Source organism: Adiantum capillus-veneris, chromosome 5 (assembly GCF_014529385.1).
Source record: "Adiantum capillus-veneris isolate H3 chromosome 5, ASM1452938v2, whole genome shotgun sequence".
Classification (NCBI taxonomy): Eukaryota; Viridiplantae; Streptophyta; class Polypodiopsida; order Polypodiales; family Pteridaceae; genus Adiantum; species Adiantum capillus-veneris.
Genome location: NC_140935.1, coordinates 76,544,994 through 76,689,172, shown reverse-complemented (window position 1 = coordinate 76,689,172; position 144,179 = coordinate 76,544,994). Strand labels below are relative to the sequence as shown.

The following is a 144,179-nucleotide window of genomic DNA, read 5'->3' as shown; positions in this document are numbered from 1 at the left end:
TTTACAAGTGGAATAGTGAGACCACGCTCACTAGCATCTATATACATGTTCTTTCCCCTGTAGGTGAAGTAGATTTTCCTTTCAGGGAACTTCATGTTGGCAGCCATGCGATCAAACCATGGTGCCCCTAGGATAACATCCTCATGTTGGAGAGGAGAGATGAAGAAGTCTTCTTTGTCGACATAGCTTTGGACATGAAGCCTCAACTTCCCAATCAAGGGAGTAACCGAGGCTTGTTGTCCCTTGAAAGCTGCATCAGCCACTACTATATCTCCCATCTCAAAAGCTTGAATGCCCAACTTGGTGGCCAACTCTATTGATATGAAGTTGAGAGTAGAGCTAGGGTCAAACAAGATAAAGGCATCATGCTCTCTTACCTTTCCCCAAGCATAGGAAAGTGATGATCCTTTGCAATGAGCATCCTCTTTTGGAGCTTTGATGGTAGAAGCCCTAGGAGCCTCATTGGGAGCATTCTTCTTGGGCCAAGAACGATAGCCATGTCCTTGCTCCCCACACTTGAAACACTTATGGTCCTTGCAAAAAGCTTCAAGCTCTTCAGGAGAGAGTTTGTTTTTACCTTTGTAAACTCCCTTCTCCTTGTACCAATTGTTGTTGTTGTTGAAATTGGATTGGGAAGTATTTTGAACATTGGTTTTTCCCTTTGCATCATTTTTATCTTTGTTTTCCATGGGCTTGACATTACGTCTAGCCCCTTGATGGAAATTGATGCGTGAAGCAACCATGGTGTGATGGATTACTTCGCTAATAGTACCAGGCCGTTGAGAGTTGATATATTCGGCCATCTCTTCAGGTAGTCCCGCACAAAATTGCTGCCTTTGCTCGGCAAAGTCTATCTTTTGAAAGACAGTAGCCTTGAGATGTAAATCCCAAAACTTGTCTACATATTTGTGGATAGACTCATGGGAGAGGAGCTTCAAGCAGCGCCATTCGGTAAGCACTTTTTCCTTTGCATCTCTTGCAAGGAATTGCTTCATGATGGAAACTCGTAGAGTTTTCCATGTCTTTGGGGCTTCACCATTTCCACGAAGGCTAGCCCACCATTGACGAACTGATTTTTGGAAGTGCATAGCTACATGGTGTATCTTGGAGGACTCTGTGAAGCCCTCATCTCCAAAGGCCGCATCAAATTGTTGGATGAAGGCCAACACTTTGTCGGTAGCACCAAAGGTGCCATCATAGGTGAGAAAAGAGATACTATTTCCTCCCTCCTTGAACTTATTTATCTTTTGTGACCTTCGCCATGCAGGAAATGATTTGCGATGTCCTACCCTCTTGTATTCTCTAAGAGAATAGCCATAACTTTCATCGGAAGAGGAGGAAGGTGAAGAAGAACGAGAAGAGGGGGACCTCTTCCTAGCCCTTTTCTTCCTTTGTTTCCTCTCTTGCCTTTCAGAGTGATGAGGAGAAGGACTATGTGTTGATCTTTTCCTCTTGGGAGGAGTAGGCGATCGTCTAGACCGCCGTCTTTGTGGAGCCACATCTTCAGAGGAACTTAAACTTTCCTTGCTTTCTTGCTCTTTGGATTCCTCCTCTCGAATGGGAGAGAGTCTTCTTTTGGGGGTCTCTTCAAGAGGCCTCCTAAGCTCTCTCTCCTCTTGGAGATGAAGGGAAATTCCATAAGCACGAAGTTGTTGAGTAACTTCGGCTTGCAAAGCAGGGTTGCCCATAGCTTGCTGCAACCTAGTGATGAGATAATTCACAAACATGGGAGCATCATCATTAGCACCTTCATGTGCAAAATCAAAGCTATCAATGTTCATTCAACTCTCTTGATTATTGTCATCCATGTTAAAAAAATTTATGTATGTACTTAGTGTATGCTTTGGCAATTCAAAACCTTAGTTGCCACTCCTCTTAGCCTTTGAAAATCGGCTCTTACGTATCTACACCCACGGCTCGAAGTGGTTAATTAGAGAGAGTAGAGGAGTAGGTCTAACATAGCAGAGTTTCCAAGGTCTAGCTCCTTTCAGACTTCTTATGGCTCAATAATGGTAAAGCCGTAGGCAAGTCTAAAAAGACTCCATTATTAAGTCAAAATCTCGCGAGGTGTGCACCCTCGCCCACATAGTGGGCTCAACAAAATCGATAATAAATCCCAGTTCCACTTACCCTATTATAATTAACAACATCAACCATTTATAGGCTACTTAAGGACCTCTCTTCTAAAGCAAGAAAAGAGAAACCAAATGCTCTGATACCAATGTAATGGAATTGGCCTATTTAACTTGAGAGTAGCGGAAATTAATAAGAGTACTTTTGAGAAATAACTTTGTGAGCATAACGGGTGAACATAATTGAAGATAGCAACATAATCATAGCAATTAGTTAACTTGGCATGAACAATACTTTTGCAAGATAGAGAATTTAGAGAACATGACAACATTTGAGGACCGGATTTATGTGGAGCCGGTCCCCCCTCCAATAGGCATTTGTATTATGATTTCTCCCATTAAGTGAGACTTGTTACAATACAGTCTTTGTGTTCCTTGTGACCTAGGTGATGCAATGAAGATGGAAAGCTTCATGCATCATAAACATAACATAAACTTGAAGAAAGCTTTAGCTATCCCAAGACCTCAAACACCTTCGAAGGTGGAGAGAGCTAGCAGGGAATGAGGGTAGGGAAGAGGAAGAAGAAACATTTCGTAGGAGAAAGAATTAGTTCCTCACTTATCATAACTTTTGTTGCTAGCATACATAATAGCATAGTAATGAAGAAGAAGAAGATGGCAAACTTAAGCATTCAAGCATGGCTCTTGGTTGGATTTGCACTCCATAGCCAAGAGTGTTGGCGTAGGCTCTCTACATCTACTTGCTTGGAGAGGGAGCTCTTGCACTTTGCATAGCACACAATGAGAGCGTTTGTGAGTGTGTGTGGGTGAGTATACCCCCTAAGCAACCCCTTAGCTTGCTTGGGTCGACCCCCCCTCGTAGCTCATGCTTGAATCTCATTGGACCCCTCCAGGCCTAGCCAATCATAAGTAGGAGACATTACAAGCAGTAGGGGTAGCCTTGAGACAAGTGTCCCCCTTTCCCCTTTGAGAGAGAAGTCTAGATAAATGCTAAATAAATTAATTAAATCTCCTAAATTACTATTGAACCCCTTGGGTGGCCAACCAATAGGCTTCGGGCATCTCATGAAGGTAACATAGGTAGGGGCCTGACATGTGTCCCTACTGCCTCTTCAAGCTTGGGCCTTCCTTGTGTGTGTGAGTGTGTGTTGTCTCTCTATCCCCTAGGAAAAGGGCTCGCCCCCCCTCTTGTAGGGATACTTTTTGACTTTTGGTGCTCAAGCACTGACGAAGGAAATTTTGAATGGTGGCCTCTACACCAAAACAAACTCCATTGCGCCACAAGGGAAATGAGATGAGGGCACCACCTAGTCTTGGAAGCGTGGACTAGGACCGCTACACAAAAAGAGAGAGAGAGAGAGAGAGAGAGAGAGAGAGAGAGAGAGAGACAGAGAGAGAGAGAGAGAGAGAGAGAGAGAGAGAGAGAGAGAGAGAGAGATCACTATGAATGAAGCATTAACCTTAATGTGTGTACAAGGAATGGATAACTTCAAACACTCCCAACACAAATAGCATGTAGATTACCAAACAACCACTCAAGGATTAGCCAAGATCATGTCAAGCACTCTCACACACATATAAAAGATTTCTCTTAATTAACATAAATAAGAGGAGGGTAGGTTACTAGCATGAAACAATTTGCACTCTAGAATGTGCAAGAATAGAGTGAATGAATGAGCTTATGGGCTCATGGTGAGTGATACAAAGACTCAATGGGGCTGAGGGAGGCTTAAAATTACAAAGGGGAAGGCCTCTTTATATAGGAAAGAGAGTGATTAGGAGTGAGGTTAAGATCCAAGTGTAATTTGTACAAATGAAGCTTGATTAGGGACATTCAACCAATGAAGAAGCTCCTTCCAAGTGATTTGTTGACCAATTTGCAACTAATTAGCTCCATCATCACTTGTGTTGTCTTCATTCCTTCCTCCATAGCTTGAGTCTAAGAGCTTCCTTATTTTAAAATGTAAGGAATCTACATAAAATCAATACATATCTAGTAATAATAGAAAGGGGTTGAATGAGAACTTATGAATTACAACAAGATTAAGCATGACTTGAGAGGTGATTAGAGGAGGAATTTTGATGGGTTTTTGAGCTTGAGAGAGAGGAGGAAGGAGGGGAGGGTGAGAAGACTAATGGATGATTTTAGAGAAGGTCTCAATGTGGAAAAGGAAGGGTGTGTGTGTAAAGGTAGAGGGGGTGGTCTCCACCATAGTTGAAAAAACTGGCGTCCACCATTTTGGCCATATCTCCTAGACCGTAGATGCAAAAATTATTAAAAAAATATGGTCAGAATCTCCAGCTCATCAGCTACAACTTTGATGAAGACACCGTTTCTTGGATCGGAGTGGAAGTATTTTTAAAAAATTCAGCAAAATCATGTGTGTGGTTCCTTCCTTTACCAAGTCTTCCACTTGGGTCCCATCTGTTTGAATCATCATATGGCTCCAAATCCATGATGATATGAGCCACTCATGACCCTTGAATCATGGGTGCATGGCTCCACAACCACATCATATCTTTTCTTTTCACATTTACATATTTTCCCTTCTCTTTACCACTAGGTTCTCCCTCTACCTTTCACCTCCGGTGAACTAGTCAAGAAAAAATTCCTATCAAATCATTTTTTTTAATTTTTCCAAGAGGTTGTTCCCACTCCTTCTTTTATTGTAAACCTCTAGAAGCAAGGAAAACCAACAAAATATAATAAACAAAAATTTGTGATAGGCTCGGATCATAGCCCCCCCAAACCTGGCTAGGGGTATTTATGCCTCTAGCCTACTTTCTTTGATCTTGAGCTAACCTTATCCTGATGTGATAAGGCTTTAAACGCCATCCATTTGTCCTGGTCTTGTGCACTTTACCATCAATGTCTTGAAGTCTGTAAGAGCCATTTTTGAACTTTTTGGTGACCAAGAACGGGCCTTCCCATCGAAAAAGAAACTTTCCATCCTGACGAGTGTCAAAGCGATTGTCATATCGAAGCACCAGATATCCCTTTTTGATGTCTTTGGATGCTAGCTTTTTGTTGAACTTTTCTCTGCGCTTCTCTGCTTCTTGAGAATAGTGGTTGATGGCTTCTTCACGATCCAATTGCAGCCTCTCTAGATCCATGATCCTTTGATGTACTTTCTCCTTTTGAGAGCCTACCTGGCTACCCAATATTCGAAGACTTGTTAACTTCACTTCAATGGGCAAAAGCGCCTCCTTTCCATAAACAAAATGAAAGGGTGTGTACCCTAATGTGGTTTTGAAGGAGGTTCTATAGGCCCATAGAGCTCCATTCAGGTGTTTGTCCCAATCTTGGCGCCTGGCATGTACCTGTTTGGTGAGAATTTTGCAAATGATTCCATTTACCTTTTCCACCAAACCATTGCACTAAGGGTAGTAAGGAGTAGAGTGTTGATGCTGAATATTTAGCTTCTTCATGAGTTCTCCTACCAAGTCTGCTCTAAACCCTCGTCCTCTATCAGATAGTATTTCAAGAGGGGTGCCAAACCGGCAACAGATGTGGTCAAAGATGAACTGACTCGCATCCTTAGCAGTAATTCTATTGGTCGGAATAGCCTCAGCCCATCTAGTCATGTAGTCTACTCCCATGATGATGTACTCTTTACCTGACTGAGTGCGTGGTAGAGGCCCTATGGCATCAATTCCCCACTTCTCAAAGGGCCCATATACCTTTATTGGGTTCTGAGGTTCAGCTATGAGCCGTCGTGGTCCTTCTTTCTGACATTCATCACATGTTTGACACCAGTATTTGACATCACGATGAAGACTTGGCCAAGTAAACCCAGCTTGTAGAACCTTTCTACTAGTGACGTCGTGTGCAAAGTGTCCTCCGCACATATCATCGTGACAAGCTTTTAAAATCTCTTCAATTTCACTCTTCAAAGGCACTCTCCTAAGCACACCATCCTTACCAAGACAATACAAGTCATCATTTACTATGCGATACCTGGTAGCCTTCCTAGCTAACCATCGCCTTTCCCCTGCATTCAAGTGTTTAGGAGCCTCACCTTGCTCCAGAATGTGCATAATATCTTCTAAGTCCTCCTTGCCTTGCTGAAGTGGAAGTTTAATGGCCACTGCTCCCACTATTGACTCATTTAACTTCGATGATGCTAGGTGGTCTGCATCCTTGTTCTGGTCTCTTGGCACATGATGTACTTGTGCCTCCCTAAATCTCCTCATAAGAGCTTTGGCTTCTCTCATTTTAGTAGAGAGACGGGCATTTTTGCAAGCCCATGTACCTTGCATTTGCCTTACCAAAAGCATGGAGTTACCAAAAGCGTTTAATCTCTTAATTGAATTATCGAGGCACCAACAAAGGCCATGAATTAGAGCTTGATATTCTGCTTCATTGTTGGAGTGGACATCTTCTAGAGTGATCCCTTCACCATGGATCCTCTCTCCCAATGGAGATAAGACCATGATGCCTGCAGCTGCCTTATCCTTGGTTCTCTTGTATGCTCCATCAAAGTAGAGGCTATAAGCATTGACCAAAGCCTCTGGAGCAGGAGGTGGTGGAAGTTCCTTTCTCTTCAAATGGACAACTTTTTCATAGCACTTGTTTGTTAAAATGTCGGCTAAGCATGCTCGAGTTGTTCTTTCAACCTGTATTGTATAATCAAACTCTTGAAGTCGCACCACCCACTTTGCTATTTTGTCAGAGATTTCCATATGTTGTAGTGCATAGGGAAACATATCCTCCACAGTGATAATTACAAACCTCTTCGGCAGCAAGTATGGCCGAAATTTGGTTACCGCAAACATGAGAGCTAACACTAGCTACTCCATCAGGGTGTAGGCCTTCTCTTTGTTTTCCATGAGGCGGCTAGAAAAATACACAGGCCTCATAAAGGATGTTTTTGGATCTTTTTGTAGGAGGGCAGCACCAATGCCCTCTTCTCCCACACTAGGGTTTACAAAGAATGTTTCTTCCCAACAAGGTTGGAGGATTACAGGGAGTGACCCTAACATTTTTTTAATCTCTCTAAAATGCCCATCACTTTCTTCACTCCAAACAAGCGTCTCTTGACGAGTCAGCTGTTGTAGAGGAAATATCACTTGGGAGAGTAAGTGTATGAATCTACTCAAATATCTTAGCTTTTGCAAGAAAGAGATTAATTGTTTGATGGAAGTTGGGGAAGGTAGATTTAGCAATGTTTCTATCTTTTCAGGATCTACCTCGATTCCATCAATGGACACTACATGCCCTAATAGTGTAACCTTGCTTTCCCCAATGTGACATTTGTCCTTGTTTAGTTGTCCACCCAGCTTAGCTAAACGAGTAAATCCTTCATCAATCTTGCCGAGATGCATACTTTTGGAGCTGTAAATACAAAAGTCATCTATGAAAACCCTTATGGACTTACCAAAATAAGGTTGGAAGACCATGTTCATGAATCGTTGAAAGGTGGCTGGAGCGTTGGTGAGACCAAAAGGCATGACTCGAAATGCAAAACAGCCCCATGGTGTGATGAAAGTAGTCTTTTTCTGGTCCTCCTCTACAATGCGTATTTGAAAGTAGCCAGAGTAGCCATCACACACTGTGTATCTCTCATGGCCTGCTACTTCATTTAGAATCTCATCTTGAAATGGGAGAGGGAAGTGGTCCCTCTTTGTTGCAGCATTTAGTGGCTTGTAATCCACACACACTCGCCATTTACCATTCTTCTTTGGCCTCACCACTACTGGGGAGACCCATTCTGAATCTTCTACTGGGTATATGAATCCTGCTTCTAAGAGTCTCTTCACCTCGGACAATAGTGCATTTTGTTGCACAACTCCTAATCTTCTTAGTTTTTGTACTACTGGCTTGCTCCCTTCTTTTAGATGGATATGATGCTTTACTGCAGTGACACCTGTAATGTGAGTGTAATCAGAAATGAACAATGATGCATGCTTCTTGAGAACATTTACATAACCCTCCTTTTCTTCTTCCTTTATATCCTTGGATAACATCTCCTCTAGGGTGGCATCCCACACATTCTCCATTTGGATCCTTGGGTTGTCTTCTGATGAGGTAGTTTCCTTTATGGTGATGCCCATGACTTCGAGAGTGCTATCACTCTCTTCACTTGAACTCTCTTCCTCGTCCATGGATGAGGAGCATCCACTTGAGCTCCACTCATCAGCTGACGTCTCTAGTTCAAGGTTCTCTTGTCGCCCATTCTTCAAGTTATAAACCACCTTCCGACTATGGCCACCCATGCGAGGCCTCAACTCCAAGTCTCCTGTTGCCCTATCTTGCCTAGATCCTATACCCATGAGCCAAGGTCGTCCTAAAATAAGGGGGTATCCTTCTCCCTTTACTGGCATCACATAAGCATCAACCTCTGTAGTGATTCCAAAAACAGAAACTCTCAAAGCTTTCACTACACCCACACAAGTGACAGAGACATTATTGGCCATTTTTGCCCTAAAGTTTGATGATTCCATTACCTCTAAACCCAATTGATGCATTAGCTTTTCTGTCATGACACAACCCGCTGCTCCACTGTCAATGTATGTTTTTGGAATCCGTTGTCCCTTGATTTGAGCCTCCACCAAAGGCACTATATCCTTGAGACCATATGCTTTGATTACACTTACTAGCTTACTTCGCTTTGCCCTCGTGCTCACCATTTTTTACCATTGTCGTCGAAGCTTTGGGGAGATATGAAGTAGTTGTGGCCAAGTAATATTTGGTCCTTGAGAACTCACATCAGCTGTCAAGTCATAAGGTTGTGTCCGAGATCCCAGAGGGAAATCAGAGATGTCAATTTGAGACCTAGTACGGGTCTTTCTCTTCTTGGATTCATCTTTAGTTGCCCGAGATGTACTTGCTTCATTGCTTGCATCCTTGCTTGTTTCTTTACCTACTTCATCTTGGACACGCACACGTTTGATAGGCATTGTAGCCACTTCATCTATCTTCATCTTCCCTTTAGCTATTTCTTCCTGGTTGCTTCTGCCCTTGAGGACCTCCTCCATCCTTATGATGCTCACATTTGGTTGAGTAGCAGGGGCTTGATCTTGAGCACGAGGTGGCTGCAAAATTTGAGGTTGCGGTTGCTCTTGTGCTTGAGCTCTAGCACGGGGAGGACTTACTTGTTGTCGAGGACCACTGACAGGGTAGTCATATCTTCTGGGATGAGGGCAATTATACATGCCATGGCCGTTTTCCCCACAATTGTAACACAACATTTCCCTTGCTTGATGTCGCATTGGTGGCCGATTCCCACCATTTCCCTCAATAGGCCTTCTTGCACCCTGCACAAGATTTACTCTCAATCCCTCTAGCTGGTTTGTGAGATTGTTTATTTGTTGGAGCATATATATCTTCTTGTTGACCTCTATTGAGGTCTGGTGCATTAGGCACATTTGGATGTATGTGAGAAGCTTCCATAGTTGTGATATTGCCTCCCAAAGCTAGCTGGCCAGCTTGGGCTTGATAGAGAATCTTTCTATTCTTTTCCCTAGCAATTCTTAAGGCATCTTCAAAAGCATTTGGAAATTTGCTCTTTACCTTCTCCCTTAGCAAGGGGTACAAACCTGAGATCAAACCTGAGATAAATCGATCCTTTTGGAGGCAATTGGGAGCTCGCTCACCAGGGTTTAGTGAGTCTGACCATTGCCCCCAAAGTTTCAGAAAACCTTCCTCATAGGTTGCATAACCATGAGGGTCAACTTGATGAAGGGCCAAAAGCCGTTGCCATAGTTCTTCTGCCGAATTGGATCATTGAAATCTTCGTAGGAAAGCCGCCTTCAATCCCTCCCAATCAATTCTTTGGGTTGGATCTAGAGCCTGGAACCATACCCTAGCTTCTTCTTTGAGCACCAAAGGAAAAGCTCTCAATTTCAATGCTTCGTCATCCCTCCCAGAGACAAGGAAAGCCATCTCCAAGTTATCCAAAAAATCCCCAGCATTTTCCCCACTACGCCCAAAAAAATTTAGGAAAGCCATCATAAAAATGGGTTGCCTTCCTCTCAATACAGCACAAAGATGAAAACGTCTAGGCCCAAATCATATCTTATTAAGGGTAGAATAAATGGATTGATAGATGCATTAATCTCAGCTAGACGACGAGGGCCTAGTAAGTTCCTTATGATGTTTTGGAACCTAAGCTTTGTGCTAGCTATTATATGCACAGTTTGTCTAGCAAGAGGTTGGAAAGGTCCATATAAATCCCTATGATTCATGGAGTATGCTTAAAGCAAGATGAAGATGTGAACATCAAATGATACATTATATTCCAAAATAGGAAATATTATAGGGTCAGGGGACAACAATATCTCTCTCAACCTCTCAGCTCCAAAATAGAAGACCAATCTTTGTTGGAAAAAAATCTTTCTATCAATGCGCACATTCACCCTAATATTCTGAACTGATTGAAAGTTGTAGAAAATGGGATTATTCATTGGTGCATTAAATACAAACTTCCATGAAGCACTTCATTGAAGTTGAGCTCTCTTGGATCCTACCATTTGAGAGATGTGAAGAATTTGCTCACCAGTGATTAGCCTAGCTTTGGTGTGACCATCTTCAGCTTTGTAGAGTTCATAGGGTTCGATGGCTACCCTCTCAACCACCTTGAGCCTTCTTGCTAGTAGTAGTTGGAGTGCATCACCATATGTAGCCTCTTGCCAATACCGCACCCCATTGATGTGTAGCTCCCCCTCCAAAAACTTGTTAATACCCGAGTTTGAGAGTGCTTTCACCACCTGAAGTCGAGGCTTCAAAGGAAGTGTCTTCACACTAGCCACAAAGCACTCAACACAATTTTTTGACCTAGGGACTTGATGACTACAAGATTTTCCTTGAAGCAAAGAAGGGTGTGTGTAGTTAACTCTCTTTACCCGCATACGTGCCGTTTGTCGATAAAGACGCTTCTTTTCTCGAGCTTCTTGGGGAGACCATAATGGAAGTCTCGGAGAATTTGATGGATCTTCCTTCATAGGATTGACAGAGTGCTGCTTGAGAACTCCTCCGTGGGGGCACCAATTTATGACGAAGGAAATTTGGAATGGCGGCCTCTACACCAAAACAAACTCCATTGCGCCACAAGGGAAATGAGATGAGGGCACCACCTAGTCTTGGAAGCGTGGACTAGGACCGCTATACAAAGAGAGAGAGAGAGAGAGAGAGAGAGAGAGAGAGAGAGAGAGAGAGAGAGAGAGAGAGAGAGAGAGAGAGATCACTATGAATGAAGCATTAACCTTAATGTGTGTACAAGGAATGGATAAGTTCAGACACTCCCAACACAAATAGCATGTAGATTACCAAACAACCACTCAAGGATTACAAGATCACGTCAAGCACTCTCACACACATATAAAAGATTTCTCTTAATTAACATAAATAAGAGGAGGGTAGGTTACTAGCATGAAACAATTTGCACTCTAGAATGTGCAAGAATAGAGTGAATGAATGAGCTTATGGGCTCATGGTGAGTGATACAAAGACTCAATGGGGCTGAGGGAGGCTTAAAATTACAAAGAGAAAGGCCTCTTTATATAGGAAAGAGAGTGATTAGGAGTGAGGTTAAGATCCAAGTGTAATTTGTACAAATGAAGCTTGATTAGGGACATTCAACCAATGAAGAAGCTCCTTCCAAGTGATTTGTTGACCAATTTGCAACTAATTAGCTCCATCATCACTTGTGTTGTCTTCACTCCTTCCTCCATAGCTTGAGTCTAAGAGCTTCCTTATTTTAAAATGTAAGGAATCTACATAAAATCAATACATATCTAGTAATAATAGAAAGGGGTTGAATAAGAACTTATGAATTACAACAAGATTAAGCATGACTTGAGAGGTGATTAGAAGAGGAATTTTGATGGGTTTTTTAACTTGAGAGAGAGGAGGAAGGAGGGGAGGGTGAGAAGACTAATGGCTGATTTTAGAGAAGGTCTCAATGTGGAAAAGGAAGGGTGTGTGTGTAAAGGTAGAGGGGGTGGTCTCCACCACAGTTGAAAAAATTGGCGTCCACCATTTTGGCCATGTCTCCTAGACCGTAGATGCAAAAATTATTAAAAAAATATGGTTAGAATCTCCAGCTCATCAGCTACAACTTTGATGAAGACACCGTTTCTTGGATCGGAGTGGAAGTATTTTTAAAAAATTCAGCAAAATCATGTGTTTGGTTCCTCGCTTTACCAAGTCTTCCACTTGGGTCCCATCTGTTTGAATCATCATATGGCTCCAAAGCCATGATGATATGAGCCACTCATGACCCTTGAATCATGGGTGCATGGCTCCACAACCACATCATATCTTTTCTTTTCACATTTACATATTTTCCCTTCCCTTTACCACTAGGTTCTCCCTCTACCTTTCACCTCCGGTGAACTAGTCAAGAAAAAATTCCTATCAAATCATTTTTTTTAATTTTTCCAAGAGGTTGTTCCCACTCCTTCTTTTATTGTAAACCTCTAGAAGCAAGGAAAACCAACAAAATATAATAAACAAAAATTTTTGATAGGCTCGGATCAGCACCTTAGTCATCAAGCATGACAATGCACTTGAACTAGGGGTGTTCCCACAAGCATCTCAGGCAAGCTTGTCAAAGCACCTCGAGCACCTTAATCAAGTAGCAAGTCAAGCACCTCAAGCATGTAGTAGGTCAAGCACCTCAAGCACGACAAGCACCTCGAGCTTGGTCCGGGTTCCCGCCTCAAGCTCACCTAGCTTACCTAAGGTCACAGGACTTTTACACACATTATTGGAGGTCTTCAATGAAGCTAACCCTAAGGTCTTATGCTCCATTGATTAGCCTTGCTCTTTGATAGACCATCTCTCGTTTGGGCTCCTTCACCATTGGGCCCGTGTTGAGATAGATCTATAAGCACATATCTATATCTTGAACACCTTTTCCCGTTTATTCTCCCACATTAAGTGATCAATTTAATATGAGAAAATCATTTGGGTTGGTTAGATATTAGATTTTATGACAAGAGTTACTACACTTTTTGGAAGCGAGGGTGGAGTCTTCTTTGCTCTGTTGAGGGAGTCCTTGACATAGTACTGGCTATAGCTCATCATTTGATTGTACTCATGCTCTCCTAGCTTGTACTTCTCAAAAACTTGCTGCCAAGATAAATGTTTCCTTGTCAAATCAAAGAAGAATGATATTATTTCTTGTTTCAACACTCAATCTGGTTTTAACTTCCAAGCCATCTCATTCATGTCCATTCTATGAGAGGTATGCTTGCCCTTCTTTAGCAAGATGGTTTTGTCTAGGATTGCATTTTGCAGTTCAAGAAATTCTCTACTCTCAAGGCCTAAAATGCACCTGAACAAAGTAGGTGTTCATTTCTCCCTTTATATTTGGTAGCAAGCCTTGAGCATATTGTTTCATAATCTTGACCCAATTCTTCCATATCTCCTCATCACACAGAAGTAAATGCAAGAAGTCAGTCTTTACAAATCCCGTTTCAAGTGTGTGCTCTGTGGTCTCAACAAAGGTCTCCAAAATTGAAGATTCCAACATCAATATTGACAAGGCTCTAACTTGTGGCATTGAGACGCATACTTAATAAGTTCAAGCCTGGCTAGATCGAATTGTTTCTTGATATGCTCACATACGTCTATGCAAAGTCCAAAATACATGCGTATATGTAAGTGGGGCTGAAACTTAAGTTTGAGCCTCGCTTGTTAGTGCTAGAGCCTCATATGCAAGTGACACTAAATATTAAGTTCAAACCTCACTTTAAGTTCTAAATGAGCACATGGAGGTCGTGCTTGAGCCTATGATAGACTCTAGTTTACAAATAAATATTGATAAAAGAATCACATTCATGTTTTCAAACAATCAAACAAGTACCTTCCAAGACTCAAAGTCCTTCTTGGTTTGGTTGACACCATGCAGTGGCTTAGAACGACAACCATTTGCATGCCATTGTGCTCATGCTTGCATAAGCTGGTCAAGAAATGGCTCCTTTTGCATTGACATTGCAACAAATAGTTTTGCATATTTTGAGATTTCACGAAATATCTTTGGTGGGCAATTGAGAATAATCTTGGATCATCTATATTTGAATTGTTGATTCAATTGAGGGGTAACCTTTGCAACTTTTGCACCTTGCAAACATTTTGCAACACTAATGGAGTGTTGTCCAGAGATGACCAGAGATGATCCAATAATCAACATTGTGAACATCCTCTTTGGCAAGTTTGTCAAGAGGATTTTTTTTGGAAGGATCACAAGGCATCAAAATTGCCAATATCTCCTCTTGCTTTGTGATCCACATCATCTTTGACACCCACAACAATCCCCATGTGTCCATATTTCATATCACCTTGTGACAAATATAGATGGATGTCACCTTTGTAGTTTGCATCTGTATCATAGGTATCCACAAGCCACTTCACTCCTTCTTTTGTTAATTCAAAGGTCTTGTCAACCTTTATTCTTGGAGAAGTAGTTTTATCATAAGTGGGCATTCCATGAACATTGAGTTTGAAGACTTGTGCACCCTGCTCTACTATACTTGGTACATTGGAAGCCTCCATTCCTGAAACAACAAAAAAGAATAAAAGATTGATTCCAAAAGAACAACCCTTATTTTTATTTTTTTGATAGGTTCCTCTGCTTTTTATAATATTCTTCAAAAAAAACACAATTATGTGTATATTTACACACACCTAAGGACTCATATCTAGAGTTTGTCCCTTACTCTTGATATGCTTCATCTTGTTAGGACATAAATTTACCTTTTTTGTTAAAACGCAATGTCAAACACAAAGAATATCACAAAAATCAGTATAGCAATGCCTTTTCTCATTTGATCAAGAGGTCTACATTTATAATGCATCCACCCTCCTAGTTGGAGTACTTCTAAACGACAGTGAGCCATTGGGTTGTGTTGTGCATGGACATCAAAGAAGTGCCTTATGCAAGGCCTTATAATGCCCTTTCTCATTTGATCAATAGGCATTTAGAATGCATCCCCCCTCCTAGTCGGAGTACTTCTAAATGATGAGCCATTGAGTTGTGTTGTGCATGGACATCAAAGAAGTGCCTTATGCAAGGCCTTATAATGTGTCTCTATGCATGCATACTCAATCAATGTATGGAAAAATTTATGTTGTGTGAGAGGTGGGTCTTAAGAAAACTGCTTAAGAGTATTCAATGATGAAGTTTATCTATTCTTGTATTAATGCGTTTATGATGTAACAAGCATTGTGATTATACTCACTTTTGAATTGAAGAAGGTTGAATCTGCTTCTTGGCTTGAATTTGTGTCTGTAGTTTTGGATGCCATACCATTATAGTGGGTTTTGACTTTGGCAAATGTTGTGGTGTTTTTAAAAATCATATCCATGGATTGCTAGCTCCAAGGGATGAATTTGGAATTTTTGTTTTGGAATCCACAATTGGTATGTCAATTTTTGAGTAGTTACAAGTTTCTTAGGCACCCATACATGTTTGTATCTAACTATTCTTGGTGTTTGGAATTTTGCGGTTTGGATGGCTAGTTTTGTGGAGTAGCATTTTCCTTCTAGCTTTTGTTGGTAGCTATGCATGAATACCGTGGTTGATTGTAGCTTTGGTGAGAGAAACTTTGCAATTGAGATTTTGGGATCCAAACGTACTTTCCCTCAATTTGTGATGTGTCCTTAGGTATCTAAACTTGTCATTTAGAAAGTACTGGGGGTTGTTTGGGTTTGACCTTTTTCTGCATTCTTTTTAGTATCCAAATTTGCTTGGGATATTTGTCTTGAGTGAGCTATTTGAAGGCTCCTAAGTGTGCACTTAGTGACACACAATTTGTGCATCAATCAAAAGGTAAGACATGCCTACAAAATACCCAAAATAACATACTAGAAGCAATAAAACCAATAGATCTACATACATGAAAAATCCCACAAGCACATAATCAATGATGCACACTGTCTCAGAGAGACAGAGAGTGAGAGAGATTAGAAGAGCACGTGTAGATACACCTCCTAGAGTAGAGTGCTACATTAGATTTAGTGAGAGAGGAGAAGGAAGAGAAGAGAAGAATAACACATACACTAGGTGCAATCTTCCCCCGTGCAAGAGTGAGCATTTTCCTCTTGCACATATGTTGTGAACTCTCAAAATGAATACAAATTGTTCATCGAGACGTACAACATCCATAGCTCATTCGGAAGCAATCCCTTCATTTCTCTACAAGAAAAGAAAATGTTTTATCCTTTTGAGAGAGAGAGAGAGAGAGAGAGAGAGAGAGAGAGAGAGAGTAGATAGGTTGCATGTGTATGTGTGGATGTGTGTTTTTGTGTGTCCAATGCACACACATATCCAAGAGATAGTCCACTTTACTACACCGATTGTAACGTTGTGCTAGTTGTGAGTTCCATATCAACAAATCATGAAATAGATGGGTTGCATCTAAAGCAATGACATCCTTGTTTAACAACCTCTTTATTGTAGGAACTTTGTGCATTAGTATTCTTTTTGCTCAACCTCCTCCCTATGTTTTGAAATTTTCTTGCAGAGCGACAAAAGGAAATCATGATTTCTTAGAATACACATCATTTTTCATGCAAATACCACACACACACACACACACACACACACACATATATATATATATATAGAGAGAGAGAGAGAGAGAGAGAGAGAGAGAGATGTTGCATTTTGAATGCACAACATGTTGACCTTGGAAAATTAACACATTATGAAATTGTTAGTCCACTTTTTTGATTGGCAAAGATTCGGTCATATATGCTAGACTTGTGTAACTCTAAAAGCAATTTTTTTTGTGTTATGTTGGACTACCTTGATTGCACGATAAAGAGAATATAATTAGAGCCAAGAAGCTTTGGGCTTTTTAGCAAATGCAAAGTGAGGCCTTCAATGTCCATGCCTTGGCCAAGTAAGATATGTATTTACCCAACAGGAGGGCATTTTCCCAAATACCAAGTGAGGAACGGTTGTGTGTCATAGTAGAATAAGGGAACAAAAAAACAATGAAGCCAATTCAAGGGTAATGCACATGGAATATTTGTTAGATATGGGGACAATGAATTTCTTTCAGCAGGCATGACTTATATGAAGAAAAACTTGCCTTGGTATATTCACTACGATGTAATAGAAAATGAGAGAACTTTTTAACATTTCTATGAATTGATGACATTAAGAAGAGTTCAAAAATGAAGGTAGCAACAATGAGGTTCTAAGTAGCATTATTTGTTATTTGAGAGATGAATAATACGTGAATAATAGATGTATTATTCGTTGGCCCAAATTATACATCCGTTTGATACTATGCCACGTCAGCAAAATCGGTTTCTCGTATAACTTATTAGCTTTTTTATCGAAAAATCTTTCAATCGAGAAAAACTTTGATCAAAGACATGTTCAATCAAAGAAATTTCTATTTAAGAAGGCAGCGCACCATCTTGAGCTCATTTGACACCATAAAAGGTAATCCGTATCTGGAGCAAAATAACAACAAAAAATTTTCTTTGACTTTTCAAATCCATTGAAATCAAGAAAAAAGTTTCAAAATAATATTTTTTTATAATCTTTTAAATTGTTGATCAAAATTTGACAAAAAATTTATTGTTAGGGTCAAATAGTATAAGCCTTGTATGTTGTGTAGAGCTCAGACTCTCAATCTTTGCAAGATGTTTATTTTATAGGAGTCACTTTCTATGTGCTCAGTTAACTGGCACTTGGAAGTGAATTAGTGATATAATTTAGGTGTTGCCGTTGTGTGCAGAGTGTGTACACTTACATGCGGTAATCAATTTGCAAAATATAATGTAATAGAGGCTAGTTTTATTTAGTTCAATGTTCAATTTTGGCGCGTAGGAATTTTCTCACTTCAAGGTGAACATACGTAGAATTTTGTTTGTAATGGAATCAAAACTTAGGAATATCATGTCCAAATATATTGATGTTTAATTATATTTATTTGGATTGCAAAATTATCATATTGTGTGATCATACACGTGCTTGAACTGCAGGTAGATGTGCTCAAAGATCTATCATGGAGTGTAAGAACTTTATGTTTTCACTTTAGTAGATATGGAAACCATCAAGGTCTACAATTGATTATCATTTAACAATGATAATCATTTTCAAGACTTGATTAATATTATCGATTATTGTAAAGTGTGAAAGTCATAAGCTCTCACTTTAGATAAATAGATATAGTGCAATGTGAAATGATGTGATTTATATATATTGTTTTTAATAAGTGATTAAGATTATCGATTATCATAATGTGTGAAATCAAAAGCTTTCACTTTAGATAAATTGATGTAGTAGGATGTGAATACTATGATTGAAATTTTTTGTTTTAAATGATTATGTCATTTTTTTGTTTGGAGTGATGTGCATTGATTGTCATGAGTAGATAAATAGAGAATGATAGACCATTATTTCTTATTGTAAATTGATAATATAGCATTGTAGATTGATTTTGACAATGAGACTGGTAGATAGAGCGTGAGTCTAATTGATAATGTAGATGGATTTTGATCACTAGATTGATAGATATAGCATTTCTTTTGTAGTTTGATGCTTAATTTTTTTTTTGATCTCAAAATTGATAGTTAAATTTGTTGTTGCCAACAGATTATCCTTGTGTAGCATGGTGAAAAGACACGAGTAGAGTTAGTGCATGAGCTACGTGCCGAGAAGAATACAACTCGATTGAAATGCAAGTCTTGTGGCCGCGAGTTTAGTAGTAATGTGTTGACCCGTGGGTCAACAGCACAACATAACTCAACAAAGACTTATTTTCTAAGAGTTATGAAATGCTATGGACTATGGTCAAAACATCATTTGTAATGAGTAGTTAGTCTAGTTGTAAAAGCTGAGGTAGAATGGCACTTCCAGATTGTAAATAAAAAACCATTCGACCCTTGAACTCTATTTTAGGTTTAACCTATGGTATCCTTAGTGTATATGGTACCTAGGTCATTTTGTAAAGAGAACATTTATCATAATCAAATTTTAAGATTTCGTCGACTGTGTAGGAGAGAGGAAGAGAGGGAGAGTGTGAGCTTCATCCTGATACAACTCCCCACTCATTCATCACATTGGAGATCCAATTGCACCATTGCGCTAGGCTCGGCAAGAGCTACGCTTCAAAGCCAAGCATTCCTTGCGGTACGGAGCGAACGAGCTCGCACATCTACGAGTTATTTGTGGTTGTAAGTATATCAAATGATGTCTGGTTTTCGCTTGCAGGTAATCATTATAATCATGGTGACATAAGCTACGCATAGGTACTCATAAACTTTAGTTTTGGGCACTTCCAAAATCCAGCTCTATCTTCATATGCACTTTTTGTAGATGGGTCTAGAGTGAGGATTTTGAGTGTAGAGGCTTTGGGACACATGTATCCTAGTGAGGAGATGGTGTTCCTTAAGTTTTGTACGATTCTGGCATGGTTTTGTGAGTTTTCTTCCGTTTGTGTGTATGTGGGTTGGGTGGTGTATTTGAGAGTAGCAAGATTCTAGATTGTGGTTTGGTTAGCCTTCCAAAGTGTTGTATATGTGCGATCATCTCAGCCTAACAAGCTAAAGAGATTACCTCCGTGCACCTATCGTGTCATCTGTGTCCTCCACTGACATTATGTTGATCTAGGTTGTGTTGCGTACACTTTATAGGTGGTGTGATTTGCTCCCGCAACATTGGCACCGTTGTCGGGGATAGAAGGACTTAGGTAGGTATTCCTATTCACACTCATGTGATGGTTGCTTGCTTTATTTTTGGCTAAAGAAAGCATTTTTCTTAAGTGGATCTGAAAGAGGTTATTTCGAGATCAAGTGGATAGCCAAGAAGCGGGTGTCTTGCTGAGGGTCTGCAACTAAGTAGTATTAGTTGTAGATTAGAGTAGTTGTTGGTGGTTGAGTAATTTGTGAGGTGATGAAAGTGTTTGCTAGTCCGTGTGTGGCATTGAAGCGTTTTTCTACTTATATATACAAAAACCCATATGATTTGTAGGAGTAGCATTAGGTAAGTGATCTGATTTTGATCTAGAGCTATTCATCAGTGAATTATTTGATGAAGCACTTGTTCACATTCGTGATCTCTGAAAAGTCTACTTTTAAGGAAAAAATGCAATTAACAGCTTTTTGTTGACATTTTTGCATGATTGATTGGTGTTGTGCATATAAGCGGGCATGTGCAATAGTTCTATGTACAAAAATTGAAATTCTATAAACTTGGAGATCATACGCATATGATGTCTCAAGGGACATCTAGAGACTAAATTTGAAAAATCTTATTGCACCAAAGTGTTCAAAAGGGGGGTTTTACGCTAGGTACACACTGAGACTAGAGTTTTGACCAACTCTTGATACCCAAAAGGCAAAAGACAGAGTATCGAAAATGGAAAATAGAAAAACTTGTGATATCGAGCAAATTTTTGCATGAAAATTGGTAGAAGTACTTGTAAACCATTTCTTGAGACTTGGGGATGCCTGTAAATGAATTATATCCAAAAATTCATCAGCAAACATCATACACATGTGATGTTTGAGAGGGGTGATTCTGGCAGCAAATTTGAACTTTTGACATTATACCCATCTTCTCCATGTTGTGTTGAGCACATACACCAAATTTCATATCATTTGGGCTTATAGATTGAAAACTGGGGGGATTTTACTCTTTCAGGGGATTTCCTTGTCAAAAACTGATGATATTGTGCATTTTTGAGTTCCAAAATTTTTTGTGAGCACATAATCTTCTTCTACACACCAAGGGCACCTATGGTAGAAACAGAACTGAATTTTGAACACTTTGACATCATACATCTATGATGTCTTAGAAACCATATCTAGCTCAAAAGTTACAACAACTGAGTGCACCCTTGTGATCTACAGCATTTAGGAAGCATATAGACCAAATTTCATTGAATTTGAAGCATTTTTGGGCTTGCAAAGACCACAGACAGATCTAGGCAAAGTGATTGCTTGAAGTGATCATAACTTCCACAACAATTGGTCAAATTGAATTCTGAAAGTTGTTGTGAGTTGCCACTATTGTGAGGGACCTGTGGAGTGAGTTTCACCTAGTTCTGACTAGTTAGATATCATATGTGTATGATGTCTAAAGGGAAATTTTAGCGACCAAAATTGAAATATGAGCTTACGAGCATGTTAAGCACAACAAAACAAGCTTACATACCAAATTTGGGCCAATTTTGAGCACATAGACATCATACGCGTATGATGTCTCAAGGCCATATCTGACAATCCAATTGCACTTTTGACCACATAGGGGGTTGGAAAATGATGTGTTAAGCTTTCTTGCAAAATTTCAACTCATTTGGTCATTTATTTTTGCATTGAGATTTTTGCAGATACAAGAAGGTAAAGGTGAAAAAGTTGGTGATTTTGAGCAATTTTGACATCCAAAATTTGTTGTGATCACATCTTGTTGTATGCATCAAGGAGTACCTTGGATAGGTAAGTTAACTCTAAGCAAAAAGACAACATACGCGTATGATGTCTTAGAGACCAGATTTTGATCATTTTGACATCTGAGTATACCCTAGTGTCTTAGAGCATAAAAGAAGACCCTAGCCAAAAATTCATTGCATTTGGAGCTCATTTGAGCTTGCAAAAGCCAAAAGATAGAAGTTAGGCATATTCATGCTTATATTGACCATAACTTTCACAAAAAGTTTTCAAATTAAATTTTGAAAGTTGTTGACAGTTGCTTGAGTGGTAAGGAATCATTGGGATAAAAGTCACCTCATTCTGCAACAAAATGTATGATGTCTCAAGTGCCAAATTTGATATCAAAATTTTCATATGAGCTCACAATAGTGTTTGCCATCATAAAATAAGCCTAGAGACCAAGTTTCATTCCATTTGCATCACTTTTGGCTTCATAAACCTTCTCAGAAAGTTGCAGGCAACAAGCAAAAAAAGGGCTGATAGACCTATCTAAAAGTGCCAGAATCACAAATTGAGACTTGGACTAGATAGAGTACATCAAGGCTTTGATATTTACAAAGGATTTTTTTGTAGAATAATATTGTAGGTATTTCAATGCATGAAAGCCTGTTAAGTGGATCACGACACGCCAACAGAGTTGTTGACGTTAGTTTACATACTCCACGCGACGTGATCCTCTTTTGATATTGTACCAACGTTTTTTTTGAAAATAAAATTTCATTGATGTTTTGTCAGCTATTCTATTTTATGAAAGCCCATTAAGTGGATCACGACGCGCATGTAGCTGTGTGGATTTTTGTTTATGTACTCTGTGTGCCATGATCCACTTGTATGGCTTTTACTTTTCACAAATATAACCCAGTTTTACATTTTATCCATACTAATCATCTTATTTTATAGTCTATATGATTAGTTGGTAGTTTGGAGCAATTCTAAACCAGTAGACATCCTACACGTGTGAAGTCTCCAGGCACAGATTGACTATTTTGGCCATAGATTGAGCATCCGATATCGAATTCAAAAAAAATTTTAATCAAAGAAAGCTCCATAATAGCTCGACAAGTTTCAGTGTCCAGCTTGAACAACAATCAAAGACCCTATGGGTCATTCATTCTCGGTCAGGATCTGAAAAATCGTCGTTTAAGGCATCAAAATTCATCTAAAAGTTAGGGGTGTCTAAAACTGACAATTTGGGAGAATTGTGAGAAAACAATCACCGCAGTTTTGGACATAGTTTTGACTTTTTCCTAACGAAAGCACTTGAACACTTTGGTATAAGTCTTCTTACATCGAGCTAGAGGTATTAATTCTAGAGATCATGTTCTCTTTAGAGTCAAACTCAGCTTATACAAGCTTTGGAATCCCAGCGAGATAGAGGAGCACCCACCCATAATGGATCTTCCAAACTTGCCTCTTGAAAGAGTTTGGATAACAGATCACAAGAGTGATTTATTTTATAGATATATTGATGCCAGTGAGGTCAAGCTTTATAGATGCTCAGAGCCCTACCCAGAAGAGCTAATGGATTACAAGCTCTTATATGTCTATACATATGGAGTCGACTATCAATGGAAGTCTATAGTTGTTGACAAGTATAGACAAGAATACAGAGCTGTAGAAAGCACAAATAAATAGACTGCATTAGACATAGGTGGATATTTGGTCTATGAAGGACCACAGATGCCTCCATCAAACACGAGAATATCTACAAGAATTCTAAAAAGGGCGCCACTTGGATTCCCTTCTAGAGTGATAGTGAGAGATGAAGTGATCACAAAGATGGTAGACATGCCTTCTCAAGGACCAATTTCCAAGAAAGCGACTAATTCCTTTAAAGAAGAACCTAGGCAGAGTAAAAGGCCTAAAGCGAGAGAAGGATTGGGAGAGTCTATGGTTAGACTTGTAGACAATCGACGAGTTAGACCATCCCAAGTCCAAAAATGGGTAAATAAGAAATATATCGAAGATAAAGATCTAAGAGATCATGTAGCAGCTTTTAGAAGAGTAATCAAAGTAGAGGAAGTTTTGGATTTTGCAACACAATTTTTTGGATTCGGACTGACTCTTGAAGATGACACTGCTACATGGTTTGACTCAGTGGAAGAATGTGATTTTCAGACTCTAGACGAACTGTTTGAGGAATTCATCGAAGAATTATCACAGAAAGGTATATCTCACAATACGATCTCGTAAAATCACAGATTCAGACAGAAAGAGGGCAGTGCACAAAGTGGCATTACGTCTCAAAAGATATGTCAAGTGTTGTCCAAAAGTGGAACTTCCTATGCAAGCATGGTTAATGCTGATCTTTATCCCAGGAATGAGACATGCGGGTCTTCAAAAAGATCTACATATGATAAGGAGAAATACACTAAATTAATTGATTAAAGAAGCTTTTTATTTGGTGGATAATTGTGAACAATATAAAGAAAAGGATTGTAAGAGTCAAGAGGACGACACATCCTCTAAACAAAGTGACTCACAGGTGAGTGAGTCCATTGCGAAACCAGCAGAACCTATCGATCAAGAAATGTTTATCAACAAAATGGTCAAGAAGTTAACTCCTCTTATAAATTTTGATCCAAGGGAGCCTGAGTGGTACGAATTGAGAGAAAATGGATAAAGCATACGAGGGAAGAGTGTTACTATGGCATGGAGTATGCTAGGGAGAGGTATGTGTAACCTATTCCAGTAGCACCTACTCTACCTAGATACGCTATGGGGAATGTGCTAGGTCCAATAGGAGTTTCAAGACCACATGTTGGCTTAGGACAACAACCTCTACTTCCAGGTGTTAGAATGCCTATAGACATGAGATACACGCCGATGATGGAAGCATCCAATAAACAAGCACTAGTATCAGCTACAATGTATTATAACAACCGAAGTGGGTACTTCCCTTTGAAGTGACAGAAGTTGAGAGAAATACATGGAGTGGTGTGGCCAGTACAACCTCCACCTCTCCTGCATTTTGACCTGACAAAAGAAGGTATGGGATGGATGAAAGGTCATTGCGGTTCATTATCAATAGAGGCTTAGTGAGGTCAAAGCCTGTTTACAGCTAAGAGGAAATGCAAGAAGAAGCTCCTCGACTAGAGATAGATTGTCACCAAAGCCATGACAACCACTTGGTCAAACAATGTCCTCAGACGAAGATCATGCCTATTGTCTTGACTATGGCATCATTACTTGGTCCCCAAATGTTCAAAAAACCCAAACTGAGTCATCAAGATTACAACGAATGTCTTAGGAATTGTTTAGCTCCCTAGTTCAGGTGATTATGAGAGCACAAGCTCAAAAGGAAGCTGCAAAAATCAAGAGCAGAGAAAACAAAAACTGGCGTGAGTCTAGAGACTGGTGAACCAAAGACCGATGCACCTAGTCAAAAACCCAAGAGCAAATGGAATAGTTGGAAAGCTAGAAAGGCTAGGATAAAAGCACGTAGGGAATAAGAGAAGAAATACCTATCTGAGGAGCTTACTCAAGCTAAAGATAAGATAAGACAACATGAGTAAATGGTTGCACCTTCTCTTATGTAGATGCCTCAACGTCCACAAGAACCATCCACAGATGAGAAACCGATAAGTGCTAGTTCAGGAGGATCAGTGTTTGTCGAGAAGGTTAACAAGACATTAGAAGCCCTCCTAAAAGCCTATGAAACACGGCTCAAAAATGACCAAACCCAAGAACAGAGATGGATGACATATCCATATGCGGAACTAGAAAATGGCAGGCTAGAAATGTGCCAAAAAATGATTCAAATAGCCCAAGATTTACTAGAACCACCAGTTGGAAAACCTGAAGGTGTGAACCTTTTCCCACCTACACCAGTAATCCCACCAAACTAGGAACAAAAAGAGCTAGATTCCAGTCATGAGCAAGGACCAAAGCTCAAGGACCCAACATTAGAACCAAAAATAATGTTGAATACCACGGATAACTCTTCCAAGGGATTTCACATAGCTATACTTGACAATTGTAAAGAAATAGATGGTCTTGTCAAGTTGTGGAAACAAGTCAGAAAGGCCAATGAAGAAAGTGATCTAAGTAGACTCGTAAACCAGAAGGGTGATGGAAGAGGAGTGCCTCTTCCACCAATAGAGGAATTTGAGGCTGGATCTCAAATGAATCTAGAAGTGGAATCGTATTGGGGAGACAAATTCCTGTATAGTCTATGGACATTCAACCCCATTCGCTAAGAACACTACCATCCTATATGGGAGAGCACAAGGCCAAGTCAGAGGTTGTTGCAATCCCATCATAGAGACAGTCTTCCAACAAGGTCATCAATTCAAAAGGGCTGATAGACATTTTGTTGACACCAGTCAACTGTACGATAATGTTGGCTAAGTTGCTTAGAATACGACCAAACCTTTGGGCTACTGTGAGAAAATTCCTAAAGAAATTTGGTGTTAAAAACCAATGACTCAAATTGAGGAAGGGATCAAAGAGCTTAAGATGCCTCAGCTAAACACTAGGTCAATGCCATTAAACAAGGTAGGTGAGTACTATGAGGGAGAAGATGGGAACACCACTCTTCCTGTGGAATTCCAAGGTGTAAAAACCTTCGGGGGATTCACTCTATATACAAAACAAGACGCCACCTGCGAGACGAGCGGACAACTTTGATAAAACCCCTATATACAACTCATATTAGGGAAAATGAGCCCCCTTTCTATGCTTATACGACAATCAATGAAGAAAACTATTATACCCCTATCTTACATATAAAATTTAGGTCTCACATGATGGGTGATAGCATAAAAAGGTGGTCAATTTTTAAGGAAAAAATGGTGGATCACTTTGGTACTTTCACGTTGGGTGAGGGTCTAGATTAACTTGATTAAGTGTACCAAGATTTGGGAGGTTCATTTCAAGGATTCATCATTTTTTGAAATGCAAGCATACTGACACTTGGGAAGTCCAGTGACCGTTGAGGAGCTTTCCATGCAAAGAGGCCCATGAGCTTCGTACAACTTGTTGGAGCAAATTCAGCTCTACTCTTTGCTATGCAACACTGCCACGATCTCCTTCATCCAGCAGGCAAGCCATTTACTACTCAAGGCTAGTCAGAAGTGTGTGTGTGTGTGTGTGTGTGTGTGTGTGTGTGTGTGTGTGTGTGTGTGTGTGTGTGTGTGTGTGTGTGTGTGTGTGTGTGTGTGTGTGTGTGTGTGTGTGTGTGTGTGTGTGTGTGTGTGTGTGTGTGTGTGTGTGTGTGTGTGTGAGTGAGTGAGTGAGAGAGAGAGAGAGAGAGAGAGAGAGAGAGAAATGTTGCTTGTCAACTGCCCAATGTGTGTGTGTGTGTGTGTGTGTGTGTGTGTGTGTGAGAGAGAGAGAGAGAGAGAGAGAGAGAGAAATGTTGCTTGTCAACTGCCCAATGTGTGTGTGTGTGTGTGTGTGTGTGTGTGTGTGTGTGTGTGTGTGTGTGTGTGTGTGTGTGTGTGTGTGTGTGTGTGAGTGAGAGAGAGAGAGAGAGAGAGAGAAATGTTGCTTGTCAACTGCCCAATGTGTGTGTGTGTGAGTGTGTGTGTGTGTGTGTGTGTGTGTGTGTGTGTGTGTGTGTGTGTGTGTGTGTGTGTGTGTGTGTGTGTGTGAGTGAGTGAGTGAGTGAGTGAGTGAGTGAGAGAGAGAGAGAGAGAGAGAGAGAGAGAGAGAGAGAGAGAGAGAGAGAGAGAAATGTTGCTTGTCAACTACCCAATGTTGGGCCATATATCTCTATGTGTGTGTGAAATGTTGCTTGATGGCTGCCCAGGTTTCTATGCGCATGCCTCTCTCCCTCCCTCTGTGTGTGTGTGTGTGTGTGTGTGTGTGTTTGAGAGAGAGAGAGAGAGATGTTGCTTGTCAGCTGCAACAATGATGTGTCATGTCTTTACAAATTATTCTCTCTCTCTCTCTCTCTCTCTCTCTCTCTCTCTCTCTCTCTCTCTCTCTCTCTCTCTCTCTCTCTCTCTCTCTCTCTCTCTCTCGCTCTCTCTCTCTCTCTCTCTCTCTCATGGTGTTGCATACATTTTTGAAGATTTGATGTTTTTTAATGGGTACACCAGAAATGAAGGCGCCCCCACGAAAGTGCACCTTACCAAACAAATCTCTCGCTGAGGTGTCATCCGCCAGCTTGCATTCTAGTAGCTGCAAGCCCAAGTGTGGGGCAAGTATGTCATCAAAGGACACCTTTCCTGTCTTTGATAAGAGCAATGGTAATCACCCATTTGCTTCTCATAAATGGCTCACCCTGTCATGATAGTACTTTGTGGTAAAATTTGTGCCTGGTTGTTTTACATGCACGTTTGTTGTTTTTCTAATCCAATGGTAGCATCTCGGAAGGCGCAATATCCCAAGCAGACCAGATTCTACTTTACACGACATGATCTACATGAGGAGTACGGTTTGAGCTTGGAAGGGAAGCTATATGAACATTTGTCTGATGAGGATGAGATAGATGAGGATTAGCTGTCAGTCTTCACAAAGAAAAGGGAGAAAGGTGGCAGGCTCTTCTTGCATCAAGTGCGGCTAGAATATGCAGAAGAATGCAGGTTATTGTTTCACAAAGTGTATCAAGCCATGCCAACCAACAAAGAAATCACGCACAAGTTTTCAACCCTTTTTGTATATGAGAGATGTCCAGCTGCCATGAAGAGTCCAAAGGGTTAGCGAAAGGTTGCATGGGCTGTTTTTGGTGAGCAGGTCCTAGACCATTGCAAGAAGCTCCCGGGTGGGATGGAAAAAAAGCTCCAGAATTGGGCTGATTGCAATGAGGGCAGTGAGCAGGTGACTCAGACCACATAGTTCACTCCGAAGTCTCTCACTGACCATGGGAGGATGACAGGGAAAGGCTCTATTTCTTGCAGTTTGGGCCCTCAGTCTAATCTGAATTGCAGCTTTGTTAACCTCCATATTTTGGCAGAAGTGGAGCAGATTTTGGCTGCAAGAAAGACAGAACTAGAGTGTGTGAAAAGCACACTAGGTGCAACCCAAGTCCAACTACAAGAGAAAAGCCAAAGCATGTGGAAGATAGAGGGAACATCATCAGCTGTAGCCGTGCTTCAAGGGCAATTGAGTGAGCTGCAAACACTACAGGCCATCATGAAGGGAGCAGGTGGTGCCTCTGATTCTGAAATTTTGGTGATTGATTGAAAGATCGTTGCTCTCTCAAGTGCGTTGACCGCCCTTGGGGCTCACTCCTAGATTAGAGCCGATGTTGATCGTATAGAGGTACGCGTCAAGATTGATACATTGTGTATTAAAAGTAAACCTTGTATTTAGGTTTTACATTATGTCCAAGCACCATAGGTATTCTAAAGGATAGTGTAAGTACCATGTTGACAAGATCAACTCTCAATATTCACCACTTGACTGGGATTGTGTTTTACATGGTACTTTCTACATGTGCCAATGGAGTCTTATTGGTACTTAACAATAGCAATATGCCTTTTTCCAAAGTACCATGCATGTTTTTGTACATTGTGAAAGTACATATGCCTTTTTTCCAAAGTACCATGCATGTGTTTGTACATTGTAAAAGTACATATTTGCCTTTTTTGCAAAGCACCGTGCATGTATTTGTACATTGTGAAAGTACCTATTACTTTTTTGCAAAGTACCTTCAATGGTAAGTTCTTTTGATTGGTACTCTGAGCCTATCCTTGGTACTGTCATAAGTCCCTAGAGTGTATCCTTGCTACTTTTTTTAAAATACTTGCAATTGGTGGTTTCAACATACCCTTGCTATCCCTTGGTACTATGTATAAGTAATCATGATAGTTCATTTAATCTTGGACAGATAAGCTAATATTTACTTCCCCTTTGTGGTGCAAAAAGAACTGCTTGACCCGGTAGCATCAGAAGCTACATGTGCTACTCAAGTCAAATTTTGTGAGAGCTTGCTAGTGCAAGTGAAGAGAGGTGATTCAATGTTGCTATGTCCCACAGCTGGCGAGCATGGGAGTCAACTGCGGGCCAAAGTGACTGTTCCAGGAGATTGTGTTGCATGTGGTTTAGGTTTTGTGGGTTACGACGTTATACACTAGCATGTGGTGATACATACCATTCTTTGTGTTTTGCTGGATGGGCTGCGTCAAAGAAAGTATGTGCCAACCCCTACTATAAGCAGAGTATTTCAGAATCAGCAAAGTCAATGCTTGTGTATACTAGATGATTCATGTCTGCCTTGATTACTAGAGTTTGTTAAGAATGCTTTTAACTTATTTTGCACACTTTTGTGGTGTAGTGGTAGGTTCCAGTCATATGCCTTATGCAGCAACATTACCAACTGAGTTGCCAATACAGAATGTTGATGCAACTCCCGACGCCCCCACTGTGGACAGAGACGTGCAGTCTGTTGATCAGTCAACTCCAGCTGGTAGGGAAGGCTCATCCTTGGCAGGTGACAAAACTTTGGCTGGCGAGGAAGGCTCGCATGTGGCAGGTGACAAGACCCCAGCTGTTAAGGTGGAGCCCTCTGAACAGACAGAAGGTGAACCAAAACAAAAGGTAACTGAACCAATGGAAAAATTTGATGTTACTTTGACGGATGTTGTAGCGCAAGAGGGAGTGGAAGCCGTGCAAAAAATGGTTCACGGTGATGCAAATCCAGATTCCTCAGTCTTCCTTAGTGATATGGTGAAGATCTCAAAGAAGCGAAAGAAACACGATGATAGTAAGTTGTTTTGGCCACAAGACTTGGATCCCTATAAGCATTGAATGATTTTTATTGTCCCCCCTTTATGGTGCAGCTGGACAGTCCAAAAAGGTGCGAGCAACAGATATCACCCGTTCACAGTAGGAATCTAACAAAGCAGAGGATGAGAGTGATGGTGAGACCTCCTTTACGCATGAATTGTTCAGGAAAAGCATCTTAGCACATAGAGGAAGTTTGTAGGTTCAAGCTCATTGATAGTGTCATTTATGTAACTTATGTTCATGCTCAACTGTGTGTAAGTCGAGTGGGTCTTGGTTTCAGGTGGAGATGGAAAAGCGACGAGCAAGGAAGTTCCGGAGTCACTGCCTCCCCCAAAGAAGTCCCCCATGAAAAGTACTCCCCTCCGACATCCTAGTAATATTTCCCACCCCCCAAAGCCTCGTGTTTGCAAGAAACTGTGACATTTTTCACTTAGTGTCTTCACTCTCTTGTAATGTCAAGAATCTTTGATTCTTGCTTTTGGAATACAAATGAGAATTTTATGCTGGCCTCCATTCGTCTTTTTTCCTTTATTGCAACGGTCACGTTTGTACAGTGTTCGAAAGGTGCTTAGTCAATTCCTTTTCAATTTGCAACCATGTCTTTTACAGAGATACCAAAAGAAAAGGGGACTCTCAAACTGCCTATCGATGAAATAATAATCACCAGAGATCCACCACCCTATGTTCCAAGCACAATCACATTGTTGCCATTCGATAACCCTACACGACCAGCATTAGTGTTTGATCTTAATGGTGTTCTCTGCGCTTCATGGTTTAAATCTAACCCTCCTGATTTGGAAACTACTGCATTCGACCTCATCCAAGAGGCGAGGGACAGGTTGATTGAGCCTTTTTCATAATTTTTGCTATATGTATGATTTATGCATGCCCACCGAGCGGGAATTGTTGTAGTTTTCAGGTACCTCTTCGTTCCCAAGGATGCAAAACAGTTCTTAGCTTGGGCTGTGGGCTGGGAAAATATTTACATCTTGAGTTCAGCAATGCTGGAAAGAGTGAACAGAATAGTCTCTACAGGTTTTAAGCGGATTTGTGACTACTTCAGCGGATGGTCAGGACAACAGCTATGTGATGTAGCCACATTCTCCATGGCAGGTGGAAAACCAGTTTTTTTCAAGAATTTGAAAATTTTTCTGAAGGTGGTTTGACGATATGATGCAAGCAATGTGCTATTGATTGACAACAGTTTTTATAAATGCCATTATAATCCTCCCGGTTCCTACATCATTGTACCTAGCCTAGAGGAGCGACGTAGTGACTTCTTGTCCAGGGTCATGAAGGAGGCTCTTGTGAAATGGCGTGATGCTACAGATCGGTCAGCCAAAGCTGTCACCTTCAATAATGTGAAGCCTACATCGGAGGACGAGTATGTTAAAGCTGCACTTCAGCGTGGTGGAAAGATGACCAATTATGAACAATACTTGAAAGGGCCACAATTGATGCCAATTCTCTTTAAGCGCTAGTGTCTCTACATTGTCATGTAGTGGTGTATTTGTAAAGAACTTATGTAATTTTGTGAAGCCAAGTTTTGTAACAACCCCTTGTATAAGCTGACTTTTCATTACAGCTACCTATTTGTAAGCTAACACTCTCCACAAAGCTATGTATATGCCTACTTCCCATGAGGGATGTTTTTCTGGCAACATTCAAAATGCCTCTGTACTGACTGCGTAACATGTAACTAGTCGACAACACGAAAATTGAATTTTTAATAATTCCATTATGTCACCATTGTCATTTTGGACTCAATTTATTTTGTGGGTAGTGTGTGCTTGGTTGTGGCTGTGGATGGTGTGTGAGACAGGAAAATGAAGGCTTCTACTACCATGCTATGTTTCAAGATTGGAGGCCTCTTGTCATTACAATCATGTTGTTTTAGCATTCTACCACTGGAAAGTAGCACTACAAGTACCAACCATGGTACTTGGTGTACCCAATGTGCAAAGAGGTATTTTAAAAAGGGACTGTGTAACCACCCACAATGGTACACTATCTTCAGACAAATACATATGATAATGCTGGGAGACTACCATCAACGGTACTTAGAGTACCAAATTTACAAATATGGTGCATTCATGATACTTAAAGTACCTAATCTGCACACTTCTACAATGAAGAACATGCACTTAGAACCTATAAGTGGTACTTTAAGACTACCTAGATACCCCCTATAAGTACCTGAACAAGCAATAAAGTGCTTGAAACCTGAACTATAGTACTTAAAGTACCAAATTTAATGATATGTTGCAAAAAGATAAAAGTAAGAATCAGGAGGCTACATTTGTGATTATGTGTTTTTGGAGGACTCAATTACAATGAACAGTAATTACAGCAAAACAATTGTTTATCAGGCTCCAATATAGAAAGACCTACAAGACCATTGGCATGTTGTTGTACACATTTTCATAAACTTCTACAGATAATCTGAACTTATGTGGCTCACCATGTAAGGGTTCCAAGGGTATCTTGATGGATAGAACCAAGTGCAATGCCAACAACACTTTTGGTTGTTCAGGAGGGATGTAATAAACATCCTTGGTACCATCAACTAGCTCATAGTAGTATCCCTCAACCAGATATGAATTTGGAAAAATGCAATAGTCCCAAGAATCTCTTAGCGCTCGTGTTGTTTTGTATTTCTCCTTTGAGCACCTCAAGAGGTAGAAGTCTGCTCCATCTTCCTTCGCAAGTGTGGCAGAGTTGTCACCTACACACAGAGCATCACTGATTGCATCGTGATGTCCACCATACATAGGAAAATTTGATCCTTCGTTGTCACTTGATTGATCGCTTTCTCCATCACTGCCATCCAAGGGTTCGATGTTGATGTACTTCCAGTTCTCGACGTGTGTGTTGTTAAGGCATTGCCTCCAGCGTTGTGACATACAAAACAAACAAAAACATGAGAGAGCTCTGTAGCGCAGTGCACACTTGTCATTCCTAGAGTGTCCATTCACACAATGTAATGAGGGTGACCCTTCCACTCGCTTGCAATTCCATTTCCTCTCCCTAGGTACATCAGCCGCTTCGACATCCCAAAAAATTCGAGTCACCTCTGACTGGGTGTTTTCATCATGAAATTTATGTTTCAAGAAATTGACCACATCCTTGGCACACTTCATGTTCCAAGCATCAGGTTACAATTGCTCATGTGTCAAAGCCCTTTTGACGATAGCACCAACCCCATCATGCTCTCCTTTATCATGGCCCGATGCAAAGAAACTCCATAGCATCTCAATGCCAGTCAAAGAGTAGTACCTAGATCAATCACACGTCTCGAAGACTAGGCAAGAACACAAAACTCGCACACTTGTTTAAGAGTCAAAGGAAGCTAGCATACCTTGACACAAAGAAAAATGGTCTAGACGCCTTGAATTGAGAAGCACATCCCTCTGACCAGACCCAGTGCCGCTTCAAGAAGTTGAAACCTTGCTCCTGTAGCCACACACTATGAACTTGCATACAATGTTGTACAAACAATGTGTCATGCTCTTTATCATCAGATATGTAAAAATGTATATATTTTAAGACCCTGTCAACCTCGTCCCAAACATAAGTGATGTGCACCAAGATGGTGACTTGTGAAGAGTACCAATGCATTGATTGGATTTCATTTTGCTCCTTGAAAGAGTAATTTTCAGCAAAGTCTATAACAGAGACTACCACATCTCTAGGAAACCTTTGAATGCAGTCTTTGAATTGTTGAGATTGCCACCTGGCAATAAAATTGTGTTTGATGTAGATGGTTAGATGATTTTCAAGGAAGGATGTAAAGTCCTTTCATCCCATCTCCTTGACCAGTAGATCCTTGTGCTTCTTGCCTTCTTGATGGGCTGACGCAACATCTTCAAACACCTTTACTGAAATCTGGAATGCATTTTCAGATTTTTCTCTTGGACAGAGCACTAACCGCTTTGATCCACATTGATCACATTCTCCCTTCAAGCAAGACAGTTTATGAAACGTAGACTCATCTGGCTTTGGACATAATACCATTTCAGCCAAGCTGTTGATGCTACTGTGCATGTACGCAGCAGCTCCACACTTTCCTAGGACCTCTTCTGTGAAGCATATATCACAACTGCAGCCACAACCTTCACTGTGCAGTCCTGTCTTGTTTTGTCTCATTTGGTTGAATGCTTCCTTGATGTATATCATCTGCATGTGAGAAATACAGCAGCAAGTGTACCTATCCTTCAACTTGCGAACAAACCAAGGCTTCAATCCTTCAAAACATTTGAGAGAGATCTTGATGTGTGAATACTGCATTTGGAATCTCCTATAGAACTCCACCTATCCAATGAAAAGTAAATCTCATCAAAACCTGTAGTCAAAACAAGGTCAAAGTCATTGTAGCTTGAATTTTCTACCTAACATGGTACTTTCCTAGACCTTTCATTAGGTACTAAAGTACCTTAGACACTATAAATGGTACTTTAAGAAGTATCACTTTTTGCAAAGTACCTAAGCCTCTGCAATTGGTACTTTAATAAGCACCACAAAGACTACCTCTAAAGTACCTATATGCCTAGATTTGGTATTTTGGAAGTACATGTTTGGTCTCATGTTAGCTTTAAGAAGTATCAATTTCTGCGAAGTACCTAAGCCCCTGTAATTGGTACTTTAATAAGCACCACAAAGACTACCTCTAAAGTACCTATACCTAAATTTGGTATTTTGGAAGTACATGTTTGGTCTCATGGTAGCTTCTACCTAATCTAAAGGTACCTTTGAAGCTTCCAAGTACCCTAAGAGGACCTAATAGTATACATGCATGGTTATAAAGGACATATGAGTTCACAAACGTTGTTTTAAACTACCATTGAATGTACATTAGTCATCCAAAAGTACCCAAATAGGACTTATGAGTTTACATTGGTGCTTTTGAGCACCAACCCTTGTGTGACAGGAAAGTATTACTACCATCTACATGTAGGTACTCAAGGTAATCTTCAAGCTAATATACACCTACAAAGTAACATATAGAAAATTTGGTAGTATTGAAGAGTCTATGCAGCTTGCCCCAAAGCACCTTTGATTGCTTTTATGTATACTTGAGGTACTTGACTCCCCTCATGAATGCTAGTCCTCCAGAAGTACCAAAAGATTACCTTTTGGAGCCTACACACCTCTCGGGCTTGATAGACAGCATTATATGTGATGTGATACTACCTATATGTAGTTACTACCTATGTACGCATGGTACCTATACTATTGCATACAAGAGAAAAAAATAATTCAAGCATTTTCAGAGCATACATGTGACTCGTCAAGCAAATGTATTGGATGCTTAATGTAAGATTTTCGTCCGAGACGTTTCCGGCACACATCCTTTTTGTTTGGCGACACTCGCGTCTCTGTTTGCCAAAAAGCAAAAACATTGTCTCTTATCTCCTGTGTGATGCAATGGATTTGAGGCTATTGGCGTCGGCATAATTGCAATGGAAATGCTCCCGCCTCATCCTGTTTTAATCATTCATTAGCTGCTGCAAAATTTCGTCGATGCAGCCCTGTGAACCTCACCATCTCCGAACTGCTTATAGACCTTGATGGATCCCCTTCGCTATTCACCAGCATCATGCATAAAGCCCTTTTAAGTTTCAGCTCCTCTTCAGATAATGATGCTTTGACTTTGGTGATTGTACCCTGTATGTTGGAGAGTATAGATTTCTCTACTCCATGGTGCAACCGTCGAAAAGCTGGCTTCTCTAAAAGAAATCGAAAGGTGTCTTTCTTAGCTTCACAATTCATGCCTTTTGTAGCTTCTTGCCACCAAAGCACCATTGTTGTGAAAACTGTACTCATATCTTTCGGCGTTGACAAGCATGATGCATCACGTTCTCTTTTCCTTTGACAGCTCTCTCGTTTTGTCATGGCCCAATACTGTCGCATCTTGTATGTGGCTTCTTGGCGAATTGAAGTTGAGTACTCGGTGCGGCCATGGGGGGCAGCCCATCATGTACTGGATTGTCTTCTACATTATCTCCAGACGAGTGAGACCACTTCATTGGATTTGAAGCTTGCTCATTGCAACCAAACTCATTGTCTACAATCATGGGCTGCCATCCAATGTGATCCACATTTGGGTGTTGTTGGTGTCCAATTGCTGCCTCCGTAGATGTGGGATGCATTGCAAGTTGCAAATTGTGTAGATAATGATTCTAGTGCACACTCCCCTCTTCCAAACTGTTCACACCTACACACATGGACTGGTGCTGAATTTCTTCTCCCAACCTATCGGTGCATGTATTCATGTGGGGTTTCCAGTGCCTCCGGTGCAACATCCCCTCCTCTTCCAAGCTATTCTCACCCTCACAAACATGTTGGTCCTGAATTTCCTCTCCCAACCTACTGATGCATCTATTCATGGGCTACCATCCACATTGAGAGTAGAGAGAAGGTTGGTGTTGTTCAAATTCTTCCTGCCACATCTGATCAGCCACAAAAATACCCTACTATAGATTCTCTCCAGCCACACCAATACCTGTCAACTGTAATATGGCTTACATCAAGCTAGGTAGACATTAATGAGGCAGAGGGCTACACAAGCCATGCTTGTTTGCTTCAAGAGAAGGCTCCTGAGAGATGGAGGGAGATTATGGAGGTAGATTGTTGTAGATTGTTTCATAGCATGTAAGCAGGCATAGAGAAAGAGAGCTTAGAATCCAGGGAGAGGAAAAGAGAGCTCACACTCCAGCGAGAGGCTCTCAACTACAGCAGCACGCGTAAAAGGCAGACGGACAGACAAAAGCCAAGAAATTGTTAAAGTCATTGCCGGCAAAATTTTAAAAAACTTAAAATTATTAGTCTTCACAAGAACCTTAAAAAAGTGTGCTAAAGCACCATCCATAAGTGCCACACAAGAAATGTCAAGGACACTACTTTTTGCATCACCTTTTCATGCTATCACCCTGATCTAACTAAATAAAACTAGTCAAAGAGTGTGTAGCATAGTGACTGGCAACGTACTAAGGAACCACTTTTGTTGATAAGTAGATGTACCCTTTATGTGTCTTAGTTTGACCTTCAAACTATGTGCTTGATCAGTCTGCACTTTGCTACTTGTCCAATTGTGACCCATCCAAAGTTGGTGTAAATCAACCCTTAACTTGCTCTAAATCAGCCCTTATCTATGATTGGTTTGATGCAAAATTTGATGTGTGACTTGATAAAAAACTTCCCCAAAAGTAATTCAAGTTCTAGTGCACAACGGTGACCAATCATTACAACTAATCAACCTGGGTCAGGTCCCCCCCCCTAAATATGGTACTCCCCTCCCTTATTTTTAAGCTTGGGAGATAAATTATTAAGGGCCTTTCCCTTAAACACTTATGTAACTTGTAAAAAACAAAACCCCTCCCCTGCACTTACATGGTGCGATAATTTTTCCATGATGAGTCCCCCGGGTAAAAACCATGGCAATCCTTGACAGTGGAACTAGTGTTTCCATCGCAACGAAAGAGATCTGGAGAAAATGGGGAAAACCAGCAATGAGGGCTACTAGGATGAAACTGCATCTTGCAAACGGACACATGGAAAGGCCCCTAGGACTGTTAGAAAAAAAAATTGTTACTTCTTGTGGCAATGAATATGGGCAAACCTTTGCTATTGTTGACTTCGGTAAGAAGAACAATCATGATATCATTCTAGGAAGACCATTCATGCATCAATTGAAAATGGTCCAGGACTGGGGGTATAACCATATCTACCTGAGACATATGGAAACCACGACAAAAATAAATCTTAAGGACCATAGTTACAAGGATGTGATAAGAACCCCAGTAGAAGATTTTGATTCCACTACCGTAGTAGGATCAGAACCTCCAGCATGGTTGGGTAAGCCTCAAGAACTGTGGATGTGTGGAGCTTAACAATGCAAACGTTTAAAGCGAGAGGAGTGTATTTTAGAAAGGGCAATTGAAGATAATAATTATATCACAGAACCCTTTCCTGATGAAGCATTAGAGCCACTTGAATGGGAACACATCTTGGCTACTCTAGATGTGTGCGCTATTCATGAAAATCCAGCAACGAAGTTTAGTGATGAAGATGGCTATAATGTCGTTCCTTACTTTGCAGTGAGTGATATCCAGGAAAACAAAGACAAAGAAGAAGACGATTTCTATGACTCCGTAGAAAACTTGGAGCTTCAAGAAGATGCAAACAACGGAAATCCGGATGACACAGCACGTGACAAGACTTGAAACTTTAACTAATGCACGGTTTTATGATTGTCTACATCAAAGACCTAGGAACCAATGTCATCACTACAAGAATAAACTTAGGGGAGGTTCTTGTGGTAGAACAAGGTGATGGTTATACCTAATATCCTTGATTGTAAGAAAACCTACAATTCACGGTTTATAGGTATACCAAAACCTAGGAACCAATTTCATCGCTACAAGAATAAACTTAGGGGAGGTTCTTGTGGTAGAACGAGGTTATGGTTATACCTAATATCCTTGATTGTAAGAAAACCTACAATTCACCGTTTATAGGTATACCAAAAACTCATGGCTAAGAGTAAACCTGTCTAGTTTGGGCTTGAGCGGAGTTGTTGGGTTTTCAAACCCTAGTCATTTGGTTGCCTAAACTCGTGATAACACCACTACTTCTAGGCAAATACACACCACTATTCATATAGAGTTTGCATGGGAAAGGAGTTGCTAATTTGAGCCTAAGACTCTCTCTCTCTATATGTGTTTGTGTGTGTGTGTGTGTGTGTGTGTGTGTGTGTGTGTGAATGGTTCTCAATCAATAAAGATAGCGTGCTATTTTACTTGTGTCAATCTGTCCTTTTCTCTCTCTCTCTTGTTTGCCCTTTCTTTGCTATGCACGCTCATCCCACCATGGTGTTGGGTTTTCAGGCCCTAGTCCAGTCTCGTGTCAAACCCGTGTGGGAACATTCTCTTATAAGTATGCAGACACATTTAGTGAGAGCCCCTCTTTTAGTTGAGTTTGCATGGAAAGATTTATCTTATATATGTAAAGCTTTTAAAAATCAAATTAAGAAGCGTTATTTTTACTTTGGTTGTGTCGACCTCTACTCTCTCTCTCTCTCTCTCTCTCTCTCTCTCTCTCTCTCTCTCTCTCTCTCTCTCTCTCTCTCTCTCTCTCTCTCTCTCTCTCTCTCTCTCCGGAGGTTCTCGCTTCAGCCATTACACCACACACGTTGCCCCAAACTACAAATCTCTCTTCTTCTCGGAACGAGGTAACCGAACCCATTCCTACATCCTTGAGCCCATCCCGTTGAGTGCGATCCGCACCATTGCCTCCATTCGTCTTAGCTCCCATTCTCTACGCTGCGAGACAGGACGTTGGGGCACTGGCGAGGAGTGTCATCGACTTTGCACCTTATGCCCTCGTCAAGTGCGAGAGAGTGAGTACCACACACTACTTGAGTGCTCAGCTTTTGACCACATTAGGTCCTCTTTTCCCCATATATTCAGCCATGAGCTCTCCCTACATACCTTCCTCTCCCAACCACGATGTGGACTCTCTATTGCGACGCTCATTTCAGCCATTTTTGAGCATCGAGAGTCACTTATGAATTCCACTCACACCACGTGACATGTTCATTTGATCCCATAGGTCATATTTGACCTCCCAAGACGATAATAGAACTATCTATCTATCTATCTATCTATCTATCTCTCTCTCTCTCTCTCTCTCTCTCTCTCTCTCTCTCTCTCTCTCTCTCAACCGTTTTTTGACCTAGTAGACAGCAGTTCACTCTTTTGATCATAACTTCTTCATCCGAACTCCGATTTGGTTGATCTATAGCCTCAATCAAAGAGCATGATGCCCTATACGCATTGATGTAAAGACAAAAAATTTAGAGTTATGAAAGTTGTTTCTGTAGCATCATTTTTGAAGTGAACAGGTTCAGAAAAGTTGACTCTCATCTCTTATTTCACATACAATGACTTCCGGCTCTCGCAAGGGTTCTTCTTCTTCAACAAGGTCCACAACCATTGTGAAAAATGATCCAAAATCTCCTAAGCGTGGAGATAGCAACACAACCACTCAACCAATGATATCAGAAACCATGATCATGCCATACTTTGTATCATTGCAAGAGACAGTAAACAAACAAGGTGAAGACTTACGGGCACTTGCAATGGAGAATGGCATGCTAAGGGTACTTGTGGTTGAGAATGAGAATCTCAAGAGGACACTTGCGATGCAAACAACATGTTTGATGAAACTTGAAGAGGAAGTCAAGGAATGTAAATGGTCTCTTATGGACTTGAATGCTTTGAAGGAGCGCATGAGCAAAGTAGAGCATGACCATGTATTGAAAGAGGATAAATTTTACACCATGAATCGGGATGTATGCGACATGAAAAATGTATGCACAAACAAGTCATGGGCTGATGTATATGGTAACAATGTGGTTCCTAATTCCTCACTTATGCAAGCTATGGCTCAAACAAAGAATGTTGAGATTGTGGATGTGGAGAAAATGAAGGAACGGGAGTGACATTCTAAGAACATTTTTTATTCATGGAATTCCCAAAAAGAAGCTAGAGACATATCCTTCTCTTGCCATTGTCATCGAAGATTTCTTCAGAACCCACTTTTGCATGTTCAGAGTTATGGTCTATGGAGCACATAGAGTGCGTAAGCAAGGAGCTCCTTGCTCGGGATAATGGCCAATTCATTAGGAAGTGAATGGGGTATAGGAGGGCCTCTTTATTTGGCATTTTAAGGAAATGCTTAAAGCTTAAACCAACTTTGACCAAGCCTAAAAGAGAGGGCAAAAAGGCCTATGCTCAGGTTATAAAAAAAAATCCATTTCCATATTTTAAATTTGAAAAAATGTATTTAGTAACCCAAAAGAGAGGGGGGTAAATGAATTTTCAAATGTCCTTTTCCCATCCTTCTTCTCTCTCTAACATATAAAACACTCTCTCCCACTTAGAACTCATTAAAGGAGGCTTCAGTCCCCCTGCCAGAAAAGCTGATTTTTCACATTCTCTCACTGCATTCTCTCTCTAAAATGTGAGCCAACTCTCTCTCTTTCTTTCCCCCCTTTTCTCTCATGTTACTTCATCTTCCAATCATTAAGGCACATTCTTGGCTGCCTCTTTCTAAAAGAGTGCAGATCCTCCAAGGTTGCAGATCTGTTCTCTCTCCCACTTTCTCTTCCTTTATTGTCTTTCTCTCCCCCACTTCCTCTCTCTCTCTCTCTCTCTCTCTCATGCTTCTCCCACTCCAGCTGCAGCCGAGTGCAATGGAAAAGTCCATTACCTCTGTGTGTTGCAGCATTTCTCTCCCTATAGTCATGATCAACAATTTGAATTCAAAGGAGATTGAATTGCACTCTCTCTCTTTCTTCCCCCCACAACATAATCCTTTTCTCCTAACTCTGAGTGCTCTCCATTTCTTTCCTCCATAGCCACCTTCACATGTTGGAATTAGGGTTGCAGAGAAACACACACGGCTTGGAGAAGACGAAGGAAGCTCAAGACACACAATAGAGAGTGTGTTACTTGGTGTGCAATTGAAAGATAGATAGCCCTAGAGTGATGGGTGTATATACAATGCATGGGGGAAAAACACTCCTAAAGAGGGAAAAAATGCCCCTACGGTCCTAGTGTGTTCACAGACATCACTACCACATGTATATGGTAACAAATACCCCCTGGAGTGATGTGGTGAATGAGAGCTGGCACATGAGTAAAGGGAAGTGCCATGCCCTGAGGACATGATCAGTCCACAAAGGGGAGTAAGACCAAAGCTTTGCGGAAATCTTTGAGCTTCTCACGAGACAATGCCTTTGTGAAAAGATCTGCAAGGTTGTCCTATGTTGGCACATAAGCCAAGCCGATCTCTCCTGCTGAGAGCCTCTCCCTGACATAGTGGTAATGCACCTCAATGTGCTTTGTGCCAGCATGAAAAACTTGGTTCCTCGCAACTGCAAATGCGCTCTAAATGTCACTCTAGATAGTGTTGGCAGTGTCATGTCCAACATCCAAATCAGCCATAAGGTGTCTGAGCCATACACACTCAACCGTAGCTGTGAAGACTGCCATGTACTCAGACTCACAACTTGAAGTGGCCATATTAGGTTGCTTCTTGCTCAACCATGATATACATGAATTGCCAATCATGAAACAAAAACCACTTGCGTGCCAAAACAACTAGCCCAATCTGAGTCCAAAAAAGCATGTAAATATGGTGGAAATGACCCCCCCTTGGGATAAAACAAGCCAACATTTAAAGTGCCACTAAGGTAGCAAAAAATCCTCTTGATAGCCTGCCAATGTTCAGACCCTGGGCTATGCATAAATCTGCTGACCTATGAGCCTGTAAATTGAATATCCGGCCTCGTGTTGCATACATAAATGAGGCAGCCAATAGTATTTTGGTAAAGAGTGACATCAGCACGATCGCCAACATCATGTAGACTCAACTTCAAACTTGTTTCCATGGGAGTGGCAATAGGTTTGCAATCCTTAAGTCCAAACTTACATAGCAATGTCTCTATGTAACTTTTTTGACACAAGGCAATACCACCATCACACTGCTTAAACTGTATGCCCAAATAATGATGCAACAACCCCAAATCTTTCATCTTGAAAGTAGCATTCAAATAATCCTTAAATTCAGCAATATGTCTCTCATTTGTTCCAGTGATTAGCAAATCATCTACATAAAGAACCACAATGAGAAGTACATCACTCTCACGCTTTACATACAATGTGCTTTTTGTTGGATTGTTACGAAAGCCTTGTTTGACCAAATGAGTGTCAGCTTTCTCATACCAAGCATGAGGATATTGCTTCAATCCATACAAAGCCTTGTTACATTTTCACACTTTGTCCTATTGTCCTTTCTTGACAAAACCGTGACGCTGCATTACATAAACTTCCTCAAATATGTCACCATTCAAAAAAGCAGTAACAATGTCTGATTGATGTACATCCCAACCAAAATGACTTGCCAATGCACATAGGAAATGCACAGTAGTCATACGACAAGTGGGAGCAAAGGTCTCTTCATAATCTATGCCTTTTTACTGTGCATAACCCTTTGCAACAAGTTGAGCCTTATGGCGATCAATCTCACCATTCGGCTTGCGTTTCAACTTGTAAACCCACTTCATACCAATGGCCTTTTTGCCAGGAGTCGGATCACATAAATTCCATGTGTCATTTTCTATAAGTGCATCATATTTGAATGCATGGTAGCCATCCATTTTCTGAATTCTGTGGTTCATCAAAAGACAGAGGCTCCTCAACATCATGTAATCTAGACACAGTCAAATCATAACAATCTGATGCATAGGATGCATAGCAAGAGCCTAAATGAGTACGACTAGACAAAGGTGCATTCAATTTACTGTCACGCAAAGTGTGCACCAGCCATTCTGGCATACCTCTAGCTTGCTCATTTTCAGCCCTTTCCTCATCAAGTATATCATGTACATTTGCATCAGTAATAGGCTGATCAGTAACATTTTCAAAAGCCCCCATAGGCTGTACATTTGCCTCATTGGAACTTACATTTGTATTTCCACCACTGAAAAAGAGGCTACAAAGTGTCATAAATGTCATGTGAGCTTACATTACTATCTCTAGTACATGATAGCAAGGGCTGAACAGAATCTTCCACAAACACTACATCTCGTGAAACCAGAATACGTTTTGTTTGCAAATGATACAACCTGTAACCTTTGCTTTCAGCACTATAACCAACAAAAATACATTTGACAGCCTTATCATCCAATTTTCTGTGTTATGTTTGTGGCACCAAAGCATATGCCAAACAGCCAAAAACACGCATGTGCTCAATAGAAGGATTTCTATCATTCCATGCTTCATATGGAGTAATAGACTGCAAAGCTTTTGTAGGACACCTGTTTAGTACATAAGTGGCACACATGATGGCCTCAAGCCAAAAAGAATGCGGCAAAGCTTGACTTTTGACCATACATCGTGCCGTTTCTATAAGTGACCTATTTTTCCTCTCAGCAACACCATTTTGTTGAGGTGTATAAAGCACTGTACATTGGTGTTTTATCCCACGACTAGCCAAAAATGCATTGAATTCATGAGACATATACTCCCCACCTCGATCGGAACGGAGGGTGCCCATAGTACATTTCGAGACATTTTCAGCCATAGCCAAAACTTGTTTGAAGCACATTAAAACTTTGGACTTCACTTTAAGCGGAAATACCCATGCATGCCTGGAGTAATCATCAATGAAAGTCACAAAGTAAAGGTAATTGCCTAAGGACGGAGTTTGCTTGGGCCCACAAACATCGCTATGCACAAGCAGCAACCTGCATGTGGCCTGAACTGAACCATCCTTTGAAAACTTAGAATGTTGCATCTTACCCAAAATACAACCTTCACAAACATGTTTGATAGGTGCTTCAAGAGGCGGCAAAGAAGCAACCATATCAGATTGCTGCAAACGTAGCAAAATGACAAAATTCAGATGATCAAAACGTGCATGCCAAAGTTTTGCATCTGAAATAGCCCTTGAATCTGCAACTGCATTTGCAAGATTTTGTCCACACTTTTCATACAAAGTGAGCTTATACAGCCCACAGCACAAAAGCCCAGATGCAACGATTTCATCACCAAAACTGAGATCATGAACTGTACATATGTCATCCACAAATTTGACTATAAGTCCAAGTCTAGCAAGTGCAGATATAGACAAAAGATTCTTCTTGATCCCAGGTACATTAAGTGCATCAACAAGTGTGAAAGAACTGCCATTAGCAGCAGTACGCACAATCTTTCCAACTCCCTGAACCGGATAAGAGGCATTGTTGACACGAGTGACTAAATTCCCATGAGGGACAGACTCGAGAGAGGTGAACAGATGTGAGGTAATGTGCTTTGTAGCACCACTATTGAAATACCACATATATGAATCTACAGCAATTGACATACATGCATCATGGACAGCAGGATTGTAAGTGCACTCTGCACTAAAAGCCCATTTTGCATCAATGTCAGCATTACAGTCTCCTTTTACTGAACACTCAACAATGGCTGCATTTGTAGTGGAACCAGCATTTGCAGTGGAACCACCCTCTTTCTTCTTAGCCTCTTTGGCCTTTAACTTAGGACACTGCTTGATCAAGCTATCATTAGCTTTACAATAATGGCAATGCATCTTCTTTTTGCCCTTATCACCAGAATTGCCAGACGATGTGCTGCCAGTAGAAGCATTGGGAACAGAATTTTTGCCACTCGCAGTAGAACCATAAGAAGTGGATGCATTGTTGTTACCACCCTTTCTTTGAGGAGCAATAAAATCTTGTTCAACTGCACGCTGTCTAGTCCTATTTTTTCTGGAAAGTGACTCTTGCAACAGCAATGTGCATAATGCATCAAACTTGACAACTTCTGGATTTCCTTGAGTCATAAGTCTCCAAGTACTAGCAAAAGTCTGGTAAGGCATCAAGAACGGTCTGCACAAGGGAACTGTCAGAAATGACTTCACGTATAGAAATAAGTTGTTGATTGATATCCTTGACACTAGCAAGGAAAGTGTCCATATCAACTTCCTCATGCATAATCTTCGAGTCCAACTCTTTACACAGCAAAGCAATTTTAGCCTCGTTGCGACTTGCATAAAGACCAGCCAAAATATCCAAAGCCTGTTTTGCAGATTTTGTTGAACGAATGTGAGGAACAATGGTGCACTTCATAGAAAACGCAATCAATGCATGAGCCTCGCATCCTTTACATCCCAACGAGCTTGTTCTACCGTAGGCAAAACAACTCTAATAGCAGCAATCCTTGCAGCAAGACCTGCAACATCCTCAACATCGCCTACATCCTCAAAACCAGTGGTACATTAATGCCCTGCATAATATTCCAGACTCCCTTTGACACAAGAACGTGTTGCATCATATAAGCCCACATAGGGTAATTGTCCCCATCCAACCTGTCCTCAACAACAAACATCTTGAGGACATCTGTGTTGTTGTCAGCCATGGTAAATGATGCACTTGATGTGAAAACTGCCCAAAAATAGGAGAAATGGAGTAAGAACAACACATGTTATACAGCACAAACCGTAGAAGACTGTAAGGCACCTGTTATGCAAAAACTGCACTGACAAACATTTTGCACAAAATGATAAAATTGCATGTGCAGAACTGCCTGTAGTGGAAACGGAGGCCGAAATGAGCCCGAATCAAAAATCTGAGCAGACTAGGCTCTCGGAGCACTCTGAAAATACTTGTTGACCTGTAAACGCTCGCCAAACCTCACTGTAATCGGACAAAGTGAGCAGGCATGTGCTAGAGCAGCTGGCGACTAAGCCCGAGAGGACGTAACCTACTCTGATACCAATTGTTAGAATTAGGGTTGCAGAGAAACACACACAGCTTAGAGAAGATGAAGAAGCTCAAGGCACACAATAGAGAGTATGTTACTTTGTGTGCAATTGAAAGATAGATAGCCCTAGAGTGATGGGAGTATATACAATGCACGGGGGGGAAAACCTCCTAAAGAGGAAAAAAATGTCCCTGTGGTCCTAGTGTGTTCACACACATCATACCACATGTATATGGTAACATCACCTGCTTGTAGCAGTCACCATTACACATACTAATTTTCTTGATTAACTAACACAAATGTCATTCAATCCCCTACCATTGCAATACATTACTAAAAAATCAAAACGATATCCATTAGAGTAGGAGTATGCAACTGTGCGACTTGGCACATCTAATCCCAATGCTGGAGACCAGCTATGAAACCATCGATGCAAGGCAATCAACTTATGGGTTGATGGCCATATTACCCTGGCGATCCAATGACCAATGCATCACCACCTTTCCGTAATGTCACTGAGCTACTACGTTTTATTGAAGATGGGGGAGACGGACTGTTTGGCTACTGCTAAAGATTACATTCAGCTTTTTTCAATGAAAGGAAATCAAGAAAACATCTATGTGCTACCTATTCATCATTACAAGAGAAGTACGTGAAAGACATTCAGCAAGTCAGAGAGGAAGCCAATGAGAAGACGAAGCAGCTAAAGGACGATATGTCAAAGCTTATTAATAAGGCACGGCATCAAAAAATGGAGCAAGAGTATCGTCTAGACAATTATGTTGAGCTACAACACACTGCACATAATATGCACCGGCGAATCAATAATCTCACACACATTCCATTGGGCTATCACATTCGCAAGTGCAAGAGACATGCAATGTCTATGCTATCTTCAAGCGGTGGAGCTCGAAAGAAACGTATGCATCAAACTCGGTAGGAATACAAATGCAAGCTTCTAATTTCATACATTTTTTGTAGGTTGAGTAATATTATTTCAATATGTAGAAACTTGGCTCGGACGATGATGGGAATCGAGTCCAATGCTAAAACAATCGAACATACTCTACTGCAGCATATCATCAAACCAAAGGAGTTGGTGGGGCTATTGGATGATCCATCCAATGCTAGCATTGCTAAAGTTTTGTGCCAGAAGTATTTCAATGAGCTAAAGAACATTGTTTCACCTCAGGAGATGATGGAGGTGTGTGACAGTGCAGGAATAAGTTTCAAGGCCTACGAAGCTTTGTATAGACTTGTCACACTAGGTCACAGAGCAAAAGGTTTTTTTAGGTTGCTGCCAACGCCTTACAATGTTAGCATCACAAAAAGGTGCACTAATAATGATGTTTCATGCTTGTTGTGTGGATTTCAATATGTGGAGGATGTCCTGCCATTAGAAGAGAACAAATCTTTTTGTTACAACGAGTTCAATAATGTTTATGTTGACTTGTTGAAGCTCTAGGAGTCAATGATCAAATTTTATGGGTTGACATAGGAAGAGTGTGATGGCAAAGTTATATTTGTGATGAAGCTTGATGAGTGCCAGATTTTCAAAGGTCAATGGCTCGAAAGGGTAATCGTTACGCTTATGAATAGAGCATTGGTGGGCATTGATGTTGAGCTAAATGCCAGCGAGAAGAAAAACACATGTTTAGGTATTCAGTCCAAGAAGAATATTTGATGGTTGGCAGATTTTCATCTCCCACATGAGACACATGAGTCTCTCGAATGATATTTTAATCACACCTCAATCATTGACGTCATTCAGTAACAACAAGAAGGACAACAATTGCAGGTTTTAGGTCTGGGTATGTTCCAAGTGGAGTGAGCATTTGGCAGGAGACTTGAAAACTCTCAACTGTATGTTAAGATGCAAGCAAGGTGCAGTGACCCTCTTTCCATGCATTTATTGCTACCATAGTAAAGTCTCATTAAGAACTGAGGTGAAGGGTAAGGGTAAGGGTGGCAAAGCTACAGTCAACTCTGCGAAAGGTAAGGATAAGGGTGAGGGTGGCAAAGTTGCAGTCAATTTTGCGAAAGGTGCGACCACTACACAAACAGTGGGTAAAGCACTCCAACAATGGTCTCAAGATATCCTCAGTTGTAACCAGTGTACCCCCTAATTGAGACATGGACGATCCAAATTGGGATCCTATTCTACTCATTCCTCTGATAAATGTGCATGTGTGCACTCTTCATGCCCGTCTACAAATTCTTGACAAGTTGCTCATGCTCCATATTAATTATGCTTGGAATATGGAGCCTGTAGAAAGAAGGGAAGAGTGTATCAGAGAACTTGAAGCGTTGGCCTGCATGGCGATGCAGTAGAGCTATCAAAGGATAGGAAGGCATCTGGAAGTACACAGGATTGTCCTAATAAAATATGTATGGGTGGTAGTAAAGCTAGGCATATGCTTTCAGACTATTCTGACTCCCAAAGTCCCAATGAGTTTCAATTGTGGAAAAAGGTGTGTGACATTACCACCTACAGAGGTAACGAAGCAGCCCTAGGAATTAAGGGTGCTTGTGTGTGGCACTCTGTAAATGATATTTTTCATTTTCTTGAAAAGAAAAATCTAACTTCTTCTGAGATATCCACTTTAAAGTTTGTAATTAATAGTTTCACAGCGCAAATGGGGGATGCTTGGGTGGAGACACACATAACACATTACATGGTGGTTGAACACTTTGTCTTTGTTGTAAAAAAACATCAGTGTTTAAACTAATGGTTTATATTTTTACAGCATATTCTTTTTGCTCATAGCTCATTTTTGCTCGACACATTTGGCTCATTCGGCATTTGAAGTAGCCAAGGAATGGAGTGCTCACACTATCAAGCAAAAGCAGTGTATTTTAAAATACAAGGCATGTAGGTGGGAGGAAAAAGAGCAATGCCATGCACAAAACGTTCAATTGTTTCTACAGTGTTTTAGCGAGAAGAGAAAGGAAGAAGACTAGAGTGCAAAGAAGCTTCAAATGTAGAATAGACAAAGGGGTTAGCATGAGGCAATCGCAATCATATCATGCTTCTAGTGCAAAAGACCGATTTCGATGGTGGTTGGCGACAAGGTGACAAAATGGCAGAAGTTAGGTGGAAAACCAATAAATTTTTGACGCTAATCATTCCCATATTAAGCATACATTGTAATGCCACTTGATTTTTTGACGCCCCAATCAGTGGTTTCATGTAACAAATTTTGACAATTTTGGAGTTATTTTGGATTTTTAATGGTATTAATGAGTTTTTGAGTTTTTTTTTTTAAATAGTACTTTTTAAGTCAAAACTCACATCTTGAAGTTCATTTCTTGTTTGCGCATTCTAGAATATCCACTCGAGCACAAACGCACACACACTCACATCTTGCATCACACGGACGATTCACGAGGAGACTGACACTACACACAACAATACCACCACAACCACTCACACCGTAAAAAATACATAGCCAGAAATCCATGCAAAATCTACGGCGTCAAATCCACATCCCATACCACAAGTGAATAACCTAGTGCCCCAACCCGCTCCAAACAACCAAGAGCCTCCCCAACCATCAAATCCATATGATCTAAACAACATGCGATACATATTTGAAGGTCTCGGCGATATAACCCATGCCCCTAGCACACCTCTTTCAGATCCCCCACAATGCAAGAAACTAGAGAAACAGATGAGGAATATCGAGGTCCGCTTGAAAATCCACCGCAATCGTCTCCTGCCACCACTGATCCGAGCCTATCATAAATTTTTTGTTTACTATATTTTGTTGGTTTTCCCTGCTTCTAGAGGTTTACAATAAAAGAAAGAGTGAGAACAACCTCTTGGAAAAATTCAAAAAATGACAGGATGGGAATTTTTCCTTGACTAGTTCACCGGAGGGGAAAGGTAGAACCTAGTTGTTAAGGGAAGGGAAAATATGTAAATGTGAAAAGAAAAGATATAATGTGGTTGTGGAGCCATGCACCCATGATTCAAGGGTCATGAGTGGCTCATATCATCATGGCTTTGGAGCCATATGATGATTCAAACAGATGGGACCCAGGTGGAAGACTTGGAAAAGGAAGGAAACAGACACATGATTTTGCTGGATTTTTAAAAAAATATTTCCACTCCGATCCAAGAAAAGTTGTCTTCATCAAAGTTGTAGCTGATGACTGGAGATTCTGACCATATTTTTTTTATAATTTTTGCATCTACGGTCTAAGAGATATGGCCAAAATGGCGGACGTCAGTTTTTTCAACTATGGTGGAGACCACCCCCTCTACCTTTACACACACACCCTTCCTTTTCCACATTGAGTCCTTCTCTAAGAATCAGCCATTAGTCTTCTCACCCTCCCCTCCTTCCTCCTCTCTCTCAAGCTCATAAAACCATCACAAATTCCTCTTCTAATCACCTCTCAATTCATGCTTAATCTTGTTGTAATTCATAAGTTCTCATTCAACCCCTTTCTATTATTACTAGATATGCATTGATTTTATGTAGATTCTTTACATTTTAAAATAAGGAAGCTCTTGGACTCAAGCTATGGAGGAAGGAGTGAAGACAACACAAGTGATGATGGAGCCAATTAGTTGCAAATTGGTCATTCATTTGTACAAATTGCACTTGGATCTTAACCTCACTCCTAATCACTCTCTTTCCTATATAAAGAGGCCCCCCCTTTGTAATTTCAAGTCTCCCTCAGCCCCATTGAGTCTTTGTATCACTCATCATGAGTCCATAAAGCTCATTCATTCACTCTATTCTTGCACATTCTAGAGTGCAAATTGTTTTATGCTAGTAACCTCCCCTCCTCTTACTTATGTTAATTAAGAGAGATCTTCTATGTGTGTGTGAGAGTGCTTGATGTGATTTTGGCTAATTCTTGAGTTGTTGTTTAGTAATCTACATGCTATTTGTGTTGGGAGTGCTTGAAGTTATCCATTCCTTGTACACACACTAAGGTTAATGCTTCATTCATAGTGATAGCTCTCTCTCTCTCTCTCTCTCTCTCTCTCTCTCTCTCTCTCTCTCTCTCTCTCTCTCTCTCTCTCTCTCTCTCTCTCTCTCTCTCTTTGCGTAGCAGTCCTAGTCCACGCTTCCAAGACTAGGTGGTGCCCTCATCTCATTTCCCTTGTGGCGCAATGGAGTTTGTTTTGGTGTAGAGGCCGCCATTCCAAATTTCCTTCGTCACCACAACCACTGGTGCTCAGGCCACCCCACATACTACGTCGCAAAAATTTCCACCGCGAATCAAAGAAAGATGTTACCATATACATGTGGTAGTGATGTGCGTGAACACACTAGGACTATCGGGGCAGTTTTTCCCTCTTTAGGAGGTTTTTTCCCCCGAGCATTGTAGATACGCCCATCACTCTAGGGCTATCTATCTTTCCATTGCACACTAAGTAACACACTCTCTATTGTGTGCCTTGAGCTTCCTTCATCTTCTCCAAGCTGTGTGTGTTTCTCTGCAACCCTAATTCCAACAATTGGTATCAGAGCAGGTTGCATCCTCCCCGGCTTAGTCTTTAGGAGGTTTTTTTCCCCGAGCATTGTAGATACGCCCATCACTCTAGGGCTATCTATCTTTCCATTTCACACTAAGTAACACACTCTCTATTGTGTGCCTTGAGCTTCCTTCGTCTTCTCCAATCTGTGTGTGTTTCTCTGAAACCCTAATTCCAACAATTGGTATTAGAGCAGGTTGCATCCTCCCGGGCTTAGTCGTCAGCTGCTCCAGCACACGCCTGCTCACTTTCTCTGATTTCAGTGAGCTTTGGCGAGCGTTCACAGCTCGACAAATATTTTGCAGGTCTGCTCAGATTTTTTATTCGGGCTCATTTTGGCCTCCGTTTCCACTACAGGCAGGTCTGCACAGGCAATTTTGTCATTTTGTGTAGAATTTTTGTTAGTGTCATTTTCTGCATAAAAGGTGTCTTACATTCTTTTACAGCTTGTGCTATATAGCATGTGTTGTTTCCGCTTCATTTCTCCTCTTTTTGGGCAGTTTTCACATCAGGTGCAGCATTTACCATGGCTGACAACAACATAGATGTGTTCAAGATGTTTGTTGCTGGATGGGGACAATTACCTTATGTGGGCTTACATGATGCAACATGTTCTTGTGTCAAAGGGCATCTAGAATATTGTGCAAGGCATTGATGTACGTCCTGGTTTTGAGGATGTAGGCGATGTTGAGGATGTTAGGTCTTGCTGCAAGGATTGCTACTATTAGAGTTGTTTTGCCTACGGCAAAACAAGCTCGTTGTCATGTAAAGGATGCGCAGGCTCATGCATTAATTGCGTTGTCTGTGAAGCGCACCATTGTTCCTCACATCCGTTCAGCAAAATCTGCAAAACAGGCTTGGGATATTTTGGTTGGTCTTTATACAAGTCGCAATGAGGCTAAAATTGCTTTGCTGCGTAAAGAGTTGGAGTCGAAGATTATGCATGAGGAAGATGATATGGACACTTTCCTTGCTAGTGTCAAGGATATCAATGAGCAACTTATTTCTGCAGGAGAAGTCATTTCAGACAGTTCCCTTGTGCAGAGTGTTCTTGATGCCTTACCAGATTCTTACCAGACTTTTGCTAGTACTTGGAGACTTATGACCCAAGGAAATACAGAAGTTGTCAAGTTTGATGCATTATACACATTGTTGTTGCAAGAGTCACTTTCCAGAAAAAACAAGACGAGACAGCGTGCAGTTGAACAGGCTTTTATTGCTTCTCAAAGAAAGGGTGGTAACAGCAATGCAGCCACTTCTTATGGCTCTGCTGCGAGTGACAAAACTTCTGTTCCTAATGCTTCTGCTGGCAGTACTTTGTCTGGCAATTCTGGTGATAAGGGCTAAAAGAAGATGCGTTGCCATTATTGTAAAGCTAATGATCACTTGATCAAGCAGTGTCCTAAGTTGAAGGCAAAAGAGGCTAATAAGAAAGAGGGTGGTTCCACTGCAAATGTTGGTTCCACTACAAATGCAGCCATTGTTGAGTCTTCTGTGAAAGGAGACCGTGTTGCTGATGTTGATACAGAATGGGCTTTTAGTGCAGAGTGCACTTACAATCCTGTTGTCCATGATGCATGCTTGTAAGTTGCTACAGATTCACAAGTGTGGTATTTCAAGAGTGGTGCTACAAAGCACATTACCTTACATCGTGAATTGTTCACCTCTCTCGAGTCTGTCCCTCATGGGAATTCAGTCACTTGTGCCAACAATGCCTCTTATCAGGTTCAAGGTGTTGGAAAGATTGTGCTTACTGCTGCTAATGGAAGTTCTTTCACACTTGTTGATGCACTTTATGTACATGGGATCAAGAAGAATCTTTTGTCTATATTTGCACTTGTTAGACTTGGACTTGTAGTCAAATTTGTGGATGACAGATGTACAGTTCATGATCTCATTTTTGGTGATAAAATCGTTGCATCTGGGCTTTTGTGCCGTGGGCTATATAAGCTCACTTTGTATGACAAGTGTGGACAAAATTTTGCAAATGCAGTTGCAGATTCAAGGGCTATTTCAGATGCAAAATTTTGGCATGCACGTTTTGGTCTGCTGAATTTTGCCAGTTTGCTGCGTTTGCAGAAATTTGATATGGTTGCTTCTTTGCCGCCTCTTGAAGTACATGTCAAACATGTTTGTGAAGGCTGTATTTTGGGTAAGATGCAGCATTCTAAGTTTCCAAAGGATGGTTCAGTTCGGGCCATATACAGGTTGCAGCTTGTGCATAGTGATGTTTGTGGGCCCATGCAAACTCCGTCCTTGAGCAATTACCTTTACTTCGTGACTTTCATTGATGATTACTCCAGGCATGCATGGGTATTTCCACTTAAAGCGAAGTCCGAAGTTTTTATGTGCTTCAAACAATTTTTGGCTATGGCTGAAAATCTCTCGAAATGTACTATGGGAACCCTCCGTTCCGATCGATGGGGGGAGTATATGTCTCATGAATTCAATGCATTTCTGGCTAGTTGTGGGATAAAACACCAATGTACAGTGCCTTATACACCTCAACAAAATGGTATTGCTGAGAGGAAAAACATGTCACTTACGAAAATGGCACGATGTATGGTCAAAAGTCAAGCTTTGCAGCATTCGTTTTGGCTCATTCGTTTTGGCTTGAGGCCATCATGTGTACCACTTATGTACTAAACAGGTATCCTACAAAGCTTTGCATTCTATTACTCCATATGAAGCATGGCATCATAGAAACCCTTCTATTGAGCACATGCGTGTTTTTGGTTATTTGGCATATACTTTGGTACCACAAAAACAGTGCAGAAAATCGGATGAGAAGGCTGACAAATGTATTTTTGTTGGTTATAGTTCTGAAAGCAAAGGTTACAGGTTGTATCATCCGCAAACAAAACGAATTCTCGTTTCACGGGATGTAGTGTTTGTGGAAGATTCTGTTCAGCCCTTGCTGTCATGTACTAGAGACAGTAATGTAAGCTCATAGGACATTTATGACACTTTGTTGCCTCTTTTCAGTGGTGGAAATACGAATGTAAGTTCCAATGAGGCAAATGTACAGCCTATGGGGGTTTCTGAAAATGTTACAGATTAGCCTATTACTGATGCAGATGTACATGATGTACTTGATGAGGAAAGGGCTGAAAATGAGCAGGCTAGAGGTATGCCAAAATGGCTGGTGCACACTTTGCGTGACAGTAAATTGGATGCACCTTTGTCTAGTCATACTCGTTCAGGCTCTCGCGATGCATCTTATGCATCAGATTGTTATGCTTTGGCTATGTCTAGCCTACATGATGTTGAGGAGCCTTTGTCTTTTGATGAAGCACAGAATTCAGAAAATTGGATGGCTTCCATGCAATCAAAATATGATGCACTTATAGAAAATGACACATGGACTTTATGTGATTTGCCTTGTGGAAAAAAGGCCATTGGTACGAAGTGGGTTGACAAGTTGAAACGCAAGCCAGATGGTGAGATCGATCGCCATAAGGCTCGACTTGTTGCAAAGGGTTATGCACAGCAAAAAGGCATAGATTATGAAGAGACTTTTGCTCCCACTTGTCGTATGACTACTGTGCATTTTCTATGTGCATTGGCAGCTCAATTTGGTTGGGATGTTCATCAACCAGACATTGTTACTGCTTTCTTGAATGGTGACATATTTGAGGAAGTTTATGTTACGCAGCCTCGCGGTTTTGTCATAAAAGGACAAGAGGACAAAGTGTGCAGATGTAAGAAGGCTTTGTATGGGTTGAAGCAATTTCCTCATGCTTGGTATGAGAAAGCTGACACTCATTTGGTCAAACGAGGCTTTCGTAATAGTCCAACAGAAAGCACATTGTATGTAAAGCGTGGGGGTGATGTACTTCTCATTGTAGTTCTTTATGTCGATGATTTGCTAATCACCAGACCAAATGAGAGACATATTGCTGAATTTAAGTATGATTTGAATGCTACTTTCAAGATGAAAGATTTGGGGCTGTTGCATTATTACTTGGGTATACAGTTTAAGTAGTGTGATGGTGGTATTGCCTTGTATCAGAAAAGTTACATAGAGACATTGCTATGTTAGTTTCAACTTGAGGATTGCAAACCTATTGCCACTCCCATGGAAACAGGTTTGAAGTTGAGTCTACATGATGCTGGCAATCCTGCTGATGTCACTCTTTATCAAACTGTTGTTGACTGCCTCATTTATGTATGCAACACGAGACCAGATATTCAGTTTGCAGTCTCACAGGTCAGCAGATTTATGCATAGCCAAGGGTCTAAGCATTGGCTGGCTGTCAAGAGGATTTTCTGCTACCTTAGTGGCACTTTACATCTTGGCTTATTTTATCCCGAGGGGGGATCATTGTCGCCAGACTTACATGCTTTTTTTGACTCAGATTGGGCTTGTTGTTTTGACACGCGAGTGTCCACAAGTGGTTTTTGTTTCATGCTTTGCAATTCATGTATATCATGGTTGAGCAAGAAGCAACCTACTGTGGCCACTTCAAGTTGTAAGGCTGAGTACAGGGCAGTCTTCACAGCTACGGTTGAGTGTGTATGGCTCAGACGCCTTATGGCTGATTTGGGTGTTGGACAGGACACTGCCAACACTATCTACACTGACAGTCAGAGCGCATTGGCAGTTGTAAGGAACCCAGTTTTTCATGCTCGCACAAAGAACATTGAGGTGCATTACCACTATGTCAAGGAGAGGCCCTCAGCAGGAGAGATCAGCTTGGCTTATGTGCCAACACAGGACAATCTTGCAGATCTTTTCACAAAAGCATTGTCTCATGAGAAGCTTGAAGCTTTATGCAAAGCTTTGGGCTTACTCCCCTTTGTGGACTGATCATGTCCTCAGGGCATGGCACTTCCCGTTACTCATGTGCCAGCTCTCGTTCACCGATCACTCCAGGGGGGATTTGTTACCATATACATGTGGTAGTGATGTGTGTGAACACACTAGGACCGTCGGGGAATTTTTTCCCTCTTTAGGAGGTTTTTTTCCCCCGAGAATTGTAGATACGCCCATCACTCTAGGGCTATCTATCTTTCCATTTCACACTAAGTAACACACTCTCTATTGTGTGCCTTGAGCTTCCTTCGTCTTCTCCAAGCTGTGTGTGTTTCTCTGCAACCCTAATTCCAACAAAAGAGTAATCAAGGTAATACCAGGCGACCCAGTATCTAAAGCAAAAGAGGCCAAGAGGAGAAAAAGACAAAGGGAGAGGGAAAAGAAAGAGGCAGCTGAGAAGGAAGCCGTTAGAGTACAAGAAGAGCAGAGAAGATAGAGAGAGCAAGAGGAAAGACAGAGAGCTGAGGCCGAGAGAGCTCATTTGGCCAACTTACAAGCACGAGCAGAGGCAGAGAAGAAGGTGGCACAAGATAGATCTCAAGCCACCCAACAAGCAAAGGGTGGGATCTCAAAGCCTTCAAAAATCCCTCAGAGAGCCAAGCAATGTGCAAAAAGAAAAAAGGAACAAGGTGACACCAGAAGAGCAGCAAACAGAATTGCTCCATGCACGCCGTGGTGCACAAGGGATTTTTTTGCCCCGTCCGGCGCCGCCGATGCGTCACATGCCCTTGTTGACCCCGTGCGCCCCCCCCGGTCACCCCGTTTCGCAAAATTATCTCCGAGATGCTCCGCCCGGTGGCTGCATGTTTGATGTTTTGTGCACGTGTGTACCTCGGTGGGCGAAAATGGAAATTATTGAACAATATGAATAAAAGAACAAGTACTGAATGGTGACAAAAATCATTGACAAAAACATTTATTCTTTATTGATTCGGATATTACATCATGGTTGATTGGTTTTTCTACAAATTACATCTTTGGGTATTAGGCGAATGGATGACTTGATGCCATGGGATTTTACAATTGCCTCTGGGTTTGTCAACCCTTGACCTAGGCTCAAGGCACGGTGGGAGAGGACTGAGCCTGGGTGTTTGCCTGTAAAGGCATACAATGCTACCTCTCGGTCCACCAATATACATTTGTGAGTTTTTAAGGTGAGAGAATCTTCAACGAGTATGCCACTTAATGCTTTACACTTTAGCACCTTTGCAGAACCATTCTTGGAGAACTCTATGTGAGCATCTCTAAGAATTGATGGCCCCAGATGGCTCAGATAGTGCCAAAGAGAGCTATCCCTACCGGTGGAGACGTTGCACAAACCTCCTGTACGCATTGCGAACTTATCAACATGATAATCCGTCTGCAAAGCATTTTTATTGATATTAACACTTGTAGTAAGGAATACTAGAAATTCTACCAGGTTAAGATTTATTTACCTCAATTTCTTCATCCCTCTCTTCAAGATTTTTCTTTGTAAGATCGATGCTAGATTGATCATCTCTACCAATTGCAGTCAGTGGTTTGTGTGGATGAAATACGCTCTCCGGTACGCTTTCGTAGAAAGAGGCCCATGATTTTATTTCCACTAGTGTACTTGCTTGTTTGCACAAACTGTTGTTCGTTTTTACTGGGGAGGTAAGAGAGGCTTGCTGGGATATCTTGGTCTTCGAAATAAATTTGAAAATTGACTTTCTCTTCCTTCCCACTGGGATCCTTCATGCCGGCATAGATAGCAATCATTGCACGCGACTCGTCTTCTCTGAGTCCTAACGTTTTGGCAATGTCGTCAAGGAACAGAAACTAACGATCATCCACCACCACTAGATGCAAAGTGAGAATTTGGAGGTCCGGGACCTCTTCCAGCACCTCATCTCCCTCTATCATTTGATCTTCCTCCTCAGTGGCGCTGGGATCTTGCAAGAGTACGAGTGCCATAGATGCTTAATCCTGCTCATCTATCTCTTTGACAACTTCATTTGATGCCTCCACAATGGTAAATTGGTTGAACTTTTCCTTTAATTTTCCCTTTTCCATGCCCTCAAGCACAAGTAATGCCAGAACGATGTCCCATGAAATAAATTGGGTGCCTATGCACTCCATGCCCAAATCCATGAGTTCATCCTTATCCTCTATCTTGAATTCCCGTTCTTTGAGGCCTTTAATAAACCTCAACAAGCAAAACCGGAAGTTTTTGTCAGCCGCATAGAGATGCTTCAAGAAATCCACTGGCAACCACACCGTGTCGGATCCCTCAAAGATTATGGCATATTCCTCCATGTGTTGTGCCATGTAGTCAAGAAAGCTTCTGAATCCCTCTGCATGAAGGTTGGAGGTGGCCTGCATGTCAATTGTCCCCTCGAACACACTGATTAGTTCATGTGCTCGATCTGTAAGTCCTACCTTTTTTAATTGTGTGAGAAGTGCATCAGTAGATGTGCCATGGGTTCGTTTGCAAAGAAGATGCAAAGAGAGCTTAGAGCTAGAGTTTTGTGAATGTGAGAAATAAAGTTTAAAAACTAGAAAGTCACTTATATACCCAAATTCAATGATTACAAAGAGATATTGCTTGGGTTGGATATATCTGAGATTAATATACGCACAAAGGTGACTAAGATGCCAGTCATTATTCACTACAATGTGGTGCACTGCATCGTCATGGAGATGTATTTGCAGGTCAACTGATTCTCTAGCAGCAACATCAGAGTCTAGTGCCTCCCATCGACAAGCTTTGCTTTGCAATATGGTATCTGAACACCACCTTGTCAGCAACTACAGAGCACTTGATTCTATCTCCTTGGTGGTTGACCACCTTAGTTTCCCATCCAGCTGTTGCAAGAAACCCGTTGATCGCACTTCCCCCTTTGCATGTCCACATTGTTGGTGTCATGTGAACACTCTGAAGTCGAAATATAAACACAAATACATGAAGAGACATAAACCATATTACCGTGGCTTTATGGGAACCATATGTGCACTTCATTGATGCTTCCACATCCACCTTGATTCTCCTTTTGGTTGCTGCAATCAACGCACTGTATGGCTTAGGCCATTTCAAACTCTCCAAGGTTGGCGAGTGAACCAAAGATAGATTACCATATCCATTTTGCCTAGGTGTGACATAAGTATGATCATTAAAAAAAAATGTCACATGAGGCAAGCTCAGAGGACTGACAACCAGCATAAAGAAACTTGCCAAGCTCAGTGTGGATGGCCTCAAAAGTTCCTATGAAGGACTCTATTGTCTCCCACTCTACAAAATCGAATGGAAAAACATATGTAAGCATGAACAAAAAGCAATGGAAATCTTACAATCATGAAAAGCAACACACAAGGCAGATATACTAAATAGATAACCGAAAAACTTGCAAGAGGAGTAAAATTTACAATTTGCAGGAAACTCAATGGAGCCACTGCTGTCTCTAGCTTCAGTTGTGAAGCAACATACACATGTTGCACCTTTGTAAGCCTCTTGCTATCTTGTGTTTTCCTGAACTCTAGGATTCTTCCCTTCCAATGGTGTGCTCGAGAAGCCATGTGTCTCCTTGAGACCTTGTGTGCACCTCTTGAGCTGGGCTGCATTGTCACTCACATCATTTGTTTTAACTCCATCGTCACCCAATATCCATTGTCGTCTTGTACATTGCTACATAAAATGGAGTCAATGACACTCCTAGGTTGTTGAGTACCTAATGATGCCATGGGAAATAGTGGCACAACCTGCACATAAACAATTATGATTAGACATTGCACATCCATGTTCTCAGCTATATAAAGAGCAAGAATCTTGATGGTACAAAAAGATGAAGGATGCCACTTACTGCTATACTGCTCCACCTACTTGTTGGCTTAATGTGGAAGATAATGTTGCAAAGCTTGAGAGGGAAGTAGATCCTCTCTAGAGAGATTAATGGAGAAGGAGCAAGAAACCTGTTGAGGAAAGAAAGAGGGATGATGTAGCAGAAGGATATGGTGTAGACTTCAGCTTTAGCTAGAGGTGTTTAGTAAAGCCCATGGAGTAATGGAGAACTTCAGCTTGAGGAGAATGCAGGCCTCAAGAATGCAGTAAGCTTGAGGAGGGAAAGGAGGTTCAAACTTCTGCTGCAGAGCTTTTGGGAGGGAAAACTGAAAGGAAGGAAAGAGAAACAAGGTGAAGTGAAGAGAAGTGAGAGATGGTATAGTAGAGAGAGAGGGAGTGAATGATCAGCACTTTTTTGGAGGGGCCCCCTTTTAAGAGAGGGGGGGAGAAACTGGCAGCCAGTAGAGAGAGAAAGGATTGGTTTTTACTCAACTATTTAGGAAAAAGTTTATTTTTTTAAATTTATAAGAGATTTTCTCTTTGTATTTTATAAAAGAGTACAAGTTTGACCACTTACTTTTAAGCCCTGCCATACCCACCATTTCAGTCCACATGGCATCCACCCATTTGCCCCTTCCATAATCTCCTTTTTAATCCCATGGCAAATAAAGTGGCCCCTTAGACCCCATTCCGTTCCTGATGTGTATGCACCATGCCGGATGAGACTAAACGAGATATTATCCTTGATAATAGTTGGATCTATTTGAGGGATACAAATTGTTTTGTATGTGAAGATCACAGTATTAAGCAACAAAATATGTGTCGCAAGGCATATGAGAAAAAGAATAAGAAAAACAAAGAGATCTCTCACGAAGAAAATGTGCCCAAGGAGTCAAGTCCCTCAAGCAAATAGGGATGCGCGGACTATGAGACCGAGTTACAATTGAAAATATGCTTTTGGAATTGCAAGGGATACCCATGGAATGCGGGGGGTTGGCATTGATGAACTAACAAGCAAAGCCGATATTATACTTCTTGTTGAAAGGAGCATGATACACAAAGGATTAACCACTTGGAGCATTACAATGTACATTCATTGATGTGGTCAAAGAATCTCAAGCAATAAAGAGGACAGGGAGGGGTAGTATGTATGGTTAAGAAAGGATTGAAAGATGTTGTATCAATTGTGAAAGATGACAAGTACAAACGTTATGTATGGCTAAAAATTATGACACCAAAAAGAGCACCCATTTTTATAGCCGGTTGCTACATTCCTCATCATGATTCCCCTTTTATGCTTACATGGATAGAGATCAGCCATTTTTTGATTTAGAAGAGGACATTGCTTATTTCAAAGGCAAAGGTGATGTTATTGTATTTGAGGATATGAATGCTCGCACAAAAATACTGCAACATGATACTCAACAATCTGATACACCATACATTTCAAGGGAGTTGGAGGAAGTTCCATTATGCAAAATTTGGACTCACAAAGGGGCCCTTTAAGGAGTTTAACTTTACCTCTCTCTACCAAAACGGGCGCATGGAAAATTTTTCAAACAAACTCCAAAGTTGCGGAGGTTTGAGAATTAGAATGTCCTCTTCAAGCTCTATCTACTGATATATAGCACGCCATGAGATTCCTCATACTTTAAAAGATTCTTTTTTTGATTCACCTATGATGTGACAACTCTGTCGGAATCTAAGTGAATCAAAAAAAGAATCTTCTAAAATATGAGGAATCTCATGGCGTGCTATACATCAGTGGATAGAGCTTGAAGAGGACATTCTAACTGTCAAACCTCCACCAACTTTGGATTTTTTTTGCAAAAATTTATCAATGCGTCCGTTTTGGTAGAGAGAGGTAAAGTCAACTCCTTAAAGGGCCCCTTTGTGAGTCCAAATTTTTCCCAATGACTTATATGATCGTACTTCAATGGATGAGAGAGTTGGATCACTATGGAAAGTTACTTTTACACATGTGTAATAGCATGGGTATGCTCATTGCCAATGGTCTATCTTTGTGGAGTGGAACCAATCAATTTACATGTAGAAAACATAATGGGGATAGTGTGATTGACGATATGCTTCTCTCGGAAACCATCATGTATCGCATAAAGTGTTTTATGTTTGGCCAATGGACCCCAGAACCAGACCATCGGACCTTATGTATTGACCTTGCATGTGGAGAAGCAACTAAGCATGATAATCTCAGGCAAAGGGAAGAGAAGTTATCACTATGTATGTATTTTAAACGGGCACTACTGTACATTGAAATGGTTGGAAAAAAGTTATGGATGACAAAGCTTCAATATGACGTACCATTGGAAACTAAATGAAAACCTTTCAAGAAATTTATTTGTTCTTATGCTGAAGAATGCTTTGTCATAAAGCATCTCCATGGTATCAACAAAGATAAATCACACAAAAGGTGGTTTGATAAAGAATGTCAAGATGCTCGAAAGTTCTTGATAAAGCTTGATGCAACTATGAACAAAGACAACTATCAAAGTCATTTGCATACATACAAGACATTGATTCAAAAGAAGAGAAGAAGATGGGAAGTAAAGCAACAATTTTTTCAAGCCCAAGAAAAGGGACTTGCATGTGGAAGATTTTAGAGAAACTTGAGGGATAAGCGGGTTGAGAATTTTGGTAACTTGAGTCTTGTGGATATGTACACACATTGCAGGCAATAGTATAAGTAACAAAATGCTGAAAAAATATCATTTTATGGTTCACTTCCATGTATGCCCTCTTTTTTTACTATTGAGGATGTATGCAGTGGGCTTGAAAATGGGATAATCATATTTTTGTTGTATGCGATGATGTAGTGCTTCTAGCACACACTTTAGAAGATGCACAAAAGATTATGGTTGTCCTTTAGAACTTTTTCTTGCATAGTGGGTTGATTGTGAATGAATCCAAAACAAAGGTTATGCTTGCGAAAACCAACCATAAGGAGAAGCCATGCATTGTGTACAACAATGAGATGCTTGAAGTTGTTGAGAGATTTAAGTACCCTTACCTTGAGGTTCCGTCCAATCACAATTGCATGAATGTGCTATGCATCGTTTGGAAGATGAAAGAAGAGCATATTATGCATTTGAGAAAATGTGTAATGCGGGGAACATCAAGTGTTAGGTTCCCAAGAAGTACCTTTTTGATGCATTGGTGACACCGATTTTTCTTAATGGAGTTAAAGTGTGGGCAGGAGCATTTCAAAGTCTACTTGGAAAGAGTTTGAGAATGTCCAAAAGCGTTTTCTTACAAACTTTTTCCAAGTTAAGACACAAACACTATATATGCTCCTACTTCTTGAGTTGGGATCACTTCCAATTGAGGTTATGGGCATGGAAAGGGTTGTGGAATACATGATAAAGATGTGACTTCCTACAATGCATGGGAAGCAAGCAAAAAAGTTCAAAAGACACATAGAAGCAAGATCTTGAGCACGGGATGGATGCAAAACATAAAGAAGTGATTTGAGATGTGATGCATTACACTTCCTACATGATGCTTCAATCGACTCCCAAGTGAGTGAAGCTTTTCTACAATGCCAATGTATTATGGCTTGGGAGAAATCCAGTGGGTCACGCTTCTCACACTATACCACCCATATTGCCCCCAACTACAAACCCATGTTCTTTGTTGAAAGAGAAAACCGTACTCACACTTACATGCTTGAGCCTATCTCTCTGTCGATGATACACACTATCGATGCCATTCGGCTTAGCTTCCATTCACTTCGATGCAAGACAGGGCGTTGGGCAATGAAGAAGAGTCAAATCGATTGTGCACATTATCCTCACTGCAAGTTCGAGAGTCTGAGTACCACACACTACTAGAGTGCTCAGCTTTTGGTCACATCCGAACTTGCTTCTCTCACATTTTCATCCATGACTTAGACCTACACACCTTCCTCTCCCAGCCACAATGTGGGCTCTCCATTGCGACTCTCATCACCACAATTTTGGAGCATCGAGAGTCACTCATCAGCCATACATATACTACATCACATGTAACATTGGTCCTATAGGTCATATTTGACCTCCGAGGACGATAATAAAATCTCTCTCTCTCTCTCTCTCTCTCTCTCTCTCTCTCTCTCTCTCTCTTTCCTCTCCGTCGCACAACATCTCAAGCTTCCATGGCTTCTCACCGTTCACCTTCTCCCTAGATGTTGCCTTAACAAGTGGTATTAGAGCCCAAGCAGGCCTGGCAAGGAGGTTGAGGAGGTCGGTGCGCTATTGGTGACTCTAGCAAAGCCAAGGCGATGTCGTCAAGGCTAGGTCTCAACCTATTGTCCCACTTCTCATGAGGTTATTGGATACACCTAAAACCCAAGGTTCACAAGTAAACCTAAAAGTCCATATGTCAATAGCTATCATAGCATTAGGTTATGGGTGTACCAAAACTCTTGGTTGTGAGAGAACATAAAACTCACGGTTTATGAGTCTACCTAAAATTCTTATGTCATGTGGGTGATAAGTATAGTTCGAGCTTGAGGGGGGATTGTTGGGTTTCCAAGACCCAGTCCAGTCTGGTGTCAAACCCATGTGGGAACACTCTCTTATAAGCATGCAGATACATTTAGTGAGAGCCTCTCTTTTAGTTGAGTTTGCAAGGAAAGATTTACCTTATATGTGTGAATCTTTTACAAATCAAATTAAGAAGCGTTATTTTTACTTTGGTTGTGTCAACCTTTGACCTCTCTCTCTCTCTCTCTCTCTCTCTCTTTGTTGCATGCCATCTCAAGCTTCTATGGCTTCTCACTGTTGGCATCCTCCCTAGACGCTACCTTAACATACAGTACTCCTCCATTGCCATCCTTTGTAGCACGCGAAGCCTAACTGAGAGGAACCCCAACCCTACTTCCCAAATTATCCTATCTTCTCTCCTTTATCATCCCTTCTTCACCACCAAACGAGAAAAACACAATCATATTGCCCTTGTTAAATTCAATCTCACATTTGAGAAAAATAGCTTGCAAACTTTGTTCTTCTACCCTTTTTCACTATACAAGAGAAAAAGATGAAGATTGTGCCTCAAAAAGAGCGCCCCCCCCCCCCCCCCCCCCCCCCCCCCCTCCTTCCCTCCGCTCCCCAAAAGAAAAAGGAAAAAAAAAAAGCAATTTATTGAAACCTGCTCCAAAGTGCCCCAAAGAAAAAGATGCCCAACAATCCCCTCTTCACGTCGACCAAGAGAGCAAGAGAGAGGCCTGTGTCTAAAAACACCACCCTTTCTCTTTGTCTCCCTTCCAGAGAGAGAGAGAGAGAGAGAGAGAGAGAGAGAGAGAGAGAGAGAGAGAGAGAGAGAGACCCCCCCCCTTCCCCTTCTTTTTTTCCTTAAAAAAAACTTCTCTCCCCTTTTTCAAAACCACCCTCTTCCTGCTCGTTCTATCCTCTCCCAAAACTAACCCCCAAAAAAAGTGTTTTTCCTTTCTTTTTCTTCCTTTAGGAGTTTGACTTCTCTCCCTTTTTGACCACCCACCACTCTATTTAGCTTGCATGTCCTTCCATGAGAACCAATACTTGTCAAGCTTGCATTTCCACCACACATAATCTCCCTTGACGTGGGACAATCAAGTTGCCATGATTGTCCCCTTGCAGGGTAAACCCACGGGGAACAACCCCCCAACAAGCACCCGTCAGGCACGATGTCTGAATTCAAGAAACCCGTTCAAGCAATAGCTAAATTTGAGCCCGGTCTGAGCGCCATAAAGCCGGACCGACTCTTAGACTTGACAAGCTACGTGAAAACATCAGACTGGGTTTGGAAACCAGTAAAATTTTGCATCATTTATTAAATTTTGTGTGCTGCAATCAAAGCATTCAAAAAGACATAAACTGGCCAAAATCAGCTGTTCAGGATTTGATTGGGGACCAGATTTGATTATTCCTATTTTCCTCATTGTGCCTGCAAACAGACACAGCACCACATGCTTGAAAACATAAAAAAACAATGGGAAAGAGAGACGAGTCAAATCTTCCTCTCTAATCAAAGGCCTTATTTGCATAGCAAGTCAGGTATAAGATTTTGAAAAAAAAAAATTCCCTTTATCACATCTAAAATGGAAAAGAAGTTTAGAAAATGAAAGGCTCTTAACCTTGGAACATCAAAAGACTTGTTTTCTTCTTTGTATGAAGAGATTTTAGGGGTTTGTACAGTCGGCTTCTCCTTTCCTTAACCTTGTACTTAGTATTTTCTGCACTTATTTTTTATTTTTATTTTGGTGAAACCCACAATATGTGGATGAACAGATTAGAGAAAACCAAAAAATTTACATGAAAATCCATGCTCAAAGCGAGCCACGGATGCCAACCACAACCTAAGCATCAATTCCTAAGGTTGCCACATACCTTGCATGGACTGTCACCCTAAACAAAGGTCATCCCCAAGAAGCTTCGACCCAAAGCGAGACAGCATTACATCGGCTATTATGGGAGCCACCCGACACAATACAATGACACAAAAGACAAATAGGAGAGCAAGTACTTGCTGAGACCAAAGAGAGGTGCCACCATGACACCAGCAAGCCGCATGCCAAGAAAAAGCTAGCCGCAAACGGATCTCCGCAGAGCCAAAAAATAAACCTCAGCGCCAGCCACTGATCACCCACCACGTTCGAGCAAGAGAGGAAACCAACCGAGCAGAGCACACCACATCCCCATTGTCCAGCATGCCTTCAAAAGGGGGCCACACCCTTTCCATGCAAGGCCGAACCCCATCGTTTGTCATACGACGAGCCGACCAAATATCCAAGCACCTGGTGTCCTTTCACCTCCCGAAGAGGTGGCGGAAGGGGCAACCTTTCCCAGGAGACCAAAAAATCAGGGCACCGGCAAGGGAGAGCAGTACCAAGAAAATCTCACAGCCTCAAGAGGAGAGTATTTTCTGGACTTTACTTATGATATGCATAGTATGCATGTACTAAATTTACTTCTTTTGTAGCCATTAAAGTCACTAAGCGGATTCATCTGAAACTCCTATCCTATGGTTTGCTTTTGGCTTTTAGCATTCAAAGTTTTGCAGCCAAGTACACCTCTGCCATGACAGAATTCACTCAAGCAATCAAATCCAATAAAGTTTTGTTCCAAAAAAACTCCATACAAATGCTAAATCAACATATAAAAGGTTGTCACTTGCTGCTATGATGACATCAATGTAGCCTCTTGCCTGAATCATTACATTTTCCACAAGCAAGACAAGAAGCAGGCATAAGCTCCTATCTAGGAAATAGGCGAGCACATGCGAATGGAGCTAACGATGACATGTCTTTGAATTTGTATTCGATGGGTCAATGGCATCTTCCTCCTTTTGAGCTACATATATGTTGAATAAGAGGAAAATTTAGGTCTATTATTTGTAAGCTTGTTTCCTTGACTACAAGATTTGTAAGCACTATCTACGTCAAACAAAACCATCAGCGAAGGTCCCTGCTTCAATAGTTGGCTCCATTCCAAAACATGAGGCATCGTTCTTTGAAAGTTAATTGAGTGGTGCTAATGAGTGGGCCTTGTCATCTCCCCCACTTTGTATGGTAGCTAGATAGGTTTTCACAATTTTTTGATCAATGTGATAGTAGTGTAGCATCTTGTTCAACGGCTTCAAATCCAAGTCCACAAAATTGATCTGCAAATACAAGAGTACACATAAAACTTAAATCCCAAAATAATAGATCAAAAATAGCTTCAAAAATAACATATTTCATGCGAAAATCCGTGCATGGCTCAAGGAATTGCAATCCAATCTATGAAGACTAGTGAAAATGGAGAGTATGTGGCTTATGGGAAACGTATAAGAAAATAACTAGGTGTATGCGATGTGAAAATGGACTAAAAGGCATTGCCCTCAAAAGACCCAGGTGTTGTGACATCAGCCATAGCATTCAAACACACAAGAAAAAACATATCAATGAAATTTCAACAGTAGTACATAAAAGGACATGGGACCGGGGCTTGGCGAAGAGGCAAGATTAGAGGACAAGTAACGCTAGCTCTCTCTAGAGCATTTCTTGTCTCTAGCAGTCCTGATTTTCTCTCCATAAAACCTTTCGGTCTCTAAATCTTCTCTCTATTTCTCTCTAGAGCGTTCCCCCTCTAGACAAGCTTTCTCAATTGCGATAAATTTTCTTCTCCTAATTTTCTCCTTTCATTGCATAGTTTTATGATGTGACAACTGATCACACTTCCATCCACGCCAACTATGGACAGCCAAAGTGCTTGAACACACTATGTTTGTGCACTAGACGTCCCTGCAACCCCGAGGCCTTGAGGCACATTTGCACATGTTTATGCACAAACCAGATGCAAGGGGACATAGAGACCATGTTTGCATATCTCTCTCTCTCTCTCTCTCTCTCTCTCTCTCTCTCTCACACACACACACAAACACATACACACAACCCCACGTGCGCGAAGAAACAAGACTTTTACCCTTTTGTATTACATGAGATACAACCATACGTCCCCACAACACACAAAATGATGCCAATGGGGAATCCATATAACCACAATTTACGAAAACCATAACACGATCAGTGAAGAACGGCATGCAAGTCCAATGGCTGCATGAAGCCTACACGAATCTATCAGATGCTCTATCCGCACCCAACCATGCGATGAAATCGTTAAGCCTTGTCACAAACTGGTGGCGTGGCATGCTCGGACACACTCACACTGGCTGGACAGGCACAGAAAACGCGGCAGTAGGCTGACGTGGCAGATTTCCGCAATTCACGCTGAAAAGTGCTGACGTGGCAGTACTGTACGGAAATCCCGCTTTTTGCACTGAGCTGCTGACGTGGCAGTGCGTACGGAAAAGCAGCTGGCTGAATTTGCGTGGGCTGAATTTGGCAGCTTTTGAGCTAATTGCTTTATTTTAATAAGCTTTTAAAGTGAATGCTTTTGGAGCTCTGCTTTTTGGGCATCCCTTGTAACCTATAAATTAGTGGACATGCCTCACTTCTCAGAGCATCTGGACGCAGAGTCGAGTGAAAACCCTCCCATTCTCTTGTACTTTGAACACAGATTAATAGAAAAAGAAATACCGAAAGGGGCGCCAGTCTTTGGGGCCAATATCTCTAGGCATGGACTCCGCCGGGCCGTATCGAATCAAGTGTGGATTGTGAACTGTTTTGAAGTGAATCTCCGCTGTGTCGCGGTAGAATCTTGACTTGGAGTGTCCAAGTTTGTTACAGTGGTATCAGAGTGCGGCCGATTTCTCTTCTACCGGGAAATCCAATCCTTTTCTCGCGACACTTATGGATTCCAACAAAGAACAATCGACTTCCTCTGCATCTGGGATGCGGGAAGAGATCACAAAGAAGATTCGCATGAAGAGTACGGCCCACCTAGGCCTACTCCGGCAGAGATTGAAGAGATGGAACGTCGATAACTGGTTGACGACGCGACAAAGATGATGATCAACATTGCGAAGGATCCGAAATTTGCAAAATTTTTGACTCAGACATCCTTCGACGAGGTGCACACCCAGTGGCAGAAGGCCACAAAGCCACCCAGCAAACCGGCACTCAAGAAACCTTCTACTCTGAGGATGTTTACAGAGCAAGAATTGGAAGAGGTGGTTGATACACGGATCAGTCAGCTTTTTGACGCGAACAACAAAGCCAAAAAGCACGACAAAAAGCAGAAGAAAGGAACTGACTTCCCGGGTTATTTGGGTCGTCAATCTACTTTTGCCTCGGCAAGAAAGCAGAAGAAGCGTGTGCGATTTGAAGGATCTTCTTCTTCTTCTTATGACAGTTCTTCTAGCACTTCTAACTCGAGCGAAGAACACAAGAAAGGGAAAAAGTGAAGCAAAAAGCAAAGCTTTGGAAAGGGCAAGAAAAAGGCAAAGAAGCCTAAGTTTCGCCCAATTTCTGACAGTATTACAGAGGACTCATCCTCAGATAGTTCGAACTCCGACGATCACAGATTTTATGCAAGAAGAAGCATTTCTATAAAGCCAACCAATATGACTTCCTCGAGGATAAAAGCAAGAAAGTTCGAGAATTTAAAGAAGGTGAACAGTCAATTAAGTTTGACACTTTTTCTAGATTCAGACATGCTTTGAGGGCTTTGGCCTTCATACAACAGTTTGACATAGCTTTCTCTGGAGAGCATTACTCAGAGCACTCCAAGATTCGGAGGGCTACCTCTTTCTTCATTTAAAATGCTCGAGCATGATGGTCCACCCTTCTATTGAACAAGGAAGCACCAATTAAATGGCTTCAATTCAAAAGGCTTTTTATTTCTTCTTGGCTAACTCGGGAGTACGAACGAGATCTACGAACTGCTTGGAATCATCTTCGGATGACCAAGAGAGATTCTTTGGACACATATTGCGAGAGATTTTGGAGCTCTTTTCTACCAGTTTCTTCATTTAAGAAGATCTCGTTTAAAGAATAGATTGAGCGGTTTTGCTACGAACTTCCTACAGAGATCCGAGATCACTGCTTAGAACAAAAGTAAGATTCTATTCAAGAATTCATGGGTCATGCAAAACGGGGTTTTGCCATTCATTCAAGCAATCTGACTTACCCCACAGATGAGATCATGACTCACAGAACCGAACAGACTTCTAATAATGAAAGTAGAAAGAAGAAGAGCCCCCAAGAAAAGAAAGATAAGGATTCACGACCCCGGCTCACTCTTCGAGAGAGGGCCAACTACATCAAAGAGGGGAAGTGTTTTGGATGCGGGGAACATGGGCACATCTCCGCGAAGTGCCCTAAAAAGGCACAGCAAGTACACAATGAAGAAAGGCCAAAGAGTTCGAAAGCAGCTGAGGAACGTGGACGAAAAGGCAAGATGAAAGCAGGACTGGTTTCAGATTGCATGGGTACTAACCCAAGCACGATTGATGAAAGTACAAAACTTTGCCGAGCTTGGGGCAAAGTGAAAGATCAAGAAGCCCTAATTTTGTTTGATGGAGGAGCCAAGGACAACTTCATTTCACCTAAATTGGCGGCGCGGCTCGAGATTACACCCAATCGGATGGGACCACATGCAGAGGCATTCTAGCGGCACCTGGCAGGGACAAGGCCATTACACCCGTCATTGGCAAACTTCAGTTGCATTGTCAGGGGTATTTGGGGCACGAGGATTTCTACATAATGCCCTTGGAAGGTTGTGATGTCCTCCTGGGAGTTCCTTGGTACCATAAGAACAACGCCGTGGTCGATTATCGGGCGAAGATAGCGACATTAACTACTGAAAAGGGCCGAAACATTGTACTTGATGTGAAACTGAAAGGCGAGTCTGTCTCTATTGTAACGGCTTCGGCCGTTTTGAAATTAATGAAATCTAGTCTGTTTGTTTACTCGATCTTTTTGAAAGAGTTGAAGAATGAATGTAGGACAAATATGTCTGAACTTGATAAAGAACGCCAAGATTTTCTCCACACTCATGCCGATTGCTTTTCTGAGGGCTCGCCAGGCGAGTTTCCACCAGCTCGTCCTGAGGATCATACCATTGATCTGATACCTGGAAGCACACCATCGAACCGGCCACCTTACCGTGTGAGCCAAGCCCAAAATGAAGAGATTATGAACCAAGTGAAATACCTCTTGGAAAAGGGTCTTATCCAGCCGAGTACTTCACCTTACTGCTCTCCGGTGTTGTTGGTTTTGAAGAAAGATGGATATAGAGCTCTCAATAAAATCACCATCAAGAAAAGATTTCCGATTCCTAGGATCAAAGATATTCTTGACCGACTATAGGGATCCTCTTGTTTCAGCAGGATCGATTAGAAGAGCGGATATCATCAGATCCGAATCGCGCCGGGAGATGTCTACAAGACAACTTTTCGGATGACCTTCGGTTTATTTGAATTTTTGGTGATGCCTTTTGGCCTTACCAATGCTCCACCATTAAGAACAAGTTTCAAATACCCAAGATCGATGATATACTTGACAAACTATAGGGTTCTTTGTGTTTTAGCAAAATCAACCTGAAAAGTGGCTATCATTAGATCGGGATCTCTCATCGAGATGTATACAAGACCATGTTCACGAAATCCTTCATATTGTAGGAATATTTGGTAATGCCTTTCAGTCTCACAAATACTCTTGCAACCTTCAACGGGATGATGGACCAGATTTTTAGGGAGTATAGACAGATTGTGGACACCTTCATTTACGATATCATCGTATTCTCCATGAATGAAGCTAAACACAGGAAACATCTCTTACAAGTTTTTGAGGCCCTACGGAAACACAAATTGGTGATCACCCGAGAAAACGGTGAGTTTTTACTTTTAAGATACATCGTCTCAGCAAACGGTGTACACATGGACCTGTCCAAGGTAGAGACAATCCCGAAATGGCCAGAAATAAAGAATGTGCATGAAGTTTGCAGCTTTTTGGGTTTGTGCTCGTATTATACGGGGTTCCTTCAAAAGTTTGTGAAGATTGCTTCGCCTTTGCATAACTTGACTCAAAAAGTTGTTCTGTTCACTTGGGGACCCTCATAAATGCAACGTTCACTACACTCAAAGAGAATTTGATGATTGGTCCTGTTTTGATATTACCAGATTTGTAGAAGCCTTTTGGGTTTACTGTGATGCTTGTGGTAGCAGTCTAGGAGCGATCTTAATGCAGGAGGGCCATCTCATAGGTTTCCAAAGTAGAATGTCCTCGAATCTCTAGACCTGAGATGGTTCCTCCTCAAATACTACAGCTTTACCTTGAGGCATTTGGTTTAGCACCGACTATTCCAAAAGTGACAGATGAATTAGTAGGTTGAATCTGGTGCGGTGCAGACTGCACAAGAAGGGGGCCACTCCACTCCTTTGTCACAGGTCACCTATAATGAAATAAAGTCACGAATTTCTCCCTCAGATTTTAGTAATACTGACAGGCTGAATGACTTTATAAAAAGATGTACATTGAAATGAGGATCCTAAAAAGAACTTGTTACATGTGCTCTCTCATGTGTGTATTAATTGAGTACGTGTCGAAAAGATGAAATGACAACAGCATTTTTTTTATCTTTTCACCCGACGGGTGACGTGAATGTGATAGTAACGAGATTTAGGAGATCAAGACATCAGTGAAAAGATCATCACAGTGTGGATGTGATTGCTAAATAAATTACAATTCTCATTTGAGATCTCGACGGGGATAATGATGTGAATGTTCAGTGATAGTCGTCTTTCTGTGAGTGCTAGATGTGTGCAGTCCAGTGCCTCGATACTAAGAGTCTGTGTCTACTCAGGTAGTGTTTTTCCTTTGTCTATTTTGCAGGCGTAATCGAGGGCGATTACTCTTCTTTCAAGAGGGGGGCCCATGTCACAAAATAATAAAAACCCCTACACAGAGTGTTGACATGTCAATTCATATGGTAGGACCCAAATTTACACAAGCATGCTGATGTAGCAGCGTATGGCAAGGCCTGGATTTTCCAAAGGCATGCTGATGTAGTAGATTGTATGTACAGCCGCGTTTTGCGCTGATCAGCCCTATGGGTGTGAGCTTTTGGAGGGAAATTTTAAGGGCAGAAGCTTTTCATAGCCATTCCTTTTCAAGGACAGGGGCCTTTAAATATGTAACAAGGTCTCTCTCTTTGCGTTATGTGCAGTGGAAGTGATTGATGGTGAATGCTCAGGATGAGTGCTCAGTGTGTACGCCAGGTTCCTTTTACCGAGTGAGAGAGTTCCTTTCACTTCATGAGAGATGTGCAAAGACTAAAGAGAGGAAACAGAATGATACTATGAGTGAAGGTTCAGTGGGTGATAGAGAGAAATGAAATGTTATATTAACGTCTTCAAAAGGCCAAAATGGCCTATGAGGCCAATCTGTTACAAAATAGTGAATCTCATACCATGTCTCGGTACAAAAGAACTAGAACAAAAATACTACTACTACTAGAATCCATCCTCATATGCACTCTGGATGTCGAGAGAGTATGGCTCGGATCCTCTACTATAGTCTCCGTTGATGTTGTGTAGCCCCTCTCCTCAATCGTGGCCATCTGGATCTTTGTAGCTCCAGTGCTCGGTCGATGAGAGTGCCTGTAGTAGCCGAATGAGTGTGGGCCGAGATCTGCAGTGATGGTTGCTCCTCTGGTTGTCCCATATCTAGTGAAAAGAAATCCTTAATCTGTCTCTGGGGCTGTCTCTCTCTAGCTCTCCCCAGTAAAGTATCTCTATATTGTTAGACTTACACCACTCTGTTGCTTCACAGGTCTAGGGCATACATGTACGGCTAGTGTGCCTCCGGGCACCCATGCTTGCATATGCATATAGGCTGCACTGTCCGACCGCCAGCTTCTGCCGGTTGTCCACCTTTGTCTGGGCGCCCTACATATATCCTCATATTTATTTATGCTAGGTCGTGGGGTATTTTCCAAGCATCTCCGTAACTCCCCTTGGGCACCTATTTATAGGGCCAATGGTTACCACTTCCATCATATACTGGTTGTTGTATTGGGTCTTTTGCTCTCGTAGTCATGGGGGGTTGATCGCCCCCTCTTCACTATATCTTGCGTTTGTGGTCTACTCTCTCTCTCTCTCTCTCTCTCTCTCTCTCTCTCTCTCTCTCTCTCTCTCTCTCTCTCTCTCTCTCTCTCTTCCGCACACACGCACTCACATGGTATCAGCAGCTTCCGGCTCTCCATGGGACCAACGCTTTATCATCCGCAGGGTACTCCTCCCAAGATCAGCAACAGCCAGCATTTCTGCATGCCCCAGGCAAGCGATGGAAATCTATGTTTTTCTGTCGCAGGGGAACCTCCTCACCTGCGTTTTTGAAGATTCGCCTAGCGTTTTTGCATCAGGCTTCCAACGCTTCACTTTTTGGGACTTTTTGTCACTGGAAAATCCTTTCCCTCTACCTGCGTTTTTTGCAGCCCATCAGTGTTTTTGGGTGCATCAGCGTTTTTGCAGCAGAGGGGGCAACGCACAGCTTTGCTCCACCAAATCTTGCCTACGACTCACGGCCTTGCATCCGGTGCATTGCCGGTCAAATTCATCTTTAGATCTACAGTTTTCAGCCATATACACCTGCTGTTTTTTATCTGTTTTCAGCCCACCTGGGGTTGTGACATTGATTCCCCGCCCTCCGTACACCCTTTGCACCGCTCCGGACCATGCCGGGAGCGTACGAACACGCTGAAAATCGCTGGACAGCAGTGTTTTCATCACCTCGCAGCGGGTGGACAACAGCTACATGGTTTGTGTTTTTCACAAAGGATGAAGTTACCTCCTGCCAAGACACCATCCGGTGGTGGTCTGTGCGGTCTCTCTATGACTGCTACAGAACATGGTATCTTCCACATCGGCTTGATCATCTACTGGCATACAATCCTTGGGAGATCCATTCTTTCCAGCCATCATTCGGCGGTTGCGCATTCCAGAGGGGGTGGTGACTTGTGGTTTGCTATGGACACACCTATGCACTCATCAAAGGAGTTCAAACTTCACATGAGATATGGCCATGCTCATTGCATATGGGATTCCCACATTCCCAGAGAAGACACCACCATCTTGGGTGGATGTAGGGCGGATAGTGTGTCGTGCTCTCTACAATGGGTGCTCCTCAGTGCAATGTGCATGACATCTCACTCAAAACAGAATGAAAACACAGAAAAAAATAGATAACAGCAAATCAACATAGAGACACAGCAGCAGACCAGAACATATAGACTCAACTATCTCAAAGGAACCAGTACAGAGACTCTGGTGTGGCAGCACACTCAGCTCCAGCCCAGAACTCATGGGTACAATGGGGGTGTCGAGGCTTAGATGCGAGGAAGGACACTATGCTCCGGATTGCCCTCAGAGGCGGTATTTATTCACTGTTTGGTAGAGGTAGGCCAAGCACAATTCAATGGCCCGAGAGAGCAGGTAGTCAAGAATTAGGTGAATCCGGCTCCTCCTAATGGTGGTGACTGATGCAGATACATGCACATGATTGTGCCAGGGACAAAATCACTGGTAGATATCCTTTAAACGAAAATCCAAAAATATCAAAAACATCGAGGAAAACGAGAAAGGAAACTCAAGTGAAACCGAAACACCAGTACAAGAACTCGACCATGATACGAGATAAACGGAGAAAAAAATATCAAGAGTTGAAAAAGGCTCTAAAAGAGAATGGTGCAGACGAGCCGTGTATATAGACTCACTACTCTAGACAACGACGCTGGACCATATATGAAGAAGATGATAATGATGACCCAACAACTACTACTCATATGTCCCACCATAAAGAGCCACCAACGGCTCGTAAATGTCAGCCATCTAAGTCTATCTCCAAACTGAGTGGTGGTGGTGACCTGGCCACGATATCCACTAGACCACCGTCTGTATCCCTTCCACATGTCACTGCCCAGCCCAAAGAGTCCATCCAGTGTGAGCCAGACTAGACCAACTGTACTACCTGTGTGTCCTGTGAAAGTGACACTGTAGCCTGCTACAGGTTGCCCACCACAAGACCGCTCACCGTCTCAGAGGAATACTGAAAACTGTGAAAGAAAACCACTAGGTACCGCATCTGTACAATGGTGAGCTCTGATTCTACTAAGCACCCAACAACCTCGCGATCCTGTTCCATGTAACACATCTCTCTGACCCCTCCAGGGATCAAGATACAACTGTAGTTCCTGCTTAATGTATCTACTACGATATTTCTTGAAGCAGGTGCTAGGCCCAACCATGACCACACATGCCTCAAAAGTGGAGTTAAAAACACTGCACTGCTTGCAAATGCCTTAAGCCTTGAATAGGCAGGAACCCACTATGATTGCACAGTCCAAGAATCCCAATTGGCAAAACAGAATGAGGCTCTACGAAATCCATATTCACTCGCAGATTCTAGCCACAGGTAGGTGCGGAAACAACATCATAGAGAGCTCGCAGTTGCCCCCACTCATCCCCCTCGCACAAGCTTTGCACTCCGCCCCCTTCCCGCCCCTCTCTCGCCATCGCTCGCCCTGCAACTCCCAGCGCGCTGCCCTGCCTACCGCTGCCTGCGTTCTGCCCCAGCGCGCAGCACCGCAGCCCGCCCCAACCTCAGCTCGCCCGCCCCTGCTTCACAATCCCAATCCCTCCGCATCACTTTCCCCTCGCCCCGGGTCTTGCTCGGCTGAAAGCGTCAGTTTTCTTGGCGTTCTTGGCATGCTCGGCCAGCAGAGGGCCACCTCTCGTTTTCGTCTTTCCGCCCTTCTCGACAGCAGCAGACACTAATGGACGCTCATGCTCCACCTCAGAGGGACTCTGAGGAAGCCCCCTCGCCCGACCCCGTTGAGCCCTCCATTCGACTTGCTCTATCATCGACAAAGCAAGCGAGCCTAGCTGTAGAGGTGGAACGCCTGCAGGCAACTTCCGTCATCTGCAAGATTCTCGGCACCAGACCTAGCAGAGGAGAGTTGCGTGATCTTCTCCAGGCCCACCTTCTCGCAGAGGTGGATAAGATCTTGGACTTCCAGTTCCTCAGACGAGGCTACTATCAGATCGAGTTTGAGACCTCCGAGATGGCGTCCAAGGTCATCACCATGAGCCCCTCGACCATTCGAGCAATTCGAGCCCACTTTCGACAGTGGAGACATGGTTTTGACCCAGCTTCAGATGTTCTGGTAGAGGAGGCAAACCTTCCCATCTCCGTCTGCTTTCCTGGTTTGAGGAGGGAGTACCTACTACTTTTGTCCAAGATAGGCTCAATGATTGGGACTGTCCTGGAGACACCTCGCACGGCAGCCTCGGTAGCTGCCAGAGCGGCCGGCATTCCCTCGGTACGTGTTCTGGTTAGAGACACCCACACTCTCCCGAAGGTCATCTTACTTCCTCGGGTGAGTGGGGGTTGGTTCCGACAGAGCGTGGAGTATTCGGGACTCTCGAATCAGTGTTTCATTTGTCGATAGATGGGCCATCTCGCGAAGGCCTGTCCGCGGAGGAGACCCCGACCTACACCACAGGCCCAGACCCAACCCTCAAAGGTTGGCCAACAGCAGCAGGCAGAGCCACCCTCCGAGCCTGGGGCTCAAGCAAAGGAGGGTTGGCAGCAGGTTCGTGGTCGACGTCGGCAGGGGCCACCGCGCCAGCCTGGCACTCAGAGTGGTCCTCAAGCTCTTGCCCAGCAGAGTGGCTTCCCACGAAGAACCGTTTCGACCCTCTTCAGCAGGATGACGTACCTGCTCCAACCTCCACCTCAGCCTCACCCTCGACAGCCCCCCCTCCTCTCCCCGAGGTCCCCCCTGCTTCCGCTCCCCCCCCCCTCCCCCTTCTCCCTCTGCCTCTCCACCTCGCCCTCCTTCCTCTGCCGTTGCCCCTCACCCCTCCTCACCCCCCCCTCTCCACCTGCTCCCCCACCTCCTCCCGTTCCAGTCCCACAGCCGTCCCAGGGGGCAGGGCCTCCTTCAGCTGCTAGGAGATCTCTAGGCAGCGCCTTTGCCACGAGTCGTTTGGCGAGAGAGGGACAACCTTTCTTGTGACCTCTCCTTCAGGTGCAGACGTCGCCTTTTGCAGCAGTTCCTCGTGGTCTGACAAGCTTAGACATTCGTCATTGTTGGGATTTCTTTGCCTACGACTTTACACGGTTTCTCGGCGACCCCTCACCAGACCTTGAGGCAGCCTGCTTCAGAGTTCATGTACTGTTTCTTGCAGCTAGGGGGATAGAGGCCTTGAACTCAACGGTTGGCTTCTCTTTTCTCCTCTACGGTAGGGACCAGGCTGAGTAGACTTTAGACTCACTGTTGGAGTGGCTTCAGACATAGGCCCTAGAGTTTTCTCATCACATGGGAGACCTAGGAGTTACAAATATGCTTCAGACTCTTTGACCATTTGCCAAGTTTGTTGTGACACCCCAAGACGCAGCAGGATGTAGACACATTGTGGTTTACTTTTTTGCTGACACACAAAGCCCACCATGCTATGTACACATACATGAGGACTCCTGGACAGAGGAGGTTGCTTTACGCACAGCTCGGTCTACTTGGGCTTGGGCTGGACACTCTTTGCAGTCACGCCTATCTCGAGGACGCTCGGATGCGGATTACTCCCCATCCAAGCCTGCCTCGAAGATAGCGCGGTTAGCTATTGCGGCAGCATCAATTCTCTCTCGCTCCCCATGAGGATCGTCTCATGGAACGTACAGGGACTAGGTGGGCTCCAGTTTCAGCGTCAGAGGGGCCGACTACGTCAGGAGCTTCAGCGATGCCTCGTGGGAGGAGAGATTGACCTTCTTATGCTACAGGAGCATCATCTGTGTGAGAGCCGCATTAGACGTTATGGTCAGCTTTTGCGTGGACGGTATGAGACTTTTTAGTCAGCTGCATTTGGACCTGGAGGCATCCAGGGCGGGATATGTATGACTATTGCGGATTCTTTGCAGCAGGCCATTGTGGGCAGAGGGATCGTTGTGCCAGGCAGGGCTCAATGGATCACTATGCATGTTCAGGGTTGTCTCGTGGGCTTCCTGAACATCTATGCGCCCAATGTGGCGAGTGCACGTGCAGAGTTTTGGTCTCAGATTGTTGAGTCTCTGCCGCAGGCAGAGCAATGGTGCATAGGGGGTGACTTCAACATGTTGGAGGAACCCTAAGAAAACAGCAAGCTTCTTCTCTCTCAATCATGTCCCAAACAGTACCGGATCAGCCAAATCTGAGCCTCCAAGGTGATCCTGACAACTACGGCTCTGATACCATTCCTTTGATAGCGGAAGATGCAATGAAGACAAGAACTAGCTCGTGATCCGGTGGCGTATAAGTGACCAAGGGTGGTCCCGCATAGAACTGAGATGCCCAATGGATAGACCCGAGGTGCATACAATTAAAACTGATATTGACACTTCCAACTGCTCCTACACATAAGGCCACTGACATGACGACAACATGGGCGACAATGCCAACACTGATCCACCTCCTCTCATCAAGATAGAACTGGGGAAGGGGGGGGGGGGTGGGGGAGAGAGAGAAATGAAAAATGAAATGAAATGTTATATTAACGTCTTCAAAAGGCCAAAGTGACCTATGAGACCTAAAAGTTACAATGTGGTGGATCTGATACAAAGTCCAAGTAACAAAAGTAACAAAATGAAATGAAAATGACAATGACAATATGACAAAATGACTAAATGACTACTATGGAATCCTAAACTCCAAGGTGTGAACTAATCAGCTAGTTGGGATAGCTAAAATCACAAGAGATCCAGCATCGGTCGCTGTAGGATCTCATCAATCTCCTCCATGGTCAGTAGTCTGACCGAGCGTCGTGCATGTCGGGCCAAAGTGATCCGAATCCTCTGATGCAGCCTCCGTCGGTGTTGTGTAGTCCTCCGTAGTCGCGGGCGTCTGGATCTCCCCAGCTCGGTCGACCGGTCGATCAGTGTGCCTCTGGTGTGAGGCGGCGAGCTCTGCTGTGGTAGTAACTCCTCAGGGTGTCCAGTGTCTGCTCTAAAGAAGTCTGTGATCTGTCTCTGAGGCTAGCTAGCCTCTCCTCTCATCAGGCTCTCTCTGTGTCTGCGCAGCTCGAGCAAAAACAAACCCAAGCATCTCTGATCCTCGTACCACATGACTCTGGAGAGTGGTCCAAAGCCCTCTCTGAACAAGCAGTGGAAGCGGCCTCGTGTCTCGTAGTAGACGGGGCAGTGGCATGTGTAGTGCAACTCTGTCTCAGGCTCTATGTCACATAGGGGGCATGTCCTGGCCTCTGCTGGTACTCCGCTGTATCTCCCAGTCTTGATCCGCAGCTGGTGTGAAGATGTGCGTATCTGGCCAATAGCACATTGTACCCCATGAGACAAGTGGGTGTCCATGTACCTGGGCCTCGTCACAAAACCGACCTCTGTAAGCTGGAGAAGATGCTCTCTGTAGAAAGCCATCTTCGTGCCCAGCTCCTGTGCTAGTTGTATCCATGTCCTCCTGGTGTCTAGCTGAGTCAGGTCCTGGCAGATGAGCCTGATGAGCCTGGTGATCTCGGACTGTGTAAGAGTCAGAGAGGGTGCATCCAGTGAGTACTGGAAAGGAGGCAATCTGTCTATGCTGAACCCATGTGCCTGAAACCATGATGTCATCTCCCCATACCAGCATGCTATATCTCCCTGCATGGCTAACTGTCTAGAGGACTCAAGTGCAAGGCGGGCATATCTGTCTCTGGGAAGTTCCCACATGCAGTGTATGAAGGAGACAGATCTGGTGAGCGCCTCAACCACTAGTGGGGGGGCAGCTAGCTCTGCTCGGACAATGGCACGTGGTACAGCCGCGAGATCATAGAGACCAGAGGCTTCTCCATGTCCCCCCATCCATCAGTGCGGCCTGTCCTCCCGTGATGATCCAATGAAGGTCCCCAAATCTCAGCTCCATAAAGCAATGCAGAAGCCACCAAAGTGTCAAAGAGCCAGAGCTTCGTCCGAGGCTCCTGAAACTTAACCTGTGAACACATCCTTTCCAGTCTACATAGTGCTGCCTGGGCTTTGGTCAATCTAGTCTCTACTACCCTCCTCGGTGAAAATGCTGGCCCACTCAAAACCACTCCAAGGTAAGTATAAGCATCTGTGTACTCCACTGTCTCCTGGCAGTATGTGAATTCCGGCGCTGACCTCCTGATCCACTGTGGGGTGGTATTAAATACCATGAACTTGGTTTTACCAAGGTTGACGGACAAACCACTTTCCTGGGCAAACCTATGCAAAGCATGCAAGTGACGTTGCATCCCCTCCGGAGAGTCAGAGATCAACACAATATCATCAGCATATAACAATAGTGGAATCCATGTCCCTGCCAGTTGTGCACCTCTATCACCATCTCTCTCAATGTAGTCAGAAACCTCATCCACATACATACCAAATAGAGTAGGAGAGAGCGGGCAACCCTGCGCTTCACCCCAATAGTGGAGTGAGCCGGTGTGGATAGACCCTCTGAGGTGCGTACATGCCCCACCACTGACCTATATAATGCCATGACCCCCAAATAAGCTTTGTGGGTACTACCATCTGCTGTAATCTGCGCATCAATCTAGCTCTGGGCACTGTGTCAAATGCTTTGCAGAAATCCACAAAGCTACAATAGATCCGTCTCCCATGTGATCTGCCCTCCTCAATGATGGCTCTGAGTGTCAAGATATGGTCAAGAGTAGAAAAACCCCTCTTGAACCCTGCCTGCCGGGCTGAGCGTATCCCCTCCCTCTCTCAAACCCTGCCTGCCCGTCATCATCAGCAAACCCTGCCATGGCTGTTCACCAAAAACGCTGAGGGCTTCTACGCAAAAACATTGGGGCTGCTGGTGAAAACGCTAGGCAACATGCTGAGGAAACCGCTAGTGTTGTCTCTTGATGACGTCACCTACTGCCCCCTCGGGTGTCCATGAGAAGGCGCCCCCACACTGGGGCTGAATGCATGCCACATAAGGTGACCCCCTATACTCCATATATACTCCCTACCCCTGACTCCCTGACCCAGCATCCAAGCTCCACGACCCAATGAATGGGGAGAGAAATAGCAGAGGGACACCAGATGCCTGGGAAAAATATGGGGGACTGGGATAAAATATCCTAGGCCTCCAAGAGCCAACTAGACATGGAACCAAGCCTAAAACCCAAGGCTAAACATGGCTAGACACAACTTCACATGAGAAACCTCCCTCACACTGGCCGGGCACAGCCACAAAACAGCCCTCACTCCCTAACACCTATCCCTAGGAGAAACTAAGACCGACTAGATGTATACATAGAGATGCCTGAACTCTAACAGATACAAATGGGACTTACTCGCCCTTCAAGTACTATCTCTCTACCCTGTTCATTCTTCAAAGTTTCTTTTCTCGCCCTGTAGTCGACCATCACATTGTTCTTGTGGAACCAAGGGATTCCCAACAAGATGTCACACCCTTCCAAAGGCATGATGTAAAAGTTCTCATGCCCTAAATATCCCTGACAATACAACCGAAGTTTGCCTATGACAGGCATAATGGCAACATCCCGTCCGGGTGCCGCTAGAAGTGCCTCAACCGGTGGTCCCATTTCATCTGGCGTAATTCCAGGTCGAGCCGGCAATTTAGTCAAAATGAAGTTGGCTTTGGCTCCTCCGTCGAAGAAGATGAGGGCTTCTTGACCTCGGATTTTGCCCCACGCTTTGCAAAGCTCCGTACTTTCATCCATTTGTTCAAGGTCCATCCCCACGAAATTTGCTGCCAGTTCTGCTTTTGTCTTTCCTTTCTGCTCGTGCCTCCGCTACTCTAGAACTCTCTAGCTTGTCCTCTGGCTCTTCTTTTGGTGTCTTGTTAGGGACTGGCTCTTCTTTTGGTGTCTTGTTAGGGAACCTGGCTAACACATGCCCGTGTTCCCCACAACCGTAACATTTACCCTCATCGAAGTATTCGTCTTGTTGCTCTGCCAACAGTCGAGGGCCTGAAGGTCTCTTCTTCTGTTGCTTACCCTTCCTTTTGTTACTGTTGTTTGTTTCTTGTCCGGTCCGAACTTTGAAAAAAACTATCTGTAGGGTATGTGAGAGTGCCACATATCTCTTTAGGTGGACCTTAGCAAAATCGCTCTATCTGCTGCTTAAACATAATTTTCTTGAAAGGAGAGGCCGGTAAGAAAGTGTCCCAAAATCTCTAACAGCATGGAAAATCTTTCGAGAACATGGTTCTCCATTACAGATCACATCGCTTGATACATGGCGAGAGTATGCAGCTGATTTACATACAGTACCAGGGCAGCAACATACACCAAACCCACCAGAGATTTTCCCTCAGCCCTCTACTTTTTTCACAGACAGTATGGTGTGTGAGGCAATAGACACGGCACATGATCATAATGGATTAGTAGCTGAGCATCTTGTACATGCTAGAGATTTGTTGTCATCACTTCTGGCTCATATGTTTAATAGAGTGAAGGCTTGCCAGAGAGCTGGAGTACTAACACCATTGTGCCTATACTTAAGTCAGGAGACCCCACTCTTCTTATCGCACTATCATGATAAGCCATACATTGGCCAAGCTATATGCATCTATACTCGAGCATGAGTTACAGAGATGGGCAAAGAGGATGCAGCTCAGATCACAAGGACAAGCAGGCTTTAGAAGAGGATACTCTACTCTTAACCGTATTCTCATTATTAGAGCACTCATTGAGGACAGATTTTCAAGGAGAGGGATCTATTGTTTCTTCGTGGATTTTCGCAAAGCGTTTTATACAGTACCCAGAGCTAGGCTCCCACAGAGGATGTATGACATTGGGGTACCCAATGAGATTGTATGGGGGATTTCAGCTTTGTATGACACAGTGACTAGTGGAGTCAGAACTCCAGAGACCTGTTGACTCCACCATTGGAGTGAAACAGGAATGTCCGTCGTCTCCGACACTTTTTGGGTTGTATATTGATGAGCTTATATTGACAAAGAAGGAGATAAGAGGAGCACAGCTAGGACGTATATGGATCCCTATCCTCTTATCTGCAGATAATTCTCAAGAGGGCATGCAGAGGCAGTTGGATACACTACACTTATATTCACAGGATAGTGGTATGTTAGTCAACCTCGGAAAAACCAGGGTTATCGTGTTTAACACACACCACAATGGGTCGAGAGATCTACACCTCAGTACATGTATCGACAAGATACAGTGGAGTTTTATGGTGCATCTTTCTCCCTGAGAGAGACAGCAGATGTCAGGCTGACTAGAGTACGCTGCTTTGGGCTCTTTAGAGAGGATGTGCTCACATGTACAATTTCGGGAGCCGCACACGAAGCTCTAGCTCTTTGATACTCTAGCCACTTCTTCTATACTATATGGAGTTCAGATTTGGGGTCCTAGCATGGACCGACATAGTAGACAGGGGCACACATATATTGGTTGGAAATCTATGGAAAGACCTTTGGTTACACCATGATTTTCAAGATAAGGCCCATGCGATTGTTAGAGAAGAGCTTGGTGCGATGTCACAAACTGCTCACGTGTCGAGCTACTGAACTCGTGAACCAACCTGCAGATCCATTCCGAGAGGCCTAAACCCTAGAAGCTGGAGGAGGAGGACCGAGTGGGGCAATTTATTAAAGGGTTTTTATCAACTTATGGGACCTCGTCCAATGGGGCCCAAGTTCCAAGGGTTAATTATAAAATAAAGTAGAACCCCCACACACTTTTTTTTTTTTTTTGTAAATCAATTTGATTTATCTATCCGTGGGAAACCTTAAAGAGAGGAAAACCCACCAAAAAGATGAAGTACAAGCGAAGGAACACAAAAGTGTTCGACTGTACAAAACAGCTAAAAGCATTCATAAGAAAGCTGATGTATCTCTGCAGTGATATCACCAACTTCCAAGGCGAACCGTAAAGACTGCCTAAGGGAAAGTTTGAAGAAAGGCAGGGGATCTGCATGAATTCAATGAAACAGATGGCCATTACGCTGTCGCCACAGGCTCCAGTAAGCCCAAAACCTGACCCACATGAAGAAGACTGCAAAGCGCTGTAACGCCGGTGAGAAGATACCAAAAGCCTAAAACAGTTTATGGAAGACCGTCGAGGGAAAACGGAGCTGCATACACACAGATACCCGACGAAGAAAGTCTCGAGTAATACAACAATCCCACAAGAGGTGACAAACATCCTCCTCGGCAGATGAGCAACGGACACAGGATGAAGGGCAAATATGGCGCATCCTAAGAAAGGTACCCACAGGGAGCACACCAAGTAAACAACGCCAAAGAAACAAACGCTCCTTCAGCGGCAAACGGCTTTCCCATAATGCAGATAGAAGCCTTCTCCACCAAATATCTGATTTATGCATGTGCCAAAGAGCGTTGCAATGATCAGCAAGCCATGGTTGAGGCAAAAGAAGAGCATATGCCCGACCAGCAGAAATATCTTGAAATGGCATTTCCCGAAGATTCCAGTCAGACATGCGATCACCATCAGCCAAGGGTGAAACGGGTAAAAAACCAACCAACATTCGCTGCAATTCTCTCCAGAACTGGCGATAATGCATGCCCAATCCAAAACGGTGAGCGGCAAATGAAAACTCCAAAGTGAAACCAGCTGCATCCACCACATCCTCAACCATTCGAATGCCACGGCAGGAGAGGAAATACGCTTGGCGAGGCGAGCGGTCAACCAAGGTAAGAGAAAAGGCCCGGCTCCAATGAAGAGGCGAAGGGAGTTTCCTTGCGTTCGAGCATTCCACGATAGATGATTCGTAACCTGTTTCCAGGCAGAGAGCAAGGTGGAAGCAAGCGGGTATCCAGGAATATGGCCATCCATCTTACCAAATACCACCTCCCAAATAGATGGTTGCCAATGACCAAACGAGGACGTAACCACATGTTGGCTCAAGTGCGCAAACATAAGAGTCCAAGACTGAAATTGTTGCGTAAGTGTAGGCAATAGCATAGCCTTCCTAGCCAAGACATGCCTACGCAGGTCCAAAATATTCAGACCACCAAAGCGCTTTGGTGTACAAAGTTTTTGTCATTGACATCAGACGCAGGCCTTTTTTGTGTGCATGAGTTTGCCACAAATGAGACAATATGGCCGACATGAGAGAGTCAAGATAGTGACGAGGCCAGTGCAACAGTGGCAAAAAGAACTGAACATATGCCATGAGGATACTCTGAACGATTCTCAGGTGAACATGCAGTGGCCAAGTAGAAAGCTTCCAGTAATGTAGTTTAACATTCAAGCGTTGCATAACCCAGTCTACTTTTTGCGTGTGAGTGACGTTCCATCCAATTGGATAACCCAAATGCCTGGTGATCACATTTGGAGGAAGAATCTCTCCTGGCCACAACAGAGCATGCCAATCACAAGAACGGAGTGGTAAAAGCTTGGATTTACGGAAGTTGACTTTAAGACCAGCCGCAATCGCAAACAATTCCAAAGCTTCCATAATCACTTGAACATCGCTCTGTTGATTGCAAGGCATAAACAACAAGTCATCCGCATAAGCCTGTCCAATAAATGAATGACCCGATGGCAACTGCAAACCATGAAGACGCTGCGCAGATGTCAAGTGATCAAGATACATCAACATAGGATGAGTGGCAATAGCATACAACAAAGCGCTAAGGGGGCAACCTTGGCTAACCGAACAACCAAGCAGCCACGATTCGGTCAATTCCCCTTCCAAGATCCCCAAAGACGTGCTGCAAGCATACAAGAAATAAACCACATTGGCCAATTTACGACCAAACCCGAGACACCTCATTGTGGCAGCAATAAAATCCCATTGCACAGTGTCAAAGGCCTTTTCAATGTCAACTTGCATGACCAGCACATCCTGTTGCGTGTACTTAGCATACTCCATACCAATCAAAACATTTGCCAAATTGTCAACGATTTGACGACGAGGAATAAAACCATACTGAGCCTAATGAAGTCCTGTAAACAAGTAGTCCTTAATGCGATGGCCCAGCATTTTAGCCAATAACTTGTAAACCACCGGCATCAAAGTTATGGGCCGCCAATGAGAGAATTTCTCGCAAAGTGCTTGCTTGGGCAATAATTTAAGTAAACCCTCTTTCCATGATACTGGCAAATCCTTTTTTTCCCATGCCGCATTTACCATGAAAAGTAGGGGCTGTTTAAGAGCATCCCAGAAGGAGAGGAAAATTCCACAGTAAGTCTATCCCAACCGGGAGATCTCCAACGGCCCAATGCAAGCAAGGCACCATGCAATTCCGAAGCAGAGAAAGGATCCTCAAGGCATTGTGCCTCCCGCGAAGACATGATCGGACGAACATAAGAAAGTAACAATTGACACGCTCGACAAGCTGTCGAAGATGGCCGAGGTAGGGCTGCAAACACCTGACGATAGTGTGAAACCATAACCTCTACAAGTTCCCGCTTCGAAGAGGTCCAAGCCCCCGAGGGAAGCATAACCCGCTTAATTGATTGCCAGACCCTTGAATGATGCAGATGCTTAAAAAATTTCTTCGAAGCACAGCCTTTGTCCATAAAAGCCTGTTAACGTGCATGCGTCTGCCATTTAGCAATTTTCCGCTTATCATTTTGCTGAATACATAGATTAGCTTCACATAGCTCCATCTTTTCAGAGTCAGACAAGGGCCAGGAATCGGCTAATTGTTGTAGGCGTTGACAAACCCGTTTCGCATCAAGGACATTCCCCCGAAGGAGCTGCATATACTACGTACCACAGTCACAAATGACACTTTGTACTCTCATGATAAAACGATACCAGGCAGCATCCAAGTCAATATGCATATGGGCCAACAGCGGGGGAATTATATCGGCAATCATGTGTCGGAAAGCTTCATGAGTAAGGTAGGCATTGTTAACATGCAACAAGCGTTTCCTATAAAGAGGCCGATCACAAAGACACTGTTCAAAAGACACAGACAGCAGAAGAGGATAATGGTCTGATAGGGACAGGGCATAATCTATCCTCATAGCACATACAAATTCTTCATACTGTTGTCCATTAAGCAAGTACCAGCGATCCAATCGTGCCCTATAGGATGAATGAGCGGCAGGCTGGAAGGTGAAACCTAAAGCATCAGGATGCAAACGGCGCCATATATCAATCATTTGTGCAGAGGCAAAAAGAAGATCCCATTCACGCTTCTCCACAAGCAACATATGCGAATTTCCTGTGGTGTTGTCATTTAAATCAAGGGTATTATTGAAATGCATTAGAAGTCCAAGGGTGAGATGAAATGTCTCGCCATAAAGCAGCTCTTTGGACAGAGGCCGTGTATGCATAAGTACCTGCAAATTCATGAACTCGACCATTCAACAAACATTGTACAACCATCCACCTGTCATGCGGATCATTGTATAGTAGAACAGGCTGAAGCTCATGGCAAACCAGCATCAATAAACCCGCGAAATCATACAAACCTGCATAGGCAATCCAATAACCGGCAAAATAGGAACATTGACCAGCGAACTCGTGTTGATTATGCTCTTGCAATACAACCAAGTCTGCTCTAGATGTATGTACATAGTGCCAGATCAGACGCCATTTGTCCAGGTTACATAAACCCCGCACATTGTATGAGATGCATTTAATTTGACTTTGCATTCAAAAACCTATGTACAAGAGGCAAGAAACATGGTGATCAAGTGGAGGTGCCCATTGGCACATCTCCATCCACTACATCCATACGAGGACCCGGCCTCGGAGACAAAGCAGGAAACATGTCCACAGGGTTCACAGGTGAGGAGGAAGTCTCACCGAGAAGTACATCTTTGTAAGAGTGCATCGCTTTGTCCCATGCATCAATCAGTGTGCGATTGTCATTACATGGAAGTTGCTTAAACAATGCATTCTTGTTGGCATTAACAGAAGGAACGTAATTACGAGAAGAAAGTAGTGTACGAATCTTCACTGATTTTTTTGGCACCACCCATGAATTGACCTCAACAGGTCCAACATTTTTGCCTTTTGCAGTAGCTCCATTCCCAAGATCAGTGAATTGTTGTGCCTTGCCTTTCTCTTTGTCCACATTCAAAGCAACCTTAACAGTAGAGGCTCCACTCTGCTTGACTTCGCCTGTGGGTTTTCCTGCAGCAGGGATAGAGGTGGACGAAGGAACAGCAGAAGGAGGGGGTTGCAAGACCGGCTCTGGACATTCAGATTGCACACTAAAATCATTGCATGGAGAATTGCCATGGCAGCAACTGTACAACAGTCCTGGATTTCACACTGACAGACTGTATAGACAGGTTCCGCGTTTTGTGTTGCAGCTCTGCCACGTGGCAGCAGTATAGATTTCGGCGTTTGATGCTGCAGGATGATGAGGTGGCAATGTACGGAGTTCCCTACTAACATCTTTTGGGTTAGATGCTTTTGGACCAAATGCTTTTAGACTTACTGCCTTTCAAGTACAATGCTTTTGGGCCTAGGGCCTTTAAATATGTGCCATGGATTCATTCTTTGGCAGGTTTTCGCGTGGAAGTGCAAAGGACGAAGTACCGGCGTTGTACATAGTTGAAGCAATATGAAGAAATACCAAAAGAGATGCCAAGGTTTGGAGCCAGTGCTCTCTTGGGGTGGAGCTCCGCCACTCCGCGTCTCGTGTGTCATGCATCTTTTTAGGTCCAGTGTTATTTGAAGTGCTAAGAGTTTGTCCCGTCTAATCTTTTCTGTTGGCCCTCCCGTTATAGTGGTATTAGAGCTCCAGTCATGTGCTTTTCTCAAAGAATACCAGTCATACCAAGAATAGACAAAGCATCATGACGTTTATGGATTCGGTAAAGTATCTGCAATTTCTTCTCGACGAGCTTCGTGACATACTACCACGGCATCTGCAGCAGAATCTCCTAATGTTGCAGGGTTTCCAACAGTTTTTGAATTACATGTTACCCCCTTTGATGCACCAGGTGGTACCCCCTCCTCCAGCTCAAGAAAGTGCAAGAGCCTCTAACCAGCAACCTTCTCAACCGTCTATTCCGATGGGGGGAGTCTTCAAGAATATGGTGTAGCTATCACACCCTGATCCAGTGCAACCGCCTCTACCACCGGCGTTGCCACTACCTCCCCCACCACCCCTCCCACTAGGATACGATGGTTGGAGCTCGTATGGTTATCCTTATTATCCATACCCGGGATACGCACCTAACCACCCAAAGGATTTCGATGACGGCACGACAGTAAAATTTTCACCTATTTTGGGGTGAAAAATCGGAGGAAAGCTCTACAGTTCCTCCAACAATTCGACAACATCTATGCTTTGGGGAACTATACGAAAGAATCCAAGATTTCTCTAGTAGCAGGATTTCTTAAAGATAATGCTATGCAGTGGTAGAGTTCAATCGCGACACAACTGTATAAGTAAAGCTGCAATACATTTGGTGACTCTAACAGTTCATGTTCTTCCATCCACTTTGCATCCACAAGTGGATAGTTCTTGAACTTCACCAAGTAGCATCTTGCAAACTGTCCCTTAACTTTTACGTATACAAAAGGCTCTTGCCTCCGCAACGAGCATAATTCCACAATACTGTGACGTACCACCCAAGACCAAGTAAGCTCAAATTTCAAGATGATTTACCGATGCGTCAAAGAATCTAAGCAATCGCCTCAGAGAATCGGCAAGCAGCGTGTCACCTAGCAGACCCACATTACTCCCGCAGGAGATCTAGTGGCCAATCTACCACCGTGAGACCTCTCCCTATCTCATCTTGGTTCATACTTGCAAACCCTAAAAACGCAGCAAAAAATCAACCCTAATTTGACCACTTTTTAGAAGGGCGAAAGTGCGGAATATCCTGTCTGTCCTGTGAAGAGGAACCGTCTTCCTTGGTGTCATCTATCCTGTCAGCCATAGTGTAATTCCAAGTTCCTGTACTCTGTGTCTTTACCCAAAACAGCCGAGGCTCACTTCTTGAGGAAAAAGTGATTTATATCCCGGCAATAGAACCTCGAAACCGGCCCGTAGTGGGGCGGTGGGCTTTGGCTTTCACCTGAAATTCTTTACTTTACTTTAGACACACAGAGAAACTTCACGAATAAGCCTGTGACTGAAATTCAACACTTCAAGACAAGCCACAGCCTAGCAGCTAGAGCGCTACCAAGCAGACAACAACACCCTGTTGGCCCCAAAGACTCGCGCCCCTTTCGGTATTTCTTTATTCTTATTATACTTGAGAAAAACCTGTAAACTTCCACAAGATTACCCACTTTTATCGGGCTGAAATTCCTCTACTCCAACCCGATTTCGGCAACATAACCATAGAAGAAGTCTCCACTGACAAAATCCCAAGCAAACATAGACTTTCCACACACTTTAGAGCTCTTTGCAAAACCTGGCGAGAAATTGCAGCTCGCTGAATTCTCTGTTTTGCGCTCCGATCCGTGTGCAGATCACTTTTCTGAGTAGCCCTCGAGCTCTCACACCTGTAGGGTCACTTGCCCCTTGAATTAGACGAGATTCCTCGCGGGAAATCTCTCTAAATTGTCCTGTACAAGCACCCAATGCTTTCTTGAGGCTCCCCTCGCAAATAAACGATTCGAACCCTTGCACCTAGCCCTCACCAAGCTGTCCAAACCTGTCCATGGCTGTAATTGCAAGTTTTTGACCCAATTTTGCCAACACAACGGCGCAAATATCCCTGTAGGTCAAAAGTACACGTCAAGGATACTTTCCCTTGCGGTATGGAAGCTTTCCAGTGAGCTGCAGGTCAATTTCAGCATGCTGTAATTTTCGGTTTTGCCACTTTTAGGTGCCTACTGCCCTGTACACGCATCCCAAGGCCTTTCCGAGGCTCCCCTGGCAATTCCCTGCAGTTTAGGTGCAAAACCCTAAACCTGCAGAAAAACACAGCAGGCTGTAATTCTCTGTTTTGGACTGTTTCAAGCAGAGCGAGCACACATACACGTGCCTCAGGTGCTCCCGCACGCAATGGGACAGTTCCCCGGTAAATCGGACGAGTTTTCACGCGAGAAAACTCTCCGTTTTCGCATTCCTTCATGATGGAACTGTGTGTACCTGAAGGGGATTAGCAATTAGCTAATCCGGTTCCTGTACAGAAGGCTCTTGCCTTCGCAAACGCGCATAGAAACCCCAGAACTGTACATGGTCATCTGAGAAGCCCAACTAGTGGGACATTACCATGTGTGCAAAGGGGAGAGAGAGATGCACGAGAGCAAATCATCGCGCTACATAGAGCAAGGGAGAAGGCAAGCTTTCCATTAAAGCTGTGAACACCTGCACTCACTACTCACACACTTTGTAGACTTAATGGGCTGAAATCAGCCCCCTCTCTTGAAATGGGCGCCCCCTCTTGCTGATGCTTCTGGCAATTGCATCAGGAGCCGCCAAGTGTCCAGTTTGCCTCTTTTGAGTTAATTTGCTAGTACCCACCAACTTATAAGTGTCGCAAGGGGCCTAAATGACTTTGAATTGAGCCTAGACACCCTTTTACTGCTCGGATTCCAATGCCGATTAGCCCGACCAACTTGTGGTGACCTGCCCTTCCCGATTGTGAGTGAAACTCTCGGCCATCGGTCTTTCTGTAAGGTGCAGCGGAATGAATGTTGTATTTTCTCAAGATTAGTGATCTTTATTGCTCAAGGTTCCTTTTAGTTCTTAGGGAAGGAGAGAGCCTTCCGTCTTTATGGAGAGTGCTATGATCACGAACAAAGTGAGTGGATATTGTGCGTGCAAGTGATTGACTGAGAGAAGGAGAGAAAAGAGATACGACACCCGAGAGGTTGTAAAACCCTCCTCCGAAGGCCCCACTCTCGTCGGCAAGAGTGGTCTACTTTGATTGCACAAAGGTGTACAATGCGTATGCAATGGACTGATGCAATTTGGACTATGCCGATGACGACGACGATGATGACGACGACGACTTGATGGCTGAAATCTGAGATCTTCTAATTGCTGAAATTCGGGACTGTTTGGTGGCTGAAAATGACTGTTTTGGCTGCGTTTTTATGGCTAAAGATGGGGGCACTTCTGCAACCAACTTGGGGCTGATCTGTTGCTGTTCATCTGCTGAAAAACTGGCGTTTGTCAAGGCTGAAAATCTGCGTTTTTGCTGATGATATCGCTGGCTGAAAAACACTGAAATCTGCAAGTGTGGCTGGCGTTTTTGCGAGGAAAACGCTAGTTGACGATGTAGCGTTTTTGCAAGGAAAACGCTGGGGATATCTAGTGCTGGCGAGGGAAGAATCTGCAACTGCTAGGGTGTGATGGCGATGGCCTACTGTGGAAGAAAACGCCAAGTCTGGAAACTTGCCCGGCGAGGAAGGGGACCCAAAAACGCTGGGGGTGCTGGGGGGTACTGCTAAGAAGTTGCCTGTTGAGCGGGAAGCTCCTGCTGCCTCTTCTGCCAGAAAGTGCTAACTTGGGTTTGCTTATATATTAACTCAGCAAAATTGCCCTACCTACTTTTGTTGGAAAGTCACTTAAAAATAATAAATGAAAATAACCAAAAATAAGAAAATAGGCTAAATGCACTAAAAAATTTCCCTGTCTGAATCTGATGGATTCTGAAGGGAATACTGATGATCATGCTGTGTGCAACCGAAGGCAGCGTAACCGCGAAACGCGTTTCACCAGGCCTGAAACGCGAAACGGGTGAAAAGGCCAAAACATTTCACCTGCAAGGTGAAACGCCTAAAATAAAAAAATTTCTTTAGAGAATTTGGCCATTGAATAGTTATTTATTTATTATGTATATACTATTTTAAGGTTAACATAGCACGTGTCTCTACTCACTGCACTGTGAACACCTATTTTGTCGATACATAACTCTATATACATACAAAATTGGCGTTTCGGTCAGACGTTTCAGTGAGGACTTAGCCTAGGGTGAAACATTTCGGGGTGAAACGCCACGTTTCGGGGTGAAACGTTTCGGGTCTGAAACGTTTCGCGGTTACGCTGACCGAAGGCTATGCATCTATTGCTAAGTGACTGGGCATGCACGGTCTACGAAGACTCACAAAAGTGCCAGATCACTGCTAATCTAAACTGACTGGACTGACTGAACCCTGCTGTGGTGTAGCTTGTCCACGGACACATAGGGTTGGGATGTGTCACATGACACTTTCACACTGGCCACTCAATGTCCGGTCATTTGCAACTTCAAAAAGAGTGTCCCAAAAATTAAACAAAAATCATCGGAAAGAAACCAACTACTCAAGTTAGCAATTGCCATGTCCTCGTGACAACTGAACTGAGAGAGAGAGAGAGAGAGAGAGAGAGAGAGAGAGAGAGAGAGAGAGAGAGAGAGAGAGGACATGTGACACGGAGTGGCGGAATTCCACCCCAGAGAGTATTGGCCCCAAACCTTGGCACCCCTTTCGGTATTTCTTTATATTGCACCAACACAGTACAAACCGATACTCCACGACTCTGCACCTTCTCCAGGAAGCATGCCAAAGAATGAGCCCATGGCCTCATATTTAAAGGCCCTAGGCCCCAAAAGCAGTTTACAGTGAAAAGCCTTCAAACTCAAAAGCTTTCGTTCCAAAAGCAATGCAAAAAAGCTGCCAACGTAAATCACGGAATTCCGTACAACAGTCAACGCAAAACACAAAGCGTCCGTACAACTGCCATGCCATCAGTTTTTGGGCGTGTGTGTGTCAGTCTTGCTTTATTTTAATTTCTTTATGTCATTGCGGCCCCATCAGACGGGGTCCCATAAGTTGGTAGGACTTCTTCTTCTGTTGCTTGTTCTTCTTAGGGTTTAGGCCCATCGGCCGGCATTTGCAAGTTGGCTCCATTCTTCAGGGCTTTGACACGTCAGCAGTTTGTGACAGGACACCAAGCACTTGTGTCTTGAGAGCCTAGAGGCTCTCGGGCATTGGCACTTGAGTCTTGAAAGCTGATGGCTTGACTCTTCAAGCTTGAGCAATGAGGACTCAAGAGGCCAAGACCTCCCTTTTAAAAGCTATGGAAGCCCCAATGTGCCTCAAAACCATAGTTACCCGGAACGCGGAACGGGAACGGCGACGGGATCCCCGCGGAACGGGGGAACGGCTAGGGGTTCGGAACGGGAACGGCGCGGAACGGGAGGTATAAAAAACACCCAAATAGTGCCTTTTTTAGCTTCTTGTGTTTAAATACAAGGAGTATTAGAGTGCTTTGACTCTAATACTCACAAAAAACTCGTTTTGAAGACCATTCAATCTTGCTATGACTAGATGATGTGAGAGAGAGAGAGAGAGAGAGAGAGAGACTCGAGAGAGTGAGAGGGAGAGGGAGAGATTTGAGAGAGTGGGAGGGAGAGGAAGAGAGCTTGAAGGCTTAAAGCCTTGAGCCTTGAGAGAGTGAGTCTTGAGAGGGAGAGATCTTGAGAGTGTGAGAGGGAGAGAGCTTGAGCCTTGAGGATTAGCTTGTGGAGAGAAAGGGGGAGGGGGGTGCATTTTATGAGTCCTTGAGGCCTTGCACACTTCAAAAAGAAGCCCAAACATTTACTTCAATTTTTTCAATTTTTGCCAAATTTGTTTGTAGCCGTTGGCCGTTCCAGGGGCATTCCGAAACATTTTGGGGGCGTTCGGAACGTTCCGGAACGGCCGTTCCGGTTTGCACTGGCCACCCGGAACGTCAAACGTTTCGGAACGTTCGGGAAGGGAACTGCCCCCCCGGAACGCCGGAACGGGGGCTAGGTGGCGTTCCCCGGTAACTATGCTCAAAACTCCCCCTAAAAGCTCGGTGAAAATAGCCCCCAAATGGCTAATTCAAAATTGTCCCAAGAGTGGACCGTTTCAAATTGTCCAGTAGGCAATGGCCATTCCTTGACCATTCCTAACATCCTAGCCATTCCGGTCGGCTGCAACCCCACGGAAACTAAAAATTCCCTGACCAACCCCGACCGTCCCCATTCGGAAACAGCCGTCCCCCGTCCTTAGGGTGCCATTTCTCGTTCCCCTGTTTCTATGGTTAAGTTAGTGAAGTAAATCTACGAGGAGAGAATTTTTTGAATACGTCATCAGAAGGATGACATAAGCATTATAGACAAAAACTCTCTTGAGACATCCAAGTACGGATATTCCTAGTGCGTTATTCCAGAGAAACGTCAAGAGAAAATTGGAAGGGAGTATCTACTTAACCGCCAGGACCGCATACTTGTAATGCATCACATCGCTGCAACATCGAGAACGAGTATTCCACTATCTCGAGCGGATATGTCCGATGCATCATAAGACAAGCGATATAGAACATCGCTAAGGAGTCATTTTGTAAGTTCGGTGAGTGAGACTAAGTGATGGCAAGTCCCAGTGCGCCACATGGTGGGTGAGGGGAGGACAATCCATAGTCTACGAGCCACCTTGTTGGGGAGGGATATGTGCTCGTGAAGAATTTGCAGGCGGAGATTGCTTTCCGTACTAGAAGTGACGAGTGACGTTCTCTTGTAAGCTCTCTCTCTCTCTCTAAGAAAGGAAGAGCAATAGAAGGCTACCCCTCTACTCGAGGAATCCAAGATTAGAATCGAGTCGACTTGAAGAGCGGGTTTATCTCTAAGATCAAGTAGAAGGATCTTCGACATGAGAGCTTGGGCTCTGGAGATTCTAAAATTCTAAATAGGGAGGAAAGTTTCCAAGTTCCATCAAGTTTGAGATTTCGAAGAGTGTGGCAATAGTACCACACCTCCATCAATTCAACACTCTCTATAAGGGTGGGGACCAGCATCTTTGAGTCCCAAGTACTGTGTCGATCTTCTCATTCTCTCTATCTTCCTTTTCTCTCTTTTTGGTTCATTTATCTAAGTATATTCATATTTGTTGTGCGCTCTTGTTTGTACAAATACTGCAAGAGATGCTCGACTTGAGGGCCAATACTCTTTGTAGGGGAACTACCGATGTCGCATGTCGTCTACAACTATGCAAGTGTGATTTATTCTATTTTGCTCGAGTCTTTAGTTGCATTCAAATTTGTTTGAAATGATTATCAGACATATGACGAAGTTTAAAAAATTGGAGTTTGAAACCGAGTTTCAATGAAAACATTGGGTACTTTCACAATGGTCATTAATCCATGATTCATTCTAGTGCATAATGTTATTTTGTCATGAAAATGCTACTTGCTTGCAAGTGCTCTTTTTAAGTACTCATTGGTTATTTGGACTTGAATGCTACAAAATGTTTCTAAAATGCTTAGAAATTAGGGTCGCCTTTGAAATGACCCCAACAGTCCGAATCAAACTCATTTCGTTTGTTCAAACTCGTTTGTGTCTAAAGTTTGATTTACGTTTGAAAAAAAGAAATGGAATTGGCCCAACACCGAAGGAGCAAATTTGGGCCTCTCTTCCACAGCATTCAAAGAAAGCTTCTTGACTAGAATTCCCCGCATCTTTCCTTGATAGGGAGGATACTGGTGGCAAACTAAGTGCTCTTGGGGACAATGTGGTACAATACCTCTTGATGGATCTTCTCAAAATCCTATATAGGGAAGATCTAGAGGCGTATCAAGAGCATCATGTGGTCTCATCAAGATGGAGAGCCCCGCACGCACCAAAGTGGCCTGGTCAGTCATTACTTTACGCACCTCAGGGTGGGCTAGGACTCTTTGGCCCCCACCTTTCAGAGCCGAGTAGAGCTGGGAAAACTCATTATGTACTCCCTCCTACAAAAGGAGCTTTTCCTACCCACTCTATAGGCTAGAGTTCCCCTTATAGGTGGCCTGGCATCCAGAGGCTCAATGGATTTTCATAGAGGTGCACAGAGTCAAGTTGTAGCCAAGAATGGCAAGGAAAATTTTCCTTTGTTATTGTGAGGGCTTGGGAGCCACTCCGTCCTAGCCAGGTTTAGCAACAGCCCCCTTCCATGGAGGAGAGACTTCCGCAGCTATTGATATGGAGCCCCTTGCTGGCACAGAGCATAGAAGTACGCTAGGCAATTGGGTGCATGTAGCTTGGCGTCCCATGGCTGCAGTCTTGCTCAGAGTCGTGGGAATTTGGATTCAGTTCTGTATCTTGCCACAGGATGTACAGATGGACAGATTGATCCTTAGGAGAGGACTGACTCAGAAACAAAAGATTCAGGCAGTGATTCCAACGAATTGGCATATTCCTTTTGAGCTTTAGGCCCAGGTGTGGATAGGTGCTAAATATAACACAAGGTGATTTTCCATCACTACTGAAAATAACATGAGAAAAAATGTGAGGTGACTCACATTATTGAGACATAACATAAGGTGATGTTCCAACATTCTCTTCATTCTTTTGGTTAGCTCTAGAATTATTCCTTCTACTTTCTTTAATACTACTGTAGCCTTTCAGACAAAAAACAAAAAGGTCGCACTGGTGTGCCCTCTGCCAACTACCCTTGTTCAAAGTAAAGGTCTTTTTATTTTTATTTTCTGGTTCTTATTTCTACGCTTATTCATGTACATGCACTTTAGCAGTAGGCAGTTCGTATCGTAGACTAATCAACCCCATCTGTTGAGCTCTAATACAGTTTTAAGGCTACCTTGTTGTCACTAAATATCACAATCAAATATTCAAGGTTTTTAGACCGAAATCTGAATTATCGGCTGCAGGAAGGCTACGCACCTTGAAAACAAAAGGATATCTGCTCTTTGAAGAGGAGATCAGTTTATAATGTTCGACTTCCGCATCCTCTGCCTTAAAATTTGGCACTTGTTGAAATGTGAGCATAAGACTGCAATCTTTTGCCGTGGCAGCTATCAAGTAATTTCTGACTACTTGCCTACACTCTGACAAGCTCATACCATCCACCAAGTCGACACTTTTTAGACTTGGTCCATCATCTATATCCAACGTGGTTTCTTTTAAATTATCCATACACTTGCTATATGATACTTTTTCGTATGCGTGAATTGCTCCTTCAATGTCCAATGAATCCAGTTTTTGTGCTGCCAATAAATTTCTAAGCGCATTCGTCTCATACAAACTTTGTGCTACAAGCTCTTTCAATAATTCCACTGGTTCAACTTTATTTTCAGAGAAAATGCAACTCTGCAATGCTTCATTCAGAGCCTGCCAATTGGCACAATCAGGACTTGAGTCACAAAATACTGCATCAATGATGGAGCCACCAACAAAAACTCGCAAGTTGTTTTGAGGAATTTGGAACAGACTGTCCACAGCTTCATTGATTCTGTTCAAGTCTCCGGAGAACAAGTCAAGAGGGGAGTACTGGCTGAGAAGTTTCACCTACAGTACGTAAGATAAAAAACAAGCATTCATCAGTCCCCACTCACAAATGGAAAAGAAAGCCACAACTTTAGGGAGACCACCAACCTGCCTTTCAGTAAGCTTCAATACTTGATGCATAGTAAAGCGAGGGACTCTCTTTTTAATATCATTTCCAGTAACTATGAAATCAGAATTGGGGAGAAAGCCACATTTAGGCTGTTTTTGTATATGATTGCAAGCAACCAAAATAAGCTCAGAAGTTGCCTTATCCAGTACCAATCAAAGTAATTAAAGACGTTGATTGCTAATCCTGCTCTAACCTTGATCTCTACTGAGATGCTTGGAAGTAAATATTTATCCTGGTCAGCACCTGCTTCAGGCAGAAAAGTAGAAGGCAAAGATCATCTCACTGCATAGAGAGTTGTTTAAAAGGTTCTACAAATGCACTGGAGACTTTCGCCATATAAGCTCCATAAATCTATCTACAGAGGAAACCAAAATCATGCAAAAGCAAACTTGAGAATAGTGTAACATAAATTCCTTCAAACACCCGATGCAAAAGTAATATATTGCCCCTTTAGTGTGAAGGTTCACAGACAAGACAAAAGCACAGTTAGTTATACGCTAAAATAAGATACATAATAAAATGATATTCTATGACAAGAAAAACAAAATAAAGCATTAGAAGAAAAATTGACTACATGCAACGTTAACTTCAATGCTTGTCAAACCAGAGTGAAACATCAACTTGCAGACCTTAGACAATACCTATGACATTTCTACTTACGTCTTTAGTGGTGCAGGCTCGTATAGACATAGTTCCTAATCGCAACTTACTTATTAAACCAGCAAACTAAACAGAAAAGCTCAGCCATTACAAATGTCAGCGCATTTGAGGAGAGAGATGCACTTGTTAAGAGTTACATCTGCTATCCGGTGATGGCCTCCAATACCTCACGAGAGCAGTTTAGGGAGTGAGGGCTGTCTTGTGGCTGTATATCCGGCCCTGTTTGAGATAGACGTACCTTTTCCGGCAGTATGAGCCACATATGTGCCCACCCATTAGGTTGACATGATGCAGGTTCCCTGTTCCCAGGGTTTCCTGTTCCTAGGGTTTCCAGGGGTCATAGTCTCTTATTTCTACACTTTTCCCGGTGTGTGTCCGGCCAGGGACCAAATTTGTTCTCCTCGCCAGTTTTTTGTCCCTATTCAAATGATGTGGCACCTATATGGGCGCCCCCCATTTAAATGGACCATGGAGTTGAGTCGGGCAGATGTGTGCAGATGTGTAGGATCTCTATAAAGGGACCCCTGCCCCCCTTGTATCATTCATTGAGTTATTGCAGATCATCCTCCTCTTTGTCGTGAAAATTTAGAACTACAAACTCACACAGATCACCAATCTAACTCGCACGCCTTGGCTTTTGATACCATGTTAAAGGTGCAACAGAAAAGGTGAACCCCCCATTTAAATGGACCGTGGAGTTGAGTTGGGCAGATGTGTGCAGATGTGTGGGATCTCTATAAAGGGACCCCTGCCCCCCTTGTATCATTCATTGAGTTATTGCAGATCATCCTCCTCTTTGTCGTGAAAATTTAGAACTACAAACTCACACAGATCACCAATCTAACTCGCACGCCTTGGCTTTTGATACCATGTTAAAGGTGCAACAGAAAAGGTGAATAGAAAAAAGATTGAGCCTGCAGCTAAAAGCAACCTCCTTGAACACAAGCAGCCACCGGATCGTGGACCTACTGCGACAAAACTCCAATGAATCAGCCTCTGCACTAGGGCAGCGCACCGCATGGGCAAGGGGTTTTCACCCTCTTGGGCTGATTTGACAAACCCTCTTCATCCCAAGCCATCCTAACCTCATCAGATGCCAAAGTTTTCCTCGGAACTGGATCGAGGTGATGATTTTGATTTGAACTCAATCCAACATGAAGAAGTACAAGAAGAGGTTGCCAATGATGAAGCAACAAGTCACAGGAGTGGGAAGATTCATCCCAGTTCTACTCCGGCGTAGGTGATTAACCAATCAAGATCCCTACCCTTCCCGCCTTTCCTATTGATCGGTAATTGAATGGCGACAACTATGCACTTCAAGCGCAACTATGACGGTGGTCTTCGACTCATACGAGCTTAGAGGCTTTGTCAGTAGCAACTTTCAAAAGCCAAAGAATTCTACCGGAGCGAAGCGTTTGGGAACGTGTCAATGCTCGGATTCAATCATTTATTATCCTCAACACTACACCATCTGTGATCAGTCACATCCGACTGACGAAGGATGCAAAGATGATTTGGGATTGACTTGCCTCATTATATGATCGAGTTTCTCACTTGAAACGCATTGCTTCGGAGGTGCAGTTGCGGACCCTAGATGCCAAGGAGACTTCCATGAGGGACCATATCAATAAGATGCAAGAACTGCAATAAGAGATACTTCATATGGGTAAGAGGATTAGTTCGGAGGCCATGGCCATTCAGCTTTTGGCTCAGTTGCCTCCCCAATATTACAACTTTTATTATTCGCTAATTACATGGCCGATTCAATACTGTCACATGGGATGAGATAGTCCCAATGGTATTGGACGAGGAGCGGTTCAATGCGGGGAAGAAGACAGGCTTCAAAGCCTTGGGCGATTCCAACAACAACAAAAGAAGAAAAACAACAACAACAAGACAGATGTTGAAAAAGAGGCTTTGAAAGTTGAGCGGCTTGCAACAAGTGTGGAGAAAAAGGTCATTATTGGCAGAAATGTCCAAAAAGCGAGTTGGGGAGGCTTCTACTTTTTCAGGTGTAGTAAAGGACGCAGCCTTTGTTCATTTGGAGATACTTTCTACAAAACTTCTCCACGGATATTGGAGATTGAGACAACACTTACGATCCAAGATTCTCGGAATCCTTGATTGTGGTGATTCATGCCACGTGATACCTTCAAAGGATCTGTTATCTAACATGCGAAGACATTGTGATTCCATTTCATCGGCAACAAATTGAAGATTCCTCCTCAGTGAGGGTACCATGGAGTTGATTCCAAACGATAGAGGGGGTATGCACCCCAACAAGGTTCTTTGAGCTCAAAAGCTCGATTTCCATCTCATGTCGGTGCACGAAGTATGCAAGTTAGGCATAGGGGTGGTCTTTACATAGGATGCACTGTTCATACCGGATTTAGACTTCGGCAAGCAGGTCAGAGGGGGCACAGTGGAGCAATGTCTCTATAGGCTCCAAGCTCTTTCTTCAATTTCCAGTTCTTCTACAGGTGATCTTTGGCCACATTATCGTTTGCCCATTTGAATGTCGATGCTCTTTGTCATGCTTTTCATGATCAGATGATAGAAGGTTGACCAGATGTTGGGAGTGAGCAAAGAAGAAGCTCTTCGTGCATTCGTTGGAAGCAACATGGGGAGACTATTCAAAAGCACTCTTCACCGACCTATTGCAGTTTTGGAGCTGGTTCACACTAACCTTTGTGGACCTATGTAGCTTTCTTTCTCGAGCAAAGCTCTTTACTTTATGTTGCCGGTGGATGATTATAGCCGCTTTATTTGGGTATACTTTCTCAAGCACAAGGATGAAGTTTTTTATCTTTTCGAGAATTGGCGTACACCATGGAGAATGAAGTAGCAAACTATTTGAGACTATTCAATCGGACACGGGGTGAGAGTTTACCTCCAATTCTTTAATACAATTTTGTACAGACTATGGCATCAAGCAGGAGCTTGCGAATACTAGATCGCCTTCACAGAATAGAGCTATGGAGCAGAAGAATAGGACTCTCGTGAGGATGGCACGAACAATGCTTGAAAGAAGCAACGAAGAAAGTTGAATCCCAAGTCCAGCACGATGATTTTTGTCAACTACAAGAGTCTTTCACAAGGATATTGACTTTACGATCCAGTGAAGAATGGCGTTAAACTCGGCCGGAATGTAGTTTTTGACGAGCATATTCCTTCAAAGGGGACTTCTACTCCCAACAATCCCTAGGTCTACCATTCTTGGAGATTTAGATGACAATTCCTCTCCTTGGTTGATCACATGTGGTACTGTCACGAAAGCATGAAAAGATGAAAAGTTCTTGATTGGCATTCTCTCTGGAATGTCATCACCTGCAACGTGTTGATTGCACTATATGCCCTATATGCCTGTCACAAGAAAATTCTTATCTGTTTTAACGGAACCTCTTTCTCCAAATACATTCACCTATGCTTGCACCTTGAAGGCCTGTGGCCTTATGGAAGACTTTCACATGGGTATCAGAATCCACGATGTGATTGCTCCGTCATTTAGGGAGAATAGTAATTTTCCAGTCACTCTACATGGAACGGATATGTTACGGTTTGTGTTTGAAGTGGTTTCAGGGATATTCCTCAGCGGAGATTCTTGAAGAAGGTGGACCCACGACCATAGGCGAAGTTGAAGCATTGGAGCCGCAACAGTTCATTCTATGTCGCTTTCGGCGCAGCCCAAAGAAGCAAGCTGTTTTGACAGCGTCAAGTGCCCAAAGCCCTGTTTAAGCATCCCAAGGCCTTCCTGAAGCTCCCTTGGCCGTAAGGCAAGTTCTACAAGACGATCTCGACGACTTCAACATATTGAGACAGATGGAACTTTATTGCAGGTGAACTATGCCTCAGCGGCAAAGGACATTGAACCTCTTATAGTTGATTAGTCCATGAACTACATGAGTGCCATTTAGAAGTACGGTAAAGAGTTGGCACAGTGTCTCTCTAGCATTTATAAGAGACAAAAGGTGTGCCCAGCTCTGTAGTCAAGTGCGCAGTTCACTCAACCTTTCCATCTAAATTGTCCTTAAACTGCAGCTATCTCCGAAAGTCGACTCTCTCTCTGTCTTGGATCTCCAATTTTTGGATGAATGAAACCTTTTGTATTGGCCCTCTTTGCAAGTTTCCAAGAAATCTGTCCCCAAAGAGTTGGTCTAACGGTAAGGCTTTGGCCTCTCAACCTACGGGTTGTGGGTTCAAAGCCCCTGTTGGGTCACACTCTAGAGGGACACCTTGTGCTCACCTGGTGTTCACGTTGCTAGGGCTCTTGCCCTTGGACACTCGAGTGCATCCTCCTCCTGGGGTGGGTCACCCGAGGAGGAGGTTCCTAGCTGGTTGCTACGAGTTCTCTCCGTCGTTCCCAGCATGTGGTGCATCAATTAGGTGGCCATGGTGATGCCTACGCGTGGCTCTTGCCCGATGGTACGCGGCCCTTGCCCGACCATGTAACATGGTTAATATTTGGAAGGGATAAGCACCTCCCCCTGTGGGCCCTATGGTGTGTCGAAAAAAAAAAGTTTCCAAGAAATCTAGGTACATCACATCTTTCCCCTTCCATTTGGCACCCTCAAAAATAACCTTATTGTTTGTAGTCTATTTGACCATTATTACTCTAGCAAAAGATTTTTCGAGTGCGAAAAGACTAAATTGGGGGCCATATTACATATAATTACAAAATCTTCTTTATGATGTGACTATCCGCCATGTTGGACAACAATATGGATATTTGGTCAAAGTATAAAAACCATTCAATTGAGGAAGCTCGATTGATTCAAGCATCACTTCTTGGTCATCAATATCCATCACTCATACCTACCTATCAACATCACACAAATTAAATAGCACATATTGTTGAGTTAGGCGTTGATTAATCTTGTGTAGAGTCCTGATAAAGGCAACTCGTGTTTGTAATTTTACACTCCTCAATTTTGTCATGAATCGTGTAGAGAGTCAATTACGGCAACACTCGTTCTCGTCGACTTAGACAGCACAATTATTACATATAGATCCCCGATTGAAACAATATGGTGTAGATCACCGATTGAGGCCACATTGCTAACATGTACAGATCATCAATTAAGGCAATACAACCGAGGACAATTGCTTCAAAATTGAGAGAGGGAAGGAAAGCGGGGAGGGGGGGGGGGGGGTTATGTTACTGAAATATGAATTAAATAATAATCTTTATTTTTAATCCACATTGGATATTCCGTTGATGAGAAATATGATGTGTTTGTAGATGAGTAGATGTGGATTACGAGGACTCATTTACTTGGGATGGCCTCCACTTCAATCAAAGTCCATTTAGTTTATGAAAACTCTCTTAAACCATGCAATTTCTATTTTAAATAAAGTAATTTCTTTTCACCCGCAGTGGAAACAAGCAAATACCATGCACGCGGGAGGAGCTCACTTGTACATGGGGGCAGATTGGACCCAACCTATGTATCGTCTTCTACGAACTCATCTCTACACACAATTTGTGTGTGTGCGCTTGCGCGTGCACACCATGTCATGTCTACATATCGCCACACCCAACAGCTGGCCAAGATCGGACTTGTTTGCGATGCGCCTTACATGTAGATGAGACTATTAGCCAATGTCTTTGAGTTGGCCCTAATGCTCATATGGTCTGGTGTCTAATTTGTGCTCTACTACGTCATGTGGGTGTTCGCATGGTCTTATCCTTTGGGGCACTGTTTGTTGGCTGTTAATAGTTTCAGGGTTCTCACCTTCCTTTTGAGGGGGAAGGGGAGGATCCCGCTCATGGTTTTCCAGCTGAAAAATTTTGGTTACCAACACAGCACTATCGACATGTTGCCAGCTACAATCCTTGCTCTTGCCACTGTGGTTGTGAATAATTTTGAAAGGCTAGATGCCTGCATGTTATCTGTGGTCAGCCTTCCAGATCAGCGGATACACTCAAGAGTATCTAGACAGAGATAGTTCACACTCTTTGCAGTCGGTGGGATACCCCAGAAGGCTCCTCCAGGGCAGCGAAGAAGCATCGTCAAGCCTTCTTCAGACACATAGCACTGTGTTCCTTACAGTTGCACAGGCAGACAGAGCACCTGGCATTATTTTCCACCACCCTCGTTGGCACCCTGAGCTTCGAAAACTTGTACATATGTTTTGATCTGCAGGGCTCCTTGAGGCCAGGCTGAACCGCATCCTGAAGGATATACAATACTCAGTACTACAGCCCCATCTTTCTTTCAAAAAAATACAGTGGTTGACAGCAATCCACTACGAAACTGCTGGTTGGGCCTGTGATCTGTCCAGGCCACCGGGCGGAAAGGAAAATAGCCCAAGACTGCTTGATGTATTTGATACAGAGATTTCATATAAGAATGTTAAATCTAGGAAACTGGGTTTCACTGAAGAACACCGACAAATTCTCTCTCTGCTTTTGCTTTCGCTTTTGCAATCCTCTCTTTCTTTGTCCACACATGAGCTGCAGCAACGCAATCTTTTTGCCTTCACTATAAAGTTTATAACTCAGAATAAACCAATCACACTTCTAAACGAAAAAAAACTATCACATCCAGTATTAGAAGTTTACTTTTATGTGCTATGACAAAAAGACCACCAAAGATGATGAGATGGCAGAAAATTGAACCTGCCAAGGGCCAGAAGACAGAATGATCTGAAATCAGCAGCGCACTACTGCTTGTAGTGTCTATCTTAGTTGCAGTTATTCTCGAACAAGGGCGTGCATGATGTACATTACAAGTCACTTTCTCTAAAAACTCACCAGATACATGTAGCAGAATCTGCAAGAAAAACTCCATGTCAGCAAATGCTGGAAGTGAACACTCCATCTAGCTCTATGTATTGGCCTGTCCTTTATAGCATCTATGGTTTACTTCATGCACTGGACCGGCAATGTGCATAAAAAAGATACCTACCCCAGGATCAACATATTCAGGACCTAAGAGGGGGCTCATGACATCTCTTGCATAAGCCTGAATTAAACTTTCTAAACTTGTTGCTCTGGCAACTGATGGCCAACTTTCCCAAAGCTTCTGTTCTTCTTCTCCTAAAATCGGCTTCCAAGAATTGTTGCTCTTTTGTACATGCTGTCCATCCAAAGGTATCTTCTTTAATCGCAGCACCTTTCCAACCTACAACCAATGACAAAAGATGAACTTTAGTTTCAGCTATATAAAGATCTCCACGTGTTAGCTGAATTGCATTTGCATGGTTGTACTACCCTAAGCATATAGACATGTACATATCCCTAATACTAGAGTTCCATTTCCCTCCCCATAGATCCCATCACAAACCAAGGTTTTTATCCTTATCCTTATTTTGTACTACTTTGGATTGTTTTGTCTTAATGGAGGACATACACACATGTATATTAGATTTGTCTCGTAGGCCGACTTTGGCCTCACATAGACGTTAAAAATCTCTCTCTCTCTCTCTCTCTCTCTCTCTCTCTCTCTCTCTCTCTCTCTGTTGCCTCCTGCCCCGCCCCAGCCCCGGGCCCCTCACGTTCTCCCTGCAGCCCCCCCCCCCCCCCCCGAGGTACAGCAAAAGACAGTAAAATTCAAATTCAATTTTTTCTCAGAAATTGCAGAGTTTGCAAGAATTGCAAAATTTACAGAAAGCGGGCATTTCTTGTAATTTGTAGAAATTGCAAAAAAGGTATGCCATGTATGCTTAATGTGGGAGAACATGTATGCATAATGTGGAAGCACTTGTGCGTGTAGTGTGGTCTCCTTCCGCCGCAAAATTCCTCTCGTTTTTGGTAGCAAACAAACATGAGGAAGCAGGATGATAAGCCCGACCCCTTAGTAGATGCAATTCAAAAGTGCAAAGAAGAAATGACCGAAACCATTAACAAGATCAACCGCAACCTATTAGGGACGATAAAAATGCTCGAAGATCGCGTTTTGGCCCAAGAAAGCATGATAATTGCAATGGGAGATCATGTGACGGCTCAAGACGAAGAGATTGCGTCACTCAAGAAGGAGCTCGCTGAGGCACGATCACGAAACACGCTTGAAGAGGGAGAATTGCAACCCTCTGTAATAGAAGAACTCAACACAATCAAAGAGCAAGTGCGAGCCATCAAAGAGGGGAAAGAGCAGCATTAAGAAATGACGACTTCGTGGGTGGACGTTATTACAAAGACTCAACAGAAAGCAGATGAGGCTGAGAAATGGATTGAGATTGCCAAGAAAGGAAAAAGCAAGGAAACAACGTCCACACCCACCATTATCAACTTGACACTAGAAGCGGAGCAAAGAAGACATGTACGCTCTCTACATGTGAGAATTTGCGGCCTTAGAGACAAAGATAATGTAAACGAAGAGGTAAAAGAGCTCATGGCTTTGATGGGGGTTCATGAGCCGATGCACTCAAAAGCTTGGAGAGTGGGCAACAAAAAAAAATGGGAGCAAAGGGGAAACCTCGAAAGAAAGGGCACTCATCCTTCGTTTTGCCTCCATGGAAGTGAAGAAGGACCTTTTGAAGAAGAGACCAACTCTTAATGTAAGGTGCAACGGAAGTGAATGTTGAACTTTGCTCAAGATGAGTGCTCCGAATTGTGCTCAAGGTTCCTTTTACTTGGGAAAGGGAGAGCCTTCCGTTCTTTAATGAGAGAGTGCAATGGACACAAACAAAGTGAATGGAACACTGTGCGTGAAGGTGCATGAGCCTGAGAGATAGAGAAGAGAATACGACACTAGAGACGTTGTAAAACCCTCCTCCAAGGGCCCCACTCTCGATGGCGAGAGTGGTCTACTATTGATTGCACAATCTGGTACAACGGCTGATGCAAATCTAATGGGACTATGTCGAGGCCGACGGTGATGACGACGAGGACGAGACTATGGCTGAAAACTGAATGCTTTGAACGAGTTCTTGTCAGGCTGTCCCTTCTTATCTGCTTTGGCTAAATTTGCTGATGTAAAGTGCTGGTTCGGGCTGCCACAAACGTTGCACAGGCTGATTATTGCTGTTCGAAAAACGTTGCACAGGCTGATTGAAAACGCCGTACAGGCTGGCTTAAAAACGCTATGCTCTAAGGCTGAAAAACGCCAGATGGAATTGTCCCCAAAAACGCTGGCAGGGCTATCCCTTTGCTGGCTGAAATCGCCCAAGGCTCAAAGCTGGAAACGCTAGGGAGCTTGTGGGTAAAAACGCTGGGACTACTGGAGAAAAACGCCACCAAGGGGGAAGCCTTACTTGAGAGAGGTTCTCGTTCTTGTTGAGATTTGGCCTGTTGAGCGTGTGCTCCTGCTGCCTCTTCTGCCAAAAAGTGCTAACTCTGGTTTGCTTATATATTATCTTAGCAAAATTGCCCTACCTAGTTCCCAACAAAAGTCACTTAATAAATAAGTGAAAAATGTCAAAAATAGGAAAAATAGGTTTAATGCACTGGAAAATTCCCCTGATGGATTCTGATGGGAATGTTGATGATCATGCTGCGTGCAACCGGAGGATATGCATCTAATCTAAGTGACTGGTCATGCACGGTCTGCGAACAGACTCACAAAAGTGCCATATCACTTCCTATTCTAGAATGACTTGATTGAACTGAACCCTGGTCATGCTGTAGCTTGTCCACGGACACATAGGGTTGGATGTGTCACGTGACACTTAAGAAGATGGGTATCTTTCTTGGGGATGACCTTACCCCTCACAGATCGCCCATATGCAAGAGGTAATGCCAAAGATTAGAGCGGCAAGGGAAAAAGGTAAGATTGCTTTTTACCAAGATGAAAGAGTGGTGATATTGGAGCGACGCTCCACATGACGGTGTGAGGCCTATGGGACCACATTCAAAGTTGCTACCTGGAATTGTAATGGATCTATGCGCCTTGATGTGGGTGCTTTTGAGGAGAGTTTTACCGGGAGAGACATCATCTTCTATTTTGACACACATCAGGCCCCTAGGCAATCTATGCCTCACATTAGTGGATACAAATGGGAGACAGCCTGTAGACAGGAGACACGATCAGAGCACAGATGGCAAGGCTCAAGAGGGGTGGTAGTGTTATTCAGGGAGGAGTTGCAGCCATTGATACATATAGCCCGCAGGGATGAGCAAGCTAGGTACATGTGGGTGAGATTGAGAGCAGAGACACGCAGATATCTTTACATACACCTTCACGCAGGAGACGGATTTTGTATACATAGATGGGATCTACAGACGCCTATGCACTGAGGAGCCAGGGCGACCTCTGGAGAAGCCCACTACTATACGGACACAGACATTACATGATGCAGCAACAGAGGCATACCCACACACTCAGCATGAGCAGAGATGCCGTTCTGGGAGCATGCCCCAGAACAACTTGTATAATGAGGAATGCCGCCACACTAGAGCTAGACTTCAGAGGAGGGTGCTTTTGGGAGACATCACTCACAGACAGTCACAGATTGACTTCCGACGCCTAGTGCGGCAGAAGAAGAGGGCATTTTTTGCTCGACTAGAGCAGGATTTATACCAGCTATTCTTGAGTCAGGACTCGCGTGAGGCACGGCGGCTCTTTCATGAGCAGTCTCCCCCCCCCCCCCCCCCCCTGCCATTACCTCTATAGAGACCTGGGGTCAGTACGCATTATCTTTGTACATAGTTCCTGGACAGCCGCCCCTTCCCGACCACCCCGATCCATGCCCACACACATGTGCTTTTTTCACCGCTGAGATGGTGAAGAAGGCCATTGACAGGATGAGGACTGGGAGAGCATATGATCATGATGGCTTAGTGGCTAAGCATTTCATGCATGCCAGAGATCTACTAGCAAAGCTTCTAGCATTTATGTTTAATCGTGCCATGTATGAGGGCTTGCCTGATACTTGGAGCCTATCTACGATTGTACCTATCTTCAAGTCAGGAGACCCTATGGAGCCTAGGAATTATCGTATTATCATGATTGGACACACATTGGCACGGTTGTACGCATCCATTCTTGAGCAGCAGTTGAGTAGATGGGTAGAGAGGGAGGGAGCGCGTGCAGCTGGCAGGCAGGGTTCAGGAGAGGTTTTTCTACTCTTGGCCATATCTTGACACTCAAGGCCATCATTGAGGAGGGTAGATCCCGTGGGAGACGGATCTATTGTAGCTTTGTGGACTTCCGCAAAGCATTTGACACAGTACCCAGAGCTAGATTGATGCACAGATTACAGGAGATGGGAGTACCCACAGAGCTCATTTGGGAGATCATGGAATTGTACAGATCAGTAGTACGGCATGTACGCACCTCAGAGGGTCTACCTACACCGGTTCACTCCACTATTGGGGTGAAGCAGGGCTGCCCGCTCTCTCCCACTCTATTTGGTATGTATGTGGATGAGGTTTCTAACTACATTGAGAGAGATGGTGATAGAGGTGCACCACTGGCAGGGACATGGATTCCGCTATTGTTATATGCTGATGATATTATGTTGATCTCCGACTCTCCGGAGGGGATGCAACATCACTTGGATGCTTTGCATAGGTTTGCCAATGAAAGTGGGTTGTCTGTTAACCTTGGTAAAAGCAAGGTCATGGTATTTAATACCACCCCACAGTGGATCAGGAGGTCAGCGCCCGCATTCACATACGGCCAGGAGACAGTGGAGTATACAGATGCTTACACTTACCTTGGAGTGGTTTTAAGTGGACCAGCATTTTCATTGAGGAGAGCAGCAGAGACTAGATTGACCAGAGCCCATGCAGCATCGGGTAGATTGGAGAGGATGTGTTCACAGGTTCAGTTTCAGGAGCCTCGGACGAAGCTCTAGCTCTCTGACACTCTGGTGGCTTCTACATTGCTCTATGGAGCTGAGATATGAGGGCCTTCATTGGATCATCACGAGAGGACAGGTCGCACTGATGGATGGGGGGACATGGAGAAGCCTTTAGTCTCTATGATCTCGCACCTCATTAGAGCCAAGGGACATGGAACCCGAGACAAAGTCACACTACACATGCCACTGCCCTGTCTAATACGAGATACGAGGCCGCTTCCACTGCTTGTTCAGAGAGGGCTTTGGACCACTCTCCAAAGTCATGAGGTACGAGAATCAGAGATGCCTGGGTTTGTTTCTGCTCGAGTTCCGGAGACACAAAGAGAGCCTAATGAGAGGAGAGGCTAGCCAGTCTCAGAGACACATCACAGACTTCTATAGAGCAGACACTGGACACCGGAGGAGCTACCACCACAGCAAAGCTTGTCGCCTCACACCAGAGGCACACTGATCGACCGAGCGACTAAGCTGGGGAGATCTAGACACCCACGATTGCGGAGGACTACACAGCATCGACGAAGGCTACATCAAAGGATTCAGATCACTTTGGCCCGACATGCACGACGCCCGGTCAAACTGCTGACCATGGAGGAGATTGATGAGATCCGCCAGCGATCGATGCTGGATCTCTTGTGATTTAGCTATCCCAGCTAGCTGCTTAGTTCACACCTACCAGTTTAGGATTTTTATTTTGTCATTTTGTTACTCTAACTTTGTATCAAATCCACCACAGTGTAATGTTATGGTCTCTTAGGTCACTTTGGCCTTTTGAAGACGTTAATATAACATTTCATTTCATCTCTCTCTCTCTCTCTCTCTCTCTCTCTCTCTCTCTCTCTCTCTCTCTCACACACACACACACACACATATCTGCACACTCCTGATCCAACAAATCTCGCTAGTCAGTCAAAGGCATAGTGAAACCTCTCAATTGTGGGAGCCATGGCCTCGGCCAAAAACAGAAAGTAGGCTCCCAAGGGGCATCCCTGTCGAACTGATGTGGCCTCTAATCGTGATAGCGCTGGAAGCAGTACGGTTAATGCAGATACACCTCTGATCCACTGCAAGGGGAAACCCATCCTCTGAATTGTGCCCTCCAAGAAACCCCAATCTACTCTATGGTAAGCCTTCTCAGATAAGTCAAGAAGCATGAACGCCATAGGCTAATCTGTCTAACGAGCCGACTCAATTAAAGTTCATCCAAAACAAGGTGGAAAGGTACGTGAGGTACGGTACATATTCGGTACGTCCTGTACGTAGTACCGAATGGATTGAGGTGTTAGGTACGTAAAATTCATATGGTTTTTTTTTTGAAAGCCAAAAACCTACAATACAATCTGTACTTGATAGTATATTCATAAGTACAACAAACTACAAAGAGCTTCATAGTGATCTTCATTTAGTATTTACACACTGCATGATTACACACTACACAACAGACGAGACTCGAAAAGTTTAAAGTACTGGCATGACATACTTCATAAATGGTAAACCATAATCTCATCAAACAAAAGGTACATCCAATGATAATTCATCCACAATAAACAAAGGTGGAATAAAGCACGAGTCCCGACTCAATAAAAAAGGAAACTAGGAAGCATGCTAAGATGCTAGCAACCGCAAAGTACATACTACATACTACATGGCAATCAAGATACTCAAACATCCCTATCGGACTCTGAAGATGAGGAGGCCATGTCTCCTTCTGTCAAGACATTGCCCTCCTCATCAAACTCTGGCTCAACAATGGTGGGATCTCCTGAAGCACCTGCCTCCAGCAGCTCAAATGGGTCATCCTCCTCCTCAGTCAGAATGAGACGCACTGCCTCATTCGCTCGACCACGACTACTGCACACAGGAAGCTTGCCTCTGCAAATGCTCTCCCGTCATGCTCTCTCTGGATCTGCAACCTCTTGGCGAAGAGGGATGGCCAGGGCTCGTGCTCGTGATCTAGTGACAGGCCGATCCACGCTCTCAAGCTCTCTATGAAGCTCTCAAAGAATCTCCTCCTGCTCATCTCTGATCCGACAATCTATCTCCTGCGCAGTAGGATCTGGAACCATCTTCACGGATCTACCTACTCAAAAGTTTAAGTAGCCAAGTATTAATTTTTAACATCGAGTCTCTCATATCCAAGACTCATGTAGCAATGATCTATTATTAAGACTTACCTGCTTGGGTGACCCCAAAGCATGAAAGCTACGCGCGAGCTTCATGTTCGCTCGACAATAGACCAACTTCTCCAATTGCATAGTGCTCAAGCGGTTTCGAATCTTCGTGTGTATCAGAGAGTACGCGCTCCAATTGCGCTCACAAGCACCAGCTGAGCAACCCTATAGACATATGTCATATGACATACACACGAGATAAAGGAATAAATGAGAACCACGAAACACCCTAAGCGTAGTAAACACTGCTTGGTTTATGTGAGAAATTAGAATACCTGTGAGAGAATACGTAGTGCAAGATTGCACAAATTTGGAAGCCCGGCTCTGCCATAGTTCTGCCACCAAGTGAGGGGAAGCTTGGTAGCTTCCTACCTCAAAGACACACTCCTCAAGAAAGACGGTCCCAGATTGTTCATGTAGCTGCTCATCTCGTTGTCAAGGTCCAGTTGCTCATCTTCAGTGAACATCCTGTCTAGGTACTCCGATTGAAAGTTGAGTAAACCGCTCTCTGCAAAAAGCTCTGGAGTCTTGTAGAGAGGATAGAGTATAGCAGCCATCCCATGAATAGGACGACTCATATACGTCCATCTACTCTCCACAATAGCGAGGATGTCATCCCGCCTGCAATTCACAAGACTTCACAGTCAAGACATAAAACAAATACAACATCCAACTTTCCAAGGATCAAGCATTGACTAAGGACTTACCGCTCTGATGTCACGGAGGTACATGTAGCTATGTGCTGCCTCATCTGCATGAATAGATGATACACAAGGCCAAGAGTCGACCCCTCCATGTCTGTCACACGCAAGAGAACATAGAGAGGCTGGAGAGCCACTCCCAAAGAGTGTACCTCTACCCAAAAGCTCTCATCAAGCACTTTCCTCTGTATGTACTTGGTAGGCTCCGTCTGCGCATGGTGCATCAAGCGCCACTTAGGGTCCACAACTGTCTGCACAACAGTGGATCCCTCAACCTGTAAAGCCTCTGAAGTACTAGGTACATGTATGCAAACCTAGTCTTCGAGGGACGCACCATGTCCAATGTGCTGTGACTCTTGAATATGGCAAGTGCTTGATGTTTCTTGCGGAAGAAAGTAGTCATCTTCGACACATCAGAGACAATAGGTTGTACCCAAGTCAACTTGCCAATATGCTCCATGAGTAAGTCGAGGCAATGTGCAGCACATGGAGTCCAAACTATACGAGGGAACTCCGCCTCAACCATCTCCCCCATGGCCTTGCAGTTGGACGCATTTTCTGTAACAACCTGCAAAACCAGTGACCATTATACGTCGTACTATGGCTTCTAAAAAGAGCAAGAGATTCGACAAACTAAAAAGCGTAAGAGATTCGACTCTCGAGAATGATAGAGTACCTGTACGACATTATCCTTCCGACCTCCTTGATGGCTTGCCGAATGTCACCAAAAATAAACTCTGCCGAAATACGCTCACCAGCCTTGTCCGTGTCCACAGCACGTAGGAAGTATGTACCAAGGCAAGAGGAAACAAGGATGTTGATAATGTGGCGTCTCCGAATATCACTCCACCCATCAAAGATGATAGTACAACCAAACTGCTGCCACCAAGCTTTCACTGGGACCAAGGCTCTGTCAATGATCTCTCGCTGCTCATCTAACATTTTTGTGCGCATCCTCTGATAATCTAAGCCACTCCACGAATCTGTGGCGCCGACTTGTGCAATGGCTCGGACCATTCGCTTCCATTGCTCTGTCCGCAAGACATTAAATGCAATGTTGCACTCTATGAGAGTGCGAGCAATCTCTGTTTCTGCAATTTTTTGCCTCTCTTTTTCCCAAGACTGTGCATGGACACGTGAAGGCAAAGTAGACTGCGTATACATGCGTGTGCTCTGATCTGTATCCTCATCTACATCCTGAGAACAACGAGCCCTTTTTCTGCTAACGTCCTTTTCCTGCTGAGTAGGTGCATCTGAAAAATCTGCAAACAATGCATCCTGCGAGGCATCTTGTGTTGCCTCATCTGCTTTCTTACCCTTGGACGAGGGAAGACCCCCTCCCGGAAAGTGCTCTAGAATCAAAGCATCCTTGATCTCTCACGGAACAAGCTTGCATCCTCTGCATTGGCCTGTAGTGCCGATGTCAATAAGGTGCCTCAACACACACGTCACCATACTTGTCTTCTGCTTTCCACAATATTTGCAAGTCCAAGTGCGTGTTCCTGATCCTGCTTGCCCTCCTGTATTTACCACCGCAATGACATCAGTGTATGCGCTCCAGACTGGGTTGGGTTTGCGAGGCATGGTCGATCTACACATGCAGCAGGAACACGATATTGTGACTAAAAGGCATGTGCTATCGCGAGAGAATCACAAAGAAATGTGCGAGGGAGAGAGGGAGAGACAGAAGGTTTGCTTTCTTACCGGTAAACACGCGCGAAAAGGCTCTGCAGATGGACTTTGCAGAGACTTTGCAGGTTGCAGGTCACTATTGCAGATAATCACCAGTAAAATAAGGCGCCCAGACTATACCCAGCCAAGCGAAAACAAAAGGCCTCACGCATAGGGGTTTTTTTTTTTTAAATTAAAAAAAAAACGTACACTACATATCCGTACCGTATCGTACGGACGTACAATACCGTACGGAGCCGTACGTACGTCTGGATCCTTCCTTGATCCAAAATACAACCATTCTACACAAAACATGTCTATGCAGCATGAATGAGATCGGGCATAAAGGGTTTCAATCGCATACTGATCATGCGAGCAAAGATCTTATACACGAAAGACATGATAGTGATAGGTTGAAATGGGACGGGCACCATATGCCAACGGAAAAGAACAAACTGAACAACTTTAAGCACTTCAAATAACACTGAACTGAAAGAGATGCACGACACACGAGACACGGAGTGGCGGAGTTCCATCCCAAGAGAGCATTGACCCCAAACCTTGGCACCTCTTTCGATATTTCCTTACATTACTTCAACATGGTACAACTCCCATGGCTCTGCTCTGCATCTCCCCAGATAGACTGCCAGAGTGAGAGCCCATGGGTCATATTTAAAAGCCCTTGGCCTCTAAAAGCTGTTTACAAGAAAAGCTTCAAGTTCTAAAAGCATCTGGTCTCAAAAGCTGACGCCCAAAGCTGCCAGCGCGTTTCACGAAAATCCGTACATCTACCACATCATCAGTCAACGCAAAACGTGGGTGTCTGTATAGCCTGTTAACATAATTTCCAAACGCTGTTGTACAAACCTGCCACTTCATCAAGGGGTTGTGTATCCTTTTCTGGGCCCCCTAGGCACTTGGGCTTCATCGGACGGGGTCCCCTAAGTTGGTAGAAACTTTTCCTGCTTCTACTTCTGCTGCTGCTGCTTCTTAGGTTTAAGCCTCTCGGCTCAGATCTACACGTCCGCTAAGGTTGGGTCTGGGAAACCCCAACCCTCCAGGTCTTCAGTGGCTTGACATGTCAACAGCTTGTGACATCCCTTCTTGAAAGAAAAGTAATCGTCCACGATTACCGTATATCTGCAGCACAACTCAAGTTAGCTCAAAAATTTCGGAGGGTCATTCCGAGGGACAATCAATTTTCTCATTCCAGATCGGAGCTCTTGATGTCTTGGGTCGTTGACTTCCAAGAAAATCTCATCCAAAAAGGAGTATATTCTCATTCCAGATCGGAGCTCTTGATACTCTGGCATAGCAAAACTAGCCATCACACCCAAACCGCGATGATCTCTAACGGGTATCTCGATGCCCTAAAATTACATACTCGGGCAATCTCATTCAATTAGGAATATTCACTGTTTGGCACATCACAATGCAACACAAATGCTCACATATGCATGTTACAAGACATAGAAACATAAAGGCACCGATGAACACTCCCCCCGCAAATAACTATCTTGGTTCGGGCCATAAGCTGTTCAACGACTCCCTCATCACTCCTTCCGCAAATAACCTAAAAAGGTTCGGGCCATGAGATATAGAGGCCTTTTACAACCAAACGCTCCCTAGATCGCAGCCTGCGTCGTTTGGAGATGCTGAGAGTAACCACGGGTCAGACTTCTTAATACTTCCCCCGTGAATAACCATCCAGGTCCAGGCCATGAGTAACAACAACAATACTCACCCTCGAAATAACCACAAAGGTCCGGGCCAAAAGGAAAAACATCACTTTTTAAACATTCAACACTCCCCCCGCAAATTACCACAAGGGTCCAGGCCATGAGTAAAAACAACACTTGTCAAACATTCAATACCCCCCCCCCCCCCCCCCCCCCCCCCCCCCCCCGCAAATAACCACAAGGGTCCGGACCATGAGTATGTGCAAGCATTCTCAAACGTCAGTTCTCCTTCCAGGAGTAAATCACCAATCATTGAAACCAGTATTAAAACCAAAGTCAAACAATTCAAATCGGCACCAAGACAGGTTTAAAACAGATACCATCCATTTCAAACAAATTCCAAACAGGATCACCAAACAAGTTCTCAAATTCAAAAAACTGTTAAATCAAAGTGAAAAAGCATTCTCGACATCAATCGAGCTCGAAAGTCGACAAGGCTTCCATCTTGCAACCTGCACCAAAATTAGGGTTGAATTTCTTTCATAAGGTTGTAGCTGACAGCAAAATGGTCCATAAGCTCTTGAACAATGGAAACAGGCCTCGACAGACAGTGTTCTTGTAGCAGTGATGGTAATCTCTCAAGACATAACAATCACACTGGGCCTCAAGGTTATTAGCTGGGAAAGAGACACCTGATGAAAGATGTCGAAAAATTCTTAACTATAATCTGCTAGGGTTTCTATGACAAGTATTTCACGATACCCCCTCTGCCAAAAGCTGCACTCCAAAGAAAGATATCAGAAGGCATGTTGCTTCGAGCAAAAATTTTCTTGAAAGCTTGCCAAGTCCTTGAAGTGTGTGGCTTGGTACCTATTGACATCCACCACTACATGGCACTGCTTCAGAGAAATCAATGGCTTATTCCCCATAAGACAAAGCGATGAAGACAGAAGCACGCCCGATGCGCGATGGACTATGGGTGGCTAGTAATTTTGGGGTCGCGACACGAGGATTCTTTGATAAAATTTCCAGTAAAACTTGGAAGCGCCATCCTGCTCTGTCTGCTCTTGGTAGGACCGGTATGCTTTCAGAAAAGCACATGCCTGAAGCTCTGATACCACTGTAATGGGACAGGCACCACGTGCCAACGGAAAGAACAGATTGGACAAGTTTAAGCACTTCAAATAACACTAAACTGAAAGAGATGCACAACACACGAGACGCGGAGTGGCGGAGTTCCACCCCAAGAGAGCACTGACCCCAAACCTTGGCACCCCTTTCGGTATTTCTTTATATTGCTTCAACATGGTACAACTCCCATTGTTACAAGCTTGGACACTCCAAGCGTGAAATCAATAGCAACACCACGAGCTAAAAATAGAGCAAAATCTTTGAACTGAGAGAGAGAGAGAGAGAGAGAGAGAGAGAGAGAGAGAAGAGTCAACACAGCATGGCGAAGTTCCACGCCCAGAAGCACTGGCCCCAAAGATTGGCACCCTTTTGGTATTTTCTTTATTATTATGCTTGCAACAGCACAACTCCCGAGGGTCCTGTGCTCTCAAACTCTACGTCCAGATGCTCTACAGAGTGAGGCCCGTGTGAGTTCAGATTCTTGTCCGGTGGTGACTCCAGTATATCCCAGGAGTAGATTAGGAAGTGAGGGTTGTTTTGTGGTTGTGCCCGGCTGTATCTGAGGTAGACGTACCTTTCTCGACATTGCACTCCACGGTGTTGCTTATCCGATAGGCTGGCATGAGGCGGGACCCCCATTTCTAGGGTTTCCCGGGGTCAGAGTCTCCAATTCACTACAGTTCTGCTACTAAATATGTGCAGCAAGTCACTTTTCGTGAGTTTACATATTTATTCGCATTTTTCGAGTTTGTAGAGTCGTGGGGTTTTTTTGCCAGGCTGGTAGGGCAACTTACCAATTGCCCTATATAGGCAGCGCCCCCGCCCCCCCCCCCCCCCTCTTGTACTTTTGGTGTGTGTTGAATACTGCAGTAGCCAGCGTTTTGGGCATCACACTCTCTCTAGCATTTTCATTCTGTAGCGCCCTGTGCGTGTGCATCTCCTCTCTCTAGCGTTTTCTGGCACCATCGATCTCTTTCCCTCGCAGTGTTTTGCCCAGCGATCTCTCTTCACTCTGCTAGTGCTTCCTTTCCTCTCTGCACTGAGTCCCTACAAGTGTGGTTACATGCGTGCTTGGCTACCTTTGCCCGTCCGCAGCACGAGATCGACTATGAGGAGATTTGTCATGATGGATCGGAGATCCATTGGCTGCACCTTTTTCATTGCACCTTTGACATGGTATCAGAGCCACGGCGTGCTCTTGAATCGGATCGATGATTTGTGCGAGTTTTTGGTGCTGAATTTCGGTGACAAAAAGAGAAGGTTTGCTGTTTTTCCTGCGTTTTTCACTCATTTGGGGTTGATTTCGGCTGTAGTGGACAGATTTGCAGATTTTCTTACTTCTACCTCGACCTAGCCTCGTCACATGCCCAAGTTCTCCAACACCATGGAGAGGAGTGATGACTCTGACACAAATTCAGTCCGTGATGACTAAGTACACAATGAGGGTACAACCGACGGTGGCGGCGAACCACCCGTCGACGAAAAGTGGGGAAATTGGTCCAGTTCTACTCCGGCGTAGATGATCAACCAATCAAGATACCTACCCTTCCTACTTTTCCCTTGGATCGGCAATTCAATGGAGACAACTATGCCAATTGGAAAGCTACCATGATGGCGGTCTTCGACTCTTACGAGCTGGAGGTTTTGTCTTGAGCAACTTTCAAAAGCCAAAGGACCCTACAGGAGCAAGTTATGGAAGCATGTCAATGCTCAAATCCAGTCTTTCATTATCCTCAACAGTACACCATCAATTATTAGCCAGTGGCCACATACGATTGATGAAAGATGCGAAGTTGATTTGGGATCGCCTTTCTTCACTTTATGATCGAGTTTCTCCAATGAAGTGGATAGCCCTCGAGGTGCAGTTGAAAACCCTGGATGTAAAGCACTCTTCCATGCGGGATCACATCAACAAGATGCAGGAGCTTCAACAAGAGATACTTCATATGGGAAAGCTTATCGATTCAGAGTATATGGCCATCCAATTTTTGGCCCAATTACCTCTTCACTATACATAGCTTCTATTCTTCATTGATTATGAGTGGCCGGCTGATTACTATTTCTTGGGACGAGATTGTTCCAATGGTATTGAACCAAGAGGAGCGGTTCAATACGGGGAAGACGTCAGGCTCCGAAGCCTTGAGTCTTGACCGGTTCTTCCAACAACAAGAAGAAGCAGAACGGTACGAAGAAAAGCAACAACACCAAACACAAGAAGAGTGATGCCGAACGGGAAGCCTTGAAGGCGGAATAGCTTTGCAATAGTTGCGGTGAGAAGAGACATTATTAGAGGAATTGTCCAAAGCGAGTTGGAGATGCTTCGTATGGCATTGCAACACTTGCAGTGAGAAGGAACATTATTGGAGGAATTGTCCAAAGCGAGTTGGAGATGCTTCGACTTCTTTGGCGGCAGTGGTGCACTCACAGCCTTTGTTCATTTGAGATTCTCCCCTCACAAGACTCTCCAAAGATATCAAAGGTTGCATCGACCCTTGCGGGTCGAGATGATTATGATTGGATTCTAGATAGTGGTGCCTCATGGCACATGACACCTTCGAAGGATTTTTTGTCCAACATGTGACGACACTGTCGTACCATCTTCATTGGAGATTGTCACGTGCACATCTAACCCTATGTGCATGTGGACAAGCTACTTCAGGTCTAGGGTTCAGTTCAGCTTAGGAAGTGTTCTGGCACCTTTGTGAGCCTGTGTGCAGGCCATGCATGTCCAGGCACTTAGAGTAGTTGCATATCCTCTGGTTGCACACAGCATGATCATCAACATGACAGCCAGTACCCATCATGAGCATTTTACAATGCACAGAAACCATTTTCCCTATTTATCCATTTTTCACTTATTATTTAATAAATGACTTTTGTTGGAAAACTGGGTAGGGCAAATTTGTTGAGCTACTATTAAAGAAACCTAGCGCTAGCACTTTCTGGCAGAAGAGGCAGCAGAAGTCCAGTGAATTGCAGTGCACCTTCTCACTAAGACCAGAGGAGACTTAGCGTTTCCAGCCACAAGACAAGCCTAGCGTTTTTGGACATCCCAGGTCAGCCAACGTTTTCAGATTCCAACAGATAGCGCATCGTCGTCGCGTCGTCGCTATCCTTGCCGACACAGTGTCAGAATTCAACAGATTAGCAGATTTGCAAAATTTTCAGCCCCTAGCGTTTTCAGATTTCAGCCCATCCTCGTCGTCGTCATCATTGTCGTCGACATCGTCGGCAAGTCCATTGCATCTAGACCATTGTACCAAATTTGTGCGATCAATAGCATAGACCTCTCTCGCAATAGAGAGGGGGGCCCTTGGAGGAGGGTTTGAGAACCGTCTTGTGTCATGTTCTTTTCTCTCTCTCTCTCTCTCTCTCTCTCTCTCTCTCTCTCTCTCTCTCAATCTCAGCACCTTCATTCATAGTGTCATTCACTTTGTTTGTGATCATTGCACTCTCTCACTAAAGGAACGGAAGGCTCTCCCTACCGTAAGTAAAAGGAATCCTTGAGCACAATTTGGAGCACTCATCTTGAGCAAAGTTCAACATTCACTTCTGCTGCACCTTACATTGCATCGACTCTTGCGGGTCGAGATGATCTTGGATTCTAGATAGTGGTGACTCACGGCACATGACACCTTCGAAGGAGATGGCAGAGGAGGTATGCATACCTCCAAGGTACTTTATGCTCCAAAGCTGGGATTTCATCTTGTTTGTGCACGAAATGTGCAAGCTTGGCATGGAGGTGATTTTTACACAGGATGCGGTATCTATTCGAGATCCGCAATCAGGCAAGGAGGTCAGAGGGGACTCAATGGAGAACGGACTCTATAGGCTCTATGCTCTTTCTTCAGGTGATCTTTGGCATTACAATTTTGGTCATTTGAACAATGATGCTCTTCGGCTTGCTTTTTGTGAGCATATGCTTACAAGCTTACTGGATGTTGGGAGTAAGCATGGGAAATGCATTACTTGCATTCGTGGGAAGCAACATCAAGAATCTATTCAGAGGCTTGCTACACGCCGAGCCATTGCAATCTTGGAGTTGGTTCACACCAACCTTTGTGACCTATGCCAACCCCTTCCCTCGGCAAGGCACTCTATTTCATGTTGCTGGTGGATGATTTCGGTCGCTTTACTTGGGTATACTTTCAACAACACAAGTATCAAACGTTTGGCCTCTTCAAGAATTGGCGTTTTCTTGTGGAGAAGGAAAGCAATCAAGTGTTGAAGACTATTTGATCGGACAAAGGCACGGGGGTTTACCTCCAATGCTTTCATTTAGTTTTGTGCGGACCATGGCATCAAGCGAGAGCTTGCGAATACCGGATCACTTTTGGAGAATGTAGTCGTGGAGCGAAAAAATAGAACAGTGGTAGAAATGGCACGGATCATGCTTGAGCATGGAGACTTGCCAAAGTCTTTATGAGCAAAGGTGTTAGGTGCAGCAGAATGATTGTTTGCGCTTTGCTCAAGATGAGTGCTCCGAACTGTGCTCAAGGTTCCTTTTAGTTCTTATGGAAGGGAGAGCCTTCCGTTCTTAATGGAAAGTGCTATGATCACAAACAAAGTGATTGGACACTGTGCGTGCAAGTGAATGAGACTGAGAGATAGAGAGAGAAGAGAGATATGACACCAGAGACGTTGTAAAACCCTCCTCCGAAGGCCCCACTCTCGTCGGCAAGAGTGGTCTACTTATTGATTGCACAAAGTGGTACAATGACGATGCAATGAACTAATGCAACTTGGGACTATGCCGGTGACGACGACGGGGATGACGACGACGACTTTAGGGCTGACATCTGCAGTCTTCTAACTGCTGTATTTCAAGGCTGTTTCGGTGGCTGAAAATGACTGTTTTGGCTGCGTTTTCGAGGGCTGAAAATGGGGTGTATCTGCAACCAACTAGGGCTGAATTGTCTGCTGTCCAATAGGGCTGAAAACGCTGACCATCTGATGCAGTAAGGGCTGAAAACCAAAAACGCTGTTGCATCTGCTAATCAAGGCTGAAAACCAAAAACGCTGGGGCTGCCTGCTGAGAGTTAGTGAAAACGTTGGGGTTCTGAGAATGGCTAGCGATCAGGGGAGGTGAAAACACCAGGCAATCTGAGGGCTGTTGGTGAAGACCAAATCGCTAAGGATGGGGAAGTGCTGAGGGTCCAAAAACGCTAGGCTTATGGGAAGCTTTGGCGCTTGAGGGTTCTTGCTGAGAAGAATACCTATTCAGCATGTGCTCCTGCTGCCTCTTCTGCCATTTAGTGCTAACTTGGGTTTGCTTATATATTAACTTAGCAAAATTGCCCTACCTACTTTTGTTGGAAAGTCACTTAAAAATAATAAGTGAAAAATGTCAAAAATAGGGAAAATAGGCTAAATACACTGGAAAAATCCCCTAACTGATTCTAATGGATTCCGATGGTAATTCTGATGATCATGTTGTGTGCAACCAGAGGATATGCATCTATGCTAAGTGATTGGGCATGCACGGTCTACGAACAGACTCACAAAAGTGCCAGATCACTTCTAATCTAGACTGACTGGACTGACTGAACCCTGATCATGCTGTAGCTTGTCCACGGACACATAGGGTTTGATGTGTCACGTGACAAAAGGTAGTTGCGACGGCAATTCATACCATAAACCGATCTCCAACCTCTTCAGTTCCTAAGAAGACCCATTTGAAGCCTATTTTGGTAAGAAGCCCAACGTCTCCCACTTTCGGATTTTGGGCATATTCCATGTACCGAAGGAGCAAAGGGGGAAGTTTGACCCCAAGTCCAAGAGCATGATTTTTGTCGGCTACAACTCTCTTTAAGAGGGATATCAACTTTATGATCCAGAGAAGAAGGATGTTGTACTCAGTCCTGATGTTGTCTTCAGCGTGTTTTTACCTTCAAAGGAGGGGCTTCCGCTCCTAAGTCTTCCACGACCCCTGATTTGCCCATAGTTGGAGACCCGGATTTTGATTTGCCTCTTGATGAACCCGCTTCTCCTACCCCTGTTCCTCAGGCTTGGGAGGAGAATTGAGCCATTCCCGATGATGTAAATGATAGTGGTTCTCATCATAGTGCAGAGTTAGAGCCAGATATACCAGTAGCTCCTCCCCTAGGGAGCAAAACGGGCAAGTTGCCGAAGTGGCTATTGGAGACTTTGCGAGATTCAGCAACTTCAGATTTTCCATCCGATTGGCATGAAGCCGGTACTACACAACGATCTCAACGACTTCAATTTGTTGAGGTGGGTGGGACTTTATTACAAGTGAGCTATGCTTTGATGTCTATAGTGATCAAGGACGGAGATCCTCTAATAGTTGAGGAAGCACTTTTCACAACCAAAGTGGTAGTTGGCCATGCAGAAAGAACTTGATTACATCAAGACGAACAACACTTGGGAGTTGGTTCCACGGCCTATCAAGCGGAAAGTAACTAGTGTCAAATGGGTCTACGAGACCAAGTACACATCTTATGGTTCTTTGGACAAGCACAATGCAAGACTAGTTGCCATGGACTATGAAGAGACCTTTCCATCGACTGCAAGATTGGCAACCATTCGAATAGTTTTTGCCCTTGCTGCCTTTTTCAGGTGGCCAGTTTTTCATATGGATGTTGTTTTGGCATTTCTCAATGGTGATTTCGAGGAGGAGGTGTACGTGGAGCAACCTCCAAGGTTCGAGGATCCAGACTTCACAAACATGGTTTGTAGGTTGCTAAAGGCTCTCTATGGCCTAAAGCAATCCCCTCGAGGCGTGGTACCAGAAGATAGACTCTTTCTTCCTACGACACTCCTTTCGACGATCTTCTGCAGACCGAAATTTATACATTACCGTGAGGGAGGATTGGTGACACTTGTTATGCTCTATGTGGACGACCTTGTAATTACAGGTAGCCATGTTGAGCACATCCGTAGTACTATGGGGACCTTGGCTGAGGAGTTTGAGCTTGCTTTATCACTTTTTTGGATTGGAGATATGGCAAACAAAGGGGGGCATCTTTCTTTCCCAAGAGCACAATATCCAAGAATTGTTGGAAGCATTTGGTATGACCGATTGAAAACCTATCTCAACCCCTATGAATCCCAATCAAAAGTTGTCACAGTATGATTCCCCACATATAGCAAATGCTACAATGTATTGGAAATTAGTCAGTTTTCTCATTTGGGTTCTCAACACCCGGTTTGATGTCAAATTCCTGGTGGGACTTCTCAGTTCTTTCATGCAGAAACCCGTTAAGTCACATTTGGAGCAGGCTCTTCGGCGACCAAGTCATTCGGGTTCACTATGCGGCTGGAGAACAGACTCCAAGATCATTCTATGAGAATGGAGTGATTCAGATTTGGGTGGAGATCCAGATGGACGACAGTCGACTACAGGTTACACCGTTTCTTTTGGCTCGGGAGCAATTTCATGGAGCAGTAAGAAATAGCCTATAGTTGCCTTATCTTCCACACAGGCAGAATACCGAGTTGTTTGTAGTGCTAGCAGACGACCATCATGTATTCTGACAACCAGAGTTGTATAGCCATTGCGAGCAACCCGGTGTTCCATGCCCGGACCAGGTGAGAGGCTCACAACCTTCGGGTCCCGAAAAAAAATTTGCTCCGATACCACTGTAGGGATTCTAGGTAGTAATCCTTGATTAAGTACTTAAACTCATGATTAAGACTTAAGAAACTTGAACTGAACTCAGAAGACTCTGTGTTTGATAGATTCAAAGTGTGATACAAGGGCTCCTTATATAGGAGACGAACAGGTACATATAAAAAGGTATGATCCTTCACGAAGAGACACATCCTTTAGGCGAATAGATATGTCTTTAGGCAAATGGACGCATCCATTCGATGAAGAGCCGCAACCATTGGTCGAAGGGACATGACTAGTCGTCAAAGGAGTGTGGCTGTTGGTGAAGAGGTATGACTTTTCAGCGAAGGGTTGTGACCATTCGAGAACAGGAGTCCTCCCGGGTTAGTCACACTTCGTATCTACATTTGTAATGAATCAAGAAGAGTGTAACAAGTCGCAATCGTGACACTACCCATGCTTGAGTATGCGTACAACAATACGGCAAAGTTACACGGAACGAGAACGGGGAACGGGAACGGGAACTTCCGGAACGTTTCCGGAACGGGGACCCTCAAAAAAGGGGAACGGGAATGGGAGCCGGAACGATAAGCTTAAAATATGCTCAAGTTAGGTTGGATTTAACCTATACGTTAGTAGAGAGCGGCCCGTTCCGGCCGTTCCCTATTATACTGTGTGGCCATCTACCATGCATGCAATTGCCAATCAGTCAACATGCCATACATGAACTACATGTATGTCTAAAAATGGCTGCAACTTCTTCATGCTCCTCTTCTTGATGGTTATTGGTGTACTTGGAGTTCTCCATAGCTACTGAAAATGGCCATAAATCTGGATCAGATTGCCACAAAAAAGAGCAATCAGCTAGGCTTGGTACCACTGTAACTAGCTGGGGGCTATTGCCCAAGTGGTGGAAGAGAGCACACAAGTTTCAGCATAAGGGACAGAGTGAAAGAGAGTTTTCAGCTCAAAGACGAGTGATAGAGATTGGAGCTCACAACTCCTAGCATTACACAGTAGAGAAAGAGAGAATTCAGCCCATAAACAGTGTAGAAGAGATGGAGATGATGAGGTAGAAGATGAGAGAGAGAGAGAGGGGTCAGATTTTTTAAATTTGAAACAGGCATTCCGCCCGGCCGTTCCGGTTACACTTTGAGCCGGAACACCGTTCCGCTCCCATTCCCGTTTCAAGGCAAAATGCCTGTCTGGAACGCGTTCCGGGAACGGGAGGAGCCCGTTCTGGCCGTTCCCTGTTACTCTGCAATTCGGTGCATTCGTCAACAGGCAAGGCACCTTTTGAGATTGTTAAGGGTGGCAAAAAGGTTCCTCCCATTTTGCACACAAAGGACGGAATTTTCGAAGCAGATCGTTATGTTGAGAAGATGGATGAAATGTATAAGAAGATCAAGCTTGCCTTGGAGAAGACTCAAGCAAAGCAGAAAAGGATTGCTGATCGTCACTGTCACGAATTGTTGTTGTCACCTAGTGATTGGGTACTTTTACGGTTTCAAAAGGCAAGGTTAAAAAAGATAAAGGCAAGGAAAGTTTATTTCCGAAGCTCAGCAAGCAATACTGTGAGCCTTTTCAAGTACTTGAGAAGATCAGCAAATAGGCTGAAATTGCCTGACACTTGGAAGATTCATAATGCATTTCACGTGAGTCTTCTATGCCAGAAGATATGCCAGATGAGGATCAATCAGAAGTTGAGGAGCTTGATGAGATCTTGGTTCGTGAGCAGATTTTGGCACATAAGGAAAGAAAAGTTGAAGGAAAAGTTGCAAGACGGTATTTGGTGAAGTTCAAGAACTATCCACCTATGGATGCAAAGTGGATGGAAGAGTGTGAACTCCTAGGGTCACCGAATGTATTGCAGCTTTACCTTGAGGCCTTTGGGTTACAGCCTACGTATGGCCCAACTCAACGTGGTCAAAGGAGGGGTAATGATGGAGCTAGCACATCAAATGTACATACCGATTCAGTGCAATAGAAGTGGACACTGCTCTATAAATGCTAAAGCCTAAAGGTATTTTGCTCACTTCTATCGTAGATGAAATGACAAAAGTATGAAGGTCTCATTAAGTCATTTGGATCTATGCTTCATGACCTTTCCTGCGGATACATGTGATGATAAAAGGGTGCTAATCACACTAACTCATCTATGGCATGTATATCTGGTATGCAATCGAGGACGTTTGCGATTTCAAGAGGGGGTATGTCACGAGGATGTGGCAAGTGTCACGAGGTTGTGGCAAGCACTAACCTTAGTAGTTGGTTTCTTTCCCATGATTTTTCTTTAATTTTTGGGACGCTCTTTATGAAGTCACAAATGGGCAGACATTGTGTGACCAGTGTGAAACGATCGACGGCCAAGAGTTTCACCCGCAGTCAGGAAGGGCAAGTCACCACGAGATGGTCCAACCAATTGGCACTAGAATCCAAGCAGTAAAAGGGTGAGGGGGCTGATTTTTGGCTTCACAGTGACTACAATGTGTGTGTGTGTGTGAGTAGCTGGTTCAAGTGATCACAGCTTTAATGGAAAGCTTGCCTTCTCCTTTGCTCTATGTAGCGCGATGATTTTATCTCGTGCATCTCTCTCTCCCCTTTGCACATGTGGTAATGCTCCACTAGTTGGGCTTCTCATATGACCATGTACAATTTTGGGGGTATTATGCGCGTTTGCTAAGTAACTAATTGCTAATCCCCACAAGTACGCACAGTTCCATCGCGAAGGATTGCGAAAACGAAGAGTTTTTTCGCGTGAAAACTCATCCGTTTCAAAGGGGAACTGTCCAATTGCGTGTGGGAGCATATGAGGCACACGTAGACACGCTATCTCCGCCCAAAACAATCCAAAACAGAAAATTACAGCCTGCTGTGTTTTTCTGCAGGTTTAGGGTTTGGCACCTAAACTGCGGGACATCGCCTAGGGAAAGCCTCGGGATGCTTAAACAAGGCTTTGAGCACCTGACAGTGTCAAAACAGGAAATTACAGCACGCTGAAATTGACATGCAACTCACTGGAAAGCTTCCAAACCGCAAGGGAAAGTGTCCTTGACGTGTACTTTTGACCTACAGAGGTTTTTGCGTTGTTATGCTGGCAAAACTGGGTCAAAAACCTACAATTACAGCCATGGACAGGTTTGGACAGCTTGGTGAGAGTTAAGACATGTCAAACCGCTAGGTTCTTCAGGGTTTGACATGTCTGCAATTGGCGACAACGCGACGACGATGCCTTGAAAACGCAAATTTGAAATCTGCGGACAGCAGGCTGAAACCGAAAACAGTGGCTGATCTGACCGTGAGGTGAGGATCTGCTACGGGGAGGTGAGACCTGCGAGGTTTGGGGCTGATCTTGCGGAGTCTAAGTGCTGAAAACTGAAAACGTTGATGCTAGGGGCTAATCTGTCGCTGGGAATCTGCAAACGCTAGAGCAATCTGCAATCTGCAAAAACGTTGGAGCAATCTACAAAAACGCTAGGCCTAAATATAGAATTTACTAACGCCAAGGCTGATCTGGTGTTGCTGAAAACGCTAGGCTGAACTGTAGCCAAAAACGCTGGTCTTCATCTGTTGTTGGCTAGAAACGCTAGGTCACCTGCCGGTCTTGCTGAGAAGGTGCACTGTAAGTTGGTGAACTTTTGCTGCCTCTTTTGCCAGATAGTGCTAGTGCTAGGTTTCTTATTTATACCTGCTTAGCAAAGTTGCCCTGCCCAGTTTTCCAACAAAGTCATTTATTAATAATAAGTGAAAAATGGATAAAATAGAAAAGATCGGTTCTGTGCACTGTAAAATGCTCATGATGGGTATTGATTGTCATGCTGATGATAATGTTGTGTGCAACCAGAGGATATGCAACTACTCTAAGTGCCTGGTCATGCACGGCATGCGCACAGGCTCACAAAGGTGCTAGAACACTTCCTAAGCCAACCTGAACCCTGGACATGAAGTAGCTTGTCCACATGCACATAGGGTTAGATGTGCACGTGACATCCCCTCCTTTTCAAAGTGAGATACTAGTACCGAACTGTATGGCGTCAAGGGAGAGTGCCAACAACGTCTTGAATCATCGGAAGGACTCTTTACCGGCCCACTCTGATGCATGGGTCGTGTGATACTTGAACTTCATGAAGGTCTGCAATGCTTGCTTCTTTGGGCCGCGCAAAGTGATCTGTGGCTGCTGCAATGCTCCAAGTTTGGCTTTGGACGTTGGTCCACCTTTATCAAGAATCTGCAAGGAGGAAAATTCCTGAAACCACTTCCAACACAAAATCATGAACATACCCATTCCATGTAGAGTGATTGGAAAAATACTAGTCTTCCTAAAAGACTGTGCATACAATGTAGATGAACAAAGTGACGGAGCGCCAAGCCATTCACAAAACACACGCAAAAAATGGGGTCGAAACTTCACTTTCTGATCTAAATCTAGCAACTGTGGCAAATCACAACGGAAATGCCGATGCTTAATGGTCAATCTTTCTTATGCTCGTTCGGAGACTGTGTCATGCCAAGGAAGAGACATGAAATGTGAATTCCTTGAATGCAAACTTTTCTTCCTTTCGATAGTGATGCGCATACATCCGTACTCATTCATGAGTGAATCATGTGCATCGTACAATACAGCATGCCTGTGGAAAGGGACCACGTAAAGACGGTGATAAAAATACAAGAAACCGTCACGAATGAAACACTTGAACAATGCATGCTGACTAATCATGCAAACACACACAATACTTCTTGAGTGGTTCTTTGGACCTCGGCTCGAGAACCAAGATCGATTCTGCGTGATTGATCATATCTGCAATGAGGTTAGCTTCACTAGAAAAATCATCATCTAAACCATCATCCTTGTGAACAATCACATCTTTATCATGCAAATCATCATCCTTGTGAACAATCACATCTGTATCATGCAAAACATGTGTGTCGTGCTTTGGAAAAGAAATGACTGAGAGAGTCCCTTTTCTTGTTCTTTTTCGTATTCCGTTTCATGTATCTTTTCTTGTTCTTTGTCATGCAACAAATCATGCTTCTCTAGAATGAGACTACATGTCTTATCCTCGTCCAAAACATGAGAGTGAGAGATTAGTGACATAGATGGAATCTTAGTGTCACATTGAAGAATCACGAGAGGTGCTCCTTCAACCGCGAAACTGAGAGTGTTTTCTTTCCAACAAACTTGTGGATTATGACCTTTAAACCACTTAATGCCAAAAATCACATCATATACTGAGAGAGGAGAAATCACAAACTTTTGACGAAAACGGACATTTTGAATGGACACGGTCACATTAGGACATTCATGAGTAAACGAAGAGTGCATGCTAGGAGCAAATCCAGAGGGCTTAATGGGATCAACGGGTCAAGCTTCTAGACGTACGCTCTTCACGAGGATCGCTAATCACATCATACATACTACCAGAATCAAAGAATGCCAAAATGCGTTGACCATTCACATAACCATAACAATGCATGAGAGATGCATCGGCATGATCATGAGAAACTTGGGACACATTAGTGTGCTCTCTGATTGCATTAGTAAGACGTGAATTATGTGGGTTCCTTTGTGGGTTCTTTAGGTGCGTTCTTAGAACAATCTCGTCTTGTGTGACCCTTAGTGTGACATTGATAACATCTTCCTTCCTTAGAATAAATGACTTCTTCTTCTGACGTTATGTATCCTTCTACCATTCCTTGTGCGGCTTTTTCATATGGGGTGAGCTTGGGTTTAGTAGGTGTGTTAGCTTTACCCTTAGATTCATTGTGAGAGTTCTTTTCTGAAGGATTAGAGGAAGATTGGCTAGAAGGGTTACCATTCTTACCGTTCTTACCGTCATGTGAGTCTGAGAGGTACTGTGAGAAAACTTGTTCTCCTTAGGCTTTCCCTTGTTATGCTTCATCTCCTATGCGAGAGCAATCCATACCGCTTTGTTGAGGTCTATTGGATCGAGTACTTCGACATCATACTTGATATACTCGTCCAATCCATAAAGGAACGCCTCTTTGCGCTCATCATCCGATTTGCGTAATTGGGTGTCAAGCTGCAAAACACGATTAGAGAAAGACAACTAGCATACCATTTTGCTTAAGACTGCGCCAATCGTCTTTCAACCGTGCTAGGTACTGAGGTGGCATAAACCGCACCTTGAGCTTGTCTTGAAGTCGGCTCAATTAAAGGAAAGGGGCGTGCTTTCTTTGGCTTCCTCTAGGTGCGCGGTCAACTGTGCCTCTTGCCATGCGTGATACCAATTAATGGCATCATCGGTAAGGTACATGGCTGCCGTCAAAACCTTGCTATTTCCTGTTTTCTTAGTTGTCGCAAAGTAAGCATTAAATTGATGCAACCAAGAATGAATAATAGTAGCATCCATCTTACCGTCATACTTACTGAACGTCAACTTCTCAGTGACCGGGTTGTTGGAGTCTGCATCTCTGTTTGTGCTACTTGATGAACTACCAACATCTTTGATCGGCTCAGGCTTTGAGGTGAGTACCTGTAGGACCAACTCTTGCATGGTTAATCTCTCTATGCCTCACGCTCTAACTCCAAGGCTGCTCGTCTTCTTCGGCCGCCAAGCGCGCTTGCTCACGCTCACACTCCAAGGCTACCCTTCTGTCTTCGGCCGCTAAGTGCGCTCACGCTCCAAGGCTAACCATCTTTCTTCGCGATCGCGATCCAATTCTGCCTTTCTTTCTTCGGCGGCCAAGCGCGCTTGATCACGCTCGTGAACCAAGGTTGCCTTTCTTTCCTCGGCCGCCAAGCGCGCTTGATCACGCTCGCGATCTAAGGTTGCCTTTCTTTCCTCGACCGCCAAGCACGCTTGATCATGCTCGCAATTCAAGGTGGCGCGTTGCGCCTCTTGTTGTAGCATCATGTCCATTATCGTCTTGACCAAAGCCTCCATATGATTTGGTGCAACCTTGGCGTAGATCAGAAAGGGGGAGGGTTGAAAAACCTCCTGGTGAGGAAAATTCTTCTTCGCCACCTCCATGCTCATCACCTCCACGCAAAGTATCCATTCCGCTTCGGGTGATGACCATACACTGAGATCTTGGGTACTTAAGTTCACGAGGAACTTGGGTTCTTGTGGTTCTTGGATTCTTGAGATTCTTGAGATTCTTGAGTCCTTGAGGTTCTTGAGGTCTTGAGGTCTTTCTTTAGCTTGCAATCTGTGTTAGAGAAGACTTTTCTCTTACTCGAGCTCGACTCTTCCCTGCGGGCGCACCCCTTGGCGGCCTTGCGCTCACAGCAAGGTTGCTTTTTCCCACCTCACGTCGATTGGCCGGCCGCTAAGTGCACGGTCTGCTCTCAATGAGTGAAAAGAGGAACAAGGGGAGGCCGAACAAGCCCTTCTTGCTTGGGTTACTTGTCACTCTTCAAAAACACGATAAGGAATCGACACACCCAAGTGGACTTGGGTTACGTGCGACCGCAACAAGCAAAAAATTTCTTGTGGTTCTTTCCTTGAGTGATACAGAACACTGTCAAAGCTCTGATACCAATGTAAGGGGCAGCAAAAGTGAATGTTAAACTTTGCTAAAGATGAGTGCTCCGAACTATGCTCAAGGGTTCCTTCTACTTACAGAAGGGAGAACCTTCCGTTCCTTTAGTAAGAGAGTGAAAATGATCACAAACAAAGTGAATGACACTGTGAATGAAGGTGCTGAGACAGAGAGAGAGAGAGAGAGAGAAGAATACGACACCAGACGGTTGTCAAACCCTCCTCCAAGGGCTCCCTCTCTATGGCGAAAGAGGTCTGCTATTCATTGCACAAATTTGGTACAATGGTTTAGATGCAATGGACTTGCCGGCGATGTCGACAACAATGATAACGACGACGAGACGGGCTGAAATCTAAAAACGCTACGGACTGTTGAATTCTGACACTGTGTTGGCGAGGACGGCGATGGCGACCACGCGACCACGAAAACCAGATGCTGAAATCTGCGGACAGCGGGCTGAAACTGAAAACGCTGGCTGATCTGACCGTGCAACGAGGATCTGCTGCGGAGAGGTGAGATCTGCGTGGATTGGGACTGATCTTGCGAAATCTAAGTGCTGAAAACTGAAAACGCTGATGCTAGGGACTAATCTGTCGCCGAGAATCTGCAAACGCTAGAGCAATCTGCAATCTGCAAAAACGTTGGAGCAATCTGCAAAAACGCTAGGCCTGAATCTAGAATCTGCTAACACCAGGACTGATTTGGTGCTACTGAAAACGCTAGGCTGAACTGTAGCCAAAAACGTTGGACTTGATCTGCTGTTGGCTGAAAACGCTAGGTCACCTGCCGGTATTGCTGAGAAGGTGCATTGTAAGTTGGTGAACTTCTGTTGTCTCTTCTGCCAGATAGTCCTAGCACAAGGTTTCTTATTTATACCTACTTAGCAAAGTTTTCCTACCCAGTTTCCCAACAAAGTCACTTATTAATAATAAGTGAAAAATGGATTAAAAATAGAAAAAATGGGTTCTGTGCATTGTAAAATGCTCATGATGGGTATTGATTGTCATGCTAATGATCATGCTGTGTGCAACCAGAGGATATACAACTACTCTAAGTGCCTAGTCATGCACGGCCTGCACACAAGCTCACAAAGGTGCTAGAACACTTCCTAAGCCGACTTGAACCCTGGACCTGAAGTAGCTTGTCCACATGCACATAGGGTTAGATGTACACGTGACACTTCCGTCTTTTCTCATCCTCACTGGAACAAGAGGACGACGAATTGTCCAAACTCTCTAGAGATGAAGAAAAATATGGGTCTTCCTCCAAACAAACACGCTTCTTGGATCTGCTTGCCACCTCAAGAGTCGACTTCCGACCCAAATAACCGAGAAAATCCGCCGATTTCCTCTTCTTCGGAGAGTGCTCCAAGCCTTTCATTATTTGGTTCACCTTCTTTTCAAGAGCTCTGTCCAACTCTTTTTTTTCCGAGAAAAAGATCCTTCTATTAGTTAATAAAACTGCCCATCGGGCTACAACCACCTCTACTAGAGAGGGCTGCATCAACCATAAGGGGAGACTCTCCCAATGCATATGTCAATGAGGGCTAAATCAAGAGATGGGAGGGAAAAGCCACACAGGTGGATAGTAGTGCCATCTGAGCTCACCGCGGACCATGGTGAAGAAAGGCCCGGGGCACCAGAGTCGAAAAACTCCTCTTTGCGCTCATGCATGCAGTCAAAGCTGCCCTGAAGTCCCGAACTGTCCCCTGAGGTACATAGTATGATGTAGTCAAGGGTACTCAGAAAACTTTCGACATCATTATGAGATTGTCAATGAAAGATTTTGCAGCTTATTTTTAAGGAATTGAAACATTCTTCCATTCTGGTCAATTATAAAGTTGATGAGCAGTACCTAGTGGTAGTCCAAGGCAGTTATGGATCCACAGCGTCATCCATTACTTCAAAGAGGGTCTTGCATCACACCATAATCTATCACTTAAAGGAGGGCCTTGAATCACCGTTAACTTCTCGACCTTCCACACTGGGCCTACCCTGTGGACCCACGAATTGTTCACCACAATCCCCAACCCAGAGAAATTGTCTTCAGTATGCCTGAAGCAAGCTCCCAGCTTGAAATTTAAATCAAATGTCCCCATTTTCCATCTATCTCTCTCTCTCTCTCTCTCTCTCTCTCTCTCTCACCAAGAGGGGATCAGAGCCTCGGTAGGCAAGTACAATGTTGGCAGCACCTTCTCCTCGATAGAACCAATCCATAGCATCCTGCACATTTAAGTATCGAGCATCCTGCTCGGCCATCGAAAGCCTTTCAGATAGAAGCTTTCGCCAACAAGCTGATAAACCGGAGCGATAATTTTTGCACAGGGTGATCCTTTTTTGGTTCCGCAGGCTAAGTATGGGGGGGGGGGGGGGGGGGGGGGGGGCTTCGGGACTAAGTAGCATGGGGTCTTCAATGAAGACCCGTCATGGGATCCACAACGGGGTCTTCAATGAAGACATGGGATCCACAACAGGCAGCTACGATCCAGAACACGAGGTAGAATCGGCTGTCCAATTTTAAACGAACATGTTCGAATTTACTTTTTCTGTCTTAGTTTACTTTTTCACGTAAAAGTTTAGGTTATATAGTTTATTTCTCGCCTTGTTGACGTTGAAATGCACGTTCATGTGTGGTTAGCTCACCATGTTGCTGTGGCCAAAGTGGCGCGTTCGAACCGTCGGGAGGACGTTGACTTGCTTTTTTTGTTGGACGCCCATCTCCCTCAAGATTCACGCGTGCCACGCCCGCCGTCGATCCCATGACGGGGTCTTTATTAAAGACCCCGTGTTCTTTAGTCACGTCGGGGGAGGGGGGGCAATCATTTTTAATCTCTTATTGGCGAGAATCGGGGAAGACCCTGGTGGGCAATGATATAGAACCTAACACGATGTATCACATTGTTATCAAGCATCTATCACTAAGTAAACAAAGTACAAAAGACATCGACGAATTTTTAGAAAAGAGTTACGTATATGATGACTAATTATCTCTATATCTGTTTGTAAAATGGTCTAATTTCACGGCATTGATGAACTTTTAGAAATGAAATGTATGTGTATTCGTTCTCCAAATCAAGCGTGGTCAATTTTCTCTTATCTTTCATAGAACCAGAGAGAGAGAGAGAGAGAGAGAGAGAGAGAGAGAGAGAGAGAGAGAGAGAGAGAGTTACGTGTTGTCACAAACGGAGGGAGCAAGGAGTCTTGGATGTCGATCACACAACCTAGTGCAAAACATATTTGAGGAGGAAAACGCTAGGACAAAGAGTTGTTCTCGTGTTACACAACGGTTATGCAAAGGCGAATGTTGGGCTGTTACAATATATAAGTTGCATTGCCAAACAAGGACATACGTAGATTCACATCAATCACTTAGGAATAAAGTAAACATGTGCAAAGTGCACTAAGTATTGTAGTATATAACTTGAATTTTCGAACTGTAAGAAAAAAGTGTGTGTCTATTTGATGTATAGATTCAATGATCGAGATTGAGCATGCATCAGTGAGGAAAGCATGTGGCTAAACTAAACTTAAGGAAGCACTGACAAACTCAAAAAATACAAAAAGCGTCCACAGACTAAAAGTTGAAATGCACTACCAACTTGGTAATCGTGTGCGCGTGTCATACAATTGTGCAAGCCAAAGGAAAATGTTTGAATCAAGCTACATAAAAGCAATGTGAATACTTAAAACATTTTGCCTTGCAATAAAGCATCATAGAGTGAAAATGCTAAATATATAGTGCACGTCATGCAAAAGTGCCACACAAGAGTATGGTGGAGAGTTGGCATTGTGGTCTCTCCAAAAATTATAAGAAACGAAATCCATGCCCAAGCCTGTAGCATTTATGTGTTGCGCCAAGCAAATGTATAGCATTGTTGTCGAGCTGGAGTCATAGTTGTGCAATCGAAATGTCCACTATTGTGAATATATGTCCTATCTATTAGACACAAAATAGGAGTCAAGACAAATACAAAAGATACAATATTGTCAGTGTTTCAATCATCACCCTTGTGGCTACAATTCCTTTTGTATTCTCTCATGCTCTCTTCATCTTTCATACCTTCTCTTTTGTCAATCATATCTATCGCAATAACCATCAACGTGTAGATCATGTCTACTAAAATCTAAATTAGCATCTCTTCTACGACTTTTGCCATCGTGTTGACTATGGCTTTCTAATTTGCTATCATGTCTACCATCACCAATGTTCTCTCATCTTTCAACTTAGCCTCATCGTCAAGCTTCGTTTGGAGGTCTTTGAGTTTCTCTTTGTTATCTCAGCAAACAAAAAGCCTATGGAAGGCTAAATTTGAATGCTTCCTTCTGGGTTTCCTTTTGGGTCAAGGATGGGCATGTTCTTGATGGTGGAGGGCAGCTTGAAAGCTGTGAGGGCCCAATGGCAAGGGTTTTCAGAGGTGGCGTTCTAGATGGTGGTGTTGATCGTGCCCAAAAGAGCCTCCAAGGTAATTTTTCTGCTCTTCGTGTCTTGAAGACTTGGGTTGCCCTATGCATATGAACATGTTGCCATATCACCATCTCCTCCGAGTCTTTGAATTGCACAATTGTTGGAGTAGTAGCTATGATGCTAGGACGGGAGGATCGAGATGTCAATGTGCATGAATAATGGGAACAACAAAACAAAAGACGATCTTATGTCTGGCCTGCAATTGCCCTTTCCATGATTGGCCTTGTGGTATGTCTTCTCATGACTGCTTGGGGTATCGGCCAAGGTGCCTCTGATGCAGCAGGGTACATGGGTCTCCACAATTAAGCTAATCCATAGGTGAAGTGTTAACGATATAGATTACCTTATAGATAGAGTTGAGGTTTCGAGGGAGCTTTTGGAGGGAGCTTTTTTCCAAATTTTTGCTCAATTGAGCAATTCCAAAAAAAAGCTCGCTTCACTTCAAAATCAACTTTTGGAGCAAGTTTTTTTTCTATCACCCAAGTGTGGTAGATTGGTTATGCCATTTCCCTCTTGAATAACAAGTCTTGAGTTCAACTCTTGTCGGATAGATCTTTGAGGTCTCTTGGGATAGTTTCCCACGACGTTAAAAATTCTCTTCTTCCCATGTGTGTGTGTGTGTGTGTGTGTGTGTGTGTGTGTGTGTGTGTGAATAAGAAGAGGAAACTGGTATAACCTTTCTATCACCCAAGTGTGGTAGATTGGTTATGCCATTTCCCTCTTGAATAACAAGTCTTGAGTTCAACTCTTGTCGAATAGATCTTTGAGGTCTCTTGGGATAGTTTCCCACGACGTTAAAAATTCTCTTCTTCTTCTTCTTCTTCTTCTTCTTCTTCTTCTTCTCTCTCTCTCTCTCTCTCTCTCTCTCTCTCTCTCTCTCTCTCTCTCTCTCTCTCTCTCTCTCTCTCTATCTATCTATCTATCTGTGTGTGTGTGTGTGTGTGTAGGCGGCAAACGTACTCGGCATGGCTGAGACCACTTGTTACAGATTGAGAAGCCTTCTAGACTTTCATTTGTACTAGGGCATGGTTCCTAGGCAAAGTTTTTCAAGCTTCAATCGATCAAGACAAATCTATATGGTCAAGGACAAAAGTCATCAAGCCAAGAGGTAAGAGATACATAACTTGCAAGTATTGTGCTACTTCTCAACAAGATGTACAATTAAACAAGGTCAATTATCTGTGAATGATCGACAAGGTTGACTTTCTTTTGCTATGACATCTGTCTGTGAGCAAGAGTGTCTGTTAACTATAAGAACAAGAACTCCATGAGTACTTATGTGAAGCAAGGCTTCAATTTAGGCATATGGCATCGAGGTTTCCAATGTTTGGAATATGCTATTAGCATACGAGTTTCCAATGTGTCCGCATGTTATTACATGCCAAGAGGGTGTATATGGTACATACGATAGCTCACTTGAGTAGCTATGAGCCAGATTCGAGCAAGCTTTTTACTTATGAATTTCTAGACAACTGGCCGCGAGTGGGCGATAAGGTTAAAACTTTCAAGTTCTTCTTGTTTTTCTGTAGATTTATTCTTGTGCAAAACAAAGTGCTTTGATAGTTTTATCGTGAAGCAAGGGTTCTCCCCTATGGCATGGTATTATCCATTGACGTGAGATCAAGGGCAATGTAGGGATATAAGCTCACATTTTACGCAGGACAATGTCGAATTGTGATGTATCCATGCTAGTACAGATGATGCAAGGCACTTCTGGTATCGGCTCACACTGATGAGGCCATCATTGTAACCAAGGGCTTCTTTTTCTCTACATTGCATGCATAGCATGCCAATAAGACGTAATAAGTTCCACCACGTCATTGTTTATGCTTCCTCTATAACATCAGCTACACTATCAAGGACGAGGTAAGTTATTGATTGTTTAAAATGTTTTTTATTTATGTTTCTTCTATTGATGTTAACCCACGACAACACTAAAATGAACCTAAATCAGAAGGACTTAATTCACATGCAACATACTATAGTTAAGTCATCGTGTTATAGTCATGACCACATACAAGGTAGGTGGGTCAAGATGTGACTTCTGTTTTTGCTAAATCTCTATGAGAGAGCATCATGTAAGCAAATTATTGTATGCTTATAGGATAAGCTACAATCCAAGCATAGAATGCACATAAGCATATGCAGAGGGCACACATTAGGCTACGAATTTTTCCTCATCCCAGCATGATCTCTCCCTCTATCTTTCTATTTCTTTAAAGGAATAATAAAATTAAACATGTTTTCACAAAAACCTTCTAAGTAGGTATTTGATACATGTTTCGGCGTACCCATCAACTTCAATGGACAAGCAAAAGGCTTGCCGCTATTGATTTTTTGGGTGTCACTTTAGCAGTATGTACTTCTAGTGCGAAGATCAAGTTGAGTTTCTAATTATCCTCAACTCATATAGGCTTATTTATACCAAGGTTTATAAATGAAGCATGCAATTCTGATAGCACGGTTGTCTACAAGAACCCAAGATTATAGACTTTCAAGTCTAGCGATGATCTAATTGTGAATACAATTCCAACTTGAGCGGATATCATGCTTTGTCTATAGCACTAAGAGTGTCTATAGTAGCACAATTTTGAGGTAAGACCTAGCTTGTGATTACTAGTGTTGGTCAATTCTTGGAACCTTCATACTTGTACTTTCAAGGAAAGATCTTCTCATCGACCAAGGGGTAGTAGTCGTATAATTTGGAATATTCCCTAGGGTTTCATATTGCCAAGACGAGAGCAAAGATCATCAGGTATTTGTCTATGTCTATTCACTAATTTCTCTTTAGTGATAGGTTGTGTCAGTACTGGGCCCCTTGAAGCAAGGCTTTGGTACTCCCCGGTATGTTTCTAACTTAATCTCAAGATGTATTCTGGTTGTTTTTTCATGTTTGTATATGCTTTGATTCAATGTTTTCAAAATGGGATGTATATGCTACAATGCTTACTTCCATTTTGCTTGTCACACAAGACAAGGTCATGATGGAGCAAAACACTTTGGGAAAGTAGTATACCAAGAAATTTATGCACTTTGTAGTGGTAGGCCTATATCATACGGTTTTGTTGGGCACATGTTGTTAATCACAAGGTGAGAAACATGGTCTAGGAACTCAGGGAGTTTGGTTTAGCCAGTGTAGAATGAGGTTCATGAGGGTCCCTCTCACTCATGTCGCTGAGTCTTTGCAATCACCTCCACACATAAGTACGTCTTGTACTTGCTGGATGTTACTTTTTTTGACATCATTGTTTAAAAATTATTTTGCATGTGGAGAATATGGGTCTCTGGGATTGACACTGGCGCGTGTTTCCTAATGATGTGTTGCAATAGAGTCCCTAGGTGTTGGTCTCATATGTTGACCATTTTGAGCACATAGCATCAGGAGCAATTTCAAAGGCCAAAAATTCCCAGGTACTAAGTACAGACAAGTATTGTAAGCAACATTGATGGATGGTTGTTTACATATATAGCATGGCTATGTTCAGGTGATGACAATGTTTTATTGTTGGTACCGAGATGTTATTGAGTTTTCACATTATATTATGGTCCAACTTTTGATGCAAAGTTTTCACGTAGTTACCATAGAAAGCAATGTCATGACAATGTGGGTTCAGACAGGTTTGTGTTATATGCATGCACACTAGGTGTTATGGACCCTAGTGTTTAACACATGCTTGTTTGAAATGACATGCAAATTCATGGACATGATAGCTTACGAAGAATATTACACCTTTCTATGAGATATATTGTGGATCTACCAACTACCATATGAGGTGTGAAATTGGTATGCTATTTGTAGATAGATTGTCTAAATTGTATATGTTTATTTCAATCAAATTCACTCTTTAAACAAGTTGGTTGATCACAATTTGTATAGATTATATGGATGCCACCACATTTTTGTGAGTATTTGCGAACCCACGTTCACCAATTACTTTTGGAGGAATGTCTGTAAACGGTTGGGGAGAAGCAAAAATACATACTACCACTTGTCTAGAGATAGATGGGCAGACAGTAAGTATTAATCTAGTGCTAAAGGATATGCTAAGAGCATACATTAGCAGGAAAAAACCCCAACTGAAAAGGTTACCTTTCTAGTTTGGAGTTTGCTTATCATGATGCAAAACATGCTACGACTAGGTTAGTTCCTGCTTGCTGTTGTCAAATTTTCAACCTTGACCACCAATTATGGTGGGATTGCCTATTGATAGAAATGACAGCAAGTCAAGGACTTAGTATAGGCTGACAAGTTATGTTAGCAGGCCACTTTCATGGAAAGTTGAGAAGAGGTATTCTTGCATGTTCTAGTATCTTCAGAAAGTTTGAAACCCGGTCATTCATTTAGACACCTCTTAGTTGTGGTAACACGTTAAAAAGACTCAACTAGTGAGTTATAAATTGAGTCTACACACTATTGTATTCATCCAGTTTTGGATAGAAGGAGTTGCAAAGGGACAAAAATTTGGAAATTCAAGATGTTTCTCTTGGTTTCATTGAACCTCCTACAACACCATGTATCAGTCAAATGGAAAATTGGCTCGAGTGAGAGGTGCCACCATGGAAAACATTAGTGTTCTTATGAAGATATTTCCACTTTTGTTTTTGAGGATGAACACCCTCCTCCAAGGGGGGAGTAATGTCAGGACAAGGG

At 43.4% G+C, this 144,179-nt stretch overlaps 1 protein-coding gene and 1 pseudogene across 2 annotated transcripts; both read right to left on the bottom strand.

The window, feature by feature from the left end:
• Positions 1 to 67,731: 67,731 nt before the first annotated feature.
• On the bottom strand, positions 67,732 to 137,431 carry LOC147457555 (inositol-pentakisphosphate 2-kinase-like). The gene is made up of 7 exons (XM_086512421.1): positions 137,209 to 137,431; positions 107,802 to 108,017; positions 107,513 to 107,666; positions 100,427 to 100,476; positions 100,212 to 100,322; positions 99,501 to 100,124; positions 67,732 to 68,237 (listed from the first exon to the last, which is right to left on the bottom strand). The coding sequence occupies exons 1-7, from the start codon at positions 137,320 to 137,322 to the stop codon at positions 68,094 to 68,096; spliced, it is 1,413 nt and encodes a 470-aa protein (XP_086368547.1). The 5' UTR covers positions 137,323 to 137,431; the 3' UTR covers positions 67,732 to 68,093.
• LOC147457556 (uncharacterized) lies at positions 114,824 to 119,026 on the bottom strand (annotated as a pseudogene). Its single transcript, XR_015188110.1, has 4 exons — positions 116,184 to 119,026; positions 115,514 to 116,075; positions 115,082 to 115,427; positions 114,824 to 114,971 (listed from the first exon to the last, which is right to left on the bottom strand). The product of XR_015188110.1 is annotated as an uncharacterized LOC147457556 (transcript).
• Positions 137,432 to 144,179: the final 6,748 nt, after the last annotated feature.

What these genes read in the sequence shown, in the direction of transcription:
- LOC147457555 (XM_086512421.1), bottom strand. Translation starts at nt 137,322, where the DNA reads ATGGCCGAGCAGGATGCTCGATACTTAAATGTGCAGGATGCTATGGAT. An exon ending in GAGGCTCTGATCCCCTCTTG is followed by an intron (nt 108,018 to 137,208) that starts GTGAGAGAGAGA and finishes CATTGGTTGTAG; the next exon opens with GTTGGAAAGGTGCTGCGATT. An exon ending in GATATCCTTTTGTTTTCAAG is followed by an intron (nt 68,238 to 99,500) that starts GTGCGTAGCCTT and finishes TTGTATTTGCAG; the next exon opens with ATCAATTTTGTGGACTTGGA.